Below are 110758 nucleotides of genomic sequence, written 5' to 3'. Positions count from 1 at the left end.
GACTGACATCAAAACAGTGAGGTAGAAATGAAAAACAACACTCAAACAAAGACTGACATCAAAACAGTGAGGTAGAAATGAAAAACAACACTCAAACAAAGAAAGACTGACATCAAAACAGTGAGGTAGAAATGAAAAACAACACTCAAACAAAGAAAGACTGACATCAAAACAATGAGGTAGAAATGAAAAACAATACTCAAACATAGTCTGACATCAAAACAGTGAGGTAGAAATGAAAAACAATACTCAAACAAAGAAAGACTGACATCAAAACAGTGAGGTAGAAATGAAAAACAATACTCAAACAAAGAAAGACTGACATCAAAACAGTGAGGTAGAAATGAAAAACAATGCTCAAAGAAAGACTGACATCAAAACAGTGAGGTAGAAATGAAAAACAATACTCAAACAAAGACTGACATCAAAACAGTGAGGTAGAAATGAAAAACAATGCTCAAAGAAAGAAAGACTGACAATATTACATATACAAATACGAATGTTTTACTGATCAGGCCATTGACCGCTCATATCAATACATGTTGAGTTGTTACAGTGGCTGATATCGGTTCCAGACCAGTAAACTGATTTATGAATCAAACACTCCTTCTTCTTCTTCTTCTGCATTCGTGGGCTGCAACTCCCACGTTCACTTGCATGTACACGAGTGGGCTTTTACGTGCATGACCGTTTTTACTCCGCCATGTAGGCAGCCATACTCCGTTTTCGGGGGTGTGCATGCTGGGTATGTTCTTGTTTCCATAACCCACCGAACGCTGACATGGATTACAGGATCTTTAACTCTCTCCATACGAACGGCGAAAGAGACGACGCTAACAGCGTTTCATCCCAATTACCATCATCAAAATATTGCAAGCGGAAGGCTCTTATACTGAAGTGGTGAATGTTGACAAAGAACACCACAATTCTGACGACGGAAGCTAAAGGTTGGGTCATTCAGACACCCACTGGACATCCGAGGGGTCTGTGTAGAGGAGAAGAGAGGACTGGCCGTACTGAGTGAGTTAACGCGCGTATTAGATCTTCTGCATGCGTTTACACACGAAGGGGGTTCAGGCACTAAGCAGGTCTGCACATATGTTGACCTGGGAAATCGTAAAAATCTCCACCCTTTACCCACCAGGCGCCGTCACCGTGATTCGAACCTGAGACCCTCAGACTGAAAGTCCAACCCTTTAACCAGTCGGCTATTGCGCCCGTCGAATCAAACACTCAAGTAAGGCACACAAGCGAAGCTGCTGAAAGCCTATTAACAAGTTGATGACTGTCTCATTTGTAATGCTTTGTAAATTAAACATAGCCAGGTTGTTGTGTTACTGAAATGTTTTCGTTTGCAACAAGAATGGGTGATTTAAAACTTGATGGATCATTACATAATTTTGATGGTATGTATTTGTCTCTAAGTTCTTTATATTTTGGACGAACCACTATGGACTTCTTTTTCTTAAACGGAAAAACAATAATCAATGGACAGTTTATACTCTCCAACGAAACATTCTGACAGTAACGCAAGCGGTGAGGTTTCAAAGGGGAGACACCAAGTCTAAACCGTGTCAGTTCATTACGCACCTTTATGTGATGAACATTTATCACCAAATGGGAACTTATAGAAAACACACGACTTGAATGAACCATAAAAAGAAAACCTGTCTCTAACAGTTATCTCAAAATGCCAGTCTTGCTGATAACAGTCCTTCATTTTATCTTTAAAACTTGATAGAAATCGATTACAATCAGAAACACCCTGGCTCTGCCATACATGACCAAAACCATAACGACAGAAAAAATAAACAAATAAATAAATAAACCAAAACAAAGAAAAACCTACACTGGATGCCCACGTAATCTTATCTTGATTAACCCTTTCACCGCCAAGTTCCCATTTATGCACAGGCGTGGTAGAGGACCCATGTCACTGGAAGGTAACCATTCACTGGTCTGTTATCCATGAACCTACTGCTCTTAATGTTCGGTGGTAGGATAGGCCATATTTTCTGTACATCGGAGGGGGAATCCCCAGCTATTCTTAGCCACTGTCTTTTCTGTGTTTATACCACAAGGGAATTTTGTACTCTAAATTGACTGGCAGTGAAAGGGTTAAGCAAAGTTAGTAACGTGTTGTAGACTGTTAAGTGCCTGGAGTCTGTTCAAAGGCATTCTCAAAAGACGTAACTAATATTTAATACATTTAACATAAATGTTTGTAATTATAATGATAATTAATTTGATTTTTTTTTCTATCAGGAGTAGTACTATTATTATTGTTATGTTGTTGTTGCTTCAGTTCACATGTGAGTATGAACCGTCGATTTGTGTGTGTGTGTGTGTGTGTGTTCTAATCATTAACATTTGTATGTATTTAGTTGATTCAGTCGTCTTTTTCACCTTTACTTCTATATGCAATCCATATATGCAATTCCTTGACTACAACTCGAAACATTGTTTTATATGGTTCTGTCTAGAAAACCAGAAAAATGGTTCGAGTATGACAAAAATAAGAATTCAAATCCAGTGGGGTTGAACAATGATGATAATGAAAATAGTATTATTATTAACGATGATGATGATGATGATGTTGATGATGATGATGATAATGATGATAATAGTAATAATAATAATAATAATAATAATAATAACAACAACAAAAGAAAAAATATCAACTGAGCCATCGGAGTGTGACAAAACCCAGTTATGAAAAAAAAAAAAAAAAAAAAAAAAAAAAGGAGGCGCTTACGGAATTCGAACTCAGTCCTTGCGGGTTGCGAGCAGAGCGCTCTAGCCACTCGGCCAGTACAGCGTCCCATTTTTTGACACCAACTAAAACAACGCGTTATTCTTTAAAGATAGACCTCCGGTTCAAAGACTCTTTGAACAGCTGAACAACTGAACACACAGTATTCAATATCAAATTATTATTATCCCCCCCTCTCTCTCTCCCTATCTCTAAACACAAGACAGAACGCAAGACAGAACAAGCGGAAGTGTGCATGCATGCAATCAACTCGGAAAACTTTGTTGACGACTAGTCGACTGAAGAAAGCGGGGCCCCATGAAGTGAGTTTCCGGTTTGTTGAGAGAGCGTGGTCTTCAGTTGCGGTCAGGTTTGAACCAACAGAAACGGTCAGTGCTGCGTTTCGTCAGTGTTCACAATGTGTGATCCGTGTTTCCAACCGGCTTTCGTGCCCATGTCCAACGACAAAGATGTTCTGTATTTAATCGGCGATCCTCAGGTAAGAGTATCTTTGTCTCAACATTTTTGAGTCTTTTTTTTTCTTTCTTTCTTTCATTTTGAACACGTGGTGAAGCGTATATGGATCGGACCTCACGTTTAGACGGAGGCGATGGCAGTGTTAATATTTTTTGTATGTCCTCGTACACTACCTCATCCTCTCTCTCTCTCTCTCTCTCTCTCTCTCTCTCTCTCTCTCTTGTGTGTATGTGTGTGTGTGTGTTCGTTGTTTTTTGTTTGTTGTAGTCTTTTTTCATTTCGGGGTAAGCATGTTTGTTTATCATAGTTTATATAATTTATTATCCTTTCACATATGGTACTTCTCTCTCTCTCTCTCTCTCTCTCTCTCTCTCAGGCCTTTGATTTTAAAGGCACAACTGTACTTTTGATGGTGGTGGGGGGGGGGGGGGGGTGCGGGAGAGGAGCGGGTGTTCTTTATCTGTGCTCTTTTTTCAGTTAAATAGGTAGCTGATTGGAAGTCCAAACACCAGGGATGTGAACTCACGAACTTACTCAAAATTCCTCCTCCCTCACGAACTTAAATAAGAACGGAACTTTACTTAAATAAACGTTACGTGAATCTGTTTCGGTAAAAGTCCATGAACTGCGTCGCCTTTGTATTGTCTTCACGAGTTACACGAGTTGAGCATCTCTCCCTCTCTTTCTCTCTCTCTCTCTCTCTCTCTCCCCAGGCGATCTCGTTGTCCCACTCGAGTCCGACAGAGCGAGCCTTATCTGTCACATGTATCAGTGTGTCAGCGTTGGACACGAGTGTATTTAAGCGAGCAGCGTGACCCCAGTGACGTAAGTGTCCATCTGTTTGTCCGTGCTGTAAACAGACCGTCACTGTTTGTGGCCAGTGTCCCTTTGACCTTCATCCAGGACTGCGTGAAGCGGCCCACGGTTTCCGGTGACCCGATCGATCCGCCGTGGGAAGTAAAATAGTGCCAAATAAAGGATCTGTAACTCTTGTTTCACACAGAGACGACTTATGATAAATATGAAAAAAGGAAGTTTATACATTCCACGTGATATATCATAAATTACAGATTTTTCGGAAACCCCAGATAGGCGATAGGTTATACTACTTTCTTTGATTTAAAAATGATAAAGTAATTAGTATCCATAATATTATCATCGACAACAAAAACCTAATAGTAAACAAATTTGTGACAGATTTCTCGGACTAACGCCTTAATCTGTTGAATAACGTAAGTTATAAAAAGAAAAACAAATCAACACTTTCTTTCCATGTTCAGAAATGTAGGGTGACTCACTGACCGCAGTCGGGCAAAGCGAATCAAGAAGCTGCATGTTACCCCCACTGATCTAATTTTAGAACATTGATATTAATCCCCACAAGTCCACTACGGAAGTCGGGGATCCCTCCCCGGAATATGGGTTTTAAGGGGCCGATCAATTATCGTGGTCTGTCTAAAGGGAGCGATCGACTGTCAGGCACTGTCTTACGATACCTTTGGGTAATATTTTCGGGGCGATCGATTAAAATTAATCACGTCACAGACACACTCAGGAGAATCTGATGTGTGGCGGAGGTCACGACTTTTTCCTATTTTTCATCCGACTCGGGCAAACCATAACCGGTCAAAACGGGATCAAACATGGTGTGTCTCGCATGATATTGTCCACATATTATCCGTCCATTATCTGTCTCGTCCAATCCTCGCTATGGTGGGTATTTGGAGTGCACAGTCATAACATGCACATTAACTGTACAGCGTCAGTGGTGTAGGGAAAACCTTTTGCAAACGATGCAGATGATATGGCGAAAAGTTCAAAACACAATGAGTAACGTACCCTATTTCCCCCTCTGCTCGCGGCATAGCATTGTCCAAGCACTACATGTACTGTTGACATGTGGCAGACTGTCTCCTGTAGCTCTGTTTCACATTATCTGCATGTGGAATGGCACTGATGCAGGAATGCTGAATCTGTCTCGGACGCTGGTTTCGAGAATGAGTCCTTGAGAAGCTCTCTCTCTCTCTCTCTCTCTCTCTCTCTCTCCTTACCCACATCCTCTCCCTTGCTTACAAGACTCAATTTCTGATCAACAGAGATCCGACTGGTATGGGGTCGGAATTTTCCCTATCAGACACCTTCTGAGCAATGAAATGATTTTCTGTCGGTCGCCCTGGGAATATATAATGTCCTTGTTTTGCCCCGTTTTATTTATTTATTTTTTTATTCTTTGATTTTTTTAAGGCATCAGTATTACGCTTTTTTGCTTTTTTTCCGTCCTTGCTCTCTTTTTTCTTTCTTTTTTTTTCTTTTCTTCGTTATTCTATATTATTAAAATTTTAGATAACTAAAATCCGTGCCGGCTTGCCATAGACTACAGACCAAGCGCGCTCGAGTAAACGGTTCACTTTATTAAACCACAGACCCTCCTCGTTTTGGGGTGGGGAAGGGAGGAGGGGGGGGGGGGGGGGGGTGCGCCCATACTGTCTCCAGTATGTCAATCGCCCTCTGTAAGAAGAAACGAACCGAAACGGTCAGTAGTGTGAATTGGGCTTGATTGGGGGCCTTGTGCGACGGCGATTCACCGATAGCTTTCTTGTACCAGCTGTAGTTTCTTCTCGTTACAACACACCCACTTTTTTTTTTTTCTAGTTTTACAATACACGACTTACTGTTGTACAGCGGGTCTCCTAACAGCGGGATACTCGTCAAGACGAACATACAGTTGTATTCTCAACAGTCTCCGTCAACGGACTGAAAACACTGAAAAGCTTTGACTGTCTGCTTTGTTTCTCAGTCAACATGTTAAGTTCTTTTTACTGAAATAACTATGTCGATAATGGTACCGCGAAATAAAAGGTTCACAAGTATCCAGTATCCGAATAAATCCACCGGGAATCATCGTTACAGTCTGCGTTATTCATTTATCATCATTATTATTAATAATGTTGTTGTTGATTAATATATGTTGATGCAGAAGGTGTTTTGGGGGAGGGAGCAGGGTGCCCGCACATATAAACATGATACGATCAACATAATTGTGTGGGCCCCAGGCGTCCTATCATCAAAGTAGGGAACAGGTGGTACACCTTGAAAACCATAACAAGACAGCCGACTTTGAACACAACAAACCTAAAACAGGTGTACCAGTACACACAGTGGGGTACTGTTGACTGTGCAGTTCGGTCGGGTTTAGTCCTACACGTACAACCAGCAGGTAGCAGAACTGAACAAGAAAGGGAGACCAGATGGATGACTGTCGGGTGGCTGTGTCTGTCTTCGTCGGTTAATCGAGTGCATGACCTTCCCGTGTCAACCATCCAAAGTGAGCTCCATGGCCTCCCCACTGTCACCACCATACCCTGTTCTCCCCCACCCTTTTTTACCAGCACCACTCCAACTCGTTGTTGCCCACTCTGGTGTGTGTGCTGTACACCACAACTGCGCAAGTGTCACAACAAAGAACTTGGTTTGGAAGTGGTTTACCGTGTTTACTGTTTCCCTCACATCTCTCTGTTCCCGTGTTGGTCGGGGCGAACAACTCTGTGTGTGTGTGTGTGTGTGTGTGTGTGTGTGTGTGTACAATGTATGTGTGTGTGTGTGTGTGTGCGTGCGTGCGTGCGTGCGTGCGCGCGCGCGCACCGGGTGTGAGTGTATCAGTGAATCGAAGCGCGCGCGCGTCTAATTCTATGATAAGCGCCTATTTAATCTGTGGAGATAATTTGCAGATTTTTTTTTTTCGGAGGGGGGGGCGGGGAGGCTGTGTCACTCGTAGTCAGAATTAGCAACATTCTTTCTCCTTGCGAAAGCGGAGTATTACCGGCGCTGCCTGTCTAATTCAATTCAGAGAAGTAATGAAAATGAACCTGAAGAATCGTCACCTTGTCGTGGAGCCGTCTTGTTCTTCGAGGCACCAGTCTGTGTGAGTGGCTGGTGTTCCCATCCCCCAAGCAGACAGCGCTATTCGCTCAACAGCGATCAGTCTAGTTGCCATTAGTAAAATATAAAACAGTACACGAAAGCATAATTTTGAATGAATGAAATTATATGGCTACTTACAAAGCGCTTATACTCGGTTGGAGATCAGGCTCTAGGCGCTTTACACACACGGGGTCATTTGCACAATTGGCTGCCTACCTGGGTAAAGCGGATGACTGACAGCTTCCACAGGGCGCTCATCATTCGTTTCCTGTGTCATTCAATCGGGTTTGAGTCACGTACACATACACAATCATATACCGACACGTAACATTTTACACTCATATACGGACATGTAATATTCGTTTATTTACCTCACCATGAAGGTAGCCATACTCCGTTTTCGGGGTTGTGCATGCAGGGTATGTTCTTGTTTCCATAACCCACCGAACGCTGATATGGATTACAGGATCTTTAACGCGCGTATTTGATCTTCTGTGTGTGTATACACAAGAAGCGGGTTCAGGCACTAGCATGCCTGTACATTACTACATATACTGACCTGGGATTTCGGAAAAATTTCCACCCGTTACCCACCAGACGCCGTTACCGAGATTCCGGGATCCTCAGATTGAAAGTCCAACGCTTTTACCACTCGGGAGAAAAAAAAATGAAGAAAATTACTTATCATTATCTAAAATATTATTGTCCCAAACCCCACTGTTTCACTGGTTTCTTTTTTTGGGTGTGTTCGTGAATCTATGGCTTGAATGTCGACCACACTCTTCAGACATGACAAAGGATCAGTTTAACTGTTGACTGAAAGGAATTCTTAGTAGTTAGTGAGGAAAGAATATTAATAATGAGATACTGAATGACACTGAATTATTACATAATGGAGAGGTTTCAATGCACCTCCAATCCCTTTTGAGGTGTAGATTTTTCATGCGTTGACTAGTAATGTGACGGAGTGGTAGAAAACATGTTTTGTGGTTTCTTTATCGTCTTACCATTTCTATTTTCTTTTCTTCTTTTTTTTCCTTATTTCTTTTTTCGTTTTTTCCCCTCTTTTTTTTCCTTTTTTTGATCCACATGTTTTGAGATATTTCAGACCGCTGTATGCAGTGCGCTCGTATGCATACATGTATGTCTGATAATGGATCAAGTGCGACCATTATTTATTGGGCAGCATAAATGTCTGACAAGTCAATGGACGCCAAACCGTTAGCGGCAGGACTGCTGCCGTTGCTCAATTTGGATTATATGCCATCTTCTGCTTCATCCTGCAAAGGATCCCGGAAGATCAGAGGTGAGGTTCTGACTGCTCTTTTGTCGTTCGTGATTCGACTCTAGCAGCATGTTGCTATCTGTGCTTCGCACCACAGTACCGAAACGTAGGCTATCAGCATGCTGCATGGCAAAAGGGGCGCATCTCAATCGAGACGTGTTTGACGTTACTGTTATCCGGTGTTTCTTTTTGAAAATAGGTTAGATGGTCCATTACTGTATATAATGCTCTCTGAAAATGAATTATCTTATTTCATATTTGTCTCGATGCCAGTCTGTGGTAAATTGGTTCACTAATAAACTTTGGTCACAACAGAAAGTTTGGTCCCCCAGAACTGGAAATTGTAGTATGCATACATGTCTGTTAATCTTTCCAACTAAACGAAACTATGCTGCCTCAGCTTCGTCTGACTACATAAGGTGTTAATTAATGCAGGTGGAAAGCACGTTATTCAAGCCAGGCGACTATATGCTTGCAGAGTAACAGTCGGAACAGCCGGGCAAAGTGTTTGAGAGAAGGATCTGTGCCGTAGCTTGGCAACCGTGGCTGTATAGGGGAAAATATTGTCAAGCAAGCCTTCTCGACGTGGTTTCACGTGGTTTTATTTCTATTCTTGCTTCTTAAGTTGTTTCATCGAAGTGTTGTGTCTTGACTAGAACATGTGCAACAGTCCCACACATATCCGTGTCATAACAATGGAAAGTTTGTTTCGTTTCCTTATTTCTAATGCCTTCAGTTTGTTAACCACTGTTCGAAAAACTTACAGATAACATCTTCTAAATGAAGCCGATTTTTTTTTAATGAGGGTAAGAAATAAGCAAGGAATATGGTTTCTTTTTGCATCTCGCTCTCGCCTTCAAGGCATTGTTTGTCTTGTATGACTGGAGAAGTGTCGTGTGGCAGCATGTGCACGGTCTTTGTATACTCGAGCAGCACGTGTAATTTGCTTTGATGTGGTCATTGCATGTTCACTACGGTAATGATTTTGCATGACAGCGTGTCACGTCTTCCTTGTCTTTCTTCATTCCTTGCATGTTAATGGATAACCTATTCCTTGGATTTATCAAAGGTATACCAGTTATATGTGAAGACTACAAGCACTGTTCTTCATGAGGCAGTCTCAGTGATGTTATTTACTATACTACTTTGTATGCATGTCCCCATGCATCCATTTCATTTAGAATCGGAACATAAACCTGTTTAAGCAGTGATGGGAATAACAGACATCCGCTACAGCCTATGCAGTGGAGACCTTTTTCCACAAAATCTTATTTCTTTTTTGTTGTTTCCTCGTGTGCTTTCTGGGCAACCATTCTTGGACTAAGACACCAAAGCTCGTGTGGTATCGCATGCAGCGATTGGGAAGGTGGGTGGGTGTTGTGTTGAATATTTTCTGAGAGGTATTGAATTTTTTCTGAGAATACCTCTCAGTATAACTAAGGAGAGAAGACAACTTCGATCTCACACACACCCACTCGGCTCTCACCCCCCCCCCCCCCCACGACCCCCCCCCCCTCCAACACACACACACACACACACACACATTGGGATATCAATCTATCAAGACCCCCCCACCACACCACACACACACACACACACACACACACACTGGGATCTGCCAAGAATGAGATGTTCTGTTGGCCAGGGCATCTGTCAACCATCGATGGGGTATGTCGACTGTCAGTATATGTATGCCTTTTGAGTAATAGAGAGAGAAAGATCCGAATAAAATGCTGATCTTTGTGACCACGGGATCCATTGACATGTAATCATGATTGACGAGAGCTGTTAACTTGTGCCATCTACTCTCTTTCTCTCTCTCCACCCACCAGCTTGTTTTGTTCTCTTTTGTGCACCATGTCACCTGCCATCTAAACTTCTGAGCACTAGTATCTTCGCATTTCGATCGAAATGCTTTAAAGATGACACAAAGAGAAGAAGCTTCTATTTTCTAAAGTCCTTGCACAGTTGCTTTTGTTGTTGTTGTTGTTGTTTTGTGTGTTTTTAGCAAATTAGTTTCGATCTGCTTCGCAAGTCAATTTAATGCGAAAGTGCGTCTCCGTACTGGTGACGTTGCAACCTTTTCAAAATGGCGGCCTCCATGACCGCTCAAAGTGTCACATTGAAACTGAAATTAAAGAAAGTTGTTGTTTTTCATCATAAGCATTTATTTGCTTTCAAAGATATTGAATTAGCTAAAATGTCTTTATGTGTACCTAAGCCATCATTAGTAAAGCCAAACCACTTTGTGTCCCCTTTAAAATAAAATAAAAATTTTGATTGTATTGTGAGATCTGCGTCTTGCATGCCTCAGAATGTCTCTTATGAGTTTGTATTCACTGGTCTTTTGAAAATGTTTGCGCTCGTTCCGACAGTTGCTGTCAGTTTTAACTGACTGGGATTTTAAACGTTCTTTCTCATGTCTGACCTTAAACAGACGCCACGGGTGAGTGAATTGTTACTTACAGTTTCTTTACTGTGTATCTTTGTTGTCTTTGTTGTACTATACACACACACACACACACACACACACACACATATATATATATATATATATATGTATATATAATATACGTGTGTGTGTGTGTGTGTCCTTTCAGGACATAGTGTAAATTTTGGGATTTCATTGAGGTTTTTTTCCATAGTTCCCTTTCTTGTTGTATTACTTGTTTCAGCAATAACTTTTTCTTTTTTCATACACGGTTTAGTTACGTTGACTAATTTCTCACACTGGAGTCATTCCATTGCAGCAAGTTAAAAAGATCTGGTATAATCACGCTCACGTTGATTTCATTACCGAGTCTCCATTTGCCGACCACTCCTCTTTCTCGTTTTGAAAGGATACCACAAAAACTGATACATTGTCATACCCGCGTAAGTGCAGTTAACTCCCCCTGTTCTCCATTAGTGACAAATGAAGGTTGAATCAGAGTTAATGGGATAATTGGAGGATAGAGATTAGAGTGCGAGTGGGGAATGTGGTCGTGATGGGTGGGGTATAATTTTGTTTGAGGGACTAATTGTGTTCACGTGTTCGTAATGAACGTATTTAAAGTGGTTTGTGAGTTCCTTACCAGTGTTCTGCAGACAAAATTACCAAAAATATGCTGAAATGAATCCTTGTCACATTGGAGACACTGCTTTAACGTTTCAGTGTTACAGTGTTCTGATTCTTCCTCTGTTTTATTACTTCCTTCTCTTGCTTTCCCTCTTTCTCTCTTTCTCTCCCTTTGTGTGTGTGTGTGTGTGTGTGTGTGTGTGTGACAGACAGACAGACAGACAAACAAACAAACAGACAGAAACAGAAGAGAGAGAGAGGGGGGGGGGGGGGGGGGGGGAGCGGGGTGCATGAAAGTAATTGCTGTCTTATTGAATGACTGAACGGTTGACTATTGCCTCAGACAAATTTTGATGATTTCAACTGACGGAATAGAACACAATTCCACATTCGCACTGAATGCAGTTCTTTGTTTTTATTCATTGTTTTCCACCTTCAGATAACGTGTTCGCATGCACACATAGACGTGTCAACTAGAGAGAGAGAGAGAGGAGCTGTGAGGCTGAGAGAGATTGTTTTATGTAAAAAAAAATAATGATGAAAATTAAAACTGGGAAATGACCGGAGCTCTGATAAAGTCCTATCTAAACACAGGTGGTGAACAACAGATCTCTTGTCTTCTTGGACCATTCGTCCACTGGGTCATACTCCGCGTAGTCGGGATTTTTGTTGAGCTTCTTATAATGGGTGGTTACCGTTACAAGGCCCACGACTGATTTACAATCGTGTTCAGCTACCTCAGTAAAGTCTGCGGAGTCTACGAGATTGGTGTCGATAACACAGACCGCTCTTTCTCCATGGATGAAGCTGTGTATATAGAATGGGTTGATGATCCTGCAGTGTATTCATTGTATGATGGAGATTGTTCACACACATAGTAAGGTTGTTATTTTCTATTGCTAAGATAATCAGTTGTCCAGAAGTATACACCAGATTGCTTCCTGGTTCACGGACCAAAATCATGCAATATATATATAGAGAGAGAGAGAGAGAGAGAGAGGTGCTTCTGCCGCGAAGACACTGACAATGTGTACATGAAGAATAAACGAAGAAATTTTAACATCATACAGTAAAGGAACAAATAACTACTGAAAATTAGATCTAACTTTGGTGAGTGCACATTTATGAACGCCGCTTGAGCACTCAAAAGACGGACTGTTGTTCGCTCATTGCAGGCCACCGTTGCTCTTGCGATATGATTGATATGATTAGCTTGATGCAGAAAGTTCACCTTTTTTCCCGAAGGCAGTTATTTCTGATAATGAGAGAGAGGGTGGTGGTGGTGGTGGTGAGCAACCACTGACAAATATATATATATATATATATATATATATATATATATATATATATATGTGTGTGTGTGTGTGTGTGTGTGTTACAGTAGCAGTGTGGCAAAGACCACGCATTTCCAAGCTTGACGATTGTGGGGGGAAAAATCAGTCAGTGAAATAGAGTGGGTGGTAAAAGGGACCCGGGAAAGAAGTGACGTAATAATTTTTACTTGTGGTGTTGAGCTACACTCATAGCTGCGCATCTTCTTCTTCGTTCGTGGGCTGCAAATCCCACGTTTACTCGTATGTACACGAGAGGGCTTTTACGTGTATGACCGGTTTTACCCCGCCATGTAGGCAGCCATGCTCCGGTTTTGTTTTTGTTTTTTGTTGTTGTTTTTTGGGGGGAGGGGGTGCGGGGGGAGGTGCATGCTGGGTATGTCCTTGTTTTCATATCCCACCGAATGCTGACATACATGATCTGTAACGTGCGTATTGATATTCTGCTTGCGTGTACACACGAAAGGGTTCAGGCACTAGCACTAAGTAGCAGGTCTGCACATACGTTGATCTGGGAGATCGGAAAAATCTCCACCCTTTACCCACCAGGCGCCGTTACCGAGATTCGAAGCCGGGACCCTCTGATTGAAAGTCCAACGCTTTAACAACTCGGCTATTGCGCCCGCCGTCATAGCTGCGCATAAATAGCTAAGCGACGATCCAGTTCCGTGGAGACTGCAGACTGCAGTATGTTCTGTGCAGCACGCACTTCAGTTGGGCGCTGAAAAAGAACCCATGGCAGCAAAAGCGTTGTCCTCTGGAAAATTCAAGAAAAGAAATCCACTCGGATAGGCACACACGTACATGCACTCAAGGTCTGACAAGCGCGTGGGGTTGTGCTGCTGTTAGGCATCTGCCTGCCTCACAGATGTGGTGCAGCGTATATGGATTAGTCCTCACGCAGTGACGCCTCCTTGAGAAACTGAAACTGAAAGCATAATTATGTTTCCAGGACTAGTTCAGTAGTTGACTATCAATAGGCATGGATAATGAGAGCGTTCTGGTACTAATTTTGATCTGCATGCATTCGCAAGGGTATGGTGTGGGAGGGAAGAGGAATGAAGTACTGGCAGGACAGCAGAAAACGCATATTTTATAGTTATTGAAAAAAATCAGAAATTGTTGCCACCCTCCTCTCCTGTCCCTTCTCCCCCTCCGTCCCCCAAGCCTTTGTCGTTTCTTATTATTGTTGAGATACGCCTGACAACTTTTGTAGACCATCACTGTGATTTCTTTTCCATGTCCTCGACCTTCCGTTTCTTCCTAGCTTCCAGTCACTGAAACTCATTAAGGTCAGATCTATTATTTCATTTCCATATTTTGCTTGTTATTTCACATTAGTATATTACACCATAATGACCCCAAATAGTCCTTTTTCAATGCAGACGAGAAGAGGGTGAGTGACATCAACAGTAATATATTTTATCTTAAGTGGGGTATTGAGTTTGCTGAGCGGTTCAGTGAATCCAGCAGTCCTGTGTCTCGAATAAATACTTGAAAAAAGGAAAGAGTAAAAGTGAAACACGAAATGCCTTTGAAATCGCCTGAAGCACATTAATTTGTGGTGACAAGCGCTGATCAGTCACTGAATCACCCCCATTGGCAGATCTCGCCTGGCGTGCGAGCGGTGTGTGTGTGTGTGTGTGTGTGTCATGCGGCTGCTGTTTGTGATGGGGGTTTCTGAGACCGGCCCTCTGAAAGAATCGTCTGGCGTAAGCGGCTGTAATGCACACTGAAGGGGTCGGCTCAGTCATTGTGAATCGATCAGCGAGTACGGGCCAATGAGAAGGGAGCGGTGCGCAGGTGGAGAACTCCAAGGACTAGAACTGCTGGCGTCGTCTGGCTGTCGTCTGTCATTTTCGTTTTCACCACCAACATCCGGGCATTGTTTTTTGTTGTTCTTCGTCACTTGACAGTGACAAAAAAGTGTGTGCGGCGACGTGAATAGAACAGTGCTGACAAGTAGAAACTTCAAGTGACAAATTAAACCCAACGTAGCAAGAGGAGTGGGGCGCAGTTGTAAGGAAACGGACGCCCGTACTAACGGCTCATAAACTCCACAGTTGTATGGCGAGTTCAATGGTGTTGGTTAGGTGTTGTGAGTGAGAGTGGGACATAGCTGCTCGTTCTCCTAGGAGCCAGCCTTCCAACGGCCTTTTTTTTCTTTTCTAAAACGTGATTGATTTTGGCAACATGGCGGAAACAATGACACAGGTTGTTGGACACAAGCCATTCATCAAAATACATGATAAAGTGTATAAAATGTACAGCTGCGATGGAAAAAGGGATTTCCCGTTGAAAAAGGATAGCTTGGTAACAACACAGACTCAGATACAAATGAATGGAAAGAGAGTTGCCAGCCCCGACGAGAACAAAGAGAACAGAACTAACGGAGAGGTAAGAGTTTGTTTTCTTTCTTTCCTCCTATTTTTCGTTCCCATTCCTCTCTTCCTTTTTTTTTAATTTTCTTTTTGTTATTTCTTTCCTCTCATTTTTTTTGTGAAAGAAAAAAATCTTCCGAAACGAGGTGTTGTTAATGTTATTAGCTGAGTGTGGCAAAATATCCAAACTCCCTCCAACTCGGGGGAATAACACGTTTTATAATTATAAAAATCGATTTAAAAGAAAAACTAAATCACAAGATGTATCGCTGAGTTCAACATACTGAAGAAATGACCCAAGGCTGAAGCCTTGTATGTTGTATGAGTGCAGATATAGATCTGCAATGAAGTCTTGACGTAAAAGCCAAAAATTACATTTGTGGGCAAAGGTGTTCTGTTTAAAGTAATCCTAATTTTGTCTTTCCAAATGTCCTTTTGTCGGATAGCGTACAGAGTAAATTCGGGCATAAAACGCGGCATAGCATTTTTTTTTTTGTTCAGTCCTGTTTGGCATTTTGTAAAGAAATCTGCGTTTAACCGTCGCATTTTCAAGTTGACCAGATCTGTTAATATTTCGTTAAATGTCACGTTATGGCCTAGACTACAGTAGGCTGGCATGGCATGACTTAATCGCCAGTTGTATGTAGTGTGCCGCCTGCTGCACGGCCGGTTACAGTGTCAATCAGGGCGATTAGCAGACGACAAACGCAATGAAACGTGACCACATTTGGACTTTTCCTGTCGACTTAGGAACAGCACGCGGCTTGAGTGCGAAAGGCGACTCAGTGGATAAGTGGAGGCTGACTTTCCGAAAGCCTTGCCATGTTACCCAGTTAACATGTTATTCAGGCATGGAAGTTAAGTTGAAGACCACCAGCTGAGCTTCCAAACACCACGGCTTTCACGTTCGAACTTACGGTGGAGGAAAAGAAAAACAAAACAAAACAAAACAAAAAACGGCAACTGGAAACATTCACTCAACAGGCCTTTATTCTTGTTGCTACCTTAATCAATCTCGGATCCTTCCAGCCTCAGATGATGGAAACGTTTTTATCAGTTTCGAATCCACATTCAGAAGATAGAAGTATTTCATCACCTCAGAAGAGCAGTTAGATATTGACAACAGCAGCCCTCATAGGGATATAACTTGAATTCACAAGTGACAGTCTGCAACATCCCAAAAGGATATTCATGAGTGTTGGCCGTAGATCTGTAGACTATATGCAAAGATGTAGCACAAAAATGGACAATTGTCTATGTGGATTTTTTTTTTCTTGCAGAGGATTACTTCAGTTTTATTTGTTGTTGATCATTTACTCCCTTGCAATGACTAATTTATTAGTGCAAGTCTACTACTAGGTATAAAATTTGTATTCTAATGAAATAGATAATATTGTGATCAAGTGCCTGTTGTGTTAGACTGGTTGCTGCAGAGCGCCTGTGAATGATTTAATCAAGAGGGCAGCTGTGCTGCATTACTAGTCCACGAGCCCCACTGCATACTAAGAGCGGTGAATCAGAAGTAGTGTATATGAATTAGTGATTGAAATATTGAGGTTAGGAAAAGTCATGGCCGGGAGTCTGGTCTTTGTGGTCATGCAGAAATTGTGTATGGCACTATTTATTTTTTATTATTTTACAAGTCCAAAGGAGTAAATTGTAAATATCACGGATCCACAAAGTTGTGGACAAATGATATTTTAAAAAAGAAAGCCTCAGTACTTATCACTTAATTTCAAAATGCTGTCCATTTGACACACAGCCTCATTTGTTGTGACATGTGTTTGTGTCAGTGTGTGTGTGTGTGTGTGTGTGTTTGTTTCTGTGCATGTGTGCAAAGACTAGAGACATAGAGACAGAGAAAGCTGGGGTTGGAGGAGAGGTGAGTCAGAAGTGAGTTATGAGTCACTGCAATGTCTTCAAGGTGAGATGGTCATAGTGTTTCCTGATTGTTTTCTTAGACAATTCATTTAAGATTTGACATGCATATCTGCCAGTGAATTCTTTATTAAACACATGCATACAGACACACACACACACATACACACACACACACACACACACACACAGAGAGAGAGAGAGAGAGAGAGAGAGAGAGAAACATACACTCAAACACACACACACACACACACACACACACACACACACACACACGTGTGCGCGCAGAGGAAACACACACACACACACACACACACACACACACACACACAAGACAGCAAATGAATAGATCAAAGGACATTTATTTCCTCACCACTGACCACCGCCCCTTCCCTCACACATTTTCCTATTTTTTTAGGAAACTATCAATAGATGTTGATTTTGGGTGTGACATGAGTTAGACAGTGGCTGCTGTTTAAACATACATCTGCTGTCTCTCCATTGGACCCTGTTAAGGTGAAATAGAAAGAAGGCAAAGGTCATTGGGTGAACTTTCTTGTTTACTCAGATAACACAAACACGGAACATGTCCACAGTTGGGTCTTCTTGAAAATGGTGTGATGGATTAATAAGGATATAGACAGGGCAAAGTGATCCATTGACTAACTGATTGGGTTGCTTGGGTCTTTGCAACTTGGTTTTCCTCATGAGTGTTGGTGTCTGGGTTGCTGTTTTTTCCTGTTGTTGAAGGGTTTCAAGATCGTGTTGGCCTGTGCTTGATTTACTTGTTTAAACTATTTCCATCATCCGTCAGTTCATACTTTGAGTTGCATACCACTCCACACCACATGTACTGTGCACGCATGCACATATGCATCTGTAGAGAAGGAGAGAGAAAAAGAAAACAGGCCAGTTACAATCTCACTGACTTTTTTTTTCACTTGCACATGGAGTAAGTATATGCTCATGTGTGTGCATGTGCACATATGGCACAAACACAGAAATTCATCACATGCACGCAAACACACACACACACACACACAGAGGGAGAGAGCACGATGTACACAAAGGCATTTGTGCAGTGTACTCTCTGGGCAGCAATCTACCTTGTGTTAGTCGATCTCATATCAGACATATACAACATATTGTAAATCATGTGGTGTGCTGTCTATAGGCCACAGTGGCACCTTCACTGCCCCACAGCCCAGAGCTGTGCTATTGTCTGGAAAAGCAGCGACCCTATCCATTGAAGAGGCAATAAAAGGCTGAGAAGACAGAGCCGAACGGTCCCCATTGTGTGTCTGTTGTAAACAGCTCACAAAGAGGATTGTGTCAGGGAGTTCCACATACATGCCAATGGTACACCCGCTACCTTGTGTCTGACACTTCTTTCTTCTTTTTGTTTCTTTTTTTCTCTCTCTCTTTTTCTTTCATTTTTCCCCAGATACTAGCGGTACTGAGGGGGGTAGGTGGGGATCAAGTTTATGCGTGCGCGGGCATAGCTTTGACAGCTCAGATTTTCTTCAGCTGCTGAAGAGGGTAGCACACGAATTTCTCTGGCGGTTAAACGTTGACTTATTCATTACCAGACTAGCTTCACCACATGCCTCGTAGTTTATTGTTTAAAAAGAAAAGAAGAAATAATGTCTTCATGCTTTAGCAGATTTCGTGTGACTTCGCATTTTGATTTCCATGATTTGAGCCCTGCTAAATAATTATGGTGTTGCCTGTTCAGTTTTAAGTGTGTTGTCCAGCTTGATGCAACAGTACGAACCCCAGAAGCTTATGGTTAAAATACCTTTCCGAGTTTTGGTTGGGATTTCTTGGACCGTACTCGCTAGTTTACACCAACAGCTGATCCCACTGATTAACATCCTTCGTGATGTTACTCCTGTGACTCGGTTTCAGTTTATAAAGATATTAATTTCATTTGATCGAAATGTGCAACTTCTGTTTTTTAAAGCCTTGACCTTGATCAGTAGTTCACTTTGTAGACATTTTAGGCACGTTTGCCGTCCGATGTTATGAACATGATCAAACAGTGGTAGCGAACCTGTCCTTGAATAATGAACTGCCGGCAGACAGCCACGAAATAAACGATTTGGAGAGGGGTACGATGACAGGTGGAAAAGGATGAAAACCTCCACACAGGCTGTTCAGTTGTGTGGAGCCCGCAACGACACATCTTATCGCCGCTGACCCCAAGGACACTAAACAACACCTGTCTCGCGCCCACACTCCCCACGCTGTTGTGTGGTGGCTGGAAAAGTGAGGAGAGAGAGGGAAGAGTAGAGAAAGCCGTGTGTAGTAGTAGCTGCTGTGACACACAACAGGTGAGACTGACAGGCAAGCAAAGGACCGAGGGCGAGAGAAACTCGTACAGGAAGAGCCAGTGAAGCAGCTAGGAGAGAAAGTGTTTACAATTTCTGTGTGAGGAAAGGGTTTTTTGGTGTTTTGTTTGGGTTTTTTTTAACCTGCCTGTTTACCCGCGCAACTGAATCGAGTAAAAGTTGATCACTGGGAGAACTTTGTAACAGTGAGAGTAGAGCGAAGCAGACAGGACCCAGTCAGTCAGTCAGTCATAGTGTGACTGTCAGCTTCCTCTAATCCTCAGATCTGGACAGGTCTTCTTTGCACACCACAGCTGGTCATTTGTTCTTTTGGGTAGGGTTTTTTTTTATGTTCTGCACGGGCTTGGGGACCCATTTAAAACTGCATTCCTTTCTTCACCAGTATCCAAGTCTGGTCCATTCTGCTTTGTACTGACACTTGGACATTTACTGAAAAATATCTTGAGTGTTGGGAAAAAAGAAACTGAAAAGCTGACTGTGACTGCAGAAGGGACAGTGACAGACAAGCACCCCTGTGCTTAAACCGAGTGACATTGGATGCCAAGGAATGAAAGTTGTCACACAGGGGCTTGGCTAGCAGATCACGATGCTATTAACTGCAGCACCCGTCTATACACCAGTGAGTACAATGTGGTGAAGAGTCTGTTTGATAGGTGGTGTATCACTTGTTTTGTTTGTTTCTTTTCGCATTCTTTCCTTTCTTCCTTACCGCATTGCTCCTTTTCTGTCATTTTTTTCTCCCTTTCTTCATGTTTTTTTTCGGTTGACATTCATTCTTTCAAGTCCCCACACCTTCCACTCCCTTTCTCTCTCCCCACCTCATGTCTGTCTGTCTCTTTCCATTTCCCTATTTTCTTCTGTGTGTGTGTGTGTGTGTGTGTCATAAACCTGACTATATAAAATTCAAAGTCACATCCACTGTCTGCATCTTTAGGAGAGGTGCTTTTAGTGTGTGTGTGTGTGTGTGTGTGTGTACTGACAGAATAAAATAGGTGACACACATTTGCCCAGAACTGTTATACATCATCCTCAAGTCTGGTTACCTTCTCCAAACAGTTGAAGGCATTGCTGCTATTTGTCTTGAAAATTTGTATAGCCTTCGGAAGTTCATGACATACTTTGTAAGTTAGCTGCAGTACTTGAAACACTTTTCTTCTTTTTTTTTTTAAGCCAGCATATTTGTTGATCGCATGAAAGGCTCCCTTTGTGCTGGTGTTAATGGGTGCAGCTTGGATTGTATAAAAGGTGGTCTTTGTGTTGTTTGGAAAAGCATGATGCGTGACTTGATCAACACTTTGAATACATATGCTCTGCACAAAACTAAGCTTTTGATACAAAACACATTTTATAGAACCTCAGCCACTTGACTTGCAAAGCAGTGGGAAATTATATTACCTTTTTGCTTTAGAAATGCAGAGAAAGGGGAAAACCCTCGGCAGCACAACTGAAAGCGAATAATAGTATTGAAGATGGGGAAAGCGTAAGGCTGAACAGTGAATATGGGAGTGTAAAAATGTGTTTGAAACTGGACCTGTCAGTGAGTGTATAAATTGTAATGTTACCAAATCTGTTGTGAATACAACAAATCTGGTCATAAAAGTGGATTTATAACCACTGAAACAAAACTATGGTAGGCAAGCTTTTCCATTGCATGTGATAAGCTGGAAAATATGTTGAACTCAACAGCATAATAGCAGACCTGTTTAAATGTACAGTGGTGGGAGAAGACTTTCGGCTGCCTGTGTTATTAGTTTTCAAGTAAATGGAACTGAAGTATGACAGTGTGTAAACTGAAACGTTACACTACACTACAGTGATTGGAAAACACCAGAAACAACAAAAGAGGAACTGGGTAGAATTGAACTGTCCATTCAGAATGTTGAATCAGTCACTTACAGCTTCTTGTGAAGAATTTGATATACAAATACTTAAGTATTGTATATTTCAGATAACAACTAAATACATGAAATACAAATCGAAACAAGCAGCAGAGCTGAATGGTTGAAACAAACAGTGGAATTGAATGGTTTTAATCAGTGCACAAGCAATGTTATTCATTCACACTTATTTTTGACATGAACCAAGTATCTTGATTTAACCAAATTTACATGCATACATAGTTCTCTCTCTCACTCTTTCTTTCTCACATACACACACACCACAGAAACACACACACAGACAGTCACACACACACACACACACACACACACACACACACACACACACACACACACACACACACACATGCACACAATGACACACACACACACACACACATACACACACACTCGCATGCACACAGTCACACACACACACACACACACACACACACACACACACACATGTATCAACATCACCCGGACACAACGTAAGTCCACCAAGGAAGTTATATTTTTAAATTGTACTTTACCTTAGGTTACTGAATAAGCATGATATAAAATGCACTTTGCCATCCCTTAACCCCACCCTCACATCCCCACACACATGCACAACATATTCAGTGGAAGGCTTTTACACACAAGCAAGTACATACACATCAGTGAAGGTGAGTGCACACACACATGCATACACACACACAAACCTCATACATGCAAACCACACATGTACTGATAGTATTACACACACGCTTATGCATGCACACATGTATTTTCCTTGTGGACAAATTGTTTTTAGGCCCAGAAAGCTTGTATGCTGAGTTCACTGAACAACCATTTCAATTGGCTGCACTGGGAAGATCCAGTCTGCTCCCCCTTGCAGGTCAAGTTCAAGTCATGTAGGTTTTGAGGTGATGACAATATTTGTTCTGTTCGACTGGTAATGGGCTTTCTCCTTTGTTTGGATCTCTGTCTGCTTCCTCTCTGCATGTGTTTTTCCGGTGAGGTGATTGATGGTGCTAGATAGCCATGCTCTGTTTTTCTTGGTGTATTTACCTTGTTAAGACTTCAGATCTTCCAGGCTGCAGTTTGTCATGATTGTGCTGCTGTCAGTTTGCACATGCACTCATGTCCATGTGAGTGATCAGTACATTTCCCAGAGTGTGGGGCTGCTGCATGCACTTCAGTCATGAATACTATCCGTGTAATTTGATTTGGGATATAATGTGTCGTGAGTGTTAAAAAGGGTGTTTGCTTTTCAGTCGATATGATACTTGCTTTTCAGTCGATATGATACTGAAATGTAAAGAACTTTGCTGACACTACAGTATTTCAAAGAAAAAGAAGATATAAAAAAAAAATAAAAAAGAATTAAAGGTCCCTCCACTTTCAGGAAATACTGCACTTGAAATTTCACCATTTCTTTACTGCTCTTTCTTGAATAATTTCTTTTTGTTCTACCTTTATATGTGCCTTTTCTGTACATGCACCTGTGTGTTTTCCAGAACGCTTCCATTTTCAGCCCTAATGACACTTGCGAGATGGATAGATTAAACCAGCTGACCATTCTGCTGCAGTGCTGTTTTACATTATTGATTTTTGTTGTTGTTGTTTGCTAATCGAAATCTTTAGAATATCGCTGTTTTTAACTGAAACCAACAGAATACTGTTCACAACGAGAATTTAAAGAATGCATTTTACAATGGATATCCTGTTATCCATAAAATTAAAAAGCTGTTTGTTTACTGACAACATCAGTTCCCATAAATGTATAATGCTTTTAAGAACTTAAATCCACAATACACTCAATATTTCTCGAAAGCCGGCCAGACATGTACACAGGCAAACTGTGACACATATCCGTTAAACACCACTGTTTAATCCATCCAAATAAATATGTGTTGATTGTTTGAATAATGACGGTTTGATGTGCAGTGTTAATGGTTAGAATTTGAAGGGAAAAAACTAAACAAAACACAAATCCTGTCATTGTTCAACTTGAACACCAGTCATTTCAAACCTGTATGCTTTTGTCCACTGATTGTTTGCTTAAAAGAGAGACAGACAGACAGAGTAATGCCAATGTAGTCTGTCGTACAGCTGAACTGGGCCTAGCCCAGTTTGAAAACAGCCAGAGGGCAATAGCAGTCGCCAATCACTTCCAGTATCTCTTTCCACTCCAGCAAATCTTTTTTCACCTCTCGTGCGGTCTGCTGAAGTTGTTGCTTTTAATTTTCCTCTGGATCGTTTGGAATGTCGCCAACCAACGTATCTTTGTAAGTAAGGTTAACATACTACCTCTACATGATCGGCCGGCATGTAAAAGTATCTTTAGTTGTGGACACGAAAGAGAATGGACAGTAAACTCGGTTTCTCTCTCTCTCTCTCTCTCTCTCTTGAAGAGCACTTTCAGCCCTAAACAGAAGTATCAGCCTTGTGCTTTTCATTTAGTTTACTTGTTGTCAGTAAGCTGACTGTGTATTAAGTGGATTGTTTTCGTTCTTTTTATTTTATTTTAGTTAAGATGTGTGTGCAACACGCGCACCCAAAATGTATACAGGTCGGTGACCTTGCATTAAAATTCTTGCGTTCTTGCATTCTTGCGTTCTCTCTCTCTCTTGCCGGCTTTGTCTCAAAACTGGCAGTCCGCAGTTGCTTTGTTACCCCGGGCTGACAGTCTCTTTCTCTTGTGTGAAACAGAATAACAACAGAAGAAATAACAAAATGCCTGATAGTCTGGTCTCATGATGTTCTTGGCAAATTGCAAACAACCGTCTATCACCAGAGACCAGTTTTCCCCAAGTTTAAAAAAAGAAGAAACAAGAGAGGCAAGGCCTTCAAGACTCACTTGTGATAACACTTTTTTTTTTTAAATCCAAGCTTTTTATGTATTGAGTATAATTTCAAAATGTAATGTTTAAGATGAGAAAGATCAGTTAAAGCAAATTAAGTCCCCTAGCCTTAATTACAGAGTAATTTCCCTTTTTTTACTATCTGCACCAAAACGTTTGCAAAATAAATAAAACTTCCATGCTTAGCAAAAGAAGTTCCTGTTTGAACAAAAAATGATAATAATGACTGCTCTTGTTGTTGGGTCAGAATATCAGATCAGTGTGCCAAGTTTAGAGAATACAAAAAATATAAATATAACAGTAAATGCAGTTTGCATATAATTAGGCTTCTTTTTTTTTCTTTTGTTTTTTTGTGCCCATCCCAGAGGTGCAATATCGTTTTAAACAAGATGGCAGGAAATAACTGTTTTTTATTTGTATGCCTAATTTGGTGTCAACTGACAACTTGAAGTATTTGCAGAGAAAATGTTAAAGTTTACCACGGGGACACACACACACACACACACACACACAGACAACCGAACACCGTGTTAAAACATAGACTCACTTTGTTTACACAAGTGAGTCAAAAATGGGTTGCATATAGAACGTGGCACTCCGTTGGCAGGGCTGTACATGCTCAGTGATGGAAGTTGATGCTTCCCTGCCGATGGTTCCCGCCTTTATTAAAAGGGCTGAGTTGGTCAGTGAACTCGAATGTCATATCGATCATAACTGACTGACAAGGCGGCCACTTTTCAGAAATATGGGATGTCATTCAGCAGTTCTGATTAACAGGTTTCCCCACCAGACCCGGCCACTCATAACTTTGGATGATTGAATATACGCACGGTACGCTGAGGTCTATGATCACAATATCAACCGGTTAGCTGTATATTTACATTCTCTGTGTTCACATATGTTCTTGGCTGCTTTTAGTTTTGGGGACTGTATCGCCATCCCTTTCCTACTTTCTTCACCTGTCAGTCTTCCCCTGAGTTCCCTTCCTGAGTTATTCTCAGTCGGCTGATTCTCGATGTGATCTGTATCAAAGGGCTTGCTTGTGTTGTGTGTGTGTTTGTGTGGAATAACGTTGACCTACTGACGCGTTTTATTCACTTTGTTGTCTAGTTGTCCGGTTTTTAGTATTGATCTACTGAAATCTCTGAGAAGACCTTGGTGGTCGGTTGGCTGGCCGGGGACTGAAACAATATTTGGTGCCAGTGGACAACTGACTTCAGTCCAACATTGCTATCCAAACAGTTCCCACCGCAATCTGGCACATTTTATTTTCATTTTGCTAGACCGCATGTTTGCTTTTGCATGGTCAACGCCCGAACAACGATTAAAAAAAAAAAATTTTTTAAAGGTCCAGTTTGAAGTTCACAACTGAAGACTTTTATTTTTACTCTTTTTTTAATAACTTTTTTTTTTTAAGTCAATGGCCACAAAGAAACCAGTGACAGAAGTTGTGGGACGGGGAGGTGAGTGGAGGGGGGGGGCGTAGCCGCCGTGGAACGAAATGGTGTTTAGCCTCAGAACCATTTTATCATTTTGCGGAGGTACTTTTACAGTTGATCGAACACAATTAATTGTAATCTGTCAATTTTTATTACGAGTGTTTCAAACTTTAGATGCTCTCCGTTCAAGTTTTTTTGTTTTTGTTTTTGTTTTTCCCCCACCCTCTTCTCTTAAGTTTCTACTGAATAGAGGCTGTTTTGAAAACACGTAATCACCAGTACTGTCTCTCTCCGAGTTCAATGAATATCCACCAGTGTGTGTGTGTGTGTGTGTGTGTGTGTGTGTGTGTCACGTGCGCGCGCGCGCGTGTTTATGGCTGATTTGAAAGTTTGAAAGCATGGTAAACACTGTGCCTTTGAAGCTCTCACTGTCTCTCTGTACTGGCTCGGGGTTTGAAACTCATGTTACCCCGTGTATCTTGTCTATCCGCTCTTGTCTCTGTTAAAGCTCACAAGATTTGAAATGCATGATAACCACACAGCTCCTTGACTACATGAGCCGGTTTATCCTCTCCCCGAAGAGGCTCAGCCCGTTGATTTCGCAACGCGTGATAACTGAACCCCGCAGACCTTCTTGGTTATCTCAGCCTCTTTCTGTCAGGCTGATTTGACAACGTGTGATAAGCAGGCTTTTTCCGTTCTGCGGGTGTCGCGGGAAAAGTTGATGGAGCATGAAATGAAATTTGATGGAGCACTGAAATGCTCAGAACTGTCTCGGGTGCTTTCTGAATAGTTGGAAGTGCTCGGTAAACTGTTTAGTTAAAAATCTTAGTATTATCCCGTCCCCCGGCCGACCCTTCTCTACCCCATTCCACCCGTTAGTATTACCTCCCCCCTTCTCTGCCCCATCCCACCCGTCTCTCCCTTTCCTCCCACCCATCTTTGTCCACTCCTTGTCAGTCATTTGAAAGACGGGATCTCCGCTGCCGTCGGCGACACTCAATCACGGCGGCGCAGTTCAAAGTCAGTTTTCAGTTTCAAGGTTTAAGTCCGGTGTGCTCCCGAGACTGATTTCATCAGTACGACACCGCCACAGAGTTGCCTTGAGAAGCTTAAGGTTTCTGTAAAACATAAACATCGAATAACAATAATAAATAATAAAAATAACTTGAAGGCTTAAGTACCATCATATCTCGATCTATCCCAGGCTCTGTCAGTGTATCTGTCTTGATATATGATACGATGAGGATACTTATATAGCGCACATCCTATCTTCATTCACCAAGCTCTATACGGTGCCCGGCGATTACCACTGAGTGGGTTGAGCGGTGCTTTTGGGCGCGGCGCTCATCATTCATTTCCTGTCGGAGTCGTTCACGGTCAGGTTACAATCACGCACGCACATACACTCACACATACAAGTAACTCCCCCCCCCCACCACCACCACCCCCTATTTTTTTCCATGTTACTGTATCCTTTCATTTTTTTTCCCTTCCCGCCATCAATGTATAGTAGACTCGAACAGCCATGACTCCATTTTCGAAGGTGTGTGTGCTGGGTATGTACTTGTTTCCACTGATAATGCACCGAACGCGAACACGGAGTCCAGGATCTTAAACGTGCGTTTTTTTACCTTCTGCAAACGTATACACACGCCACTGAGGTTTAGGCACTAGCACTGAAGTCTGCACATCTGGGCCCGGCGACGGAGTTGGGAAAATCTCCACCATGACATACCAGGTACGGCAAAACAGGGGATCGACTCGGACGAAAACGTGCGCGCGCGCGCGTGTGTGTGTTCATAACAATACTGGCTGTTAAGTTCTACAAGCGTTTAAAATTTTAAAAAAGTTGCTATATTTATTGTTAAATACACTTAATATCAAGTATGTGTGAATTAGCTTCAACTTGCTTCAGAAGTAACTAATAATCAGTAATTCTAACAACTGGAAAACCACACACACACACACACACACACACACACACACACAAGCAAACAAATCAGTGCACATGCTTTCCAAGTTTTTTTGACTTGAGTATTGGTGCCGGGCAGAAATAATATTTGAAATTCGTCAAGAAGCGTATCAGTGCGTCATGAAAATGTTCGTGTTTTTTATGTCTGATTTTTTATTTTAATTGAGATGCTGTGAAACTTTAGTGATAACTTACAAAACCTTATCGACGAAACCTTATGAGCAACACAGTGAACAAAGAACAAAGAATGACAAACAGAAAGCTGGTGAACTCTGCGAAGCAATTTACTTCTGTGAGGAATTGAAGAGTTACTTCCCTTGCATTGTCCCCACCAACCAAGAGGGATTGGAATGGAAAGGTGTGCGCTTTGCTTTGGTGGATCTTTGACTTTGTCGATTCTCCCCTCCCCCACCCCCCATTCGACAGTCACAGTAAAAGGTTCACAAACTTTGAACACTGACACAATAAAAGAAACTCTCGAAATCTTTTTTTCAGTGATCAGTCTGAGAATGTCAGTCGTAGCAAAGAGCAGGTCGGCCCGTTTCTTTGGGATTCAAACAGCTTTATTATTACTGTGGGCTGCGGAAGGCATTCATCTTTTGATTCACCCGATTCTTCTTTCTTGCGGGCCCTCTCACCTCATCCCGAACGGAGGCCGCGACATGTCAGTCTCCGCAAAGAGCATTACCAGAAACAAGACGGTTACAGTTCTGTTCCTTCCAATACGGAAACAAAAATGGACTTATCATTCCTTCATCAAAATTCATCCAGTCTTTTTGTACTCTGTTGGTCGTATGATAACAACTGCCGACAAAATTTCCCAGCAGAGCCCGACGTCACTGCCACTCCGAAGCCTTTGTTCACTTGTTGTAAAGTATGTGCCACCGTCGTTGCGTAAAATAGGGGCCTGTGTGGTAACGGCCTGCGTAACGGGCGGTGTATAACCGCACTTATTTCCGTCAAATGAAAGTCCTCCTATTAATGATCAAGAAAGCTGCTTGCCAGGCAGACGTTCCATGCTGAGAGGAAAATGGCGTGCTGGAAACTGTGGCAGCGCCCTTCTCGGGTTTCAAAGAATATACAGAACAGGGGCTTGAAGGCTCACCCAAACTTGGCATCCGCCAACCAGAATCCCGCGAGCTGCCCCCCTCGGCGCTCCCCATCCCTGTAAGCCAACCAGATTCCAGAATTCGTCTCTCAGACCTTGTGCCTCTCATGCTCTTGCACCTAGTAGCATAGTGATACTTACAACTGCTAACACGATTTGATTCGGCCATTTTGTAACCTGTCTACGTGGAAAAAAAAAGTTTTGGTGCCAACTTCAGACGGTTGATTGTCCACTACACAAAGTTTCAGACTGGACGGGATGATGTGGCCCGCACCCATAGCTGCCAAGCCTCTGGTAGGGATACTCGTGGTGTTTGTTTGACTGTTGTAGAGCGTGTTGTTTGCCCGTGTTTGCTTCTGCCCATTTTTATGTCACTTACACAGGTTAGTTCGGGGCCAGCGTGGATGCTGCAAGCACGCTCAGTCGCTGTTTCCCCAGCCATCAATTGTACTAAATTGCTCTCAGGGCCGGGAAGCATTTTGGTCTCTGTCCCTTCCTCTCTCACTGCGACACTCGCACGCACGCACGCACACACCACGGAGAGATACTGGCTTTTTTCTTTTTTTTTCTTTTTCCCCCAGTGCGCAACATGTGGCTCGAACACTTGGGGTCTGTACTAATTGGCTTCCATTGTACAGTGGTCATGATGCGTGCCAAACATCGAGTGGCGGTGATGGCGGACAGTTGCCCAGAGGCTGGGCCCAGAGGGCGGAGGCTTTAACACTACGAACTGGTCAAGAAGAAACTTGTGTTGTCGGACAAGTTGTGTGCTTCTTGTTTGCGCTGGATGGAAGGCCCCGAATGTTGAACTGTCAGTCAGTGTTGTTAGAAAAGGACTATAATCATCGTGTTTGATGTGGACGCCAGTGAGAATGGCGCCACCTGGCAGGCCCTTGATAAGAATGGTCGGTATTATTATCATCAGTGTTACGCCTTTTGGGAGGTTCATCCCATTTTTGTTACTTTGGAGGAATGCTGTTTGTTTTTGTGTTCGTCCAGTGCATCTATTGTTTATGAATGAGTAAGTTGAAAGTTTGCTTTTCAGTTGGATTAAAACATTTACAGAGGTCGTGGTCAGTCCAATTGAGAAGGATCATGATTTTTCTTCTTGTACCAACTGCCATCACCCATGTTTGTGAAATATTTCTATGTTCCAGTTATTATTTAAGCATCACAGTAATGTTAGGTGATCATGGCAGATATTATTAAATATTAATCATTTGATTTATACTTGTTTCTGAACCAAAGTTATAATATTTTGGTTTACATTAAACATTACTTACTGAGATAATTGAACTTCAAAATTTTGCTTCCCAGAATTCTATCAGGGTTCTTTTGTGATACATGCATAGCAAACATGATACATAATGATGAAAAATCTATTAACCCTTTCACTGCCAAACTCACATTTATGCAGCAGCTAGGTGGAGGACCCATGTCACTGAAGGGTGACCAGATCATGGGTCTGGTATCCATTAACCGACTGCTCTTTATGTTCGGTGGTAAGATAGGCCATATCTTCTACATATCACAGGGGGAATCCCCAGCTGTTCTTATACACCATATTTTCTGTGTTTATAGCACAAGGGAATTTTGCACTCTAAATTGACTGGCGGTGAAAGGGTTAAGACATATAAAATTCATGGATATGAATAGATGAGATGCGAAATTATGGCCGGTTGTTTGCCAGACTTTTGTTTTGTTATCTCATTGATGTATATATACACATGCATAAGTGAATCAAGTCGATTTAAAAAATATATATATATAATTTTTTATCATCACTAATTAAGTGTAAACATAGTATTTCATAGGACTAAAATTATTTGAGATGTAGAAAACATGGAACTGCTCCATGCATAGAAAACCTTTTGTTCCATATTTATTAGTAACTTAGGACTCATTTGTTTTTAGGAAAAAAAAACAACTAACCTTGATTTACTTTTTGATTTATGGATATTATGAACTAGAGAACACATTATATACCAATATTCATGGTTGAATTCATTTCACATAAGGTCACTCATCACTATACTTATCTACTACCTGTCAGTATAGTGTTAGTTTGCGAGAACTCTCTCTCTTTGCTGTCAATCTTTTACAAACTGTGTGTATATGTGTATGTGTGCATGTGTGCACGTGCTTGAGCTAATAAAAGAATACATCGTTGTATATATCAAGAGTGATATGTTCTTGCAGACCAGTTGTTAAAATTTGTTTCCATACTGGTATTTATTCTTGCAGGGTTATGACTAAGTATATTGATTAATTTAAATTTTAAGCTGTAAAAAGCAGATGTGGACAGCTACAATTGGCATACATTTGATTTTTTTTTTAATTAAAAGAAAAAAAAATTACATATAGTATTAATAGCAATGTATGTCATGGGTCAAGATAAGATTGTTGTTTGTTGAGAGGTGTGGGTGGTGGTGTCTTCTTTGTAAGTTCATTTCTTAATACCCTCCTCCTCTCCTCTCCTCCTCCTATCATGTATTGTCTATCTGTTGAAGTGCTCTGCTCTGGAAATTAACCTTTCTTTCTAATCTGATCTAGTTTAAAATTAATTTGGCCCAATAACTAGTTCTGGTATATTCTTTGTCTTGAGACAAGCACTTTTGGGGTGCAATTGCTCAGATTAAAAGGAACTATATAGCTATGTGAAATTGTTAAGCAGTGACTTTTAAATAACTCCTGGAGAACAGCCATAGGCTGTTTTGGCAACAGTAGGATGGAATGCAGATTTAAACTGAAATATCAGAGATGTGGAAATAGCAGGACAGAATCAGAACAATAGCTATTTTTGTGTGTTGTTTGTGTGTTTGTTGGCTTTTGTGAGACTTCATAATTATTAACCTTGTATCTGGATTCTGTGTGTGTTTTTGTAAGATTCATGTGTGTTATGGTGCTGGAAATACTTTGTAGAGAGATACAAGATTTCTTTCTCCCCCCCCCCCCCCCCTCCCCAACCTTTCACACCATCACACAGAATAAGGCAAACAAAACTCTAATACAATCCACCCCCTGAAAACAGAGTTTGGCTGCCAAAACGATGGGTTAAAAATAACAGGTAGTAGCCCATTCACAGACCTCAGACAGTGGACATGGGAGTTGCAGTTGCAGCCCATAATCACAGGAGACAGCCACAGACCGCATCCATAACTTAAGAGTGGAAACTAAATGTCACTTCTTGGAATTTCCATTTGCAATTTCTGTCAACATGAACTTAACACATAACTGCAGTTAAAACTGCAGCTTGCTGTGTTCTTGTTTTCAGTCAGTTCCCATCACCTTTCCTTTCACATCCTGTGTTTAGGAGCACACTTTAGGCAACTGAATTAGCTCATTCTGTTGTTTATCATCATCTTTGAACACTGTCACTATGAAAGCAGAATAATGATCTCAACTTCCAGTAAAGGAAAATTGTTTGATTGAGGGTGAGGGTTGTGGCTTGGGTGATTATACAGCAGCTGAAATAGACATAATTGTGTATGTGTGTACATGTGTGTGTGTGTGTGTGTGTTTGTGTGTGTGTGATGTTACTCATTTTAAGGGAACGTCAGTTTAAAGCCAAGTTTAATTGCTTTACCCATTACCTGTTGAAATGGAACAAGTTAGTATCACTATCATGGTAAGGTGGGACAACCAAGTCGGGTACATGTTTGCCATATTCCATCGTTAAATCCAGTGCGACCTTCTCACACTGTCATAGGCTAACTTTTGATATAATAAGGTAAAGACTGAACAGTTCTTTTTATACATAGTTTTATTTTGATATTATTATCTACAGATATGCAGAAGCAATTCCACAGGCTGAATTGTTTTATTATTTTTTGTTGACACAGCCCAAAGACTGAAACTGATATAGCACACAGGCATAAATAAATTGTATGATAAAACAAAGTTTTTAAGTGACACATGGGCTGCCTGTTTATATAGACTGCAAACAGTTTCAGTTTCAGTTTCAGTAGCTCAAGGAGGCGTCACTGTGTTCGGACAAAACCATATACGCTACACCACATCTGCCAAGCAGATGCCTGACCAGCAGCGTAACCCAACGCGCTTAGTCAGGCCTTGAGAACAGTGAAGTATAATACAAAATGTAAAAGAGAGTGGTCATACACAAACTATACATTTTGATATAGCCACTGATTTTATCTTGAAAGACTTAATAACTATTGAAAGTCTTCAGATTTCTTTCATTGTGTTCAATATCAGTTACAGTTTAGATTATCTTAGAGCAAATTTGTATTTGTTCTTACCAAATGGGATCCGTTCATGTGAGGGAATGGAAATCAGCATGATGTATGGCCTTTGTGTTCTTGCACCCCAGGTGCTAGATGGATGAGAGGATTAGCAGAGTCTGGATGGTAAAGTAAGAGGGATGCAGTACTTATGGTAAATAAAGTCTCTGCTGATCTGTAAAATCACATGTGTGCCTGCATTTCTGCTTTCTCTCTCTCTCTCTCTCTCTCTCTCTCTCTCTATATATATATATATATATATATATATATATATATATATATTTGATAGAGAGACTTGCCATTAGTCAGCTACTTATTGGCTTGGATTTAAACATTAAAGTATTTTTATCAAAAAGGAATCGATTGTAAATGTGATTTTGCCTCGTTCTGCAACTGTGGAACCTACCCAGTTTTCACCCCACATAGAGCAATGGAGAGGGGGAAAAAAGGAGGGGGGAAGGAAGGGCGTGGAAGTGAGGGTGCTGTGAGGAAAGAGAGGCATGGAAGGGGCGAGGGAGGGAGGAAAGAGGGGCGTGGAGATAGGGTGGAATGGGGAAAGAGAGGCATGGAAGGGGCGAGAGAACGAGGAAAGAGGGGCGTGGAGCAGGGAGCTTCGCCGGGGAGAGAGATAAACACTCGCCCGAAATACCCCGGCAGCAGGTTGGCCTCTGCTGATAGTGCCCGTCTCGCTGACTGGCATCGAATTGCCAGACCAGTGATTCATCCCTTCACAGCCACCCTGCAGTCCTGTCTGGCCTTGCTGTACGATGCGATGAAGCTTTCTTTCTTCCCTTTTTTAAAATTTTATTTTATTTCATTTCATTTTTACTTCTTTTTTTTTTTAACGGTGCACAGACTTCTCTGCACAACCACCACCCCCTCCCGTGTGTCTGTACGTTTGTCATCACACGTTCTCGTTGGTATTGTGCTATTGGTTTCTACTCACAGGAAGTCGGGAAACAGTATACGCTTCCAAATAGATGATACTGCAAATATGAAAGTGTAGTCGAAATTACAGTTTCTTAAAGATGATATGCACGAACACGAGTTCATACTAACAGAATATGGGAGACGGAATACAATTTGATTTTTAATAGTGCATAGGAACTGTGAATTATATTAATGGTGTGGGTGGGAATAAGCAGCACATTTAGTGATGTGCAAATTATTTTCGCTGCTGAAAATGCGTATAATTGTTTGTACAGTTTATATAAACTGTCACTGTGTTATTTATTTATTTGTTATTCATATTGTTATTTATTTCTTCATATTATTTCGAAAATAATTCTTCGTAGACCTCATATCTGATGTTTACATACTGTATGTATATACATAGTATATACTACATACAGTAACCGGTATGTGAAAAATATCAATGTATGTTAAGAACTCTTGACAGCATGTGCACAGGTCATTGTTACAATGTGTGTGCATGTGTCTGGTCACATGTGTTTGGGTAGTCCGCATGTGTATCTCGTCGCGTGCGTGTCGATAGTCATGGCGGCTGTTTCTCATATATGTAACCATGAATTGCAATGCCACCGGTTTTTTGTTTGTTGATACCACGCTTTGGGAAGTAGAGTGTGTGCTGTTTTCACACTGTTAGGCGTATACGCGGGGAAGGAGAGAGAGACGGGACGGGACAGAGAGGAAGGGGGTCGGGGTGTTGTGTGGTTTTGTCTGTCTCCGGAGGCGCGGAACACGTTCGGATGACTGACAGCTGGGAACGATCCATGCAGGGCGCCACAGGTGCATCAGTTTTTTGTATTCCCTGTCGAGCTGTATTGTCGTCAGGTGTGTGTGTGTGTGTCACACTGTGTGAGGGATGTGATGGGCGTTTATGCCATGTATTGATGGAATCCCGAAATTAAAAATGTCTATAGACAGGAGGAACAATAAACATTGACACTGCCCATCGTAGGGTTATGTTTGGCAGTTTTACCATGACACCACACTTCTGGACTACTACGTTATTCTAAATTCTCATTCACGGTAGACGGCAATATGAATGGGTATAGTTATTGCATATCCTGAGGTAGGCCTAAATCACACGCAAACGCGCGCTGCGACCACTACCACGCAACAACCACCACCATGATTCGACTACACCAAGCAGAGTGAGTTGGCTCACATTATTGAGGACAAGATAAACAGAATTATCAGGGCAGAATTGCAGACAGTTCACGTCCATAGGACATGACAGATCTTGGGAGCTGTTGTGCAGACATCTCGCATGAATTTCCGACTTAGTCAATCCTACCAGGAGCTGGCAGAGCTGCTCTTTCGCGTTGTGGGAGTGGTGGTAGCTGTGTGGCTGGAGCACTCAGGCAGATAAACGAACGGATGTGAACGGGGAGTAGGAGCAGAGGTCGAAGAGATTGTAGCGATGATAGTGATGATTTTCCTTACAGTACAAAATAATTACTTTTATCTTGGGGGATAGAGGGTGGGGATTAAGATCAACTCGATTAGAAATCTTATATAAATTTAGCCAATTGTACTCCCTTAATAAGAGGCTTAAGTACGTTCACATCAACCCGAAGCGTCTTCATTGCCCAGCGTAAAACCAGAACAAAATTAACAGAAAAAAGGTGAATCGAAGAGCTCGGGGAAACACACACACACACACACACACACACACACACACACACACACACACACACACACACACACGAGAAAAACTGTCGTTGGAATCAATTTTCGGTTTCTTTTCTTCTGCGAACCAGCGGTCTCCGCCAGCGCCTGCACCCTGCAGTTGCCAGTCCGACAGATAATTCTAGTATATAACCCAGCAAAACAACAACAAAAAAGAGACAAAATGGGTCAAACAAAAATCTTCTAAAATTCACTTTTGACGCTGAGAGTCTTCAATAAAGGCACACACCATCGGCTAAGGGGGAAGGGGTTTATTGAGGAAGATACAGGAATCACGGGGAGAGTGGGGAGGTTACATTCATCCGACAGCAGCATTCTTTTTTCTGTTGTCAGTGATCCTCTCAAGCTCACACACACACACATACATGTAGACGGGAAGGGTTATTTTCTTTTCGTGCGGTTACTGACAGACTCAACCTCCACACTCCTCTCTCTCTCTCTCTCTCTCTCGCACACACACAGAGGAATAAATGTGAGAAGGCTATTTGCCTAAACTAATACTTCGTGTTGTAACTGATGTCCCGGCATCTTCCCTTCCCCCTTCTTGCTCCAACCCACCCTCATCATGCGCGCTCAGACGCATGCGCTCGCGCGCTCTTGGCAAAAAACAACATAGCTGTGTGGTCTGCTTCGCAGCAGCAGTAGCATCACTCGGGCAGAGCTGATCGTGTGTAGAGCGCGCTCTGTGTTGTTGGTCGTGCGGGCCAGAAACACACACACACACACACCACCACCACCACCACCACCAACACCACACACACACACACACAACCAGGCTCGCACTGGGAAGGAAAGGAGACCAAACGTCAGTGGGGGGGGGGGGGGGGGGCTCTATAGTGCGGCAGACTGTGTGATTTACACAGCTGGTTTGTGTGTGTGCTGTCAGCTCTTTCCTCGTCCCTCTTGCTATCCTTCTGTGCTGTGTTTCTTTCCGTGTATGTGGGTGTGCCTGTGAGAGAGCGATGCTGATGGATGGGAGGGCGAGGCAGAGTTAAATATTACGTCTGACAGCAGGAATTGAACAATCTCGCCAACTTCACAACACTTTACTAATCCGCTACCCCACCCCCTAATAACCTGTAATAGTGGACGGAAACTAATAATTTTATCATGTAGCATGTGTTTACAATGTTGTCTCAAGCGCGCATGCACACACGAGTACTGCACACCGCTCTTTCTGTTTATGTCGCTTAGACACAGGCACTCTCTCTGTGTCTCTCGTCCGTATACGCACTTGATGGCAATGTGTTGATATTTGCTGATAGTGATGAGACCGAGAGAAAGGAAAGCGAACCCTTTCGAAGGTCGTTCATTACACTTGTGAAAATATCAATGTCCTGAGACTGATTTCCACGGCAACTAAAGGAAACGATGACACCCCTGCATGTGATGAAGCCACTCGTTGGCAGCATCACGTGCGCTTCTGTTTGATGCGCAAATTAAACTGAAATGGGTGGCTGCAGGAACAGTTTTGTCTTCTCTTCATCTATTAAAAAGAAAGGAGTGAAAGGAGAAGAAAAAAAAAGACAGTTGGTCGAAGTGAATTTTTGCTGTCAGTGTCTTCGCAAGTACAGGCCCTAACACAGCGCACAACTTGTATTTTGGGCACAGAAAGAGAGAGAGAGAGACTTTTTCTTTTTTGCTCGCCCCCTCCTCCCAGTGGAGCGCAGAAGCAAGGGAAATAAAAAGTGTGTGTGTGTGTTGTGCGTGTGTATGTGTGTGTGTTTTCAAGTAGAGGGACTATCCATGGCTGAAGTGTACAGACCTGCGTCGATGGAGTGGTCAGCCCCCGCCTTCCCTGCTTTCTTTGTGTGTTTCATGACTGGCTGATGAAGAGGGAGAGAGAGAGAGCGGAAGCTGGAGACATTTTTGCTGGCTGTTGTGTGTGTGTGTGAGTGTGTGTGTGTGTGTGTGCAGTGTTTCAGTGCCAGTATTGATCGGAGCTTCAGGCCTGTCAGGTTTTGGAGGGCTTCATGGTGGGGAGGGGGACTGGATAGAATATGTAGAAGTGCCGGAATGACCACCACCCCTTTGTGGTAGGCTTTGCTTTGAGACTCCTGCTTCGCGAGGGAAAGATGCTGCTGTGTTTACAAGCACCGTTTTTTTGTTCTGTCGGTGGCGCTGCATGAACTTTTTTTTAAAGGTGCCTTGTCGCTTGGTGCTGATATATCTCCTGGTCAAATTGGCGTTATAGAAGGCAAATGAGGCTGGCTTCCTCCTACTTCCCTGATTTATGATCAGACGACCGCATGTGGGGAAAGCTGGCAGAACAAAGGAGATCGAAGGAAGGAAATCCAGCATCTTCAGATCACTGGCGTTGAAGATGCCTTGTGGAGAATGGCAATGAGTGGGCATTGTCTGAAGCCAGACTGTTGACACGACGGGTAGCACCCAAAACGGTTATATACATGTCTGAAGTGGATGCTGTGGTAGTGTTGAAGTGGATTTTTTTTCCTGTTGTGGACTATATATTTGTACTTTGCTCAAGTGGCACAAAGCACAATGATCAAAACGGTGTTTGCTGCGCCCATTACAGTGCCTCAGATTGGGCTGCCAAAAGTGCTGCTTGCTAAGGTCAGACTGTGTAACTTGTTAGTACTAGCAAGGTATATGAGTCTGAGATGTCATTCGTACTGATCATTCACATGATTTGATGTTTACATGACATCACTGAAAGTGACATTTTTTACACTTAAAGCATGCAAGTGTGCTAATGTAAGACTCAGAGCATGTTTCTTGACTCACACGAGCATGCATATATTTGTAACTTATGTGAACAGATGTCTGAGTGATAAACATGTATGTACATCTAATATAAAAAGAAACTAGAATGTGTATGATCAGGTACACATGTTCACACACAGAGTATGCATATTCACACACACACACACACACACACACACACACACACACACACACACACACATGGATACACACTGAAACATATACACAGCCTAAAGTGTATTAGGAGCTTATTTAATTCAAATACACACACATACCACAAGCATGCTCACACAAATACAAAAAGCAGTATAAAGGTATCATATCCACATATACACCTAAATATTGGAGACATACTGGTTTAGAGCACCTATCTGTTCCACATGTGATGTACACACACCACAAGCGCAGATGTCTCCTGGTGTAGTTTCATGTCACCAAGGTGTGTTGGTTAAGTTCACAGGGTTAAAATTCACACAAATACATAATTTGGAAATGTGCTTTTGTGCACAGCTTGTCTTCTGACAAATTTCCTGGTCAATAGTTAGCTGTATTTATGAGTTAGTCCATCAACCAGCATCCAGTACACAGTTGTTTTTTCAGTTAATGAAGGGAAATAAAATGTGCACGTCATATGTTGATGTGTGTTCCCCACCATTATTGATGGTATGAATCAGAAGATAATGAACATCAGTTTATAATGCTACTTCTGTTATATATACATATACAGATAGATAGAAAACTATTTTGGTCTCATATATTGTATCATGTCAAACTGATGCAAACTAGGCCTATTAGTTTGCTCTGCTTGGCCAAATTTTGTGTGGCTAACAGTGAAAAGATTACCTGTCTTGAAAAATATACAATACATATATGATAATGATTGTTTAATATATATATATATATATATTGATATTGATATGGTTTGATGACATTCAGAAAAGCAAGCCAAAATTCTATGACTGTATCTTTCACTTTTGACAGTGAGAGAAAGGCACAAAGAATTAGAAATAAAGGGTACACTCGTACAGAGAAATGAAAGAGATAAAATGATTGTTGTCAGTTTCCTTTTTCTTTCTTTTAAACAAGCTACCTCAACAGTTTGATGCTGACAGACTGAAAACCTTAGAATTACGAAAATATTTAAAGATGAAGAAGGATATATATATATATATATATATATATATATATATATATATGCTTGTGTGTCTGTACATATACATGTTAGCATTCTGTTTTGTATTTGGTGACTGGTGTGCTTATTATTTATTAATTGCTCTGGATAGTTACAGGCACGTGTGGGAAATAATGGAGGGGTAATCTAGCATGATGCCGACAGTTTCACCTTTGAGTTAATTTCTTCAGATGAGGCTTTTGACATTTGCAGTTGAAATAGCATGAAGAGGATAATAATGTGGGTGAAAACCAGAAGTGGGACTATGATTGAGATAAAGTGGAGGGTTCCAGCAGGCAGGGTTCGGTCCCTGGTGGTTATGATGATGATTAAGCCCCGTTTGTCTGTACTTGCACTGTGCTGTGTCATGTAATGTGTTCTGTTCTGTGCTCCCTCTCCCCCTTCCCAAATGCCCCCCTTCTCCTTTCAGGGGTAGTAATTAAGCAGCAGCTCCAGGCCCAGAATCCCAGTTAAAGCATTCAGACTCAGTTGTCCAGCAACTGCTGAGTGGAGAGCTGGAATCCACCACAAGTCAAACCCAAGCAGTACTGTGGTGTGAGGCGACTCACTCAGATTGGTGTATCTGTGGTAGTGTTTTGGCTAGTGATAAAAGGTGCTGGTTCTATTAGTTATAAACTATGAATAACCCTGTGGAGATGTGGGTGAGTGTGTTTTCATTTCAGCTGGCACATTTTTAGTTTGAAATATAGATTATAGAAGTTTGGAGTGGGATGGAGAGATTGAGGTACATTTTCTGACGTTATTTTATGTACGGCAGAGTAAAGTTCCTGATCGATTCCACATTAAAGGTTCTTTAACAGTTATGTTTTGTAATTTAATGTATAAAATGGTTTGTGAACATCAGCTTTAAACTTCACCTAAATGTTGTGTGTTCATTTGACCTTCAGCATGTGGTGCCCAACCAGATGGCCCCCACCTACACATACTCCCAGCCAGGTCTGGAAGAGTATCACCATCAAGTGGTCAGCCCTGTCTCGGCTGGGTCCGGTGTTGGGGTTGTGGTTTCCAACGTGTCTTCCGAACCAAGTGCACCAGCTATCTACACTACGCCTGCTGCTGTCACCGTCACAGCCAATGGGGCTGTGGAGCAGCAGACGGTAAGGACTCATCCTTTCAATGTACGTTCAGTTTTCTTCATTGCATGCCTAGATCAGTTGGTGTGCTGTTTTGGTGGCTCCCAGCCAGCTACCCCCCAGTAGATGAGATGTGCCATTTGGTGGCTTCCTGCCGGCTTCATTGTAGCGTAAGAATAGATAGAATGGTAGGCCTTGTTATTTGCGTGTGTGCAAGTCCTCAGAGGGTAGGGGTGATCCTTACCCCCTTTCTTTTTAAAGTTATTTTGCTTTCACGGTCTGTGCTTTTTATATTCAGAAATGCTACCCCATTCACTCCTTAACTTTTTGTGCCAAACTTATTCTTTTTTTCCTTGCCATCCTGTCATCGACCAGTGAGTGTTAGTTTGTAAAGCTAAATGCTTTGATAATGCATACAGTAATGACATTTAGTTGTAGGATTTACTAGTAGAAATGAGTATCAGAGATGAAACACTTGTTTGCAAAAAGAAAAAAAAAGAAAGAAAAAAGTCATGATACAGTTTTATAGTTATACATATGGTATATGAATTCTGCTTCAGGGAAAGTCTGTGGTTGTATCGAGACTAAAAAAAAAAAATGTTTGCTTAAATACTAATTACCATAGCATGCAGTTTGGGTCTTGGTTACTGCAGATGGTTTCTGCTTTGTTTCTCCATGAGGTAACTTGTCTTGATGTGTAACATGTCTGCAAATTAGCTTGTATTGTTTAACATAATATATGTAGATTTAGTTTTACTGGTTCTGAATATTCCAAGTGGTACTGAGTCTCTCTAGATTTTTTGTGTCATTATGTGTATGGCTTTTGTTTGAAAAGTAAGTTATTGCATAATTCTTATGTAAGTTTTATTTATTTCAAGATTGTTTTATTTGATATCTTTGAGATTTTTGTTGTTCAGAATAATTTTTGGGATTTATAGCTTTAGATGTTCTGTTATGTTATTGCTTCTTTGAACAGTCAGTAATTATTTTGAAATTGTAGCAAATCTCATCATTATATAGTTTTCGTGAGTGTGTGTGTGTGTTTGTGTGTTTCTATTGCATCGAACTGTTGAAGTCGGGGTACTGTTGTTTCATATCTTGCTCACATTCAGTGTCATAAGAAAATAAGTGTTTTTTGAGAGTTTGTGACAGACTGAGATGAAAATGATAATCACTGGTTTTAAACAAATATATGTCATTCACTTGATTTGTGTGGATATTGTTTTTCCAGCCAGACTTACCACCCATCATATGAAGCATTTTGCATGTACTGCATTTGTAAATTACAGCGTTTGTTGATTTTTATGTGCCTATTTTAGCTTGTGTTTATCAAAAATTGAGATCTTTTAATGTATAGAACTATACATCGTTGGGAATCATGAAAAGTAAGACCACAGACTATATAATAATTCCATTGAAAAATAATCTGAAGTGTTGAAGGCCTTGGGCTGTGGTACACAACAGAATTATGTGTTTGTCTTTGGGGATATTGTTCTTTGAAAATTAAAAGATAAATGAATTTTTAAAAAATTTAAAAAGACAAGACTTGCAATCCTGATGCAGATGTTGATTGGAAAAAACAACATTGTTTTGAGGAGGATGGTTGAAGCCTGGAAATGATGTTCAGTATTCAGAGCAAGCCAGAAAAAACAAACTTGGCATTGAAGCTTGTGTGATGCTTCAAAGCTTGATCTGTCTGTCAGCATGATAGATGACAAGCAAAGGCCCGCTCAAAGAAAAACATGGAACATGTAATTGGTGTGAAAAACCTCCATTCAGGAAATCTCTCTCTCTCTCTCTCTCTCTCTCTCTCTCTCTCACTCTCACCCCATCAGCTCTGATTTTGGTTCTGGCTCAGTTTCTTCCCCAATCCTTTCCTCCTCCTCTTCACACTCCAGTTTATCTCTTTCAGTTTCACATAGCTCCTCAGGCTCATTTCATTGTTTCTCAAGTTCTGACCTTTTCCCCCTTTGTTTCTCTTTCTCTTCTCCTTGCACACAAATACTGCAATTAGAATCCATAGTTTTTAGTTGAATATTACATCTTACATTAGGTTGATAATTGTAAATTAATTCAGAAATAAATGCTGAAAGCTTGAGTCTTGTTTGAGGGTAGGAAAATGTGTTTTTTCAATGCATCCAGTATTTCCGCTTCTTGTTAATGTAGAAACCATTGTTATATTTTTGGGGTAAAATCTAGTGATAGTGTATGAGTCTTGTGAAACCGTTTTAAGATTTTTAGTGTTTTTGTCATTCTGACGACTTTGTTGTATTATACTTTACAGGTATATTTGGAACAGGTATGAGACAGCATGTTACCTCATTTGATCTATGTTTAGACTGTGTTCTTGGTGTTCAGTGGATATACTAACATTGTAACAAGGAATTAACTGGTGATTGTACAATTGTATTATAAGTTGTAACCTTACAGAGCCATAGAGTGTCTTCCATATCCGGTTCTGTTACCTTTGCTCTTTCAATAAAGTGCTTTGTATGATGACACCCTGTGCCTGTGGTTAACACTGATGCTCTTGTTATCATTTTGATATATATTCTGTCTCACACCATGACAATCCTTGTTGATCCTGTATACAGACCCATTTGTACGAACTTCTGTGTCACATACAAACTTATTTTTGTCCCTTGTGTCATCCAGTTTGTTTGCATCTCTTGTCTTTTGATATATCAGCTAGTTTTTGTTGAAACTGACTCTTTATTCCAAGCATGAAGGTAGAGAAAATAACATGCCAACGATTTAAAAAAACAAAACAAAACAAAACAAAAAAAAAACACCTTATTCATTGACTTGATAGATTATAATCCATAATTTTTTAAGGAAGAGCTTACCTAAAGGAAAATGTGAAATTATGGTCAGTGCTTGCTGTAGTGAAGTTTTCAGGTCAGCATGGAAACTACATAATATCAAAAAGAAGACTAGAGACCCACAGGTAATGCTAGCAATTGTCATTTATGTCAGTTTAAAGCAGTTTCAAAGAACAGTAAATTGTAATACTGAAGATAACATAGGTCGATAATGAATGCTCTTTGCATGCTGCACCTTAATGAAATAGGAGTTGATGAAAAGTGGAGAGGATGGTGTTGGTCATACCCAGAAGATGGAAGGCCAAGGGCAAAACCCCAGCAGATGAGTTATTGATCTCCAGCTGGGGAACACACAGTCTGACACTGTGATAGTGGATGGTTCCCCACCCCTGCATCCTTTGGTCTGGAGACAAGAGAGAATCAATGAAGCGTTCACTGGCCCACTCTTGAGGGCACAAGGCAGACAAGCAAATCATGCATTAGCTTTGATCTTAACTCTGCGTCCCACGTCCTGCTTCTGATTTCTGTATCATTTGATGCCACGACACTGTATTCATATAAACGAATAGGGTGTTGACCAGGAAATAGAGGTTTATCTCAACAGTCAACTTAGTTCTTGTAATCAGGGTCAGTGTATGGAATTATTTGGACCATTACTAGTCATTTGTTGACGTTATGTTATATGGTTTGACATGGAAGTTTCCCAGATGAAGCTGAGTACGAATAGAAATAAAATGGATATAAGAAATCTTAAATGATCTACCAACATATGGGCAGGCGCACATGCACACACGCATAAATCAAGATACAGTTGCTATTCCAACCATCTCTCGGCTTATAATTCAAGGAGTGAAATCTTTTAGGAAAAGGAAGTAATCTGTTGTTTTTTATTGTTTGGTAGATCATGTTTGTTTTTTGTAGAGTGAAGTTGCATCAGTTGGCACACGCCTGACACTGAAACCGTTCTTTTTTTGTTGTTGTGATAATGTGTGTTCCTTAAAAAGTGTTTTGTTTGTATTCACATGTGTACATTTGATTCACTTCCCTGTCATTGGAGGTTTATTTTACCTATGTACCTTACAGACAGTGTGGTTTGAGATGCATGGCTTTTGGTGAAGGTATCTGCACGTGACCCCAAAATGCTCCAGTTTAATAGCACTGATGTCTTTCCTACTTGTAGCCTTCCATCTTGCTCTTGGATGTCACAGATACCCTGGTCATGGGCATAATTTACACATCTGTTTTTAACATTTCAAGTATTTAGTCATTTGAGAATTATGTATGTGTAATAATATCCCTGCTGATTGTGTGATGATAGTGTTTTATACAGTTGTTGTTGTTGTTGTTGTTGTTTTTACAACATACATTGTTTACTCTTCAGTATTTAACACTGAAAGTTTTATGTCTTCATTGCACAATTTTGGAGATATGCATCATTTCGGTACAATCGTATTGACTTGGTTTGCTTTGCGTAATATAGTTTTGCTTTCTTCATACAAAATATTTCTGTGTGTTAGATTCAGATTGCTTTCTCTGGGCATAGCAGCGCCACCCTTTATTCTTTTATTCTGTTGACTGATTGATTGATTTATCTATTTATAGGAAAAGAAATTCAAATTACTTCAGTCAAGTAACAGAACATAAAGCTGATGTTATGACTGATACAATTTTATAGATTTACGTCAGATCAGATTGAATCCATTGTACCTTTTGTCAGTGGTTTGTGATTTTGACATCATTTTGCTGTTGTCAGTGTTGTACACTACTTGTAGTCATGGGTACAACTGTTTTCAGTGTGTGGTGGTTGGTTCATGGTGATGGGAAAGACTTTTTTAGGGTCATTTCAGCTGTAAGGCATCTGTACACACACACACACACACACACACACACACACACACACACACACACACACACACACACACAGAGAGAGAGAGAGAGAGAGAGAGAGAGAGCTGTTTAGATAAGACAGCTAGACATGATAGATGAATACTGGGAAAAGGTATTATGATTTGGACAGCTGTGTCAGCTTTTCGTGATTGATGTATTTTGTAGACTTTTGACAGTAAAAATAAGAGAACCATTTTGTACAGTTTAAGTAATAGAAACATTATGTAGCTTGTATTTGTATGAATAATGAAACTCATACCAAAACAAAAACATAAACAAAAAAAATTGTGAAGCTTTTCCTTTGAACCTCAGCTAATAGGCAGTTCTGCCCAGGCACATTCAAAGGATCTCTGATCCTGATGTATAGGCTGTATTAGACAGTAGTGTGTTGTAGACAATTCTGTGTTGCAGACAGTTATGTGCTGGCATGTTCAAAAGAGCTTTGCTCCTGGTATGTAGCATAGTAGACATTTTTGTGCAGGCAGAATCAGAAGTCTCTGACAAACTGTTCTGTACAGACACATTCCAAAGAGACCAGTTCCTGGTTGTGGTCTCAAAATGGAAAGCTCTGTACAGACACATTCAGAAGAGTCCTATTCCTCTTGTGTGGCCCAGTTGATAGTTGTGTACAAGAACATTCAAAATAACTTTCTTCCTTGTCTGTGGCCTCTGCAGACAGTTCTACTTAGGCTAATTCAGAGAGCTGTCATACAGCTTTGAGACCTCTTGTAGTTCTACCCAAGCGTAAAGAATAACTCTACACCTGTCCTTGGTAATTTCTGTGCAAACATTCAAAAGAGTTCTGCTCCTGATAATGTAGTTTTGTTTTGTAAACGAATCAGTATCCTGTGCTTCCATGACACCCATGGCTTAATGGAGCCTTCTTTGCAGCAGACAGATGTCCCATCTGCAGAAGGGGAGGTGCAGACAGCTCAGGCACAGCCAACGGCAGCAATATCACCAGGGACAGGACCCAAGCGTCTACATGTGTCAAACATACCCTTCAGATTCAGGGAAGCTGACCTCCGACAACTTCTTGGGGTAAGAGTTTGGTGGTGGAGGTTTTCTTTGTTTTTTTCTCTCTTTTTTTTTATCCTTTTATTTCTCCCCTAGTTTTATGTTTGAAATTTCTTTTGAAGAAATGATAACATTTTAAAAGATGTATGCAGTTTGTCATGAATGTTATGCATATGAACATGATAATTTTACATAACATCTTGTCTGTTGAATTGTTTGAAATTAAGTAATCACTGTGCAACCCACCTCCCACCAACCCAAAAAATCTAATGAACATCAGAAGCTCTTGGCTAGTTTTGCAAAGTACATGATATTTCAAGGGATGAAAAAAAAACTAATGGGGAAAAGGCCAATTAAATGTATTCAATAATAGTAAATATAATTCATGTACTTTTTTTTTTCACCTGAAGTGGGATTCTCACAAATCCAGTTTCTTTTCCACTTATTGTGGGTTAAATTGGCTTACATTGACAACAGGTGTGCTTCAATCCTTGTTTATAAGAAATCATTGCCTGGCTTCTCACGTCACAATATTTGAAAACAAATTTCTGTTTTTCTGCGATTATTAATTACCTATGCAAGCATACATACATGTGCACATACACAGGCACAGACACTAATGCGCATGCATTCCCCCCACCCACCCACACACACAGGTATGCACATACGCACTCTGGTTTCTCTCTCTGCTTTTCTCATACTCTCCTTCCCCTAACATCCTTTGAATACAGAAAAGAAGCAGGTTAAAACTAGATGGTTTTTTGTTGTTGTTTTTTTTGTGTGTGTTTTGTTGTTGTTTTTAAGGAATGCGAAGGTTCTGATTGTCATGCTCTCTCAGACTGTTGTGAACATAACTATTTTACAATTTGATAATCTGTACTTAACAATGTTTTTCTTTTTTCTTCTTTTTTTCATATTGCAGCAATTTGGCACAATTTTAGATGTGGAGATAATTTTCAACGAGAGGGGATCAAAGGTAAGTATCTTTTTCATGAAACAACACATCCCCACACAGAAACAGTATGACAAATCAGTTTAATGCACCTCTTTTAAAAAGCTGGTAGATTTGCTATTGACAGATGCAGCACTAAACAGTCACACCACAAAAGCATCAGTTTCTTCATTATTTTCTTGCAGCTTTAATGTGTACCATGCAGACATGCCCTCACACATATTTTATACCATCATTACACACTGAGATGTTACAAATTTTAACACGTACATTTATGTGAGATTGATTGATGTTGGATGGTTTAGCTATAAGGTCAAGAATCTGGGAGTTTGTGTCTAAGATTGAAAAAACGATTGAGGATATGTGGTGGGTCTTGGGGGTGTAGAGGTGAAGAAATATGTTGTTGTTGTTTTTCCTAAGATGGTTATATTTTTCCAGTGCTTTCTGCAAATGAATTTGATGAAATTTATAATGGAAATGAATGCACAACTGCTGTCCATTTCTGGATGTACATTACCATATGATGAAGTGCCACCTCACCATAAGGGTTGATCCTCGCAAAATTTTGTAGAAAATCCACTTTGATAGGAAAAACAAATAAACCTGCATGCTGGAAAAAAAGAAAAAAAAGGGGGTGGCGCTGTAGTGTAGCAATGCGCTCTCACTGGGGAGAGCAGCCCAAATTTCACACAAAGAAATCTGTTGTGATAAAAAGAAATACAAAATACAAAAAAATAAGCCCCTTCACTCTAACACCCCTCAGCTTAATCCCACTCTCCCACTCCACTTACCTCTAAGAAAAGAAGAAAAAAGGCAGCAAGGAGAAAAGGTTTTGAATAATTTAGACAAATTCTTAGAAAAGGAAATTTTAATTTGTGATATGGAAACATAGATTTCAGTACTCCTGCTCCTGGTTTAATCCTTCATATTGAAATTATGACAGGTCAGTTATAGATTTTACCAATGACCTTGTATTTAGAGAGTGTGGAAAGAAATATAGGACACAGTGTTGCTAACTCCATGTACTTGTTACTAAACAGGTTTCTGGTCGACTTGAAAATTGATAATTTGCTGTGAAATTTGGGGAGTCTTTGATACAAAAGACACAAGCTCCTTGATTGATTTCTTTGATGTTCCTGTAATAGGGCTAGAATTTCATCAGTGGGAAGTAATTTTAAAAAGTTGATTTTATATTGAAGTATAAGAGATGCAGTTTTTAATTATTCAGTAACAGGCAGTTAACCCTGAAACTGAGCTAATTTTCTTTTAACATCCAGCAGACATCCTGACAAACTTGTAATTGTCATGTTTTCTTTGAAATTGCATTCATGATGAACATTCTAAGAAATGTTATGTTAGAATTACTCCACTGATCAGGTAAATTAACTGAATTGCATTGCAGTGTCATTATGTGAATAAGTGAAAGAAATCAAGTTTTCTGTTTCTAAAAGAGATGATCTTGAAGGACTTAGACAGCAGGTGTAACTGCTTGTGAAATGATTTGTGTCAGCAAGCTTTCTCATCAAGATTTAACATCACATGCATGAAAATGCATCAGGTCACTGCTTCATCATTGCCTCAAAATCCAAAATATTTACAAGAGTGAAACGCTGGGCAATGTTGAGGAGATTATTAACACTGAATGCGTCCCCTGAACTTCATAATTATGGGTATCATGCAAGACTGCAAGTAGGCCATCTTTGTTGTAGACAGTAGATAAAAATGAATTGGAAGTCCTTGTCGGTTCAGTCTGAGAAAACATGTCATACAGCACATAAACTGTTGATGCTGTGTGGCAGACAAGGAAAAGATATTCACAGTGACTGGTGTTTCCAGTGTTAGAAATTCTCAAAATTGTATCGTTATTAATGGATTCTAACATGCTTCTAAAAAGTGAAACAAACCTTGAAAATACCTGTGTTAAAAAAAAAAGCCACATTGTTTGGTTTAAGATCTTGAGACAGCTTGCTTTATATTCAGAATGTTTACTTTTCCATCAGTGTTTGAAAAAAATGTTGAAGTTTCATTTTGAAAAGAATGAAAATGCTGTAACTTTCTTCTGAGTACCGAATGTGATTGTGATGGAACATGTCTATTTATATCTGGTCTATTTGCTCTTATGTCCATGGAAAAGTACATAAGAGAAAGTTGTATGTGGTTATGTTTTCTGCCCCCAAGTGGTAATGTAGCTACCCCTTCCATATACCTCCCAAGTCTGTGGTCGGTTTGAAGCTGGAGTGAACTGATGTGGCTTGACATTTTCTGTTGTTTGAAATTTGGCCCTGATACATTTTGTATGCGTGTGTATGTGTTGCATCAGTATAGCACTATACCACTTTGCTGTTTCTATATCTCCAGATGAGGTTGAATGCATCATCAGATGAGCCATGATGCCCCAAGTGTATCATGTCCGCATGCCTTGAGCGTACTGTATTGTGTTCTGCGTAGTCTTGATCCCTGGGGAACAGCTGAGGACCCAAGCTTTGTTTTGGTGTCTGTGCATTCCACTGTCCAGCTGATTATGCAGGTCATTTGCTCTTCCCACCCTGCTGCCAAGAACAAGGATGGCTTTTGCATTTCACCAGCTGTAACTGTCACTTGTGCCACATGATTGTGTTGTTCTTCAGTATGTCATTGTAACCTGGTCCTGTGTATGAAAAGAGGATGGTTCATTTTCACCCACTCTGCTTCACAGCATTCCCTTCCCACCTTCAGTTCAAATAAAACTGGCCCTCCTCAAGGCAGGGTTGTTGTTTTTTTCTTAGTAAACTATCAGATCAGCTGAATGAGATCTGAATCAAGTGAGCTGTAAATTGATTTTGATGTGCCCCCCCCCACACCCCCCTCCTGTCTTGAGGAGTTGCAACTTGCACTGACATGTCCACTAGTTTCTCCAGCTGGGTTGGGTACAACTATTTTTGGCCTGCTGTTAAGGCAACCAGATTCCCATTATCTGAGTGGTGTAAACTGAATATGTTTGTATTTCCATATTCTACCACTCACAAACATGCACTGCATGATCTTTGTGCAATTGATTTTCTGCATACACATGAATACAAAGGGCTTAAGGACCCAGGAAGTGTACACATGTGTTGATCTGAGATTTTACTCCATAACCCACCAGACACTGTAAGGATTTGAACCATATAATGTTGGAGTGAAGGTCCACAACTTCTATCACCTAGCTGTCACGTCTTCCATATGTTTGGTAGAGGTCTGCTGTGACCTGTTTGCCCAAAGCTTGCAGAACCAGTTTATGATAAGTGAAAGCAAACTGGAGACATCTCCAGATTTTTTTTCAACTTTGGACATGCTTATCTTCATATTTTTGGCCCTGCCCTACCCTCTCCATCACCCTCCATTCTTTTTTCTTCTCTTGTTTCAGTCCCTGTTTCTGTTTTCCTTGTTTCTCAGTCAGTAGAAGGGCACTGGTGTAGCCATTGGCTTTATCTGTACCCATTGCCAAGTTATCAGAAAACCTGCATGTGGTACATCTTTCTAGCCCTCTTTCTTCCCCTTGAACTGGTCTGCTGGACAAGACATTCAGCCAGCCAATGCCTCCTTCAGCTGACCAACAGACATTTAAAAAAAAAAAAAAGAAAAGAAAGAGAGAGATTTGATCTGATTTAAAGTCATTGGCCATTGCATGACCTTTACAAAAAATTGATGACATAATGAAATGATTTCAACTTGCCAAAATGATTTATGTTGATTTGCACGGTTTAATGCATGCTCCTTATTTTTTCCTTGTGCATGCAGGGATTCGGTTTCGTAACTTTCGCAAATAGTGTGGATGCTGACCGAGCACGAGAGAAATTGAACGGCACGGTGGTTGAGGGACGAAAAATTGAGGTGCTTGCATGATTATTTACTTTATGTGTTAGCACTTATTTTGTAACTTAAGTACAGGATGAACAGTGGTTTGTGCAGTATGAAGAAATGCCTGCTCATTGTTTTGTGGTCAGTGTATTCAGTGTTCTTTCGTTCTCATTGTCAAGTTGTTGATGAAAATATTTTGTTCACATTACCTAACTGGATTTTTTTTTCTTCAATTCTAATGCTCTCAGGGAAAATGGAGAGTAAACGAAAAGTAATTTCATCCGTCTAGATTCCAGTGTTTGCGGGTATGCTGTTCGTTGATAATCCATGTTAAATGCACGCAGTGAACTCTCTGGTACTGTTGCCTTATTTGTGCATTCTATATGAATGTGGTTTGGCATTTCTTGATGCTGTCAGTGTTTTGTTTTTATCTTCTTTTTTTTTTTCTTTTTTTTTTTTTTTTGTGATTCTAAAGTTTGAAGTATTATCAGATAGTGTAAAGTTTTAAATGATAGTGTAAATAACTTATTATTCATGTACTACAAGTTTTTTCTTTTTGTTTTGAAATCATAGCCTTTTATTTACTTGTGGGATTTAACAGTGTGAGATATCATGAATAATGGTTCTTGAAAAGAAGCCAGAATAAAAATTCATGGGCAGCTTGTATCAGAAAATACTGACTTTTCTTTTCCCCGATTTGATGTGGTCTTGGATGGTTTCCTCTTGATAAATCACAATCTAAGCATATATTTATATATTGGCAGGTGAAAAAAAAAAGTTAAAAGATTGCATGCAGACATTTTGAAAGTTTTGTTATTGTAAATAATTTTAGCATTATTAAAAGAGCCAAAAAACAACAAAAAATAAAGAAAGAAAAGTAATTCAGCATTTTTTTGCTGCTTGCAAGCAGTTCTTAATTTTCATACGTAAACTCTGTGAAAGCAGATCTACCCAGTACTTGTTGGTCTATGTCTGTTTCTTACATATATAGACAAATCTGTCATTAGTCTATCAGATCAGTTCAGATCAGATTCCAGGATTAGTCCCTACATTTGAAAAGATAACTTTTATGTGTGTGTATGCATAAATTAAGGATTAAAATGTTTTTAATTGATGTCAAAAGATCTAAAGCCCTATGTAATGGTACTCAAATGAGAAGAATAAAATGGAAAAACTCATAAAAATCTGCTTTTGACTTTCATCTGTATTTAATCTGATAAAGAAATTAGCCAATGTCTTATATTTGTGAGATTTAATTTTAAAATTATGTCAGTTAATGTTCACAGTGAAGATTTTAACAGATCAGTTTATTTTACATATAAAAGTATTAGTTCAGACTTTGAAAGCACATATTAGATTTTTGTTTAAAAAGAACATTTTCTGGTTCCTCTTTCCTGTTTCCAAAACGACACAGTAAACAAGAGTGATTATACAATTTTGGAACAGTACCATTTTACATGGATGTGTGGCCATTGGAACTGACTAAAATTATTTGTTATTAAGGGGCAGTACGTTACACTAAACATCAGGCTATTAAACTTTTTTTAATTTTTGTTTTCAAATATTTTTTAATCACTGTTAAGAATAAGATAAACAAATGATTGAAATATATATTTTGCCAAGAAACTGTGTAGACGTTAAGCATATGTTTATAATAACCAATTTCTAAGGTTTGGCTTATTTTGGCTTAAAGTTGTAAGACATTATTTCATCTTATTTTGTATTTTATATTGATATGTCTGTGCTTCTTAAACTTAGTTTATCCATAGTTATCCATGTGTAAGTATTTCTCTTTTTCCAATGTTTTATTATTATGTTGGGGTAGTACAACTATCATATCCTTGGTTGCATGATAGTTGGCCATTAGCAGTTGCAGCGAACTGGATATATCCAGAGTGCTTCAATTTGATATTTGGTAAACAAAAGCTGAAGACTGATTTTTAAAACAACAAAAATTGTAAGTTCTGTTTTGGCACCCCAACATGATAATAAGTGATGTATTGCAAAGTCCACCTGCCCAGTCCTCTGCCTAATGTAATGATATTGTTTCATTATGTAAAAAAAAAAATAATTTCAAAGATATTTTACACAGAAGAATGAGATTGAATTTGATTGGATATGGATATTGATACAGCACCGATCTCCGAACATGGAGTTAAGTAAAGATTGTTATATTCTTGTCAATATGCAATATGGAAACACACATACTTATGTATGCTTTGCATGCAAGCAAATATAAGCACACAAAGGACAAAAGCACACACACACCCATTCACTCTCCCTTCACAAACACACACACACACACACACACACACACACACACACAGATGATACTTGCAGAAACATCCTGCACACTTGAATACATGTACACACATGAAAAAGCAACCACAACACACTAAATGTTCTTTCTTGTGATTCTCTTAATGGTAAAAACTTACATGACATAGATAAGGACATACATATATAAGTGTTAGCATTAACTTATTTTTGTCAAGAGAGTTGGGCAGGTGACTTCTTTGAAGTAAAGAAAACAAGCTGAATTAGTTCTAACTGTGGTGTCTACTGCCCTTAACCTTGCATCTGATAAATGAATGTGATCACCTGCCCCACTCCCCCACACCCATTTCCTAAGTGCATAGATTCAGAACCCAGCCGAAAATGTTTTTCACTGTTCTGAAAAGTTCCTTGGGTCTCATGCAAAGACCTCTTTGTGATTGTTTCTCGGGATCATTCCAAGGAAATACTTGTGGTTAATAGTGACCCACAGCAAATAGAACTTCATTTTGGAACTTCTTCAGCTGAATGTTTTATTTACTTTTGCTTATAACATGTTTTGACAAGTGGACCAGATACATTCAGTTTGTGTGTGTGGAATGTTTTGAATAGATATTTTTTAGTTGTGAAACAAATAGCAGAAGGGGGGGGGGGGGGTTGGAACTTGTTACATTATTGTATATCTTTCTATGTTAGTATTCTCTGCTTCTCTCCCCCCATACTCCCTTCACCCTCTCTCTGTAAAAAGTAAAATCTCAACTTTTTCTGTGGTTTGTTTATTTTATTTATTAATTTTATTTTATTTAAAAGTTTGTACTGAGTGTGTGAGCATCCATCCTTGCATGTGTGTGTGTGTGTGTGTGTGTGTGTGTGTGTGTGTGTGTGTGTGTGAAGATGTGTTGATACATGTATAATTATGTGCCTTTACTTGAAACATTAATACATGCCTGTTTTGATTCAGCTTATAAAGAAATGATAATGATGAAGAACAGGTAAAAATCCATAGAAGCATGCTTCAGTTGTTGCTTTTTCTGTAATTGATCCATTAGAAGTCTGTTTTGATTTGATTTTTTTTAATAAAGAATTAGTGGAGTCAATCTCTAGCCTACTTTGACTGAATTTTGTGAAGAATCAATGAAATCACAAACAAGACCGACAAAAATTCCATGTAAACAGACTTTTATTGACTTGTTTCATTGTCCAATGAAAACAAAAAACAAAACAGGCAGGTATCTGGTCCACTTGTGTAGTTTTGCAGTTTGCTTGCTATAGATTTGTACACCTGTGTATATTTGTGTGAGCCATTTGACCTACTGCCATACTGAAATGCCGACTGGTGGTTCTAGGTTAACAATGCCACTGCTCGTGTTATGACCAAAAAAGTGGCTGCACCCACTATCCCAAATGGTAAGCGGACCTATTCATGCTGCTGTCCGATAAATCATGTCATACAGCTGCTTTCTTGAATTTCCCTTGTGAATGCTAATTGGATAGAATCTGTAAACTGGGCCTGCCTCCTTTCAAAGAGAAAATCAAAAACACAAAAAGGTTTTTGCTCTTTGTATCATTTCCTGTGCATGTATGGGCAAGATCATGATTAATCAGATCAAAGTTTTTCCCCCGACTTGCCATTTGATGATGATGAAAAGAGTCGCTGCTTGGTCATGTGCATTTATTCAAGAACTGCATGCTGTATTTCATGAACTTATCGAAGACTTCAGTAACATGTTCATAGTGTATTACACTTTTTCTTTTTTTTTTCTTTTTACCTAATTATATAAAAGCTACAGATGAATATTTTCTATTTTGTATATTTGGATACGTCAGAAAGTACATTGGTTTCCAGTCTTTGTGTGTGTGTGCTAAGTATGGTCTCTCTGCCTATCCATTTTTTCTCTCTTTCTTGCCTGATGTGTTTATGTATACCTTATATATTATTTTCAGAGTGTATTCATGTTATGCATGGGGGGAACAGAATTGTGAATGAACATTTGGAAAGTGTGGAGTCCAACTGACTGAGTGCATTTTCCATGTGAAGTGTGCCAAGCCACACTTTTGAACTGTCTAGTGCTATTAACCAGGTTTTCTTGCAATGGACTCTGTGTTCTTTGAATGGTCTGGCATGGGCTTAATGACTGATAGGGACCACTTCTTCCCCCTTCCACTGCCAGCTTAGATTTGCCACTTGCATATTGCATCACTCCAATGATGAAGTAATGGACTGGACCTGTCATGTATGGCTGAGTAAAATTGTGATCAGCGACAGTGATGAACTTTCTGCATAAAGCTGCCCCTTTGAACACTAAATGCACTAATTATTTTCCATGTTGGTCACAAGAGTGAGCTTGACAGTGAGTGTTTGGAATTAACGAGTCTTGTAGATATAGAAGCATTGAGCAGTTGTGAAAGAGACCCATTGGTTGTTGTGGAATGTGGTTCCCTGGTTCTTTCTTCTGGAATGTGGTTGACTGAAAAAAGGACCCCAAAAATAATGTGCACAGTAGTGGTGTTGTTATCCAGTAAGGAATGGGGAAATGCTTTTGGGATTGATGACTAATCCATAACTAGGCCCCATGGGCACAGAGGGCAGGTAGCACAGTGGCGTCAAAGTGTTCTGTTGGGTGATTTACACAGCTGCTGCACTGCGAGGGGTAGCACTGACTCGTGGTAGACCTGGTAGTGCAGCTGTCATTGCTCGAGGAGCGTATTCCTCCGCTGCTGCCGCCGCCGCTGCTGCTGCTGCCATGAGGCACCCTACAGCCCTGACTGCCGCCCCTGCAGCTGCCATACCTTATACACCGTAAGTCACTGTCATTCCTCAAGATGTTTTGCTGTTGACTACTCCTACATTTGCTGCCATGGAGGCAGCAATTTGTGATCACTTTTTTTATTTTTTTATTTAAAAAATTTTTTTTTACACAATTCAGTTTTCAACTTTATTTGAAAATGAAATAGAATAGATGACCGAGTCACATTTTGTCTTGTCAGCCTCATTTGGTAAAAAAAAAAAAAAAAAAAAAAATTACTAAGACAATATTTTACCATTTTTACATAGGGATAAATCTGTCCTCAGTGCAAGTATCTTGCTTTTTACCCATGAATTCTATCACTTTTGTGGTCATGTATCATGAGCAGTTGATTTATTGTCAGTGTGATACATGGATGTGATTTAGTTTTTCATTTTGATGGTCTGTTGTTTTTTTTATTTGTCCCCCCCCTCCCCCTCACCCCCTTTAATGGGTTTTGAGATGTTTACTGTTATTTTGCTTGAAAAGTGGAAGACTGTGAGTGAAACAGAGGTGTATGTTTGTTTGGGGTGGTAAAGGTTCATGTTTGTTTGGAGTGGGAGAAGACTGGGATATTTGTATTTTGTAACTGTGTTGATTTTGCACAAATGGACTGATACATTTTTGATGACAATGTTAAATGTATGATAATTTTCAGTGGTGTTTATCAAGATCCATTACTGGCCACTTACACCACTGAAGGAGGAATGAGATACCAGGTAAATAGTTACTGTACACTTTATTTTCAAGTGTGAGTGTCAGTACTTTGAAAAAAATATATCAGTCTAAGTTTTTTGTTGTACAATTTATATAATCTGTTGCCACCCAGAAGTACAGCTTGTAGACCCATTGTTTCATATGAAATGAAGTTTGAAAAAAATGATATAGCAAAACTATTTCCAGATGCAGACCTCAGTTAATATAAAGAGCATTTCATCAGCTTTACAACTTCTATAAAGAAAAGTTTTATCAAATTCAGTGACTGCAGTGGGGGTTGGGGGGGGGGGGGGGGGGAGAAAAAGAAAAGTTCAAAACCTAATAACACAGTGAAATTTATTATTTGTTTTGCACTATTGAGTATTTCCGAATCATGAATGTGATTTCAGATGAAAGATTTGTTTGATCAGATGACATGACATAATACATCTGTTTAGATGTTGTTGTTTTTTTGTGTTTTTTGTTGTTGTTTTTTTAATTGTTTTTTCATTTTTTAAAGGTTAATGATCCAAAAGCCTTTTACGGCTTGGCACAGGAAGGCAGGATTCAGTCATCTCCTTCCCCCATTTCAAACTACCCCAGCCAAAATAGTTACCATTTCACACCTGGATCGAGTGAAGAAATTTAGGACAGAACGCTATGTCAAAACGGGGCCTTGAACTCTGATAACTGGTGGACTCCAGATTAGAAGTCCAGTGCCTAACTGATATTGTGAGGGCACCCACCAAGATATATACCATAGAGCTGTAAGAAAGATGATGTGTTAGGTGTATATATTAAGGTGCTAATTGACTGTGAGACCCTCCAAGATATATACCCAAGAGCTGTAAGTTAGATGTATAAGATATATAAAGTGCTAACTGGGGATAACTAAAGGTATACAAAAGAACTACTAAGGGTTTTTTGTGTTTACTTCCAGTTGGTGGCAACTACCCAGCCTTACCCTGCAGCTGCAGCAGGCTATCCCACTGCCCCTCCAGCAACACGCTACGCAATCCCTGCTGCAGTGGCTTCTGCTTCACCCTACGCAACAGCAACGTATGTACAACCTGAACACCCATGTCCTGTGCCCTCCTTGTTTTAATGTGTGTGTTATCCTTATATTTTAAAGATATATATATATATGTGTGTGTGTGTGCTGTGTCTGTGTGTGTAAATCTTCACTTTATGTGTCTGTCCTTGCAGTGTAATACATTTTCGCTATGTTCTTAACAATAACAGTCATATAGAAGTCAGTGGTGCAACTTTGGAAGAGAGTGCGAGATTGGCTAAGGATAGCCTGCTGATGCATTTCATTTTAGATGGGTACCTTTGAACAGAAAAAAAACCCACCTGAAATGTAGGGGAAGTAATTGAATTATATTTGGAAACAGACTGGAATGAGAAGAAAAGACCAAGGATGGATTTGCAGACTCCTGTCTTCTGCCTGTGAGACATTAAGGCTTAATCTTCTGATCCATTGTGTATTTACAGAGTATGCCTCTGTGTTTTTGTATGTTTGCACATGGCTTCAGTCTTAAGTTTTGTTCTGCCATATGTCCAGGTATGCCGGGCGAGAATATGCTGCTGAATCTTACATTGGACACAGTATTGGGCCAGTGCCTGGCTATGGGGTAAACAAGTTTTTTTTTTCTTTTCACTCTTTTGGTCAGAAACTAATTGTCCCATCATTTGCTTTTGACAGAAGTGGTTTGCTCTGTTTTATTAATGATAATGTGATCATGGTCTTCCTTAACAAAAATATTACAAAAGAAAAGGTAAAAAATATATACACTATTTTTCTGTTGTTTCTTCCCTCCTTGAGTTTTCTTCTGAATCTCTTGCCCTCTCACCACCCCTCCCCTCCCCACATCCTTTCTCACATGTGTAAACAAAGTGTGCCTGCGAAATTGCAGGGTTTCTGCTGTTTTGTGTATTTATCCACAGTCTGCAGTAAATTGTAACGTTGACATTTTCTCACTATAAACAACTTACGTCAGGAGTAAGTTAAAGGTCACAGCATCTGTGCATAGAGCTTGGGTTTTTCCATTTTTATCCAAGGTTAGAGGTCAAGGTCATAATAGTGTAAGATGCCACATTTTACAGTGTCCTTGTTTTTATTCTATTCCATAATTCCTTGTCTTGTTTTATGCTGAAGACTTGTATCAGATTAGGTCAGATTAAGTAAGATCTCTCAGCCCCCTTCTCAGCTGCCTAATCCAATTTCCTTTTTTCTTGAAAGTGTGAAAGGCCCAGTGGAACTCTAGAATGGAAGAAGCTTTTCTCATGGACAGTATGCGTCAGACTCTGGTGATACTTAATTTCAGAACTGCCTACTGACCTGAACAACACCCCCCACCTCAAGTCAAGAAAAGCAATCTTTGTTGGCTTAGATAAGCATTAGAAAGGTGTGTCACTGAAACTTACCAAAAACATTATATCAACCCAGTGTGTTTGTATGTACTTTAACATACTTTTTCAGAAACATATCTCGTGTACTTTGCTCACAGTGTATTGATACAAGTGTGAATACTGCATTCTTTTCAGGCAACAGTGTACAGAGGAGGATACCAAAGGTTTGCTCCATACTGATAGACCTGACTTATCAAGACGAAGAGATAAGAGAGGAGTTGCATTTCTACTACAAGTTCTTCCACACAGATGTCAGAAACTGTGCAGTTCTGCATTTGTTCACTGCTTTTTCTGGCTTGTCTGTGGAGCACCTTGTGTTCACATCTGGAGAGGAGAATTTGTGGGGGTAGAGAAGGCAAAGTTGAGAGGATTATCCAACCACAACTGTGCAATCCCTAGTTTTGACTGGCTGGAGAACTGTGCTTTGAGCTCAGTCTTCTCTGTCCATCTTTCTCTTTCTCCCTCTCTGTCATTCTTCCTTCTTCACTCCCCTCCTCCCTTTCTTCTCTTTTTAAACCCTGTTCTACGTAATGTCTCCCGGATCTCCTGTCCCTTCTTTTCTATTGAACTTGAGTGCATTTCCTGGTGTCATCCTGTCTCCTCCTACCACGACCCCATAGTCTGCTTGGCCCTCCTTGAGGGCATTCTTGGACGACTCCAGCAAGAGACACCCTTCTGTCATGAAATACTCAAAGCCTTCTGAAGCTTTACTTTGAACAAAAGGTATCTAGTCACATGTGTGTATCAGTTTCACCTCTGGCAGGCAGTTATTTGTGTGTGTCCTTTTTTGTTTTTTCTTTGGTGCAGACTGTCTTCATAAGAAATGATTTTACTCAGCTGTTCATTGATTCTTGATTCTGCTGCAGTGAATGTACCTGTATACATGTTTATGTTGTATTGTTTCGCTTGTTTTTTTTAAAGTAAGGGTGGTGTTGGTTGGGTTGTTAATGGTTGACTGGTTACTTGTTTCATTGGTTGATTGGTTCTGTTACAAGTTGCCAGTTGTTTCTATTCCCACCCCCCTCCACCACCTCTTTTCCTTTAAATTGTGTTGGTGATGTTTTCTTTGTTTTTCTTTCTTAATTTTTTTCAGTGAGTATGGTATCATTGAAGGTCTGGTTGTGTTTGTTTATTTTTATCCCTCTTCCCATTGTTATGATTAGTCTTTCTGTGAAGGAGGGAAAGGGTGCTGAGTGTAAACTGCTATTTGTTCTGGTTGTTTTTGTTTTTTTTCTGACAGATTAATATGTTTATGGTGTTTTGTTCATAGTTATCTCACTGTATGTTTTTGTAGATGCGAATTTTGTCCAAACTTTGTTGTTTGCTGTCACAATTTCCAGGAAGACTTTTAAACAAATAATTGCTGTGAATTTAGATTTTAATACTTTGAATGGCTGGTGGTCACTCTTGCACTAAAATGAGCAATATGATTAAATCTTTAAGTTTTCTTTAATCTGTAAAATTAATGCATTCAGCCAAAGCATAGTTTTGTGGACATGTGGACTGTTTCACATTTTTCTTAATGACCCCAAAACACTTCAAAGAAGTAATATTTTGCAATAATGATAATCTGCAACTGTGCTAGACTTATTTTAGTCTAAGTCTGATTTTGGAAGAACAAAATAGAAGGGAAGAGTGGTGTGTGCTGTTTTATCTGTTAATAATTCAGGGACAGGTACATTTTGATGCAGGAAAACATTTTCTGTGTGTAGGTTTGGTTGCAGAAAAGTCAAAGCAGATGAAATCTTGACAGACTACATATCCACATGAGAGAAATCCAGCAATTTGATTTAGGTGTTGAAAGTGTTCTGGTAAAAGAAAAAAACATAAAGCAATCCTTATTGAAGGATTTCTTTTGATTTTATCAAGTTCTTCCCTTTTAAAACTTTATGCCAGTGAAGTATTTAATTCATCTGTACAAAAGCATCACATATATCATTTTGTTTGTTTTCAGGGTGGGGTGCGATATGGGTTGATCATCATCTTGTTGTCACAATACTTGTCTCTGAATGTTACTGTGTCTTTTATCAAAACTTACATGAAATTGACAGACTGAAACAAGGGATGTTGGTGGTATTATGCATATTGTGGGACCTGCCCATGTTGCTGAATTGGACAACGGCTGGTAACTCTTAACTGCTGTTAATGATGATAACTATATGTATTTCATGAATTTCTGTTGTCATTTATATCAGCAGGATTATAAATAAGACCATTTGAACACAGCTGCGGATAAATACTGACTTGTGCTTTTTTTTCTTTTCTGTTTTAACACACTGTTTCCACCAACTGTTTGTTCATAACTAAAAAATCAAACGATAGCTATGTGCAGCATCTGCTTGTTACATTGTGTTTATGGTGTTCTCATATTGTAGACTGCCAAGTAAATTTTTCATGTGTTTATTTGTAACTTAGTTATTATAAAGTTGCGTAACATCAAAGCAGGGAACATTGGGTTTGAAAGAAAAAAATGTGAGTGTGTCCTACTGATACATGATCTTTGGCGCGTTTCATTTTTATCTCTTTTTTTTATGTTTGTTTCTTTGAAAATCTTATTTCTGTGAATGTGCTGTATTCATTTAGGATGATGGTGCAAGAGAAAATGTGTTTGGAGTTTGTCCACATTCTTTTTTGAATGGTGCTATTTTCTGTTACAGTTCACAAGCATACAACAGAAACATAAAGCTTCCTATTAAAAGCTGATGAATTACCATAATTTTCGTTAAGGCAGTTTATGGGGGATTAAAGGGGATTTTGTGTGTGTGTGTGTGAGAGAGAGAGAGTGGGTGAGTGAGTTAGTGAGTGGATGCATATGTGTAAGTTTGAAATCTTGTGTCAACAGCTCTGAAGTTGCCAAAAAAAATCTTGCCTATTTTCCGTTAGTCATTTAAAGATATGACTTTTATTAAGTATAAATGAGGCTTTTACAAATGATGAACGTGAAGTTTGTGATGATCAGTGAGTATTGGACGCTCTTGGACTTTGCAAGGATTGCTGAAGCCAGTTTTTTGGATTTTTTTTTTCTTGCTGGCAGAGTATCGACTTTTTATTTTCTAGTTTGGTGGCATTTAATCCCATTTTATTTTGTTCGCACTGGTAATATATGACAAGTTGGCTTGACCTTTATTCAGGGACAAATACGATGATAGTTCGGTATCTGCTCCCATGTCATTTGAAGTGACAAATACCAATGGGGGTAACAATTACAAAGTATAGATAAATTACGGTAGAAAGTCCTTTTTTTTTGTTGTTGTTGTTGTTTTGTGTCAACATAATAGTAAGAAATTTGATAATTCAGAGTGATTGTTCGGTGAGTCAGATTAGATGACTGTGAGTTCGCATTTGTGAAGCTTGCATCAGATGAAATGAAACACTTAGGTATATGTAGTGACCAACACATTTTGGTGTTCAATATCCAAGTTTTTGACTACACTTTCAGTTTCTGTATTAGAAGTATCACTTTTTTATCGAAACATTTTGAACGAAAATGCTTTGTTGCTTTTTTCTGTATTATTATGATTGTTATATTCACAGGTTTTGTTAAATCTTACCTACCACATTTACAAAAGTTAATTTTTGTGAATCTTATAGACCTGCAAAAACAAAAGAAATCAAAACTGTTTTTAATTTATTTACTCATTAAAAGAAATGGATACAGTATGCCAGTTTTCTGAGATTTGATTTGATGGATCTTTGTAATGTGGATGGCACAAGCAAAGCAAGTTCTTCCTTGACATGATTTTCTTTGGATGGCACAGCAGAAAGATCGACTTCCTGACTGATTGCTTTATCATGTTGACTCACTGTTGTAGGGGTTTGAACTGACAATATTTTTTGTATGGTGGAATGTGTGATGCTGGTTGGGGATGGTATTGAGTCATGTCTGCCCCCTTTTGTCTTTGTTCTGCCCGCAGACACCTTGCATTTGAAAAAGAAAATCAACTTACCAGTCACTGCCATACTTTCCCATACTCATCTGTTAGTTGATCTAGTCTGTTGCCAGAAACGTTGTGCTTCACTTTTTCTTTCATTTCCCAGTCCTTCGCCCTTTCAGAACCCTTCCAGAAAAGAATTATAGAAAGTAGGTTTTTTTGTGTGATGCATTAGTCGAGCATTGGCTGCCATTATTATGAACTGATCAAACAGACAGTTGTCATGAAGATGGGTATGGAACAAAACTACAGTGGTTTGCCTGGACATAAGATAGAGTGCAGTGCCAATCAGTACAGGCTGCTTTGTTCATTGACATGATGGAAAACGTTAAGCACACTCCATTATGGCAAAAACCTTCTTTCTGATGTTAGCAATCAGCACTTAGGATCAGATATTCAACATTCAGCAGTCAGCATTTAGGATCAAATAATCAACATTCAGTCATTGGTTTCAGTGTGTAGAAAATGGCAATGGAATACACTGGATGGGGAAAGAGTTTTTGAGAAAAAGTATTGCACTAAGGTTTTTGTCATTGTCTGCAGGCAGAACAGTGTCAGTATGCATGCTTTTCTGTCCTCTAAGTCACTCAGCAGGCTGTTGAATCTGCATTGTCAGCATTTAAAGTGTTTGTGTGTGTGGTATTTTTGTGTGTGTTGGTTTTGTTTGTTTGTTTGTTTGTTTTTTTATGGTGGCATTGCTCTTTCATGAATTTGTCAGGAAGCATCATCCTTCCAAGCATGATTTGTATACACTGTTCTGTTTCTTGAGAATGCTGTTCTTGAACTCTTCTTATCTTGTATGTCTCATGAATATGTCAAGGAGTATTGGTTAGTTTGCCATTGTTTCTCCTTTCCCTCTCTGGTTCTGCCTCCTTCCTCCATTTCTTCCCTGTCATCTGCCTTCCCCTTAAATTATTTAATCTTTCCTTTTCTGTCCTTGTCAGCACTGCCTCTTTCACTTTGAAATCACCTTTTGCTAACACATTCCTGGTCTTGACTATCTTTCCAGCAGATATATTTGTCTGTGCTCTTAATTTTCTATCGTGTGTGTATGTGGTCGTGTTATTCTTGTTCCATGGTCATGATACATGAATGTGGGCTTGTCAGTTGACATGCATGTTACCAGCATGGCTGAAACACTGTGACTTGCAATCAAACTCCTGGACAGCATGATAGTGGGTTTTACGTCATGGTTTTTTTGGTTTTTTTTTGTTTTTCCTTTTCTTTTCTCAAGCACCTTTTTTAAACAGTAACTTTTTGTGTGTGTAAAATAAAAACATTTTCTCTTGCATTGTATGCTTCACAGACAGGTCCTATACATACATAGCATCTGATATCAGGATTGTTTTTGAAGTCTTATCTGCATGGGAGTGGAATGGAACATTGGTTCATTTTGTATTAACACTATGTCAGTTGATGACCATGAATTTTCTCTTCTTGATTGCTGCCTTGCCAGTTCTTGTACATCCTGTTTGACAATTTTGCTTGCCCTAGTTTAGTAGATTGGAGGCTGCACTACCTTTACATGTGTGTGCTTTTGTAGTGTTTTGTCTTCTTTCCTCCCCTGCGTGTAATGACAGTTTGTCAGTTGTGGTTTGATTGTTCTTCTTCTCTTCTTCTTCCCCAATTATTATTCTGGTATGCTGCCTTCACACATTTAATCTTTTTGTGTTTGATTAAACTTTGTAGCTGTGGCACCATTTGAAAAATAAAACTTGTAATCTTCTGTTTGCTCTGATATTAGTTTGTACTAGCTCGATAATGCCATTCAGAACTTCCATCAGCCAGGCAAGGCATTTATTCTTATGTTCTTCATCTTCGGTTTACAGAGTCAAAGCAATAATTAAATGAAAACACCACAGAGAAAATAAGCTTTGAAATTACTTTCTGAAACGGAACCAGGTGGGGGGAGGGAGGTTTAAGTTTTTGTATGTGTTGACAGCAGAGGGTAGTCTGATATGTCTGCAAGCATACAGCACTTTCAGAAGGTGGGTTTTTTTTCATGCCTATTTGTGCAGTCACTCAGGAATATGGGTGGAATTTGAACAAAATTTGAACATGTATGAAAAAAAAGCACTGTGAATAAATTTCATGTGCATTTATTAACAAATTTAAGGAAACGTGGGATGTGGTGTAACATATATGGATCAGTGTACATGCTTTGACGATACCATAAAACTCTAATTGGAGGAGGAAAAAATATGAATTGAGAAAGTGATATGATAAAGCAGTGTACTGAAGACAGAGATGGAAGTTCTGTTGGCTGTTTGTGCTCAATGTTGTTACGTGCATGATTGAAACCTGACTTGTTTTTTAATGCAGAATGTGCATGGGATCTTCTGGCATGAGTCTGTGGTGTGTTTGCTTTCTGTTCCAGCCGGTTTACTAACTGATCTGGAAATAGCTGTCCTGTTTCGTTCTTTCCCTGTCCATGGTGAAAGTGTCAATGTGTGAGTGTGTGGCTCTGTACTAACAGCTTGACAGTCCTTTTGAACCCACCCAACTTAGGTGAGACGTATGCCCCCACCCCCTCCCCCTCTCCCAAAGGTCTGTTTGGTTTGTTTTCCAACATGGTTTCTGTTGTATTCATGAATAAGCCTTTTTTTTCCCCAGGAACCATTACCTTTGACATTGATACCATCATTTATACATTTCTTGTTTACTGTCAACTTTTCTTCTACATTTCTCTGCTGATGAAGACACAGATGAAGACCACTTGATTGCAGGATTTGGAACAACGCCTGTGTTTATTATTTCTGTTGTAAGCCCCATTCCTGTGCTGCTGTCCCACTATGTTGACCCTCTTCAACCCACAACTTTCTTCCCCAGCGGATTCATTATTCTCTTTCTCTTTGCTTCATTTTGCCTTTGAGGTTATTGCAGGTTTTCTCAGGGCAGGTTCTCCTGTTCCTCTTTTTCCAGTTTGACTCTACATGGCCACCCTCCAAGGTTCTTTGCAAGGTTGTGTCAGTTTGTACTGTTCACATTCTACTATTTTATCAAAAACCTGCATTGGCCAGGGTACACACTGGACTTTAGTTTACCTCAGACTCTTCTCATATTGAACAGTTCTTATCCTGATATGACATCTTACACTACCTGTCAGTTAACAGTTCTGTAAAATTGAATGGAATCAAGTTGTCATTTGCCCTTTTTTTTCTCATTGTGCTGATGGTTTTTGTCACATTAAAACTACCCACTTCCAAGTTCAGCCACAGGCTGTTCTTGTCTCATCAGCTGAAGACTTTGAAATCTGGATGGCTGATACTTTATTTAAAAAACAAAACAAAAAAACACACAAAAAAACACCTCTTCCAGTACTCTTTTCCCTCAGATACTTGGACAACGTTGCAGACGTTATTGCACCATCACTTAGAAAATTATCTGAAAACTTGCCGTTTGCAATATCTGACATTGCCAATCATCCAAACGGAAGCACATAGTGTTTAGCATTTTGTATGACTTGATCAGATACATGCTGTTCCGGAGTCCAGGAGCCCCATATGCCTGAAATGTGACGGTGGTTTGCTGTTTGTTTTTGCCTTTCAGGTTTTCACTCTATTTTCATCCTTTCCAAGAAGCATGAACAGAAAACGTTTTCCAACTGGTGCTTACAAGCACATTTCTATTTCCAAACAGTGGGTCAGTCTCAATCTCTTTACTGTCTATCCTGTTCAGGAGCATGCTTTTGAGTGAAATTCTTTGGTTTTGCTGCTTATTTGCAGTACCTAGAATTTCCCTGTGTATTATTGGAGTTTCCTTGGCTCTAATTTTTCAAAACTTTCATATCAAAGGAAAAAAATCACAATACCAGTGATGAAAGAAAAGCATTCCAGAAATTTCATACTCCACATTTTTGTTTATTCAGAATATAACCCTTGCATGTGCATCACATATCTCATGAGGACTGTCAAGTTGGAATGAATTGCATTTTGCATGTGGAAGTGGTATGCCTATCCCTCTCTCCTCCCTGTTTTGTTTATTTTTTCTAGGTGTTTGTCCTCACCACCTACTCTCTTCCCCCCTGTCCGGTGGTGCGCCTGTACGAAAATTGCTCGCATGCATGTTGGAACGGAGCCTCAGTGATTGTGACTGCCGCCATCACGCACCCATCCCTTCCCACATCTAGTTTTTAAGTATTCAACCCTAACTGCATCTGTGTGTGTGAGTGTGTGTGTGTGTGTCCTCGGTGGATTGATCGACTGATTGCTTTTGGCGTCTGCTGGAGGCCTCTCCAATCCCATCCATCTCCGTCCTCTTGACGTGACGTGCATGCAAACCCACTGCGATACTGACATGAAGGGCTGCAGTCAAATGTGCGTGTGTCACACAGAGAGAGAGAGAGTGTGTGTGTGTGTGTGTTTTATGATTGTTTATATGGACTGCAAAAGAAGTATGATCATGTGTGTAAGAGAGACAGTGTTTATGACATTAGTATGTCTTTCTACGATGGTGGTATTGCCGTTTCAACACCCACCATCCCCTATCGGAATGGACGTGATGGTTTTCTTCTCGTAGTCTTCCGCACGCCTCTTACGTTGGCACATAAGACAAGGGGTAAACACCAGTGATGGCCACGGGGATAGAAAGGAAGAAGCACCACTGTTACCAAACGAACACTGAATCAGTTGGGGACATCGTCAGAAAAACATCGTTTTATAATGTTCACTGCCGACACGTTTTCACATCCGCTCCTTTTCGTTGACCAGTCAAAATACGTTCTCTCTCGTTCGCCCTGCCTCCCGCCAAACACACACACACACGCGCGCGCGCGCGCTCACTTTACATTTTCTTGAAATGGTAATAACTCGTAATAAATACGTGGGGGAAATTTTCAATTGCATTGTCAGCCATGTTTTATACAGGTGAAAGTTAACAGCAACCGAGGATGCTATTTTTGTCGTGATATGTCACACCCGGATAAATGGCGAATGCCACTTTTAGATATTGTCACAAGTGTTGTAGTTACAATACTTTCTAATACTTTTACTTAAGTGAGTATCTCACCATATGGTGAAAATGAATATCACGAGTGTCTGCAGTAATATTGGTATTTTAAGGGAGATATTATCATCCCAACACTCTCCTCCCACCCCACCCTTCCCAAGTCCATTTCTCCAAAGGACTGTAAGCCCATCTCCAACAACACTTGTATATCTTGAAGCAAACGTTTGGGAGCAACAGAAGGGTCTAGTGACTGTCTCAGAGCCGCGGACAGCAGGTAGCAAGTCGGTATGATAGGAACAACGAAAAACTCGAAGCAATTTATAAATGGAATCCTACATGTGACGTTCCAACACAACTTTCCAGCATCATTTCCAACATCTCCCACCTACACCTCTGCAGAACGCAACATGCAAGGCTGACGGACAAGGAACGAAGCCCCGAGGAGCAGAAAGCAATCCTACAACAAGGTTACCGACACCCACCGCGTCCCGATCGATATTGATAACGAGCAGAGAGCGAGTTGGCCACGGGTAGGGTACTTAGTACAATGAGATCATTAGTGGAGTGATGTGAACGGTTGCACTGCCACCAAGGCCACCACGTACCCTAGCAGCCCCACCTGCTTGGCAAAGCCCACGGTGTCCTGTATATTGAAGTGTCGGCTGTGACGTGCCCAAAAATCAATGGACGGGCAGCATACTTGTCAATACCTAGTATGCATAGACGTCTGGCCCATCATTTGATTAGCACTAACGCACTGAACTGAAATACCTGACAGAATGCCTCCTTCAAAACAGATGTTTCTGTTTTTTTCTTTCGTTTTCTTCTGTTTGCGATTTTTTAAGACAATATTCATTTTGTTACTTGAGAGAAAAAAGGTCACAGTAATTGAACATATACCTATTCATTTCAGACAAGGAAAAATACACAAAAGTTGTTTTTAATGGGAAATAAAGCTGAAAATCAGTCAAATAAATAGATAATGATATGCAAGTAATAAGCAGTTATAGGCAGTGAACGACTTTCTTATGTGTATGCCACGATTTTCTTATGTGTTTGCTGTGCGTTTCCACCTTATTAAAAAGAAACTGGAAAAAGGTGATGAGGCATCAACGTCATTAAGAATTAAACATCAGTGCAACAATCGCCTTTACCGCAGCCATTACCGAGAACCGACATGGCAAGCCTGCGTTCTTTCCCTCACCCAATTGTTACTCGAGTTTAACTTATGCGACCTAAGTAAGGCATTGCGTACATGAATATTTATTAACGAAATATAAACGAAAAATATGTTTGCATCAAGACATTCAGTCATAGTGAAGACGTGGTATGGGATCAGTTAAAGATGACTTCCCATCCCCTCCCCTCCCCACACATGCACAAGAGAAAAAAAACAAACGCCAACAACAACCAAATACACACATTTTTCGACACGCACACACACAGTACGCGTGCACGCAGGCTCTCTGTCTTTCCATTCTATTCCATTCAATCTATACGGTAACAAAGTTCGGGACACGGTGGTGGTTATCGGTCCCAGACGGGACAGGGGAACATCAACTTGTCATTCCACCGACCGGCAGCTCGGGGGAAAAGAGAGGGCTGTCGGGGCTGATTACAGACTCCAGTCGTGCGTGTGTTGCGGACAGGGATGAAACCCTTCTATCCCTTTACGGCCCTCGTGGGCAAGTTGGGTATATTTTTGTTCTCGGTATCCCCTGGAGTTAGTCCACACGCCAAACCGGTGGTTTGTGTGGATATGCCTGTGTGTGTGTGTGTTCCCTCCTTGCAGTTGCAGAAGACAGTTTGTTAGGTCATTTGGGATAACCGCATTCGATCGTAAAATCCATCCTCCTTTTGGGACTCTGTGCAGAACAACCACTCACCATTTTGTAGAAATCATTTATGCGTTGAGAACCAAGAGGAACTACGTGTCCGTTTACCATTTAAGATGTAACCTGGAGAAAAAGCCACAATACGATTTGTTTGCATTGGGTATTCAGATATTCAAGACATAATAAATCCTAACTGCAACAATGTTCAGATACTAGTTGTTTGACCATGTTGCTTAAAAAAAAGGAAAACACCTGATAAAGTTGGAACAAACTGAGCAAGCCATTATCGATGCCTTCCACTGACGGAAATGTATTGTTCTAAGTTTATCACTCGGCTCCATATTGAATGTTATAAGCCGAGGAGGAAGGCGGCTGAATGGTTAAGATGTTTTTCTGCCAATACAGTGCCCGGGAGGGTTCTGGGTTCGATTCCCGCTCTCGGTTGCCCTATCTACTAAGTTGATTGGAAAACCAAACTGAGCGTCTGGTCATTCGAATAACTGAGACGATAAACCTAGTCCCCGTGTTAAGCACGCACTTAGCGCACTGACCTATTGGGACCCATGACATTAGTGTTACCCTTCGGCAAACAGCTTGTAGAAGAAATTCACTCTGATAGGTAAACCTAAGTAAATATTAATGCATGCACTCGAGGCCTGATGAGCACTGCCGGGGTTGGGTTATGCTTCTGTCAGCCAGGCATCTGCCCAGCAGATATGGTAAAACACACATTGATTTGTCCGAACGCTGTGACGCCACTTTCTAAAACTGAAATATAACCTTAAGTTTTTTAAACCCGCGTTTCACAATAATTCTACAAAGCACACAAAGCCGACAAAATGGGGGTGGTTTCTCAAGTTACTAAGTGAAATAGAGGAGGAGTTGGCCATGCTTTGTGTGTGTGTGTGCGCGCGCGCGTGTGTGATTATCCAGTGTTGTCAGTATGCACATCACTGATTCTGCACTTGGAAACGTTACTCGTTTTCCCTGTACTCAACCTCTCGTCACACACCCCTTTCGCCCCGCCCACTAAGTAACCCCACGCTCCCTCACACCAGCCCTGCCACAACCATATATATGTTGAAAATGTATGTGTCCGTGCACACAAACGTGATGGTGCAGCTGAACAATATTTCAAAATCGCACTCAAAGGGAAACGACTCCGCAAAAGGTATCGTGACTACTTGTCATAGGATTACTTCCCCTGTAGCACCCGTTTCTGCTTGTTTCGTGAATTCCGCCGAGTTGCTGTGGCCATAGAGATTGGCTGGTTCTATACACCGATTCAGATATTTTTAAGGGAAAACAACTGAGAAAGATAGAATGGAAATGTGGGTGGAGGGGTGAATTTTCAGGATGTCAACATAAGAGAGTCGAGAGAAAGAGATAGCCCAGAACGGACAGAAGATGAGAAAAGAAAGATTATCAGAGCGCACTCATGCACAGATACACATACAGTTGGTCACAATACTCGTCTCTGACAGTAAACCATGCTAAATGTATTCATAATTATAAATATGTATATGATTTTAAAATAACATGTATGTTAACACAGCATGTGTATAAAGATTTCGTTTCTTAAAAGATACCAAACAACGTCACCATAGACAGCACACTTGACGGGTTCAACAAAAATCACTTTAAACGTAGGTGACATACAACAATCTATAAAACATCTATAAGACATTTTAATGTCAATTAAATAATAATAATAATAAAGCAAAACAAGATCATGGAATAAACAAAATTAAATTATGCTGAAAGAGGAAACGTAATTATTTTACCAAGTTATCTTAATATCAAGCAAAAATATTTTATAAACACGATAAAAAGCATTAAATTAAACAAACAAACACACACACACACACACACACACTTTCCAAGGATGCAAAATATCTCAAATTCTGTCATTTTTTGTTGACCAGGCAACTTTAAATGGCAGTCCGGGTGCTAGTCAGTCTTTCATCGGCCACAAATGAGAAGACAAATTGTATATATTATCTTTGTGTAGGACACAGCTTTAAACATGCTCTTTTTTTCTTTTACTTTAAAAGATTGTCAACAAAAAGTTTAAAATTTCTCATCGGTAAAATCAGCAGAACCATACACACTTTTATTTTCATCAGTCTAAAAAAAAAAAAGCAAAGAGATGAAACTTGAAGAGGCACGGGAATGTAGTATTCGATTATGGAGGAGGAGTATCGAATTTTAAAGCAGAAAGATAGAGACAGGATAGGGGGTAGGCGGACGAGAGAGAAAGAGACACAGACAGAGCGAGACAGAGACCGGCAGAGAGAGACTGACATTTGCGAGACTGATTCATATACTTCCAAAGCCCTCACAGTATGAAGGTCAAAGCAGAAACTTAATTATCTGAAAGACTGCAAAAAAGTAAAAAGCCACACCAAATTTCAAAGCAATATCTCAAATACTTTTTGAGATACTGAGTTTTGAATTTTCAACAGCAAAAAATGGCGATTTTAGCGATTCTCACAAAGCGGCATTTTGGAACCCGTGTATAATTGGAACCAACAGATTCCCATAGTCAAAACTCTTCATATATGATCTACATAGTACACAGAATACCTCCATTTTTTTCAGTTAGCTGTTAATATTGGCTGAATGCCTGTGTCATGCAATCTGGGAAAACGTGCATATTTTCTGTATGTCCAATCCTGCAGTTTTGATGGTAGCGTTACTAAAATGACTGCAACTCAAAAACGATCTATCTACATTAACATTTAATATATTTTCAGGTTCAGAAGACTGTAGTCTTAAAAAGACAGCAAATGGCAATCATAAATCTTGATACTAAATGACGGCTTTTTACATAATTTTATGGAAAAAGAAGAAAAAAAGAGCTTGATTCAAGACGATCGGGGATAATGTGCAACATTGACTTTAACATAATCATTCTTTCATATATATTTCAGGCCTTGTTTTTGCTGTTTGTTTGTTTGTTGTTGTTGTTTAAAATGAAGTCAGAATTAATATATGTTCTTCACTTTATGAAATCGTTTTCTTGTTTGCACTTCTATAAATCAGCACAGCTGATCATACCTTTCATCCAATTCTAAAGTATTCAACTGAACTTATGCATCAGTGGTCCGTATCAGTGCTGAAATATGACGGGTTGAAAGGAAACAAGTCTGACCGGCCGAATAACTGTTTTCAGTCAATTTTAGTGAAGCACACACACACACACACACACACACGTGCAACCAGACTGGAAAATGACGTTTTTCACGTCACAGGCACTGACATAGAAACAACTGAGTCATATATCCACAACAGTTTTCAGTTCGTCATGGAATGGAACCAGGCTGAGTTTCTGCAAAACTATTTCTCTGCAAACTGCTGCTGGAATGGAACTGATGACAATTGTAACTCGCGCGGGCAGTAGCAAACCACGCAGAACCTCAAAGCAGTGCTTTCATTCAGACGCTGGAACCGGCAACAGATTAACAATTAGCCCGTCCAGTCAGGGGTGTCAGTCTTTACAACTTTTGTGTTCGTGGCCGGCTGCAATTCCCACATTTACTCGTATGTACACGAGTGGGCTTTTACGTGTATGACCGTTTTTAGCCCGCCCTGTGGGCAGCCATTCTCCGTTTTGGGGGGTGCGCATGCTGGGTATGTTCTTGTTTCCATAACCCACCGAACGCTGTCATTAATTACACCGGGATCTTTAACGTGCGTGTTTGATCTTCTGCGTGCTTATACACGAAGGGGGTTCAGGCACAAGCAGGTCTGCACTGCGTATGTTGACTGACCTGGGAGATCGGAAAAATCTCCACCCTTTACCAACCAGGCGCCGTTACCGAGTTTCGAACCCGGGACCCTCAGCCGATTGACACTGAGTCCAGACGGCTTTAACCACTCAGGTATTGCGCCCGCCAGTCTTAAGAACGAAAGTGTATGTGTTCAATTTGTGTCATTGCATGTCACGTGCCTTTCACTCCCACACCACGCTCAACGGACGCTCACACACAACACACACATTAGCACGCGCGTCCCCTCCGTACCTCATACCCACCCATCTCTTTTATGGACTGTCCTTTACGGTTTCACATACACGATTAACTCAACCTCGTTCTGTCACAGTCCAAGCATCTGCACTGAATTGTTAGATCGTCACACGAACACCCGCCGAGGAGTCATGACTGAGCTGCTGTTGCCGGAACGACTTCGGTGATGTTCTGTTCAACGTACACGTACTAAGACACCAATCTCACCACCACACTCGCTCAGACGTTGAATCTACATGAACGTTTGATGAAGGCGTGGTTCTGTTTCCCTAGTTGCTGTGTCAGGACCGTAACACCTATGGTCGTTGGATTCTCTCCATGTCCCCGGGAGGTAAGTAGATGGAGGCCCACACACGTGTATCGGCTGTTCCACCCGGTTTGACGAAAGCATCTCTCCTTGCTCTTGCGCAGGCATTTCCTCTGTCTGCGGTTGCGGGCTTTGCTGCCGTCTCCGAAACAGTCTTCGAATAAAGTTGAGTGTGGGGGTGAAATTGACGAGTCGCCAGAAGAATAGAAAAGGGTTGACGATGCTGTTCACCATGATGATAGAGGAAAAAAAGATGTTACGAGGGCTGTTAAACTCCACCAAAGTGTCGAGCTGAGTGAGGTATATAAACAGCAAGTAGCTAGAAAAACCGATGTAGATTATGCAAAACCACATTGCCAGAAAAAGGGTTTGGACTGTAAGCCGACGACATCGCTGATACTCAGAGGGTGTCATATGGCCGGTGGCGGAGTTACTCAGGAAGGACGGGTGAACTGCGAACCGTCTGCCCCTCAGCCTCAGCCTTATGCCGATAGCCACATACGCCAAAAGCACACCTGTACCACAGGTAAGAAGGACAATGGCCTGCAACAGTACACCAGAGTTCTTCAGCAGAATAATGGGATACCGGGGAAGACCTCGAATATCGCCCTTAAAAGACAAAACCGAGAAACACACGGCCAACACCCAAGGAGACAGTACCAACAGTACGATCTTCACATTATGCTTACTGATGTTTTTGTACCACGTGGGCCGGAACAAGGCGCAGGCACGGTCCATAGCTATCACGAGCAGCGTCAGAGCTGTGCAGTCACAGAAAATATACAGCACGTTGACAATGCCCAACGTGACGTAATCTGGGGGCAGGTACAGGAGACTGGCCAGGAAAATGGTGGCTGAGAGGCCCAGGTCTGTGCTCACCAGGCTGGCCAGAGCACAGCGAAGAAATCTGGTGAGGTCTTTGTGTTTGAGTACCGCTATCAGTGTCAGTACGTTCAGCACAACTCCAACGAGTCCGATTACCTTGTTCCGTCCGCGATAGGTTGTGCTCCACATCTGGGCGTCTGCGGCCAAGGTTTCTGCAGGACTTGTCACATTCATGCTGCTTCCCGTTGACGTTATATCCATTTTGATTTCTGAAGTGTAGTAAACAGAACAGGATATTAAACTGGAAGTCGGCGTCGTCTTGGAGCTTTTTGGCGGGCGCGGGACAAGACAGGTCAGTCATACCCAACACATCATTTAAAAAAAAAAAAAAAAAAGGAAAATCGCCTACAGTAGTTGTTAAGTCTGGACAGTCAGATGCGTCACGGTAAAAAGAAAAAAAACAGATACTGGAATCTTTCAACAATATTCTTTTTGTTTCAAATCAGATTTCTAAAAAGAAAGTGTATGAACTTCATGATTTCCCGTCTTATTTTTTCAGTCATTTTAGTCTTTCTAGTCTAAGGCATAGGCTCACAAATCAAAGCACAATCTTTTTTTTATTTCTTTTTCCTTTTCTTTTTTTGATAATTGATACTTGAGATTTCTTAATACACAAAATAAACTGCACATACCGCAGTAACATGCAAAAATAATGAACATGTCTCTAACACTCAATTCTAGTCGATTCATTCTGGAGACAAAACATTTCTGAATCCTCTAGATTTCCCGCAGATGACCTGTCATACATAATTCATATAACAGGACAAAGAGCCAAGGGTCGAAGAAAACAGCTGGGTTTCTGAGCAGCGAGCGATTTTTGCTTCACTGTCACTCTGTTGGACACACTTCCAGAATGACAGCTCTGTGCTGAGAGGCGCTCACACCTCCGCAAAGCATGCACAGTGGCAATCCGATCGAGTCAGTCCTCCGAGAGAATCTAATTCACGCACAAAAAAATTTGTTCGACTTCTGAAGCAATAGTACACCCGCGTTCAAGCTATGCTTCCGCTGACTGACTGCCACATGCTTGAGGAACACGATGTGAAGAGAGATGGTCACCTTTTACTGGGTGTAATATTAATCACGCTCTTAGATGTTCGTGTTCTTTTCAGGATATTAAACGCCCTGGGCTGTGAACAAACATGAGATGAAGTGCGTCATCCTGCCTACATTTTTTTTTTCCGCGAAGGACGAGTTTTCTCAGCTTTCAACAGCTAAAAGGTGTCCACGCGGGAGTGACATTCCTCTCAGCAGCTGCTTCGCTTTAACTGAAAGGCAACCACAGACAGGATACGACTTGGCGGCCATTCCCGAGGTAAACTGAATAGTTCGTGACAAGCGCAAGCCCTTCGGGTGAAAATAGTATGTCATTATCATGTGGATGTCTGCAGAAATTGCTACAAACGTATGAAAATGCATGCAAAACCTGATAAATATGATGACAGTTGATGGGCTGCGATTATAGTAGTGCTGTGAAGTTTTTCGTTTCCAGTTCTCGGTTTGTTGGGCATAATGTGGTATGTGTTATGGCAGTCATAGATATGATAGCGTTAGTAGTACACGATCAGAAATAGTTATCAGAAACGATGAATGCTACCTGCATGTCGTGTCGGTGGGCAAACCAGCGGCCCTGCAGAAACGCATGGAATCTTGTGTCGGGGAAAGGGCATGGAGTGAGAAGATCCGGGGCAGGGAAGAGGAGGTCGGGGGATGGGAGTGTGTGAGGGTATTTGGCAGAGTCAAATTAGACAATCAGAGAAACGACGATACTCGAGAAAGTAACGTCAAAAATGAAAAATGGAGACATGGAAGGGTGATCACGAAAGTTCAACAAATTACTGTCGGGGGCTACCACGAAAATCAGCAGATAAACTGACGGAACCGCGGCCACGAATGTTTAAAAACTAACGCCGGGAAACGCGACCACGAAAGTTTAAAAAGAGAGAGAGAGAAAGAAAGATATATATATATAGAGAGAGAGAGAGAGAGATACTGGTGGAAACGGGACTAGGAAACTCAGTTGAAACTCCTGAAATATATGGGAGTGTGCTCACTGGCACAAGTCTCAGCATTGTTCACCTTTTTTTTTTTTTTTTTTCTTCTTCTTCTTTTTTTAGATCAACACTGGTTTATTGGCTGAGCACTAAAATTTAGACCAAGACCTCAGTCGCGTTTCTGCTTTTATGTCATTTCTGGAACTGCATTCCAATACACACCTGACTTTTCAATCAACTGTGACCCATGACTTAGAATAGTGAACAGCCCTTCTTAGAATAGTGAATGATTTGCTTTCGGGATTTGATGAGGATAAGATATCTGTTCTCGCTCTCTTAGATTTGTCAGCAGCTTTTGACACTATCGACCACTCTATCCTCTTGAACAGACTTAAAACTTCCTTTGGTATTCGTGACACTGCACTAGCATGGATCACGTCTTACCTGTCAGATCGTACACAGAAAGTGTGTGTAAATGGTACATACTCTAGAGTATCTGCCTTGAAATATGGTGTCCCACAAGGGTCCGTCCTAGGTCCTGTTCTTTTCGTGCTGTATGCGGCTCCTGTGTCGGATGTCATCAGTCATCATGCGATGTCGCATGAGAGCTTTGCTGATGACACACAACTTTATCAGTCGGCTTCCATAGCTGAATTTGATGCACTGGTGACTCAAACACAGGAGTGCATTGCTGGCCTAAAGGACTGGATGACTCTCAACAAGCTGCAATTAAATGATGATAAGACTGAATTTATGATAACCTGTCCAAAGAAGTTTCGTCAACATCCTTCCTTTCCTGACTCTGTTCTGATCAATAGCACACCTGTTTCACTTTCTCCCTCTGTTCGCAGTCTTGGTGTAATCCTGGACCAGTCTCTTTCCTTCCAACAGCACATTTCGAATATCTGTAAAGTTGCCTATTTGGAACTGCGTAGAATCAGCTCTATCCGCCACTATCTCTCAACCGATGCAACCAAGACACTTGTATGCTCTCTGGTTCTCTCAAGATTGGAAAACTGCAACTCTCTTTTGGCCGGCCTTCCCAAATACCTGTTAGACAGACTCCAAAGAATTCAGAATAACGCTGCCAGACTCATTTGCAGAGCTTCTAAATTTGACCATGTTTCTCCTCTCCTTCAGTCTCTCCACTGGTTGCCTGTTTCTGATCGAATAGACTATAAGCTATCCACTCTGACCTTTTCTGCAGTCAACGGATCTGGCCCCAAATATCTTTCTGAACTCATCCATATCTATACCCCTTCTCGCCAGCTCCGTTCTTCCTCTGATACTCGACTTCTCAGGATACCTCACGTCAGAAGTAAGACCTATGGACACAGATCGTTTTCTTTTCAATCGCCAAAGACGTGGAACAAGCTCCCTGATAACCTCCGTCATTCTGATTCCCTCGCATCTTTTAAATCTCGTCTCAAAACTCACCTTTTCCCTCAGCAATAAGTTCAATTGTGGCAGGTCCACAACTACATGCATGTATATGAATGTGTATTGTGTGTGCGTGTGTCTATGTAAGTTTGTGCCTGCCTATGTGTGCGTATGTGTTAGGGTAGCTGTTAGATACACATGTATGTTAAAATGTATGTATGCAGTGTGTGTGTGTGTGTGTGTGCGTGCGTGCGCGTGCGCGCGCGTGTGTGTGTGTGGTCACATTTTGGTGTGTGTATGTAACATAGATATAATGTTTTATGTTATCAAAAGCGTTTTTGTAAAGCACCTAGAGCAGATTTCTGGATAGTGTGCTATATAAGTATCCATTATTATTATTATTATGACTGCGTCTCTCTCTCCTGTCACTGACAGAATCTTCCACGTCTGAAAATTCAACGGAGCGAAACACTGTGCAGGATCGTTCAGTTTTTCAGCTTGAATTCAATGCCTTCCATCTCTTTCCATCTCTCTCAGTCTTAAAGACAAATTTTAAGTTTATTTTCTGTTTTAGTTGAGGTCAGTACACCATCCACAACCTGCATTCTTTTTGTCTTCAATTGTTTCTTCCTGTGTGTGTGTGTGTGTGTGTGTGTGTGTGTGTGTGTTAACGTGAAGTACTTTGAAATATGAAGCGCAAAAATTATATAATTATTATTTGATGCGCACGAGCACTTGCATGTTGGCATGTTTCTGCATGAGTTCGGATGTGCATGTGCGTGTGCAGATGCGTGTGTGCCTGCATGTGTGTGTGTGTTTTGCGCGTACATGCGAATTTGGACACACCAACATAGGACAGCAAAACGTTTTAATGATAAAAGTACACCGTATGCATGGTCACTTGCCCTATGCTTCAATGAATTTGAGCTTGACACGTCGGTGACCTCAGTAACCAGTGCTATGAACTTAAAAACTGTACTAAGTTTGAATTGTTCCAACAGGAGCATTGACAAGAGAACTGTTTTTAAAAGTCTCGCATTCTTGCCCACTGTTATCGGAAACCTAACTTAATAACCATGCTCTGTACCGACTGCCGAGAAACATAAACAAAATTAATGAGGTTCAGTGGTTTTTGTCGGATCTTTTATATATACTGTGGTGAAACCTGTTTTTAATGTCTTTTCTTCTGAGGCAATTATTGATGGGCATAATTCAATGTTTCCTGTGCCCAGAGGTACCTAAAAATGTCAATCGCCGAACTGTTCGCATGATCAGTTTTATTTATTCGAAATTCTACTGAACAAATATGCCGTTTTTTTACAATGTAAAATCTATAGTTCAGTTTTACCACGTGGTAATCTGAATTTCTTCCGCACCTTTTTTTTTTCTTCAGTAAGTAACGTTGTTCACGATCAAAGTACGTACAGTTTTCTCTTGTTTATAAATTGTATGCCCTTTTCTAAGAAAGTTCAGTTTCTCACGTGGTCAGTTGGCCAAACAAACGTTCATAGGTTGAGGAGAAAACCATGTGTGACTTAAAACGTTGTTCAGTTCTATCAATGTCTCATCATTCAGTGATACCAACACACCTATTCGCTGACATCAATCGTTCATTCTCTCTATCCACTGCCATCCACCCACTACCACCCTCTCCTCATCATGAATTCATGTACTATGTCTCATTGTAGAAAACTAGAGTAGCCATTCCAGATTGATCAGTTTGTGAAACAACAGCTGTGATATCAGTAATGATGAGTAGTATGATAACATATGGTGAGAGACAGACAGAGACAGAGATAGAAAGAGAGACAGAAACTTGGCCACGGTGAGTAGGCTACGTGTGTGCGTATGAAGAGAGGGAGAGAATCGGTGTGTGTGTGTGTGTGTGTGTGTGTGTGTGTGTGTGTTCGTTCTTTAGTTTAGCGTCTTTTCACTATCAGTGATATTAGACGTTAAAAAAAAAGGGGGGGGGGGCATGGGGGGAGGAAGGTGTGTGTGTGTGTGTGTGCCGCGCGCATGCACAACAGGTTAGCAATAAACACTTCAGAAAAACAGGATTTGCACGACTGAGAGAACAGCAAGTTCACTGCGGATTGGTGACACGATGACGGGGTAGGACTGAGGGGAGAAGGGCGCCGCGTGGCATTTTTCTTTCCTGTGTTTCATAACAACTGAAGTATTTTGATCAGTCTTTGTCTTTTTATCTCAGACTGATACCAATAAAAGTCTGTAGATTTATGATGCACTTTTTCCAAAGATAGCAGTGTTTTGTTTTTTTAACTCTAGTAGAGTCGACATTATTCTGAGTTTTAAATCAGAAAATCATGCAGTGGGGTAATTAGGATATACAAATGGTGATCTATAGAATATTTTCCAACCATGTTTGGTAAACTTCCTTGCCACTTCATCTTGTCACAACAAACGTCACTCGTAAGCAACTGTCAACCCCACTTCAAACATTTGAGCGTGAAAACTTATCATTTTCTTAAAAGAACCTGAGGTTTTCTTGTTTTGTTTTTTGTTGTTGTTGTTTTGTTGTTGTTGTTGTTCAATCTACATTGCCATTGCTATTCCTTTTCTTTATCAGACATCACACATCACTGGCACCCCAGAAACCTCGCCCCACCTCCTTCCCTTACCCAGACTCAGTTTCCGAGTCAACCTTAACAATCTCATCCAGTCATACCGGTTTACGTACTGGATTGGAACAAAAATCAGCTAAAATGTGACCCAATTTCTTACTGCTAGGAAGTGCCATGCAAGTGACCCCCAGGCGGATTTTAATTACGCCGGCACCAGAATGTGAAACGACATAAAGGAGTATACCTATATAATTAAACAAGATTTCCATATATATGCGTTAACATGCGGATTTAAGAATGTGAATGAGTGAGGTATATCCCCAAGAAAAATGTGATTAGATTCTGTATACAGACACTGCTGTTTGTATGAAGCTTGTGTCATCAATATGGACGATGCAATACATAAATCAAAACACTGCTGGGGGATGAGAGGAGGGTGGTGTCATCTTGCCTGAATTCTAAAAATAAAATTTCATTCAATAAAAGACAGGGCAGTATTAACGAGTGCGCTTTCGAAACTACCCACCTGTGTACCTACCTGCCAAGAATGTCACAATCCGGCACGTCACTTGAGTGTTGGCCTGGAAGTATCAACGCGTCCGCCAAGGAAGCGAGAGAATCTGAGCGCACTGGTTCGAATCACACCGGCAGTCGCCAGTATTTTCTCTCACTCCACTAGACCTTGAGTAGTGGTCTGGACGCTAGTCATTCGGATCATGGAGACTGACGATAAACCGAGGTCCCGTGTGCAGCATACATTTAGCGCACGTAAAAGAACACACACACGGCAACGAAAGGGTTGTCCCTGGCAAAATTCTGTAGAACAGAAAAATCCACTTCGATAGAAAAACATATAAAATTGCAGGCAGAAAAAAAAGGGTGGCGCTGTCGGTGTAGCGACGCGCTCTCAGTGAGAAGAGCAGCCTGAATTTCACACAGATAAATCTGTTGTGACAAAAAAGAGTAATGCAAATACAAACGTGGACAGCTGTTGTGCACAGCCTGGCACTCTTATTTTCCACCGACATTCACATCATGACAGGCAAAGGAAACTAGCCCCCCTATTCTGCACGTGCGCGAAATCGGCTGCTTTGAACAATCTTTAGCTAAGAGTGTATCTCTCGACGATGGAAAATCTTAGAATTCTGGCAGTAATGACGTGCCAAAAAAAGCACCCAAATTAAGTCAAATAAGTTTTTTACGAGGGTAATAGATAAGCAAGGATCAGACGGCTGAAGCCATGCCGTTTCACAATTTCGGCGACATGGTTAGAACTAGTCAATCTCGAAAATGTGCCGTGCGCCAGACATATGGAGGTATTTTCAAAATTTGCCTGTCATTTAATGAATTGCACAAGGATGAATTTCCTTTCTCCTACCCCTCTTCCACATTCATTGTTGCCACGATTTTGTTTCTCAATAAACTTATATTGGAATAGTAATCACGTTGACACTTCATGCCGAAGACAAATTAACGCAAGGTAGAAGAAAGAAAGTCCAACCTTAAAAGAGACTGACATAGAATTCATTAATTGTTGCGCACGCATTCGAGGTTCATCTCGAAAAGATTCTTTCCTGTAAAATACTGCCCATGTTGTGCTTGCATTCAGTTTCAGAAAGAGGTCCGTTCATTCGGAAAGAATTTTTCTTTTAAGAGGGACCCCAGTGTTTGAAATACTGACTTCTGTGCGCAAGACTCGCGCATGTATGCCACTGATCTGGACGTCGTATCATTCATTAAAATTGTTTCGCTTTAACACCCCCCATCCCCAAACACACACACGCGCGCGCGCGCGCGCGCGTGCGCACATACACACACACTCACACACACACACTGCACACGTTCGCGCGCGCAACAAAGTACAGTGGAATTCGACTGTATTAGAACCGGTCTTACAAGAATTCAGTAACAGACTTTTCGCGTGGGATCGAATGTTGATATTTACTGTATTTCAATGAGAGGATACCCGGTTTTGTCATCAGTGCTGGAATGATGGCACAATTACAAAAGTGTCAATATAAATCTGCTTTGTGTTCAGATTTTTCTGCTCAGTATTCAGTACTCGGTTTCGTCATCTAATAAGCTGATACATGTGTAGTCTTGCTTAAGTTTTATATCGGTTGTGGGTCAGTTTCTGTCCACTGACCTAATAATTAAAGAGTATGTTGCATGATAAAGTTCAAGACTTATTAAATTATTTTTTATTCAATTTAGAATGCTTTGTTGAACAACCAAAGACGTACATTTCCAAACGAGGGTCCCTCTGTCAAAACAAGAACCTTCATTCTACGTGTTGTGCATGTCAGTATTTGACTGCAGGCATGTCTCGGAAAGATCTTCAACTGTCATCTGCCTTTTATTCTCATAATACGAAATTAACAAGGAATAAAATCATAAAGCACTTTAAGTAAATAGATTATGGTTTCAATCGAATGAATTTGATTCTGCAAAATGATGTTTGGGGTTCAGCAGTAGATACAAGAATACGAATACACACGCTGAATCAATGCACTTTTAATGAATCGGACAACGACGCAAAAACAGCCACGGTTTGCAGACGATATTTTGCTGCAGCAGTTACAATTGGCCATATACTGACTGGCTATTGTCGTCGTAACTTGCTGCAAGCTGGCTGAAATGTCTCCATGACCTCTTGCATCAGTGACCTACTATAGTTGTGTACTACTGGTGCTGTGGATGTGTACATGTACACACATCAAATTTCCAAAACTCCAGAGTTTATATATATATATATATATATATATATTATATAAATATATATATATATAATGATATATATATACATATCTATTTCCTTCAGTTCCATACTGGAAGCATTTTTCCCCTGTGAATTAAGATTTGACATGAACGTCGGATAATCTCGAATATCTGACGAGGGAAAAAACCGCAGAATGAACAAAATCTTTTTTCTATTCTTTTTCAGAAACAGTCGTAATATTTTCTAAAATGTTATCGGAGAGTTTCCCATAAAACTTTTTTTTAACGTCAGTCTTAACTCGACCGCTGATTAGAACAGTATATTCTGTTTCCGTCCATAAATTCGGAAAAATTTGTTACAGGCAAATACGGGATGGAAGATCTTCCCGGGATTCTTTTTCTTTTACAAAATGTTATTATCCGTTGAAGGAAAGACACCTGCAGAATATAAAAAGTGTTCGTTACTCACCGAGATATCCATTCTGGGTGGGAACTGAGGATAAAGCGGATAATCACGATCCACTGCAAAACAACGTGTCCAGTCCTCGTTCCCGCCATAAAAGGACTCAGTACAGCGCCGTGTGCCAATATTGAAATGCCCGCCCGGGAACAAAAATCCAACACTGAAGTTGAACCAAGTAGGGGGTGACAGGGTCCTGAAGTCAATTGAGAATCATGTAGGTGGAAAGAAAAGTCAAGCCAGATTAGGTATCCCGTCACCCCTACCCTGTGTATAATGGGGTCACCTACCAGTGCACTCAGTCAAGCATCTCGACCAATTGTTTTTGGATCAGACAAGTCGTCTGCACTGCATGCAAATTAGACTGTTTCGTCACAATTGGAAAACAAACACACTTCACGTCTGCTGGTATCTGTCCACACACACACACACACACACACTTCTGTTAGGGTATCCGCGTGCACCCATAGCGTTATATGTGCAATCGCGCATGCAAGCTCTCTCGAACCCAGAAAAAAAAAAATAATTTGTCATGTAGCGCATACATACTCGTCAGGACTCGCATGCAATAATTCGTGCATGCAGCCTCACCCGTACTCATAAAAATCGTTAATTTGTCAACATGCGAGTGCATACCGGCGTACCTGATGCAATCAGTCGTATTAACACAACATAGACTACCGCACGCTTACACACACACACACACACACACACACACACACACACACACTGCCGATCAACGCTCACACATACACACACATGAAATATTATACACACACTCCGCCTCCCTCTCCTGTCCCCCCACTCCACTACAATGTATCTCGGTCTTTCGGGACTTACTTCAATGTAATTTTCTTTATCAACCTTTTTTTCCTTCTTTTTTAATGTTTATTTTACTATATCTGTGTCTGTGTCTGCCCCCCCCCCCCCCCCCCCCCCACCCCACCCTCTCTGTCTCTCTCACTCTCCCACTGTGTCTGCCCCCCACCCCACCCTCTCTCTCTCTCTCTCTCTCCCACTGTGTCTGCCCCCCACCCACCCTCTCTCTCTCTCTCTCTCTCCCACTCTGATTTTTCACTCTTTTCAAGTGTGTCTGTCTGTGTGTCCGTCTCTGCCTCCGTGTGTGTGTGTGTGTGTGTGTGTGTGTGTGTGTGTGTGTGTGTGTTTCGCCTCAGTGCTTGCCTCTCTCTCAGGTTAATTCTGATGTTTTGAAGACTTTTTTTTTCTCTTGTGTATGAATGACTCCATGTATTTGCTTATTTATTTATTCATTCAAATAGCTATCATGATTTTGTTGTTGTTGTTGTTGTTTGTTTTTGTTTTGTTTTTGTTTTTGCTCAGAGGGCTGGATATTAATGTTGATTCTTTGGTTGGTTGGTTGGTTGGTTTTCGTGTTAGTGTTGTTGTTGTTGTTCAGTGTTGTTGTTCTTGTTGTTGTCAGTTCTTCGCAGTGATGCTTATTCCATTACCCTCAAGATATAAAGCTCGTTCGTTTCATTTCATTTCGTATCTCTCAAGAAGAACATTTCTATATATCTTATAGATAATTAAAGTTGTATCTTGTATCTATTATACCTTGAATCTCGCTTTCTTTCAGTTCTGCATCCAAATGGTGCTTGGGTCTGTGATTATAATTGGATGTACATGGACTAAGGACGTAGCTGGGTACCTCAGTTGCAACAGAAGGCTATGTTCAATGACGTTGTCCCATAACTCCTATAAAAGACAGACAGAAGAACAAGAACAAGAAGAAGAAATAAAGAGACAGACAGACAGACAGAAACATGGGCAGGTGCAGAGAAGTAAATCACATGGAGAAAAATAAAGGTGACTCCGGAAGAGAGAGACAGAGAGAACAGTCCGGCCTTCTCATCTTTCACCATGTGCACAGGAAGGGTGAGGGTGTGGAATTACACGACTGATGCTGAGTGAATCAGGCAGTACTGGAGCGTCTGCCGAGGGCGATATTGTTTCCTGTTGGCGTGTACCTGGAGTCGCGAGGTCTGTACATGACGGTGTAATGCCCAGGAATGACACCACCCGTAAATTAACTCCATGAAATAATTCCAGGGAAGGCCTGAATCAGTATTACACACACACACACACACACACACACACACACACACACATATATATATATATATATATATATATATGATATATAACAAAACTCCTGGGCTCACTGAAAGAGAAGCCTTACCCCGAGAGAGACTGAAACTGCTGGGGCTGCCAAGTCTGGAACACCGGAAGCTGCGAGGGGACATGATAGAAGTATTTAAATACCTTCATGGTCATTATGATGCACAGAGGCCAGTGTTCCAGTCGTCATTCAGTGGAAACCTCAGAGGCAACACTTTAAAGCTCCAAAAACAACGCTTTCGCCTTGATGTCAGGGGGAATTATTTCTCTAATAGAGTAGTGACACAGTGTAACGGTCTCCCAGACTCCGTGGTCCTGGCGCCGTCAGTCAACGCCTTTAAGATCCGCCTAGATAAACACTGGAGGGGCCTACCTGGTCTGTACAACCCAGCTTGTCAGACCAACTGATTTGGTCTAGCCGCGCTCGCCACGCATGCAACCATTTCAGTAATAGTTCTTTAGGAACACGAACAGGCCTCGGGAGAGGCCTAAACCGTTGTCAAGTCAAGTCAAGTCAAGATAAACAATACAAATATAGATTAGTCATTTCAGGTCATGAGTTGGAGTTTTCCTGGGCTGCTGAACTCCAGTAGAGAATACCAAATCTTGCCCTGAAATGACTCCAAGCAATTATTTTAGAATATTTTTCAGTATTATTATTATCATTGTTGTTGCTGTTCATGTTGTTGTTGTCATTATTATTGCAAGTTTCATAAGAAAACACAACTTATCATGATTCATATTACCGGTGAAAAATCAGGATGGAGTTGATTTTTCACGTTTTTCACGGTTGTGGCTCGTCTCTGAACATCTTCGACTTCTCTGCAGAGGGTCTTCAATAGGGGATTCTAGAGAGAGTGTCCGTATTCAAGAATCGGTCGTCATTACCAGTGCCTTGAACAGTTGTCCACTAGGTTTTGGCGAATGGTTTTGTTCGGTTCGATGACCTGTGTGTGTGTGTGGACGGTGTGTGTGTGTGTGTTTGTGTGTGTGTTTGTGTATGTGTGTGTGTGTGTGTGTGTCGGTGTGTGTCGGTGTGTGTGTGTGTGTGTGTGTGTGTGTGTTTGTGTGTGAGTGTGTGTGTGTGTCTGTGTGTGTGTGTCACCGTAGTGTGTGTGTGTGTGTGTGTGTGTGTGTGTGTGTGTGTGTGTGTGTCAACGTGACCGTAGCCGGTGTGTGTGTGTCACCGTAGTGTGTGTGTGTGTATGTGTGTGTTTGTGTGTGTGTGTGTGTGTGTGTTCTTGCATGCATGCGCGCGCGCGCGCGTGTGTTTGAGGTGTGTGTGTGGGGGGGGGGGGGGGGAAGTTCTGGGAGGGGTGAGCTTGGGAGATGAGAGGTGGGTGGATGGGTGTGGTTCTCGCATGAGCGCGCGTGAGTTGTGTCCCCTAAACTCTTTCTTCCTGAAGTTCAATATCAGCACTTAAAGCTTTCGCCACATTGGCAACGAATGCATTTTTGAGACGTGTCGTTTGAACTGCTCAATTCAGTTGCATCGCAGAATGCCACAATTATTTAAGTTTGCGGCCTTGATTTTACTGGTGCAGATTGTGTTCTGGACCGTGATCACCTCTCAGGATAACGTCGAGAATGACAGTTTTGGGCAGAACAGTCTGCATGTAGGCGAAGCTCAGAGCCCCAGGTACGAAAGTGAAAGTCAGAAGATAGTTTTTCCTTTTGTGTTTGTGTGTGTGTTACCAGACTACCCTGCAGATATTTGATGTTACACAAACCACTGCATTATCGCTTAGATTTTTTAACCTCTTGAAATACGCGCCGTGGTAAACATACGAATGGGGTTCAGGCCTTCGACTGATGAACGATGAAGCTAGCTATAGTATAGCTTCAGCTCTTGAGGTCTATACCTGCGTTTTCATTAGTGATGTTGGCAGTAACCACTATTCTGACACAGTAATGCCCACCGGTGTAGTTAAAAAAAAAAGCAAACAAAAACACCTTGTGGAGGGCACTTTACAAAAAAAAAGAAGTAGAAAAAACCCAAGAAGTTCAGGCAGTGGAGGCTGTTCCAGTTTCTAACACTAGTAACAGTTCGTGAGAAAAAAAAAACTTGTTCTTATGGACTTATGCCTTGGGGGCTGTCATTTCATGCAAAGTGTGAGATGATGAACTGAGAGGACAGAATGTATCTGTATCATGTTCGTCCAACAGGTGGCACATCTATCTCCTTTCATTTCTTCCTTTTTTTAAAAAAAAAATCTCTTCGCAGAGTATTTCATGTATTTATCACATATTTTTCTTATGCATATTATCTTTTCATAATCATAATGTCCAGCTGTAACAGATTAACACATCAGAAAATTTATCATGATATAAATTTTAATAGTGGCATCATTGATTTAGATATGTTATACATACATATCTCAGATCTAAGTTAAACACCGTGCAGAAAGTGCCATACATATATATTTGATTGAATTTATTTTTTGGTTTGTTTGAATTTGTTTTTCTCCAGCATCTGATGAAAAACTTTCTATAACAAGTTTCAAAAATGGTTCATACATTTATTTATTTATCTCTTTTTTTCAGATACCTTCTATATGATGTGAATCCGGGAGAGGGGTTCAATTTGAGGCGAGATGTGTACATGCGTGTGGCAAATTTAGTCCGCAACCTGAATAAAGAGGCCCCCTGGATCCTGGTGTTGCCTCCCTGGGGCAGACTGTACCACTGGAAGTCAAGGCATCTTCACCAGATTGGAATTCCATGGTCACTCTTCTTTGATCTACCAAGTCTTCGCCGCTTTGTGCCTGTCATTGAGTTTGAGGAATTCCTAAAATGTATGTTATGGCTGAATGATAAATTGATAATATAGCAGCATGTGTAAAAATAATGTTATGCGTATTAGGTGAGCTGGTTTATTGGTTGGTTGGTTCTTGTTGATATTATCAATGTTGGATTCACATTGAGATAAGAATTTTAATGGTTGGTCATGGATTTTGCAAAAATAGTTTCAAAACTTATGAAATGTTAAATCTTAAAGTGGATAGATTATAATTGTAAAAAAAAATATTAGCAGGTTATATTTACAACTGTGTATGCTGTTTGTTTCACTAGTAATGGTTTGAAAAGTATTTTGAAATGAAATTATTATATTTGGAAGAAAAGTGAAAACAAGTGTGACAGTAGAGTGGCAAACCAAAACTTGAATAATGGTAATGATTTTAAAGTGTATGCTGTGAGCCTCTGCTTAAGATACTGGTGCATCCTGATGCCTTTTTCTAAACCACATATACATGCAGGAAGGAACATGCACACACACACACACACACACACACACACACACACACACACACAAACACATTTGTAACATGTAAACATGCACTGAGTATTTGTTCAGCAATAACTTGATAGTGTTTATCGATTTCTTTGCTATTATTGCAGTACTACCAGAGCCTGTAATAGATGAGTTGTATTACCTTCAAAATTACGCTGAGGGCTGGACCGATTTTGAAGACAAGATGGATGTTAGAGACTGTATTGAGAATCCGTATCGCCGTGTGAGTATGCCTCAGTTTTTATGCATGATTTTATTGATGCTAACAGTATGTTTATACAGATTTGTGCCTGTATGTGTGTTTGTATGTGTGTATATTGTGTGTGTGTGTGTGTGTGTGTTAACTTGTATGCGCGTGTATGTATGTGCAGAGTGTTTTGAGTGACAAACCATCAACATTGATACTTTTATGATTTTAGATAATGGACACTGTTATCTCTTTGTTTTGTGCAGTATTAAAAAACTGACATTTACATCACCTGACACAGGCAGAATCATGGAAACCCCAGTCATGATCTTGTGAATGATCTACTTAGTTTGTGTCAGTACATGCCTACATCTTATAAGCACTGTGTATGTAGCATGGCCAAAATGTTTTAACAGAGTATTAGGAGGGAGAGATAACAACATTGTCAGTTCTTGTAAGATTACATCAATTTGTTATTCTGTCTGCCAAGTCCAGAGCTCAGTTGCACAAGTGATCTCAACAGCACTAAGTTTGCTTCGTGACAAGAATTTCCCTAAGTCTGTAGAATAAGAGCGGACTTAGGAAAATTCTTACTGCTAACTGCTAAAAAGTGCTTGTGCAACTCAGCCCAGGACCAGAATTCCAGATGTCTTATCAGACAGGTCATGTTTCAGGGTGATGAGTCAGGGCTGTGGGAAGGATGGTTCTTTGGCTATGGAGATCATGTTGCTGCACGGAAAGTGACCTGTATATCTCTGCTGGGGCATTCTGCCCTTCTGCAGCCATTCCTGCTGCACAACACCACTGCCAGGTAAACTTGCATGTATACTCTTTCTTGTTTGCATGTATGTGTTTGATTAATCTGTGTGACAGCTTAGAGTATGTGTGTGCATAGATTGTGTGTATATGTGTGTGTGTTGTTGCGGTGGTGTTTAATCTCTTTTCAAGTCCGGCTGCTTGTCTGTCACTTGTCTATATGCTCTTTTATTGTTGTTGTTTAAAAAAAAAAAATAAGTAAATGTCAAGATGTCTGTTTTGCAGAACTGTGATGGTGGACAGAGCAGAGACAGTTCTTCATGACCGCTTTGGAGACAAATGGTACTGGGAGGTAAGTGTTCTGTACATTGTCTGAAAGAAAGGATATTGATATATTTGCAGTGCAGATGGCTGCAGCGGTGGTGGTTCATTTGAAGGATTGCAGATTCAAATAGTCAAACACCATAAGAAATCATTAACAACACAGGTACAATGTTCAGTGAAATTATATGCACAGGAAAACACCAAGTTATGTTCATGAAAAAATTACCGATACAGAAGACTCAGTGCGTGCACACTGCATTAAACAGAGCAGACACTTTCCTCCTCTCACCTCCCTCACATACAAGCAGATGACATTTTTAATTGGGTGTTGTACTTGTTGGGGGGGCGGGGTGGGGGGATGCATGCTGAATATGTTCATATTACCATATCCTACCATATGCTCAGGTGGATTATGCATATTTGATTGCATGTATATATACACAAAGAGGATAAACACGCTAGCAGGTTTGAACATTTACTAACCTGGGAGATTGGAAAAACCAATCTCTGCAGTCAGCCCACAAGGCAAAGTGACTAGGGATTCAAACCCAGGACCTTCAGATTCAAAGTTCAGCTCTCTTTGACCACTTAGTTATTGTGCCTTTTGTTGAATTTATTGATACAGTGTATTTTGTATATGTATGGGACACTGATATGGTTTTAGTTTGTGATTTTCAAGTATTATACTAAGCAACAATCATATGCAGTACAGCAAAGATAATGAATCACTTTTTTCATCAGTGCCGACGCAGCATGCGGTTTTCCAGAGCTCTTCGTGACCTTGGAGATGAATTCAGAAGAGAGTTTCTTGACTCCACCGATGAAAAAGACAACACTGTGTTGGAAGATGATTGGAGAAAAATGGAGGTGAGTACGAGGTTGACTTTTGTGTTTGATTTATATTTACAGGATTTAAGGAAAGTCCACAGTCGGCATTCCACAAAACACTAATAGAATATGAAGGTGTTCAATACAGATGCTAAGAAGAAAAGAAAGAAAGAAAAAACTCATTGGGTTCAAGACCCAGTTCATCAACTGAAGAACTGTCTCTCATTTTTGCCATTAATTGATCAGTTTCTTTTGCCCAGAGAAAGCATGGAGAAGCAAAGGGAGGACCATATGTCGCTGCCCATCTGCGCAGAGCTGACTTCCTTTATGCCAGACCAGAGGATGTACCGTCCATTGAAAACACAGCAAAACAGTTGAAGGAGGTGATGGACAAACAGAAAGTTGACACGGTCTTCATCGCTTCAGATGCACCTAAGGAAGGTCTGAACATGCTTTATGACTTTAGTTTTTTACTGGTTTAGTTTATTGGCAATTTGGTTATGCAGACTTCAGTTTGTGACTTTTGATTTTACTGGTTTGTTTTGTGGATAACTGGATTGTGTACACTTCATTTCTTGACTTTATTTTCAATTGAGTTATGATATATATTTCACTTGATTGTGCAGGAAATTCATTAGTGTTATAAACCAGAGGTGAAGACATGAGTGTGCATGCATCGGATGTTAATGAAATATTGGTTTAGGAACTGAAAACAACAGTGGCACCACACTGAGTACAATGATAGACACAGATAGGAGTATTTCTGGAATGCACTTTCACATGACTTAAATATCAAGCTCATAAAATAAGGGGAGGGGTGGGAGTGGATTATGCATGTGTGTGTGTGTGTCTGTGTGTGTGTGTGTGTGTGTGTGTGTGTACTTTTTTCTTTTTTTTTTAACTGTTTGTGATTTGTTCAAATGGTTTATATGCTGACAAAGCATCAGTATAGTTTCAAGTAGATATGACTGATCACTGGTTTATATCAAGCTGATTTCACTGCGATTTCTTTCAAAAGATAACAGGAGTTAGCACAGAAAACGATGATTATGAATAATTACCATTAGTTCAGGGTATTGATTATCCAAACAACAACAAAAAACATATAACAACAAAAACTAAAGTTTTAGTTACCAAATTATTTGGTGTGATAATAGCTTTACATGCAAGTGGGAGCTGATGTGTTTGCACTCTTGTAGTTTAAACTTCAGTTAGACCCATTTAGTAAGTTAGAGGCTGTCTGTCTTTGAGAAGAGTAACACCAGTGTTTAAATGTCTTTATAGTCTGGTACTTTTACGAGTAGGAGGTGCTGTGGCCAAATCAGTCATGAATTGGACTTATGATCCAGTGATGAGAGTTTCATCATGGCATTGTGTCCTTGGAAAAGACAATTTACTGCATGTTTCCTCACTCCACCCAGGTGTGAATGGGTACCTGACTTTGTTTTGGGAAGATTAAAGCGGTATAAGGAGAAGATAGGGCGGCATAAGGAGAAGATTGGGCCCTGCCTTCCTATGCCAGGCTCTTGAAACGGTGGATATGAATTCACTGTCCATATGGCTGTAAAAGACTGCAGGACCTTTTATCTTTTACTGGTACTAGTAATCTGTGTATTGTCTGATAAGTATATCAGTAAACTGAAACAACATTCAGGGTTGACATTTGCACTTGAAAAACTGATGTGAACAGAGATAGACAAACTGAAGGAGTTACTGAAGGACTACAAAGTGTTCCGTTACGAACCAAGCAAAGATGTCATGCAGACCTACAAGGATGGTGGTGTGGCTATCATTGACCAGTGGATCTGCGCCCATGCCAAGTCAGTATATGATGTGTGTGTATGTGTGTGTATGTGAGTGTGCATGTATCTATGTGTGCATGCTTATTTGCATGTGTGCAGAGTAAGATTCATGTTAAGATTTTCACACTGTACCTTAGTTTTTGTGTCAGTATTGATCTGGACCTTTTTTGACCAGGGATATCTAGCAAGGCTTAATGCTTGGACCTCTTCATGGATTATGTTGCTTCAAATTAGAATTCTCCCAGTTGTTTTTTCCCCCTCTATTCTATCATCTTTTTTATGATCAGTTCTGTGCTACTATGCATCAAATTTTACTGTTTCTTTGCAGTACCATTTTGCCATTATTGACATAGCACCTTAGTACTAAAGTGACTTCATTTTCACCTGAAAAAAATTACATTATAGCAAAGAAGATTTTCCTTTACACTCACACACTTTGAATTCTGTGCAACAGAGATTCCAGCACCTTCAGTTCTGAGGAATAGGATCACTGTTCACCCTTTCTCATGGCATTGGAATTGAGGGGGTGGGGGGGTACCACAGAGGATAGGTTTTCTTCTCCACCATCCACTTCTTTGACAGAGAAGAAAAACCCCAACTGGAAAAGAAGAAAACCAGTTGAAAGCTAATACAACAGGGACTAATTTATGACAGACATTTTGGAGGACAAAATCACCCACTGAATGTGTTGTTAGCCAGCAGAATGCACTGAATGTATTGATTGTGCTATGCATCCAATGCTACACTGAAGTATGGCTACCATTTTCACTCAGGCTTCTAGTTATGGTTGGTTGTAGTGAAGCTGTAATACTTTGACATTTTTTAAGGTTTTTGGAAAGCATGCATGACTGACTCTCTGTGTTTCTGTGTGAACCTGTCAATAGTCCATTCTTCTTTCTTCTTTTTTTTGGTATGACTATTTTGAAACATAAATTTTGGATTGCTTTAGATCACATAAACTCTTATACTGTTGCATTCAAGTCTCCATTCAGTTTCCCCACCCCTGTCCCCAATGTGCTGTCATAAATGTTGGCCTGTCTGGATGCAATTTGCCAGTCATTCTGATGAGACAATGGTAGAGTGTAATGTGAACACTCGTGAATAGTCAGTTGTCCCATGCATACCTTAAATGTTGTGCCATGCAAAGAGATTATTTCATGGGTCTCCAGAGACCTGGAGATTAATACTGCTGCTGTGCCAGTGTAAATAAATCCTCTCTTTTTTTTAATACTGGCAGTTTAGTAGTTTTAGTCTTACAGAGAACAATAAGTTTATTGGGCTAATTGTCATTGGATTCATGTGAATAAGTCTAGTTCTTAAAAAACAAAAAATAAAATAAAAGTATTGTAGTTTGAAAATATTCCCAAGACTGAAACAAGGGTGATTTCAGAGCCCCCAAGATGAATTTGATCATTTTACTGTAGGGTACTTGCCACTTACCATTCTCATTTCTTGTTGAGTGACTTTGCCAGTGAAATAATAGCTTGCTTTGTTAATGAATTTGTACTTTTTGATCTTAATTAATGACAGTGTGTATGGGTGTGTGTGTGTGTGCACGTGTATGTGTGTGTGTGTGTGTGCGTGCATGCATGCACGCTGTCATGAATGTGCAGATATTTCATTGGAACCAGAGAGTCCACCTTTTCATTTCGCATTCAAGATGAGCGTGAAATTCTAGGCTTTGATCCAGACACCACGTACAACCGTATTTGTGGAGACAAGGATAAGGAGTGTGAGCAGCCAGCACGTTGGACCATTGTCTACAATTCCATTGAATGAGGCATAGATGTTTGTGACATACACTTTTGATTCTCATTTTTTAGACAAATTAGATCTGACATTGTTCTCTCTTCAGTTGTCATTTTGCACTCCTTTCAGTGTCCACCACACCAGTTCTGTTTGTTTTGTTTTTCCAAAAGAAAGAATTCATTTTGCTTTGAAGTTAAGCCATAAACATGTGGAGAGATTATTTAGAACTGTTTTACCTTGATCTTCTTGTCTGTTTTGGTGTGTGAGGGGAGGGGGGGGGAGACAGGTACAACAGGTGTAGAGACCCGTGTGCTTACAGTTGTTTATGTAATTATGTTGTGTGAGATCTGGGACCATGCAAAGTCATGTTCAGCCAAAGTGAAATATAAGATAACTTTAAAAAAAACACAAAAAAACAGTTAACATTTTTGTTATCGTTTGTTTATGTGTGTGAACAAAAGTATATTGTGTGCAAGAACCAGTTTGATGGGAGCAATACATAATCTGTAATTAATCTTATTTGCTTTCTAAGATTGTGGATCGTAAGCCCTTATTTAGTTCTTAATCACCAGCACAGCAGGGAATCTTCATTCGTGGTTCATGTAGCCATGTATTGTAATATCTCTGTTGAAAATGGATTGCAAGCATGCTTAAGAGTTCCAGGTTTAAAGTTATCATCATAGCTGTGTCCTCGGATGTCACAGTTCATTGTGAAATTGTGCAGACTTTTGTGGATCTCTCTGAGACAACCTTTTTTTCTTTTCTTTTTCTTTTTTTTTTTTTAGATCTCCTTTAATTATTATTTTTTTAATCATAGAAAGTGATGACTGGGGATTGAGAAATGAGAGAGAGATAAACAGGTAAACAGAAAAAAAAGATACTACACCAGAGTATTGGGGGGAAAAAGGCAGGGGTGGGGGGGGCGCACTCAACACTGGAATCCTGTGCACAAAGATATCGTCCATTAATATAGAAGCAAACTGTCGCGCCCCGACCCTCCTGGGATGGGACCTACCTTCTCACGCATAAGGAATCAGGAACTTGAAAAGTTAAAGTTTTATTCCCCAACAAACAATTGCAAATACAAACAAATGACAATAAAGAAAACCCCAAACAAAAATATACTGTTACAAACTATGGCATACAACACTCATGCAATCAAAGCACACACATGCACGCGCACACGCGCACCACACACACGTACACATGTTCACACACACACAACTTTGATCCCGAGTGATGACTGATGACGAAAGTTGATGATGGATGCCCTCCCTCCTTATCCCCGAAAACGGAGTATGGCTGCCTACATGGCGGGATAAAAACGGTCATACACGTAAAAGCCCACTCGTGTATATACAAGTGAACGTGGGAGTTGCAGCCCACGAACGCAGAAGAAGAAGAAGAAGAAGATGCCCTCTCTCCGAAGCTGGAACGTGAGGGAAAGAAGGGGAGGGGACAAACACAAATCTTGACCTCTCTCACCTACCCCTGACCGCAGACGGTGAGTGGCACTGCCGAAGGGGTTGGTGGAAGAGCTGGAAGGATGAAGTTCCACACTAGGAAGTTGAACAATGACTGCGATGAATGGCGATTTGAAAATGGTTGAAGGGGCGTTGTTGGGGAAGGGTCAAAAGGGTGTGGTTGGACCGGGAAACGGGAAACAATTTGGTGGGGTGGAAGGGAATAAATGGGCTGTAGTGTCTGCGTAACTCAGGACGCAGTCTGGCGAAGGGACGCTGCCGGCCAGTTTGCCGTCCCAGCGGACTCAGGCGGAAAAGAAAAATACCAAGAACAGGAACAGGCCTAAAAGGCCAACATTACTATGACAGTAATATAACAAACTTGTATAAACATTTGAAAAACGATTTTAAGACGAATTCAATTATGTTATCTGCGTTAATCACTGCACTTGGCAAAATGGCTCAGTTCCGATAAGTGGTTTACCTAAAACCCAACCAAATGCAAAACAACAACTACTACTACCACTACTGCCACCACCACCACTTCTACTGCCACTACCGCCATCATTACGTGGGAAATTAACTTTCCGGGACCTATTGATATACGGATAAATTACAACAATGAATTTTACTCAAAATCCTCCAAAATACTAGGAAGCTTTTTATTCAGGATGAGTAATGATTTAATAAAGTGCAACAAGAAAATCAGTTAACCACGTATAACATCAAACAAGCTAGCCAACCACTTTTACACTTTACAGAATCATTTCAAAAGAGACCCCTTCCCATTCATCCAATGTAGCATTCACACAAAAAACAAGATCAACATTTAAACGTTTAACTAAGCATAATATGTACTAGCTACTCATATGGAACAACTTGTTCCCCTGGTGGACTTGGTCAGGAAACCCGACTTCAACACACACAGGTGTTAAACACAACTGGGCAACACATATTGCCACACCCAGAACATCCACATGGATGTTACACTTGAGAGCTCTACCGCGTGTCTGCCTTCCAAAAACCAGTTTTAAAATTTCAGCTGATGCTGCCCTGAGTAAAGCTTAATGGAAAAAAACCCAGCATGTGAAAACCCAAGAAATGACACTATATGAAACTCAAGCACAAAAACAACAGGCGTTCGAAGTTTATACATTATACAAATCCATCCACACACAGGCACACGAAATAGGGAAAAGATCAAAAGGTAAAAAAAACAATGTAATTCATCTCGCGACACAAACGAGGAATTGTGTGTGAATGAAAATATAATCATATAAAAAAAAATTTTTAAGGGAATATAGGAGAAAAGGACTAGATACTTTAACAAAAAATTATTTTAAAAAAACCCAGACAAACCACATACCCAAAAATATATATGAATGTAGAAATGTGCATAAAAAAAAAGACAACAACAAAAAAGATAAAATAAAACAAGGGGAAAAAACTATTGAAAGTTTTGAAAAATAGCTGCAGAGATTTAGAAATGTGCACAAAAGAGACAAAAACAATAAGAAGATAAAACAAGGGGAAAAATCAACACATGAAAGTATTTTAGTAAATTGTATGTCTTTTTCCATATTTTTTATCATCACAATATTTATTATATAATTCATACACAGATGTTTAGTATTCATCAAAATGCATTCATGCTGGCATTCAAAGCCATCCATGAACAGAATGTTGAAGAAAAGGGTGCAGATTTTTTGCATTTTCATATTCTTGTTTCTTTTATACTATTCAGGAATTGGCCATAACATAAAGGACATGTGCCATAGAGAAAAGATTATGTATGAACATGTTTATTAAGTGAACAAGTTTCTTTATTCAAGCCTTGGAAATAGATAAAAAAAATTTAAAAAAATTATTTGTATCAGTTAGTGATAGATAGATTCAACTTTACAAATAACAAGTTTGGAATTTGAAAATATATATATTCTTCAGAAAATGCTTTCTAGGCTTTCTTTATGTTAAGCAGGAATACAGTGACTGCTATGATTTATTACAAATTGGGTTTTATCTTATTAATGGTTTAAAGTTTTAAAAACACAAAGATCTACTTTTTAAGTTTGTCTGTTATCAATCAACACATGAAAGTATTTTAGTAAATTGTATGTCTTTTTCCATATTTTTTATCATCACAATATTTATTATATAATTCATACACAGATGTTTAGTATTCATCAAAATGCATTCATGCTGGCATTCAAAGCCATCCATGAACAGAAGTATTTTCTGTGAACATGTCAGTAAACCTGTCAAAAGTACCTGAAGAATAGTTTTTGAACATTGAGATATATTACATATTTGAAACATAATTTTCATGAAGACATTTCATTTTATTCAAAGTTTATGTCTACAGATACTTTTCTGGTATCACAAATGTCATGTTTGAAACTTGAATTGGGTTTTGTTATTATTGTTGTTGTTTGTTTGTTAATTGTTTTTGTTTAGATGCTGTAATAATCTTCAGACAACAGAATAAGCTGGGATAGCGCAATGTCATATCATGTGAATTACATAGATGTAGAGAATATAAAAGTGAACATATCTGATCAAAAGTATTTACATAACCACAGTGTCTGTGTGTGTGGATGGGGAAGACAAGGAAATTCTATTTAAAAAAAAAAAAATTGTTTAGATAACTACAGTGTGTGTGTATGGGGAAAAGCAAGGAAATTATGAAAAACATATACCCATACAAAACATTTACATAATTATAGTGTGTGTGTGGATGGGGAAGAGCAAGGAAAGTATTAATCTATATATATATATATCCAGAAAAACCAGCATTTTTTAACCCAGCATCAGGTATTAGTGGAGATGGAAGATTGTTTCCAGTTTGAATAAAGAACAGACAAGGCATATTAAGCCCATCATCCAAGAAAAAACAAAGAAGTCTTCATCTTTGTCTTCTGTCTTGCCTGTAATACCTCTTCCCACAGATGTGTCCTTCAACCATGCTATGCATTTGTTCGGTTTTGTTGTTTAGACTGTGATGGGATGTTGTGGATCAAAAGTGGTTTTGTGTGTTCTGACACTCATGCACTCGCTGCCATTTACAATGGTTATAAATTTTACTGATACCTTTGTTGTTTGGGTTCTGTGTATGTTATAGTTTATATGTACATCAGCAAATATAGCAGTTTCTGCCCAATTTGATGCTGTACCATCTTACTGATCTATTAATAGTTATTAATGTGCATGTGTACATGTACCTATCCTCACCATCACCAAATTATACTTTATGATGATAATTTTTTCTTCCTTATGTGTATACGTCACAGCAGATGGTGTTTTGTAGGAACTCTGGTCTTCCTTCCTCAGCTGTTTAAAAACATATGTGTATGCATTTATGCATGTTTTGCTTACATCATTTAGAGTGAGATACACATTTGATGTGTAATACATAAATCAACAATGCATTTTTTTTTCATTAACTATGCATCATGGTTATATCTTTAATACCATGTAATGTATTCATTAATGTATGTAAAGAAAATATTTTACAGGGTGTTCATGGCTATGCTCCAAACATGTTTAACCCATTGAGTTCTGCACCTGAGCATTGCTCTGGCATCAGAATTTGTCTCATCAAAACAGTTTTCACGTTCCTACACTTGCATAAGCTGCAAAGGAAGGGAACTAACTTCTACAGTATTTCCTGTTTACTGATGCATCCATACAGAATTTGGAGGAAAATCAGTATATTTATGCGGGTTTTTTTTTCTGTATCGGTATGATGTGGAAGCCAAGGCTGTCAGGTCTCCAGGATTGAATGGATTAAGACTATGAATGTTGTTTGCACTTCTCATGTTGCCAGTCTGGAAAGATTTTAGCACATTTTGGCACTTGTGTGTGAAAATAATGCACGAATGTCATGTCTGTTATATTTTGTACCTTTAAAGACAGAGGATTGATTACATTTTCAACAAAACAGAAATGGAATATATTTTTGTATTCAGTGGTTTGCATTTGCTTGTGTGCATACTTCATGTATGCACGGAGACTAGAAAAGCTGGCATTTATACCTCCACTTCATTGCTATGATAAAATTATCATTCAACAAATTGGGGCGTCAGAAGACTGTACATTCTAGAACTGCCAAAAAATGTGAAGGTACATAAGAATGTAGTGAAAAAAACAATCAATTTTTACCTTGTTTCAGGTGATAACAGGTAACATACTTGCTTTACAAACATGAGATTTCAGATAGCCAGGTGTTGGTATTATTTTTCAAATCAGGATTTTGTTTTTGTTGCTTTTTTGGGTTGGTATTTTCTTGTTTTTCATAGTTATTTTTTCTTGGGAGAGGGGGAAGAAAAGAAGGGGTGAGGAGGGTGAGGTTACTGTTTGTATCAAATTAGAATCCCATTCTCTGTTCACTGCGCATTTACGATTGTGGCATTTGATGAAAATAAAGATAAAATGTAAACAAGCATTGACCATTTTAATGTCATGACACCACCACCACTCCACCTCCCCCCTCCCCTTCTAAATCAGCCAACCAACCAGCCAGCCATATTTATTCGTTCCAGCCAGAAATCAAATGAGGAATCTACAGTAGTAAGATGGCATACTTGAGATGCGATGCCATTTCCACCATATACCAAGCAAAAAACAAAACCAACCAAAAAAGATAATTAGAGCACCTATACACTTCACAAATGAAAATACCATTGTAGTGAATGCAAATGAAAACAAAAATATCAAAGCTGATCATAATCTGAATAAAGTGAATGTTTGCTTCTTCTAACTTGCTTGCTTAATGTTTTTTTAAGCATGTACACAGTTCTCTGTCTCTGTCTCTCTCTCTCTTTCACACACACACACATATACACAGATTATACAACCCAAAGGTTGACACAAAATGAACACACCCAGTATGAACATTTACATGCATCTTGGGCTTTTCCTGTCTTCATTTTAAAACAGTTTTGGGTATATTTACCTTTTTTTCCCCCATATTCTTTTTTTTTTCAGATTGTACCTGTTTGTGTGTGTGTGTGTGTGTGTGTGAAAGGTGTATGTCATTCACCAACTCCCCCCATTTCTTCCCCCCTGTCCTTATAAATTTACAATTTTCTAATGATGGAAAAGTTGTTTGGTTGTTGCCTGCACTAGTTTTTCTCCACTGTCAAGTTATTCTATATTAATTTGTCAACCAGCAGTGAAGAGTATCCTTTGGATGTCCAAGAAAAGATGTTATACACAACACTTCACTTGTTTGCCTCATGATGTTTGCGTCATGACAGCTGAGCTGACTACTCATACTGTAGACATATTTGTGACTTCCCTTGCACCGATTCGGATCTCCAAGCATAAAATGCTGTGACTGCAAACACCACAAACTTGTGACTGACCATCTGATTCATTGGATATCTGACAAATCCACACAGATGAAATTGTAGTAAGCCACAACAAAAAGGCTTTCTTCCAGTTGAAATGGCCCTGGGTACTGTCTTTAAACGGTGTGTGTCCTTCACCACCTTCAACATGCATACCTTCCATTTTCATGGTGCTGTACAGACACACACACACACACAGAGTGACACTTATGCATATCATTACACTCAGAAATAAGATGAGTGAGAAAAAGAACACCTTAACTTTAAGCTAATTCCCACAGTGTATACAAAGAAATATTGTGGAAATTTTAGTGCATCATCCTACATGACACATACACACAATCTGTGCACATGCACTTCAACACACATGATCAGTCGCACACACAGATACCTCAATGTGAGACCAAAAAAATAGTGTAAAAAGGAGGGGGGAAAAGACCAGAAAAGGTGTGTCTGCATGAGCAGGTCATGTTCTCAGTTGCCATCCCTTTGAAATTCCCATTGGAAAACTTAACACTCATTGTGCTCTCTTGCCATTGAAGGTGTCCAGTTTATACCAGAATAGTGGTTTTCTCTTGCCATTGAAGGTATCCAGTTTATACTAGAATAGTGGTTTTCTCTTGCCATTGAAGGTGTCCGATTTATACAACAGCAGTTTGATACAATTCAGAAAAGACCAGTGATGTAGATTTTTCTTTTTCTTGTAAACACATTTTTAAATCAGGTCAAAACAATTATTGTTGGTTTTTTTTGTTTTTTTTGGTTTTTTTTAGAAAGGGGTGTAGCACACAAAATTATCACAAAAGAATCAAGAGTACAGTAGATTTTCGGTCAGACATTTTCATGAATTTTCAGTTCCAGTCTTTCAGACATCTTTGGTATGTAACACCTAAAGCAGACAATAGCCAGGTAAATTGACAAGTTGAAGCACTTAACAAATTCTGAACGTAGATATTTTAATCTCTGCTCCAGATAGTCTGGTACTGAAAAGAGTAGGGGGTGTGGCAACCATGTTCGATCATGAGTTCTTAGTGCAGGCAGTATGTATGACAGTGGTTGTTTTCAGCAGCATTCCATTGTCACTACACAAACCTCCAACTCCATCCTCCTGGGGATGTGACTGCAGAGTTTTTTGGGGTCGTATTGTCCCAGATATTGCCCAACAGTGTCATGATTCACTGCTTTGCTCCTTGCAGCTAGTAGCCCAGGGTCATTTGTGCCTTTGGAAAACTTTTCTCTGCACCTGCACTTTTGCATCATGATGTTGCAGAGTTGCAAGGGAACTTTGGAATTGTTTGGCTGCCAGTGTTTTTTGTGTAGTTGGGTTGGGGTGGAGTCCAATTTGAAGACTGAAGAGTCCCACGGGGATCATTTTCCAGGGTTTTATTGATAATTTCTACTTCATGCCAGTTGCTTTTTTCAGCCTTTCTTGTAACTTCCCCATAGTTTTACTAACACAGCACCCCTGTCACTGGAAAGTACAGGTGCCTAGCTAAGATATTCTACCAATGATAAAATGACATATTACTTTCTTACAGGTGGAATCTTGGGAATATAAAGGATGTTTCAAGCAGAGAATACTTTCCTACAGCCAGTGTTTTCATGTAATTGAGATGAAATAGAAGTTTTCTTTATATAACTGAGTTTCCTATGTTCTAAGAAAAAAAAAAAGTAGAAAAAAAAACACATTCAGCTAGGAAAAAAAAAGCTTTTAGAAAATTATGTGACCTTTGTAATTCAGTTTCTTGTAATCAGGGTTGATTGTATCATTGTGATTGGTTATTCTAAAACAAAAGTGCTTATAGTTAATGCAGTGGTTCATTTATGAAGTAGCTATCTCCAGAAAAAAATGATGCATGCATGAATAATACATTTATTTCTGCAGTCTGTTTAGCTCCTTTTTTCCAAAAAAATGTTTGGTACATTTTCTTTTCTTTATTTACCTTTTGTGGTTGTTGTCATTGTTGTATTTTGTAAATTTATTTAAATTTGCCAAGGTCTGAATGGTCTTTTAGTCTGTTTTTGTTATTCATTTGCCTTATTTACTGGGTGTGTGAAACAGCATATATTGATAGACCTTTAGTTACATGTCCACTTTGTTCACACACTTTCATCTACAAAGTCATCTTACTTGGCAGGTGATGATTCATGCACTGAGTCAATAAAGTTTTGTAAAATAATTATGAAAAAACAATGAAAGAGATGTGTGTGAATAAGTTACCTTGTCATGTTTGGTGAAAGTCACATTTTAGTCTGTCATGCTAAACCAGACAGCTAAATAGCCTTTTGGAGAAAATAAAAAACATTATAATAATAATAAAGAAGTTAGGATAATAACTTGCAATTTTTTTTTTTCCTTAATGATTATGAATATGTGAAATTTGATGGCTGAAACGACAACCAGTAGCATAAAATTAATATCCATTCTTCCCATAACTGGCAGCCACCAAGATCTAGGTAAGATGTTGGTGCTAAATGCCATTATTGTAATGCTGTTTTTTTTTTATGACACCGTTAATATCTTCATATCATTATCAGAACATAAAAAGCATCACCTTTTTTTCTTCTTTTTTTTTTCAGTTAATCTTGTGAACTGAGGCTTGAACAGTACACTTCTAGGGGTGAAATTCCAAGTCCCTTTTCTGCTCTTTGGCTGTCATGGTTGATGTCTTCCTGGATTAGTTAGTAGTAATTTGTCTTGCTGGTTTGATAACCAATGCTGGCATCAGCACGCAGGCGAGTTTCGCTCCTGGTAATGGTATGCCATACAGGCATGGAGGCGTGGCCCGGAGGCGTTCAGTAATTTTAATGTTTGACGAAACATCCATGACAGTACTAGTCGAAGTGAAGGACATAAGAAAAAAGAGTAAAAATCACAAAGCTTAAAACATGGTAATGTATGTGTATGAATAAATATTAAGGGACATACAATACCGTGTAAGCCGGCAGCAACAGACATACATGGAATAATTTCAAAATGGCGGACTCGACACAAGCCGAAGGTTACGTTTTTTACCATCCACAATTTTTCCCCGACACACGTTATTTAAAACACACACACACGCACGCGCACACACACACACACACACACACACACACACATGCGCGCGCGGTCCGAATAAATATAATTTGGTCTTAATGGCAAAGCCAAACATAGAAATATTTGCGGATGAGCTTCTGCCGGTGTCAGTTCAAGTCTGACGCCTTGTCAAATTACCCCCCGCCCCCCCTCAACCCCCCCATCCCTCCCCCAACCTCTCTCTATTTGAATAAGACTTGTATCAAAGTATACAAGTATACGAAGAATTCACTTTGGGAAATAGCCATCTCCAGTGCGGGAAGAACTGACAAAAGTTTTAAGTGAGGAAATTTCCCACAAAAAGCGTGACCCTCAGTGCAACGGTCACAGTGAAGTTAACAGTGCTTTTACCCAAACAAGGCTTATTTAGATTATAGCATCAGAAGGTTACTTTAATATGTATTCCGGCGAAAACTGTCTTATACTAATTTCTGCATGAGCGGAAGCCGGCAGAGCACATGTGTATGCTGTTTACCACTGACTAGTCAGTGTACAAAGTCATTGATCATTCGTTTAATTAAGCTACCGGCATAACATGATTGCTGCAGCCAGGATGGAGCCAGTCTTCCAACAATTGAAAAGTACTAGTCTGAACTACGAGGTGCTGGAAACTCAGTACACCGTAAAGCCAATCAAAATGTGACCGGTCAGATACAAAGGCAAGTGATGCATATTTTGATGTCACCCGGCACTGGTTGAGTGAACTTGACTCCTCTGAGTGACTCCAGTACATAAGTGCCCGCGCCGTGGGCAGACTGAATTGACTGACATTGAAAAAGACCTAGGAGTCGCTTTTGACAGTAATCTTTCATTTGACCTACATATTCATAACTGCACAAATAAAGCAAATAAAGCGGTTGGAATAATCAAGGAACAACTTTTAATTATCTTGACCATGATATTTTTTTGTAAAACTGTATAACCCTAGTAAAGCTCCGGCTGGTGCCACGCAACTTGGAGTATGGAAACAATATATGATGTCCTTATCTGAAGCGACAATCGATTGCAATTGACAGGGTACACAGAAGAGCCACAAAGCTTGTACAGTACATGAATGTAGGCTCATGTCTTGTAATAATCGATTAACTTATTTAAAATTATTTTCACTTGAGGGTAGAAGAATACGTGGTGATCTCATTGAGACATAATAAGCTTTTCAGTGGTCATGTTGATGTATCTTGGGATCAGTTCTTCTCTGCACCTCAGTACAGTTCCATAAGAAATACTGACGGATGGGGACCGGAAAATGTAAAACGTTCCAACAATAACACAAGAAAGTTTTGCTTCAGTAACTGAGTTACGAATGTATGGAATCAACTGCCACTGCATTTAAAACATGCACCATCAACTAACTCATTCACGAATCAACTGGACAATTCTACAAAATTCTTAACTATTTGTAGAGAGTTTGATGAATAAATAAAATGTAAGTGAAGCGTCGACGGAACCTTGACCAAAGTCTGTAACAGAATGTGTCATGAGATCAAAGAAGGGACTGTTTATAAGCTTCATAGCTTGTTTTTGTCCCTGACCTGCTACTACTACAAGTATTGGTATTACAAGGCAAATAATTCAGTATATGTAATGTTATTTCCGCGACCAATTCACTGGTTTGAATCAGTATTTCTATCTTCTTTCGGCTCCGTCAGTCGTCAGTCAGGTCACCACTATTCTGGTCATTTGATCGTAAAGAACACTATGATAAGTAGACGGACATAAAAACTGACGTTCATCACAGTGCTGTTGACGCAGTATCTGTGTCTTCAGTCGCCCGGGCCTCAAAAACTGAGTAGTAGTCTGGCCTGTCCAAAACGCACTGAGGAAGAAAAGGTGTGCTTTGTGCTGCTTTGTCTGCTCGTCCTGACTGAGGGCAAATATGACACCTGGCCAGCATCACTAAACCCAGTCCGGCGTCCCCGTCGCGGCACACGAGAGTTTTCCGAGTCTGCTTAGCAGACTGATTTGGGTGTAGCGAAAATGGAGTTGTCCGCCGAACTCGGCAGCGATGCCCCTGGAGTAAATAATCCGGCTGAACCGAACTGGGAGTTGGACATTCAGATGAGACGATACACCGAGATCTAATGCTCAGAATGCACGTAACGTGTGTAAACTTTTTTTCAAAAATTTTTTAATCCACCGTACGGCAACAAAAATGTTGTCCCTGACAAAATGTTACAGAAAAACCCACTTCCATTGTAAAACAAATACACTTGCAGACACTGAGACAATGAAAACAAAAATGGTGGCTCTGCGCCGTGGCGATGTGCTTTCCCTGGAGGGGGATAGCCCGAATTTCACACAGAAATCTCAGGTTGCCGGTGGCAAGAAGTAATGCATTATAATACAGTGCAAAAGAATACTCTTTACTATATAATACAGCACAATGCAAAACTATCAAAACAAGACAATTTAACACAAAACAATACCATATAGCAAAGCAGACTGAAATGTTCGACTGTTTATATCAATAACCCCACTATTTACGGTGATAAGCGCTGATTATATTTTGTCAATCACCTTGTGAAGGCAGGATGACACTCGGTTCACGGATTCTCTCCCTTGGTCATTGGTCTGTTCACGAACAAAATAAGTTTGTGTCCGTGGTCTCTGTTCTGCAGCTGACTGGACGAGAACACGAACTACAGATCAGATAATCATCACGGTTGAAACATGACGCAGAAAGCATAGTGTTTTTTCCTGGAAGGTTTGTTTTTTTTCTGCGTGACGTGAGTGTCAATTTGTTAAGGAGAATGTCAGTTTTGTTCCCATTGAGGAAAACAAAAACCTTGGCAAAGAACACTGAGAGAGAGAGAGAGTTGTTTGTTTTTTGTTGTTGTTTTTTTTCTCCTCGAACACTTCTTACCCCCTCCTACGCTGACTTCGCCTCAGTTTCTTATATCTTGGGATGACTCTCGTTAGTGGTTGTCTGGTCAGCTGTCTTAAAGTATTTTACATTTATCAGTCAGCTGGGTCAATCTAGGTGGAAAGGACAGGCCTGCTCTTGTATACATTTGGGAAACTTGAAGAAAAACATGGCTACAAATTCTCCCTTTAGTTCTGGTTATAATCATTTTCATACTTCAGTACATGTTTAGCTTCCATGTTCACACAGGTTTCATATTTCCGCGGGTAACGCTTTTCTCTTTCTGTGACCGAAGAGATCGAACATTAAATCTATATTAATCAAATCATCAGCTTTCTCGCATTTTTTCTTATGTGTTTTCTGCCAGTGATCTTATTGGCTGAAAATGGATGTGTCAGAATTAGAATTAGATTCGTACCACTGCAGATGGTCTCGTTGTATCGGTTTCATGATTGATCTGAATGAAACTGTTAATGTAGTTAAACAAAAGTTGAACAACCTGTTCGCGCACATGAGAAAGTCTGAGAAACAATGATATCAATTGATGAGACGGTCAGTTCACACAGCTTTGTTTTGTATATTCTTAATTAAAACGACCAAACATTCTCAATGGATGCACATGACAAACGTCAGTAAAATGGTAAAGCACTGAAATACACACTCATGCCTTCCTTCCCCCCAAATTCATAAAGTTTCGACCATCCTGTTTACACGTACAATACTACGAGGAAAACCAGATACTTTCAATATGATAACTTAATACTTTACTAATCTGTGCTTGCATGTGGGCATCAGAAAATACCTCGTTTGATGGCCACATCATATGAAAGACCTTTACAGCGAAAGACTGCTGAAAACTGATGCACGTTGACTGATGCTTTGCCGGGATGCTTGACGCATCTACCGGGTGATTCTTCAGGGTCAAAAGTACTTTAAACAAATAGAAATAGAAATGGTTTGCTTTGTCTCTCTTGGGCATCAGTTTAGAAAAGATTTTGTTTTCCAAGCCAAACTGAGTCAGGCAAGGCCAGCCGGATCTGGTCGACACACTACTGAGATGTTTAGTTCAGTCATGGATCCCGTTTAAGATGACGTCTTCTTTTTCTTCTGATTTACTATTTACTATATGGACTGCAACTCCCACGTTTCGCATGCACTTGTGGGCTTTACGTGCGTGACCGTTTCAAGTTGCCCCATGTGGGCAATCATGCTCCGTCTTCGGGAGCGTGCAGTGCATGCCGAGGACTGATACGGTTCCGCCTCCAGTAATTCCGACCCACCGAAGTGCTGGATGATCACAGGATCTTCAAGTCAACGTGCGTATTTGATCTCCTGCATGCGTATACACACGAAGGGGGTTTAGGCACCAGCAGACCCGCAGTGACATCTGTTGATCTGGGAGTTCGGAAAAAATCTCCATCCTCGTTAATCCACGACAGTACTGTAAAAAAGCCCGCGATCGGGATTCATGATCCAGACTCAGTCAGATCAGTTGAAAGCCATGGTCCTACATAACCATTCGGTTGTTACGCTTGTTATATTCAGTGATGTCTGAAACCTCAGCCAACTGAATGGCACAGTTTAATAAAATGAACAAACGTACACACCGGCGTCAGTATTTTTCTACCGGGCGCATGCCACTGAGCAATTACTCAGTGAAGACGATAGTCAGCTTCAATCAGTACGCAAAGTTATGTGTTAGTGAGATCCTGAAATCAATTGGCATGTCAGCGTACGGTGTTAGGTGGGTTGTGGAAAAACGAAAATACCCAGCATCCATCAACCACGACACTGAGATTCAGTCAGCGCCGAAGTTGTCTAGTGAAAAGAAGAAGAAACCTCGACTGGAAGAAGATACTCAGTGAAACGCAGCCTACTGTTAAAAATGGCCAATAATGATCAAACTTGAAACAAACGAGAAATTATATCATCATAATTCTAAATCTGTCTTTGTTGAACTGACATTCATTATACTAGCACCCGTAGGAACCTATTTCAGTATGACGTTACAGCCGAGGTGACGTGGCCGCCGCTGAACCCAACACGACTTCGCAACTTGAAAGCGGCCGCAAGGTCCGTAAACACTAGTCACAATGGAAAGTGTGCAAGATCAATTTAATGGTCGGTGCATTGCCACTGCAATAGGATTTAGACAAAGCAGGTAAGAATTCAAAACGAACGTGTCATTTTGACTTCAGTCGACAATGCCCCCGGGCACTCGACAGCCGCCGCCACTGCAGTGTTTTGTTGGCGGCCTGGCAGAGGGAAGTTGATCGGATCGGATCAGTTACCTTATGTAACAGGTAATCTTCAGGTGAAACGCCTGACGTGAGATACAGCCAGAGACAAGTTGACCAGGGCTTCATCTGTGCATTCAGCTCAGGCCTATCACATGCCTGCGCTATGCTGAAGTTAATCATCGGCTTAATCGTTGAAAAGAGCTGTGTGGGCCATCACTAAAATCGCCGCCCAGAATGCCAATAATCTCAAGAAGAACCAAATTTACAGCTTGGGATAATATGAAACATATGGTACAAGCGCATTTGATACATTAAGTCGTCAGCGAAAGTGGCACAACTGCTGACAGCTTTGGTTTCGGAAGCTTGCATGAGAATGCGGTGTCAGTTT

General features: G+C 40.2%; 2 protein-coding genes across 15 annotated transcripts; both read left to right on the top strand.

Moving 5' to 3' along the window:
• Window positions 1-14685: 14685 nt before the first annotated feature.
• LOC143292822 (RNA binding protein fox-1 homolog 2-like) lies at window positions 14686-62892 on the top strand. Of its 13 annotated transcripts, none has more exons than XM_076603425.1 (12): window positions 14686-15221; window positions 40382-40591; window positions 42852-42866; window positions 46171-46317; window positions 47216-47269; window positions 51005-51097; window positions 54685-54745; window positions 55973-56138; window positions 56783-56843; window positions 57761-57879; window positions 58385-58454; window positions 59368-62892. In XM_076603425.1, exons 1-12 carry the CDS (start codon window positions 15018-15020, stop codon window positions 59410-59412), a joined length of 1245 nt encoding a protein of 414 aa, XP_076459540.1. In that variant the 5' UTR covers window positions 14686-15017; the 3' UTR covers window positions 59413-62892. The 13 variants fall into 13 exon arrangements, with proteins under 13 accessions (XP_076459540.1, XP_076459536.1, XP_076459535.1 ...); XM_076603421.1 differs by having other exon boundaries at window positions 40382-40612; XM_076603420.1 differs by having other exon boundaries at window positions 40382-40612; window positions 46168-46317.
• Window positions 62893-87864: 24972 nt separating this feature from the next.
• On the top strand, window positions 87865-98515 carry LOC143292012 (GDP-fucose protein O-fucosyltransferase 2-like). Of its 2 annotated transcripts, none has more exons than XM_076602173.1 (9): window positions 87865-88078; window positions 88984-89234; window positions 89839-89954; window positions 90593-90729; window positions 90960-91026; window positions 91740-91865; window positions 92087-92267; window positions 93517-93646; window positions 95242-98515. In XM_076602173.1, exons 1-9 carry the CDS (start codon window positions 87939-87941, stop codon window positions 95405-95407), a joined length of 1314 nt encoding a protein of 437 aa, XP_076458288.1. In that variant the 5' UTR covers window positions 87865-87938; the 3' UTR covers window positions 95408-98515. The 2 variants fall into 2 exon arrangements, with proteins under 2 accessions (XP_076458288.1, XP_076458289.1); XM_076602174.1 differs by having other exon boundaries at window positions 87960-88092.
• The last annotated feature ends 12243 nt before the right edge of the window (window positions 98516-110758 follow it).

This window comes from Babylonia areolata, chromosome 18 (assembly GCF_041734735.1).
Source record: "Babylonia areolata isolate BAREFJ2019XMU chromosome 18, ASM4173473v1, whole genome shotgun sequence".
In the NCBI taxonomy this organism is placed as follows: Eukaryota; Metazoa; Mollusca; class Gastropoda; order Neogastropoda; family Buccinidae; genus Babylonia; species Babylonia areolata.
Note: the sequence above shows the minus strand (reverse complement) of the source record. Positions and strands in the feature narration are given on the sequence as shown.

Bases quoted from the DNA above. Each gene is read 5' to 3' on its own strand.
- LOC143292822 (XM_076603420.1), top strand. From the start codon at position 15,018: ATGGCGGAAACAATGACACAGGTTGTTGGACACAAGCCATTCATCAAA. The intron at 47,270-51,004 runs GTAAGTATCTTT...TTGTGCATGCAG, and splicing joins TCAACGAGAGGGGATCAAAG to GGATTCGGTTTCGTAACTTT. The intron at 56,139-56,782 runs GTAAGTCACTGT...GATAATTTTCAG, and splicing joins GCTGCCATACCTTATACACC to TGGTGTTTATCAAGATCCAT.
- LOC143292012 (XM_076602173.1), top strand. From the start codon at position 87,939: ATGCCACAATTATTTAAGTTTGCGGCCTTGATTTTACTGGTGCAGATT. The intron at 89,235-89,838 runs GTATGTTATGGC...CTATTATTGCAG, and splicing joins GTTTGAGGAATTCCTAAAAT to TACTACCAGAGCCTGTAATA. The intron at 93,647-95,241 runs GTCAGTATATGA...ATGAATGTGCAG, and splicing joins TGGATCTGCGCCCATGCCAA to ATATTTCATTGGAACCAGAG.